The 144179-nt window shown below is 41.0% G+C and overlaps 1 protein-coding gene and 1 non-coding gene across 2 annotated transcripts; one reads left to right on the top strand and one right to left on the bottom strand.

Moving 5' to 3' along the window:
• Nucleotides 1–26348: 26348 nt before the first annotated feature.
• On the bottom strand, nt 26349–104444 carry GLRB (glycine receptor beta). The gene is made up of 10 exons (XM_029077007.1): nt 104370–104444; nt 99036–99193; nt 66444–66550; nt 64049–64116; nt 49222–49451; nt 49026–49108; nt 40003–40143; nt 36702–36854; nt 30319–30611; nt 26349–28460 (listed from the first exon to the last, which is right to left on the bottom strand). Exons 1-10 carry the CDS (start codon nt 104436–104438, stop codon nt 28164–28166), a joined length of 1599 nt encoding a protein of 532 aa, XP_028932840.1. The 5' UTR covers nt 104439–104444; the 3' UTR covers nt 26349–28163.
• Nucleotides 82355–82492, top strand: LOC114815834. The gene has a single exon (XR_003763635.1). It is a non-coding gene; the product is annotated as a small nucleolar RNA SNORA7 (small nucleolar RNA).
• Nucleotides 104445–144179: the final 39735 nt, after the last annotated feature.

Below are 144179 nucleotides of genomic sequence, written 5' to 3' on the forward strand. Positions count from 1 at the left end.
CCTTCTCCTCCTCCTCCTCCTCCTCTTCCCTTTCTTCCCTCCTCCTCCTCTTCCTCCTCTTCCCGGTCCCCCCCGGCAGCCCTAGAGCGAGGTTAACGCTCCCCTCTCGCTATAGCGCGCTTCCTCCTCCTCCTGCTCCTCCTGCTCCTCCTGCTCCTCCTCCTTCTCCCGTCCCTCCCTTCTCCTCCTCCTCCTTTCTCCTCCTCCTCCTCCTCCTCCTCCTCTTCCCTTTCCTCCCTCCTCCTCCTCCTCTTCCCCGTCCCCCCCGGGCAGCCCTAGAGCGAGGTTAACGCTCCCGTCTCGCTATAGCGCGCTTCCTCCTCCTCCTGCTCCTCCTCCTTCTCCCTTTCCTGCCTTCTCCTCCTCCTCCTCCTCCTCCTCCTCCTCCTCCTCTCCCTCCTCCTCCTCGTCCCGGTCCCCCCCGCCCCCCCGGCGTGGAGCCCTAGAGCGAGGTTAACGGTGCCCTCCGGCTCTAGCGCTGCGCTGGCTGCGCCAAGTGGGGCGTTGCGCTAAAGGCGGAGGCGCGGGCGGTTCAGCACCGCGGACAGCGCCGCGCCTGCGCACACGGCGGCCGACCCCTTCCCCTCCTCTTCCCCGCCTCCTCAGCCTTTAACCCGGGAGAATCAGAACGATCATCAGCATCATCACGTTTCTATCTCTTAAGCGCTCCCTGTAGGCAGAGCACTGTCCTAAGCGCTGGGGTTAGGTACATCGCCTCGATTCTATTTATTCGCTCTCGTTTTCCTGAGCTGTTCTTCCCCTTGCTTCTATTGATTTATCCCTCTATTTAGAGAAGCACCGTGGCTCGGTAGAAAGAGTCATGGGTTAATGTTAATGTTGGTATTTGTTAAGCGCTTACTATGTGCCCAGCACTGTTCTAAGCGCTGGGGTAGACACAGGGGAATCAGGTTGTCCCACGTGGGGCTCACAGTCTTCATCCCCATTTTACAGAAGAGGGAACTGAGGCACCGAGAAGTTTCTCAGCTCTGCCACCTGTCAGCTGTATGACTTTGGGCAAGACTTCTCGGTGCCTCAGTTCCCTCATCTGTAAGATGGGCATTAAAAGGGTGAGCCTCAAGTGGGACAACCTGATTCCCCTGTATCTACCCCAGGGCTTAGAACAGTGCTCGGCACATAGTAAGCGCTTAACAAATACCGACATTATCCTTATTTATTGCCACTGTTCTTGTCTGTCCGTCTCCCCCCTTTAGACTGTAAGCCCGTCGAAGGGCAGGGACTGTCTCTATCTGTTACCGGTTTGTACGTTCCAAGCGTTTAGTACATAGTAAGCGCTCAATAAATACTATTGAATGAATGAATGAATACAAGGTCATCAGGTTGTCCCACGTGAGGCTCCCAGTCTTCATCCCCATTTTCCAGATGAGGTCACTGAGGCCCCGAGAAGTGAAGTGACTTGTCCAGTCACACCGCTGACAAGTGGCACAGTCGGGATTCGAACCCAGGACCTCTGACTCCCAACCCCGGGCTCTTTCCGCTGAGCCACGATGCTTCCCGTTACAGAGCGCGGAATCGCGGCCTCCTTGGCTCCTAAACGACAATTCTCTCCCTGCGAAAGAAAACCCAACTTCCACACCCGTATAGGCTTCATTCATTCGGTTTAAGAGTCAGAGGTCCTGGGTTCTAATTCCGGCTCCTCCACCTGTCAGCTGTGTGACTTCGGGCAAGTCACTTCACTTCTCTGGGCCTCAGTGACCTCATCTGTAAAATGGTGATGAAGACTTTGAGCCTCACGTGGGACAACCTGATTACTCTGTATCTACCCCAGCGCTTAGCACGGTGCTCAGCACATAGTAAGCGTTTAAATACCAACATTATTATTATTGTTATTATTCAGTGCTTTACAAATACCGACATTATTATTAGTATTCATTCAGTCGTATTTATTGAGCGCTTACTGTGAAGAAGCACAGAGAATTAGTGGAAAGAGCCCGGGTTTGGGATTCGGAGGTCGTGGGTTCTAATCCCGGCTCCGCCACTTATCTGCTTTGTGACCTTGGGCAAGCCACTTCACTTTTCTGGGCCTTAGTTCCCTCAACGGTAAAATGGGGATGAAGACTGTGAGCCCCACTTGGGACAACCAGCTTATCTTAGAGAGGGAGCGTGGCTCAGTGGAAACAGCCCGGGCTTGGGAGTCAGAGGTCATGGGTTTAAATCCCGACCCTGCCGCTTGTCAGCTGTGTGACTCTGGGCAAGTCACTTCACCTCTCTGGGCCTCAGTGACCTCATCTGTAAAACGGGCATGAAGACTGTGAGTCTCCCGTGGGACAACCTGATCACCTTGTATCCTCCCCAGCGCCTTAGAACAGTGCTTTGCATATAGTAAGCGCTTAACAAATACTATCATCATCATTATTATTATTACTGTGTGCAGAGCACCGTACTAAGCGCTGGGAATGTACAATTCGGCAATTCATTCATTCGATCGTATTTATTGAGCGCTTAATAGGTGCAGAGCACTGTACTAAGCGCTTAGGAGGAAAAACTGACTTTTCCCATCCAAGACCCAACACGCTCGGGCAGGGGGCAGGCCGGCTCCGTCTCTAAATTCTCTGTCCCCTCACTTCATTTCTCTGTCCCTCAGTTCCCTCATCTGTAAAATGGGGATGAAGACTGGGAGCCTCACGTGGGACAACCTCATCACCTTGTATAATAATAATGTTGGTATTTGTTAAACGCTTACTCTGCGCAGACCACTGTTCTAAGCGCTGGGGTATAGAGGGTAATCAGGTTGTCGCACGTGAGGCGCACAGTCTTCATCCCCATTTTCCAGATGAGGTAACTGAGGCCCAGAGAAGGGAAGTGACTTGCCCGCAGTCACACAGCTGCCAAGTGGCAGAGCCGGGATTCGAAGCCATGTATCCCTCCCCAGTGCTTAGAACAGTGCTTTGCACATAGTAGGCGCTTAACAAATAGCACCATTATCATTATTACCCTTCCTCCGCCCTCTCTTTGCGGATCCTGTGGATGGTCCCCTGAAGGATGAGCCGCGTTCTTCCGAAACCTTACTGCTGCCCGGCAGAGACCGCATTTATTGCGGGGGGTGGGGGGCGAGGGGGTCTTTCCTTGCGTGAAATCGGGCAGATGGGGGACCAGGGACTGGTAAAGCAGGGTGGCTCAGTGGTTTGGGAGTCAGAGGTCATGTGTTCGAATCCCGCCTCTGCCACTTGTCGGCTCTGTGTCTGTGGACAAGTCACTGAACTTCTCTGTGCCTCAGTTCCCTCACCTGTCACATGGGGATGAAGACTGGGAGCCCCACGTGGGACAACCTGATGACCCTGTATCTCCCCCAGCGCTTAGAACAGTGCTCTGCCCATAGTAAGCGCTTAACAAATACCAACATTATTATTATGAGAGAAGCAGCATGGCTCAGTGGAAAGAGCACGGGCTTTGGAGTCAGAGGTCATGGGTTCGAATCCCGGCTCCACCACTTGTCAGCTGTGTGACTGTGGGCAAGTCACTTAACTTCTCTGGGCCTCAGTTACCTCATCTGCAAAATGGGGATTAAAACTGTGAGCCCCACGTGGGACAACCTGATTCCCTGGTGTCTACCCCAGCGCTTAGAACAGTGCTTTGCACATAGTAAGCGCTTAACAAATACCAACATTATCATTATTATTATTATTAAAGGAGGACAACTGCGGGACTCCCGTCCAGTATAGTGTCGTTCGAGGGGACTGGAGAACCGCCCACGGGAGTGGCTGGAGGGAAGGGATGGACTCTTACTTGTTTTGTTCTGTTTGACTTTGCTGTCTGTCACCCCCTTCTAGAATGTGAGACCGTTGTTGGGCAGGGATTGTCTCTATCTGTTGCTCAATTGCACATCCCAAGCGCTTAGTACAGTGCTCTGCACACAGTAAGCGCTCAATAAATACCACTGAATGAATGAATGACTAAATAATCGGGGACCACCCCCCCTCGAGATTCAGAAGGGATGTCGAGGGTGAAACTGTGAGCCCGTTATTGGGCAGGGATTGTCTCTATCTGTTGCCGAACTGTACACTTCAAGCGCTTAGAACAGTGCTCTGCACGTAGTAAGCGCTCACTAAATAGTACTGAATGAAACCTCTCCCAGCTCTTTGGGAAGCTGGAGAAATTGACGTTTAGAACTCGTCTCTTTTCTTGCTTGGGAATCGCGCGTTCGCTATTCATTTCCGGAGATCAGTATCCTTGCTAGGTTTAAGAAAGACCCACTTTTTTCAATTGAAGGTTAATAAAAGAAATCCGAGGGGGATTTGAATTTGGGGTAAGCGGCCTGAGGCTGAGAGCTTCGGTGACGGAGTTAAAATGTGATTGGAAGTTTTGGTGAGTGAGATTACGAAAGTCAAAAGAGGGCCGTTGGTTCACCATCTAGAAAATGATCTGTCAAATATTCATATTAGAATTGAGCCGGTCTGGACATATTTGACTTTGCGCTCTCTCCTTTCAGGCCTCATTTTCCAAATAAATGAGGATTAAACAATGGAAGCCTGTGTATATGGCTATGATTCTATTTATCTTGATGGTATTGATGCCTACTTGTTTTGTTTTCTGTCTCCCCCTTTAAGAGTGGGAGCCCCTTGTCTCTATCTATTGCCGATTTGCAGTCTCCAAGCGCTTAGTACAGTGCTCTGCACACGGTAAGCGCTCAATAGATACGATTGAATGAATGAGTGAAAGACCGGAGGGTAAATATGATAGAAATGTAAAAAAGATGGGAAGATTAGAACACAATTTAATACGAAGAGGGGTGGATATTCAAATAAAAAAAAGATTAACTCATTCTAATATTCCATATAAGATTGGGGTATATTAGACTGCCCCACTGTTGCAAACACAAAGACACTGCCTGAGTTGGGTATGAATTCTCTTCTCCCAAGATAAATGGGGGAAAAATAAGAATCGAGGTCAAACGTGACTAGGACTGAAACATCACGGTCTTTAAATAGACCCGTTCGATTATGTTAAAAATAAATAAAAACTCGGGACAAAATCACTAATGCTAAGTGAAATATTGGCGTGCTAATGAAAGATTGACATCACTCCCAATTTTAAAGTTCTTAAATGTTTAATATTGTTGAAATTACAGTGTAACTTTCCAGTACTATTAAGCATATGGTATATTCATACTTGGCAACGTTCCACTATTATTTTATCATCATCCTGTTATAGAGATAAAAGTCATTTCAAAATAAAGATTTTGCATAGAAGATTCTACATACGGTGTAGTATCGGATAATGCCAAGCCAAGTGTAAAATGATTATTTTTTTGCGAGAATACACAAACCCAGGAAAAGCAAGGACTTGAAAAAGCAAGCAAAAAACCCAATCTACCAGTGATATTATTTTAAAAAAAAAAATTGCCAACTCAGACCTAAGAAATATAACCATCAGATTGAATAGGTTCCAAATTGAAGACACAATGATTCATTTTTAAAAAATCTTATTGAATAAAAATAAGAAATCAAAAGCTTCCTCCAGATAGGGAAAAAAATATGTATTTCTAGATCAGACAACGTCCAAACAAAGCCTTTCAAAGATCCCGAGTATTTTAGTTTGCTCCCTCTGCTGGTTCAGCTGTCACAGTTATAGATTAAGCCCGCACTGAAATATTTTCGGAGCAAAGATGGTGTGAAAGGAGGAAGTACTGAACTCCAGCTTTAAAATCTTCATTGAGCCCAAAGAGAACAGAATTATGTTTACCATGAAAGTTGGAAAAACGGCTCTCAATTAATTGCTAATTTTAAAAAAACCGTATTGAATGAAAAGCGTGATTGCACACGGTATGCTTGTGGAAGAAATGAACGTTTTAAATAAGAAACAATATCCTGCTTGCTCTGCGTGGGGCTAGAATTCTCAATTATATGTTCCTTTACTCCTAAATCTTTCGTGTTCATCATTATCAGTAATATTTATTGAGTGCCCACTGTGTGCAAAACACTGTATTAAGCACTACCCTCTAGAGGTTTGCACACTAATTATTTACTAATCGTGTGAGCAGGAGGAAGAAAATCGTATAAGGGATAGGAGTTCAACTGCTGAAGAGCGAGATAACTGAATCGATAATTGAATATATACATAATTCAACTGAATACACATACATCCCAATCCCTGCTGTGCCATTCAGTCGTATTTCAATCGTATTTGTTGAGCGCTTACTGTGTGCAGAGCACTGTACTAAGGGCTTGACACCTTTGCACTGGGATTTGCACCCTTTACTCGTCAATCCTTCATCTCACGCCACTTGTGTACATGTCTGTAATTCATTTATATTAACATACATGTGCCTCTCTAGAATGTAAGTTCACTATTGGCAGGGAACGTGAGCCCATGTGGGACAGGAATTGTGTTTGATCTGATTAACTTGCATCTATCTGAGCACTTAAAACAGTACTCAGCACATAGTAAGCACTGAACAAATACCATTAAAAAAAATCCAACCTTTTCAAATATGCCTTTGAATTTTTACAGCTACTAGAAAATGAACAGCTAGGTTACTGAGAAGCAAAGTAAAACTATTAATGTTTGGTGATAAATGAATCTTGTTGGTTCTGTCTTTAAGGGAGTTAGAATAGAAGCATAGGCTAGATTTCACAGTTTACATCCTGAAATTTAGGATTTAAGTCACCTTGAGTTGAGACTGGTAATCCTCCAAACTAAAGCATCAAATCATAGTTGATTAAAATACTGAATATACATGCAAAACTTCTCTTCTTACCACCCAAACCTTCTCCTCTTTCCCATCACTTTAGATAGAACCACTTCCTCCCTAGATCACAAGTTCATCATAATAATAATAATGACATTTGTTAAGTGTTTACTATGTGCTAAGCACTGTTCTATGCACTGGGAGGGCACAAGGTAATCAGGTTGTCCCACATGGGGCTTACAGTCTTAATCCCCATTTTCCAGATGAGGCAACTGAGACCCAGAGAAATGAAGTAACTTGCCCAGTCACCCAGCTGACAAGTGGCAGAGCCGGGATTAGAACCCACGACCTCTGACTCCCAGGCCCGGGCTCTTTCCACTGAGTCATGCTGATGTTATTCTTAGACTGTAAGCTTGTTATGGGCAGATAACATGTCTGCAAATTCTGTTGTGTTGTACTCTTCCAGGAGCTTAGTATAGTGTTCTGCACATAGTAAGTACTCAATAAATACCACAGATCGATTCATTCACATTTGAGGAGTTGGGAGGAAGCTCATGGAGGCTTGGTCCAATTGAACAACGGTCTGTGAGTATTAATAAATAAATAATTGTGGTATTTGTTAAGTGCTTACTATGTGCCAAGCGCTGGGGTAGATACAAGCAAATCGGATTGGACACAGTCCCTTTCCCATGTGGGGCTCACAGTCTAAATCCCCATTTTAATAATAATAATGTTGGTATTTGTTAAGCGCTTACTATGTGCCGAGCACTGTTCTAAGCGCTGGGGTAGACACAGGGGAATCAGGTTGTCCCACGTGGGGCTCACAGTCTTAATCCCCATTTTACAGATGAGGGAACTGAGGCACCGAGAAGTGAAGTGACTTGCCCAAAGTCACACAGCTGGCAAGTGGCAGAGCTGGGGTTCGAACCCATGACCTCTGACTCCACAGCCCGTGCTCTTTCCAGTGAGCCACGCTGCTTCTCTATTTTAGAGATGAGGTAACTGAGGCCCAGAGAAGTTAAATGACTTGCCCAAGGTCGCAAAGCAGACAAGTGCCAGAATTAGAACCCATGCCCGTGGTCTATCTAGTGTGAGTCTTCTGATTCAGCTTCACTCGCCCTCTTCTTCCCTTCGCCCGGTATCTGTCAGTATCCTGAGCTTTTAGGGCTTACAATAAGAGAATAGATAGATCTCTTCTCTGTACATACCTTTAAATTACACAGGATAAACTATTTATTTATATTAATGTCTGTCTCCTCTTCTAGGCTGTGAGCTCATTATGGACAGAGATTATATCTGCTAATTCTGTTGTACTGTATTCTCCCAAATGCTTGGTGCAGTGCTCTGCACATAGTAACTGATGAGTAAATACCATTGATTGGTTGATTGACATTCAACTTTGATGCTATGACAGTGGCCAACGGGAGGAGGATTATATTGAGCTCCTTGGAGAGCCTTAATTTGGAGTGGGACAAAAACCACCTTGAAATCACTGAAATCTTGAAATCTTGAAATAGCTTGAAATCACTGCTATGAAGCATTTTACAAGGAAAGAGTGCTTCTCCTCCAAGAAGGGTGTTTCGGCCTGCATTCATCTTAAGTGAATGACAGTGATTAGACTGTGAGCCCATCACTGGGCAGGGATTGTCTCTATCTGTTGCCGAATTGTACATTCCAAGCGCTTAGTACAGTGCTCTGCACACAGTAAGCGCTCAATAAATACTATTGAATGAATGAATTTGGCCTGATAGATGTTATTTCAGTTTCATGTTGGTAGACATCATCCCTGCCCACAAGGATCTAGAAGGGGAGACAGATATTAGCATAAATTACACAAAGGGGAAATGGCAGAGGGTAAGAGTATATCCATAAGTGCTGTGTTGCTGAGGTGAATATCAAGTCCTTAAGGGGTATAGATCCAAGTGCATGAGCAACACAGATGGGAGGACAAGGTGGGGAAATGAGGGCTTAGTCAGGGAAGGCCTCTTGGAGGAGTTGAGACTTTTACCATTCAGGCGTCCAATAAGGAAGGAAGCATGTCAACTGTCGTTTCCCTCAGTGTCTGACGTTAAACAATTTAAGCTATCAAAGATGCTCCTGTGACTAATGTGCCCGCAGAAAACCAGCAGTGAGAATTCAAGCAGCACTTCTAAATTAGGAACAAGTGCTTAATCAAGGATGGACAGTTACTTCTGGATCTAATTTTAGATCTGTTGGACAAATTCTACTGTCATTAAAACATGTAACACAAGTAAATATGTTTACTGTTGGTAACTAAGGAGAGTGCCACAGAAATCTGCAGGTGGAACCTGCTGATTAAGCAGGACTGGCTACTGAGAAGGGGCGGTCACAGCTATTTTCTCCAAATTCCAGCGGTCAGCCTGTGGACTGTAGGGCCGTTAACTGAAACTTAAGTATTTCTGGTACTTTGCGTACCAAATATGAGACCCTTTGCTTATGTTCATTCATTCAATAGTATTTATTGAGCGCTTATTATGTGCAGAGCACTGTACTAAGCGCTTGGAATGAACAAGTCGGCAATAGAGACAGTCCCTGCCGTTTGACGGGCTTACAGTCTAATCGGGGGAGACAGACAGACAAGAACAATGGCAATAAATAGAGTCAAGGGGAAAAACATCTCATAAAAACAATGGCAACTAAATAGAATCAAGAATAGAATAGAATGGAATTACAGAATAGATTAGAATTATGTGCACCCTCCGGTCTAGAACTCCCTCCCTCTTCATATTCAACAAAGCACCTCTCTTCCCCATCATCAAAGCCCTACTAAAACTAATCGTCCCCCCTTTTCCCTTTGATACTCACCCATCACCAGACCTGCAGCACTCACGTATATTTCCTTATACTCTGCTGGCTTCCCTATTCCACTGTACTCTCCCAAGTGTTTGTGTAGTACTCTGCACACAGTATGTATTAAATGACTGATTGATCAATTCATTGAGCCTTAAGTTGGTGATGGCAAGCTACTGGGCTGCAGTAGCATGAAACAGTAAGAGAATCCTTACCTTGTCTTTAAATAACTGTAAGCTCTAGGGCCTTGATGTTGAAACTGGCTGTTAGATCCCCCAAACTTAGAAGAACAATCGCTGGCTTGGGACATGAAGAAGCTACTGAAGTAATATAGTTCCTTCTCTCAACAGTTTCACATATCCACTTACCATCCCGCTGCTTTATTCTCTGGCTCGTGTGAGGGTGGGAAAGGGGGGAAGAGATAGGAACTGACTAGGAATTGGTAGAACTCCCCAGGACGGTTATCCACTTCTAATGCCAGAAGTCCAGGAGAACCAAGAAGCTGTTAGGAGCTGAACTAGACAAGTGAAATGCAGGACTAGAGCAACAGTTGATGGCATAAAGCAATCAATGGTAGAACAGATCCACTGGGGGAAGATTTGGATGACCGTTAGGTGTTCTAATGAGCTTGAAGAGCTTTAACCTGATGAGAGTTAAGAGAAATGAAGGAAAAAATGGTGGCTGAAAGAAGAGGAGGACTTCTCTGGAGCTACAAAACTGCGCTTGCAGCATGGTCTAATGGATAGAACATAGGCCTGGGAACTAGAAGGAGCTGGGTTCTAATTTTGGGTCTGCTGCTTGTCTGCTGTGTGACTTTGGGCAGGTCACTGAACTTCTCTGTGCCCCAGTTACCTCATCTGTAAAATGGGGATTAAGATTGTGAGTCCTATGTGGGCCAGGGACTGTGCTCAATCTGATTAACCTGTATCTATCCCAGTTCTTAGGAGAGTGCCTGGCACATCCTACAGCACTTAACGAATTTTAAAAAACAAACAAAAACCCTCACTTTCGTTTTTGGAAACAACAATGAGAGTCTGTTTCCAAGCTATGCTTTTGGACCTTCCCTATTTAGCCAACTCCAGCACTTACGCTAATGACACTTCTTAACACCCATGTAACAGTCAGTTAATACAATTTATACAGTGCTTACTGTGTGCAGAGCACTGTACAGAGCACTGTACAGAGGAGGAAGGGAGGTCAGCCTTCTCTCTGACCTCCCTTCCTCCTCTCTCACCCCGCTCCAGTCTATTCTTCACTCCGCTGCCCGGCTCATCTTCCTGCAGAAACGATCTGGGCATGTCACTCCCCTTCTTAAACAACTCCAGTGGTTGCCTATCAACCTCTGCTCCAAACAAAAACTCCTCACTCTAGGCTTCAAGGCTCTACATCACCTTGCCCCTTCCTACCTCTCCTCTCTTCTCTCTTTCTACCACCCACCCCGCACGCTCTGCTCCTCCACCGCCCACCTCCTCACCATCCCTTGGTCTCGCCTATCCGGCTGTCGACCCCCAGGCCACGTCCTCCCGCAGTCCTGGAACACCCTCCCTCCTCACCTCCGCCAAACTGATTCTCTTCCCCTCTTCAAAACCCTACTTAAAACTCACCTCCTCCAAGAGGCCTTCCCAGACTGAGCTCCTCTTCTCCCTCTACTCCCTCTGCCACCCCCCTTTACCTCTCCGCAGCTAAACCCCCTTTTTCCCCTTTTCCCTCTGCTCCTCCACCTCTCCCTTCCCATCCCCACAGCACTGTACTCGTCTGCTCAACTGTATATATTTCCATTACCCTATTTATTTTGTTAATGAATTGTACATCGCCTTGATTCTATTTAGTTGCCATTGTTTTTAGACTGTAAGCCCGTCAAACGGCAGGGACTGTCTCTATCTGTTGCCGACTTGTTCATCCCAAGCGCTTAGTACAGTGATCTGCACATAGTAAGCGCTCAATAAATACTATTGAATGAATGAATGAATACTAAACACTGGAAAGTAGCAGACAAATGTGTATATATCTGCTTTATTTTTATCCATCCAATTTAAATATTTGTATTGATCTCATTAGAGTGTAGGCTCTTCGTGGGCAAGTAACGTTTCACTTCATTTTTCAGAACTTCCCTAGTGTCTATTACAGTGAACCGCACCAAGTGGGTGCTCCGTAAATGCTTTTACTACCACCACTATTTTTCCATTCGGTGGCAAAATTGTCGATTTGTGAATTTTACAGCGTGAATTTGGAGTCAAAAGCCTGCTGAGCTTCACCTTCCTTACAATCCACACATGCTTAGTATACAAATTATTGTTTTCTCTCTCCTTTGCAGCCCACACGTGTGTAAATTTTCTGGGAAGAGACACTAGTGTGCTCAAGAATATCAGCTTAAAGTCATAGCTCGTGGGGATGAAAGAATGTGACTCTCAGTGTCAATTTAATATAATTCAATAAGGATCTGACCAATTCCAGGAACTTGAAAAAATCACTTAGCATAGGGAATGTTTTCGGCAGTTACATATATAACCTGGAAGGAATTCAAAACCAAGAAATCAGTTTGAGGCTGAATGGAGCACTGATGCACATTAAACACTTCTTCTCCATTACTTGATTCTGTGGGTTTATGGGTATATAAATATTTTAGCAGCTAATAGAGCTAATGAGTTCCATAGTGGGATTTTTAAGCACATAAGCATCATTGTTCAGGATTTTCGCCTGGCAATCAGACCCTTGCAATTCATGAGACTCGGCTAAAACACGTATGCAATGGTCCTGCCTTTGGGAAGCTACATAAATGGGATTTTTTAGGAATATATATATAACTGCTCTTGAATGATCAATTATAGATTTTTATGACTACATTTTACATTCAGATTGCACTAGTAACATCCCTAATTTCATGCCGGGAAAGACTGATTCCTTTAGACTGCATCTGGTTTCATTGTAAAAAACTGATTAAAATCTTTAATTAAAAATTGTTCTTTAAGAATTTAAAGGTTCAATGTAAGGTCACACTAATCCTGTAGTGTTTAACAGACTCATAGGGTTGTGGTCAAGTTGAGACAGTGGGGAAGAAAAGGGCCCGTGGCAAACGCAAGCCCACACTGGGCCGGGGGGTCACCGCAGTGTAGAGCCTCTCTCGGGGCCAGAAGACCATAGCCACTGGCTACACTCTGCCACCGGCCCACAGACTGGCCCTGTAATTTATTTATTTATATTAATGTCTGTCTCCCCTCTGTACTGTTTGTTCATTTTGGGCAGGGAATCTGCCTGTTTATTTTATATTGTACTTTCCCAAGTGCTTCGTACAGTGAGTCTGCACAAAGTGCTCCAAAAATACAAGTTGACTGACTGACTGCAGACCACTCTCGCGTGGACAGAGATCCCTGTTGGGTGACCACACTGCCCTTAGATTGGAATTGGGTAGCAGTGAGAGAAACCTTAACCAAGGCTGGAGTGTTCTAGTGTTCTGAAGGGGTAAGGAGTGTGCAAGATCTCCTTTAGCCCTTAGGCAATGCTGCTTCTAGTTCTGCACTTCTACCTCTGGATCCCTAGACACCGCCCCTTGCCCTAGCTAGAATTTATTTTAATATCTATCTTTCCAACTCAGCTCCTTAAAGGACAGGGCTCATGTACAACAAAAAGTCAATCAATCAATGGTATTTCTTGAGTGTCTATTGTCTGGGGTTCCAACTGGGAGATAACACATCATGGAAAGCAGGGGGGTTAGCAGAAAAATCACAAAGCTCAAACCACACTGATAAGACTGCAGGGGCAGCAGCAGCCAAGAGCCTCCCCATGACTCAGGAAAACCCTCTTATCACACGCAACAGTCTCAATTCTTCAATCAATTGCATTTATTTAGTGATTACTGTTTGCAAAGCACCTTACTAAACACTTGGGACAGTACAATACAACCAAGTTGGTAGAAACATTCCCTGTGAAAAAGTAATTTATAATCTAGAGAGGGAGACAGACATTTATAAAAATAAATTACAGATATTTGCATAAGTTCTGTGGGGCTGAGAATGGGGTGACTTAAGGGTACAGATCCTTGTGCATAGGTGATGGAAAAAAGAGGAGTAGGGGAAGGAGGGTTTGATCGGGGAAGGCTTCTTGGAAGAGATGTGATTTTTAAAAGTCTTTGAAGGTGGAGAGAGTGGTTGTTTTTCATATATATAAGGGAAGGAAGTTCCAGGTCAGATAGACGATCGGGAAAAGGGGATGATGGTGAGATATATGAGATTAAGACAGCGATTAGACTGTAAGCCCATCAACAGGCAGGGATTGTCTCTATCTGTTGCCAGTTTGTACATTCCAAGCGCTTAGTACAGTGCTCTGCACATAGTAAGCCCTCATTCATTCATTCAATAGTATTTATTGAGCGCTTACTATGTGCAGAGCACAGTACTAAGCGCTTGGAATGAACAAGTCGGCAACAGATAGAGACGGTCCCTGCCGTTTGATGGGCTTACAGTCTAATCGGGGGAGACGGACAGACGAGAACAATGGCGATAAATAGAGTCAAGGGGAAGAACATCTCGTAAAAACAATGGCAACTAAATAGCATCAAGGCGATGTACATTTCATTAACAAAATAAATAGGGTAATGAAAATATATACAGTTGAGCGGACGAGTACAGTGCTGAGGGGATGGGAAGGGAGAGGGGGAGGAGCAGAGGGAAAAGGGGGGAAAAGCGGGTTTAGCTGCGGAGAGGTGAGGGGGGGATGGCAGAGGGAGTAGAGGAGATGAGGAGCTCAGTCTGGGAAGGCCTCTTGGAGGAAGTGAGTTTTAAGTAGGGTTTTGAAGAGGGGAAGAGAATCAGTTTGGCGGAGGTGAGGAGGGAGGGCGTTCCAGGACCGCGGGAGGACGTGGCCCAGGGGTCGACGGCGGGATAGGCGAGACCGAGGGATGGTGAGGAGGTGGGCGGTGGAGGGTGCAGGGTGGGCAGTAGAAAGAGAGAAGGGAGGAGAGGTAAGAAGGGGCAAGGTGATGTAGAGCCTTGAAGCCTAGAGTGAGGAGTTTTTGTTTGGAGTGGAGGTTGATAGGGAACCACTGGAGTTGTTTATAAATACTATTGAATAAATGAATGAGTAGGCTGGCACTAGAAGGGCAAAGTGTTTGGCCCGGGCTATAGGAGATCTGTAAGGTAAGAGGGGGCAAACTGATTGAGTGCTTTAAAGTCACTGATAAGAATGATGCAAAGGTGGAAGGGCAACTCCTGGAGGTTCTTGAGGAGATGCCCAACTCTGTTGTCTTCTCCTTTCCCGAGGGTTTAGTACAGTGCCCTGCAAACAGTAAGCGTTCAGTAAATACCACTGATTGAATGATCATGACTGTTGCAGGTGACAAGAGGGTTTTCCTGAGGCACGGAGAGGCTCTTAGCTGCTGCTGCCCCTGCAGGCTTATCAGTGTGGGTTGAGTTTCAGGGTCTTATTGCTAATCTCCCTGCTTTATGTAATGTTATCACACATTTGGAACCCCAGACCCAAGCTGCTGTGGTCTTTCGCGGCAGCAGAAGCAGCACCGCAAGCCAGTTTCTTACCTCATCTGGAAAATGGGGATTAAAACCGTGAGCCCCATGTGGGACAACCTGATTACCTTGTATCTCTCCAGTGCTTAGAACAGTGCTTGGCACATAGTAAGCACTTAACATACCAAATTATTATTATTTACCCAGCAGACCCCTTCAAAAGTCACATATCCTCTAGGAAGCCATCCCTGACGGATCACTTATCTTGGTGCACCCTATTTTCCCTTCTCACTGCATCACCTATGAACTTGAACCCCATCCGCGTAAGCACTTAGGTACTCATCTCAAACTCTCCTCACCACAGCACTTACGTATAGAGAAGCAACGTGGCTCAGTGGAAAGAGGCCGGGCTTTGGAGTCAGAGGTCCTGGGTTCTAATCCCACCTCCACTGCTTGCCAGCTGTGTGACTTTGGGGAAGTCACTTCACTTCTCTGGGCCTCAGTTACCTCAATTGTAAAATGGGGATGAAGCCAGTGAGCCCCATGAGGGACAACCTGATCACCTTGTATCCCTCCAGCACTTAGAACAGTGTTCTGCACATAGTAAGTGCTTAACAAATACCAACATTATTAGTATTATATATAGCTAAAGCCAGTAGCTACCGCTACCTGTAATTGCTTTGCATTTCTGTCTCCTCCGCTAGACTGTAAACTCCTTCAGTGCAGGGATTGTGGATTCAGTTAGATTGTGTTTACCAACTCTATTATATTCTCTCAAGTGCTTAGTACATGCTCTGCACAGAGTAGCCACTCAGTAAACATGGTTGATAGATTCAACTTTCTGGAGCTCCTGTACCACTGTCCAAGGCCCTGCACCAGAACTCAGACCCACGCAATCCAGTCTCTGAAAATTGTCCTGAAAAACCTGGCACTAGATTATAAATTCCTTGAGGGAAGGGATTGGGTCGACCAACTCTATTAAACTGTATACTCTCAGTATAGAAATCTGCATACAGTTAGCCTTCAAAAAATACCACTGATTGGTTAACAGGACCCTGGAGTGTATTTGGCATATTATAGGTAAAACAAGTACCGTTGTGATCCATATGAGAGTTAGGTTTGGATTTAGCAACTTCATGCAGAAGGTTAGCTGCTCAAACACAAATTAGAAATGGATTCTCCTTGTCAAATGCTTTATCACAAATCCATATCCTTCTGCCATTTCCAACTTTTTATCATCATCAAAAGGAAGCATTTCTAAAATAACAGCTGCCTGGGTTGATTGAGTCCAACACAGAATTCACCAGCCCAGTGGAGCTGAATTGTTATCCCAAAAAACCAATTATCATGTCTTTCCTTCACCATATTAAAAATGAGGCTGGTAACCTTAGGGCCAGTGAGAAACAAGTGAAATTTGTGAACTTATTTTTTATTATTTTTCAATTTGCCACCAGTGTAGCCTCAGTATTGTCTTACAAGGATTACAGTATTCTGAGCAACTTGAAAGCCAGGCACATCAGAGCACTTTAATAATAATAATAATAATGTTGGTATTTGTTAAGCGCTTACTATGTGCCGAGCACTGTTCTAAGCGCTGGGGTAGACACAGGGGAATCAGGTTGTCCCACGTGGGGCTCACAGTCTTAATCCCCATTTTACAGATGAGGGAACTGAGGCACAGAGAAGTTAAGTGACTTGCCCACAGTCACACAGCCGACAAGTGGCAGAGCTGGGATTCGAACTCATGAGCCCTGACTCCAAAGCCCGTGCTCTTTCCACTGAGCCACGCCGCTTCTCTAACACTACAGTTCACTTGTCAGATTATAAATGGTAATTAAGCTGGATTTGACTTTAGATTAAATTATGCCATATGTTAGTGTGGATCTAATGATGATGACTATTCTCATACTACTACTACTATTAATAATCATTTTGGTATTTGGACTGTACTTACTACTCACTGGAATAGACACGAGTTAATGAAGTTGGAAGCAGTTCCTATCCCACATTGGACTCTGGGTCTAAGTAGGAGGGAGAATCCCCAAAAGAACTGAGAAATTCAGTGACTTGTTCAGTCATACAGCACGCAAGTGACAGAGCCAGGAATAGAACCCAGATCATGTGACTTTCCAATAGGCTACACTCCTCCAATCTGAAAGTCCTATCTACTTTTTTCCCCCAAATTAGTTTAGTCTAGTAACTAATGTTTAGTTAATCTCTCAGCAAAACTCTCATGTAAACTGAACACATTTTAACTTGTTGTTTGTCTATTTGGTCACAAACAGTTTCTCCACACTAAATTTATAAAGATTTCCCTCACCAAATTTGACAAAATTATTGAGTCCTGTAAATTAGAGATCACTCTTTCACTTGTGTAGCAGACAGAGTACAACTCGATGTTCTTTTCTGTCATTAATCCAAGTGAAAGACTACCATTTTGAGGAAGGCCACATTAATCCTGTCACAGAAAATGGGCTTTTGGAGGGAAAAAATAGCCTAAGTAACTTTCAAAACTCAGGCCTCCACCAAATCACTCAGGTTTTGGTTTTCTAAACTATCATACCATTCAGTAGTAACTCTCCATCAGTTCACTTACTCTGAGTGCTTCCAAGAGTTAAAGCATCACTTGTAATCACAATTACTGAATTACCCTCTTGGCTGAGGCCTGGGAAGGAGCAAGAGTTTTGCTGCTGTCTTCAATATTGAATATTTATTGAACACCCACTGGCCACTTAGCCCATTTTCCTCGCTTCTCTCCTCACTCCAGGTTCACCCTTTCAGCATCCCCATGCCCACTGTGCTTGATTTGGAAAGGACAGGGAGAAAGAGGGTTGCATTACAACAGGGTAATATATACATCTGCATCCTGTGTATTCTATAATTGTTAGTGAAGGACTCGATCCCACAAGATAATTCTTAAAATCAGGTCTTTGGCCTCTGGTGAGTCAGAGTTGTTTTTTTCCAGAGGCAGGCTATCATTTTTCCAGTCACAGGTTGGCAAATTAACACCTTTAGAACACTTACTGGAATCTTGGTTTCTTGTAAGAGTTAATCATCTGCCCCTTTCCTCATCCTTTTCCCTTCCCTGCCACACCAACAAATAGTGTCCCCAAGTCACAGTTTACTTCTCCAGAACAGTTTATTTATATAGATTTACTTCAGGCCTCATGTGGAAATTTTGTCTTGCAAGGGGTAGCACCTGGCCAATTTACAATCTGAAAACCATTTACCCAAACTGGAAAAATAAAAATGCTTACAGATGGAATAGTCTGGATGAAAAGATGTTGACCTATTGACTAATCTAAAAAGTAGAAGTTAGTTACTAAGAAAAAATTTATTGCAATTTGTTCATGATTCATTAAATGCAAATGGAAGTATTTTATTGACCTTGGGGTTTAGCAACACATTTAGTGAGTTGTTCCAAATCAGTAATTCTCCAAAAAGTTTATGTGAACTCTCTTCTTCAGAACTTGTTTTCAATAATTATCTCAAATCCTTAGTTCAACTGGATGTTTTCTTCTCAGAAATGGGCAATCCATTCAAGGAAAATCACAATCATTATCTTTTCATTTAAAAATATATGTAGGTTTCTACTTTGGGTGATTCATCGGGTCAAAGTTGTAATACAGAAATATTTATCTGAGAAAAATGAATGCATCTAGTCTGTAGTCCTGGAATGCCTCATTTGGGTTACTGTATGTGAAAATTGTTCCAAATTCAATCCTCATCTAAAATTTTAATGACCTACACAAGCCTGAGAGGATTTTGGAATTTCATTTTTGTAATCTAGGGAAGTTAACTTATTTTCTACAATATAAAGAGGCCATGAGTGTAAAGCAATTGCTATTGAAACCTGGAGTCAGATTCTTCCAGTCTGAGCCGCTCTCTGGATATAATTAGCTACTATGGAAGGCACATTAATTCTTTCAGACCACGTGGTTACTGTTCTGTAAATTATTGTTCCAGGACACTAAAGTGAACCCATGAGGACCCTAAAAAGAAAATGCAGCCTCCAAATTTGCCTGATATTAATTCCAAGGGGCACTGGAAAATGAATACAATTTTTTGAAACAGATTCCCAATTCCTTTTGCAAAATACTATACAGCTTTTGGTATTAAATTAATCTGCCAAATGAACTCCTGAAATCCTCTGATTGGGAATCTGAGGCAGCTCAATGCCTACACCAGAGTATCCCTATTTCCCTCACAGCAGGCCATAAGCCAGATCTTACTTTTTGGAGGAGTGAAAGGTGAGGACTACGATAGTTTTTTGAGTGAAATGCCTAATTTTCAAAATTATCATTAAGAAGTACTCTGTAGTTCAGTGAAGAAAATATCCCTGCCACTACTGTTAGTCACTCTTGCTGGGTGTCATGGGGTACACATGTTTTGGTTTAAGGGGCAATGATTTGTCCTCAGGTTTTCATAAAATCATTCCTTGTTCTTTTCATATACTGGTGGTCTGAAGGTCACCCCTTTTGAGGAGAATGAAATATTATTGTGCAAGTTTGACTTTAGTATTAGGGAAAATCATATTCACCCCATCTTCAGCCTTACAGCATTTACGCACATAACCGTAATTTATCTTAATATCTGTCTCCGTCTAGACTGTAAGTTTTCCATGGGCAGGGCATGTGCCTACCAACTCTCTTAACTGTAGTCTCCCAAATGTTTAATACAGTGTTCTGCACACAGGAAGCACTCAATAAATACCATTGATTGACTGACTGGAAGAAATCATCAAGTTCTAACAATAATAATAATGTTGGCATTTGTTAAGCGCTTACTATAAGTGCTGGGGGTAGATAGAGGGTAATCAGGTTGTCCCACGTGAGGCTCACAGTTAATCCCCATTTTACAGATGAGGTAACTGAGGCCCAGAGAAGTTGTGACTTGCCCACAGTCACACAGCTGACAAGTGGCAGAGCTGAGATTCGAACCCATGACCCATGACTCCCAAGCCCGGGTTCTTTCCACTGAGCCATGCCACTTCCCTATGCAGACCCAGGGTTTGGGAGTCGAAGGGCCTTGGTCATAAAACTAATACTCGCTGGTGAAAGTCTTGACTTAGATACAGTTGTTATTTGTGCAGCATTGACCAGAGCAGGGGCTTTATGCCACTCAAAATTCTAACTGTGGTTCCCCATGTTTAGGATCAGTCCAGGTTCTATAATACACAGATAGAATCCATATCCTCACTTCTAGAGGGAGGCTGATAATTGTGGTAAAAAGTGCTTACAATGTGCCAGAAACTGTTCTAAGCACTGGAGTAGACACATAACACTGGAGAAGCGATGTGGCCTAGTAGAAAGAACATGGGCCTGGACATCAGAGAACCTGGTTTCTAATCTCGGCTCTGCCACTTGTCTGCTGTATGACCTTAGGCAAGTCACTTAGCTTCTCTGGGCCTCAGTTCCCTCATCTACAAAATGGGGATCTTCAAAACCTGTTCTCCCTCCTACTTAGACTGTGAGCCCATGTGGAAACTGATTATCTTTTATGTATCCCAGCACTTAGTATAGTGTTTTACACAGAGTAGTAAGTGCTTAACAGATACATCATTATTATTATTATACAATCTGATCACAGTCCCTGTTCCACACAGGGCTCACAGTCTGAGGGTGAGAACAGCTTTTTAATCCCCATTTTACAGATAAGGAACTACTGAGGCCCAAAAGGTTAAATGAATTGATTAAGGTCACAACACGCAAATGCCCAAAGGCAAAATTAGAAACCAGGTCTCCTGTCGTGTAATCCTATTTCCACAAGGCCATGCCGATTCTGTGGGAGCATCAGCATTTTACTTGTCCTCTTCATTGACAGCATTGTTTGCTGAATTTACTGGTGTTGCAGTTTTTTCATGAATCTCCCCAAAAAAACCCAGTGTACTTTTGATGTCTTAGAAAAAGAATAAATACATATGGAGCAGTCTATTTTGAGAACATCGCAAACTAACTTTTATTAGAAATTTGACATATACCAATTAGTAGCCAATTATTTTTATCCAGTCTTCAAAAGGATTTCTCCTAATCAGGTAATCTAACCTGAACAAAGAGACTGGGCAACCCACTACTAGGAAAGGCACCTTCAGGGGCTTCAAAATGATCAAAATTATAGCAAGAGGCTTAGTAGCTGGCCTAGTTCCCATACTAATTATTTTCTTATATCTGTCCACAGAGGTTTCCTGAGATGCACTAAAATAGTCCCTTGGGAGTATGTCCATCCCAAGAGCTCATTTTAATAGCTCTTTATCTAAACTAAATTGATTCCGGTTCATCTTTTCTTTTCCAGACTTATTTTGGATATTGCAGATTAGAAAGAAGATAACAGAGGAAAGAGATTTCTCCTTCTTATGCCCATTATGTCCATAAAAGGGGCTCATTTCACAAATGAAACTCATTGACTGACTGCTGTTTTATTTTACCATTAAAGTGATAACTTATTTATATTGCTTTACAACTTCTCCGTTATCAGTTTGCTGCCTTTGGTTTCTGACATTATTGAATCGCTTTTCTCAGAATTTGCCTAAAGTTTGTTTTAATTCATACTTAGTTCTATTTAAATTTATTTGATAACAATCAGATTATTGGCCTCATACCTTTTCAGCCACATTTCAAAGTTTGTAATTCATTAGTGTCTTTGTCAAAGTTTGAAGTACTATACCCAACCAGGATGACTAAACCCATTTCTTCTACCAATCAATCAATTCCATTTACTGAGAGCTTACCATGTATCGAGCACTGTCCTAAGCTCTTGGGAAAATACAGCATTACAGTGTTGGTAGACATGTTCCCTGCCCACAACAAGCTTATAGTCTAGAGGTGCTGGTCTTTATAACCAGACCTCTTCAGTTGTAAATTCCTATCAAGCTTTTAAATTTTGATGAAACTGTAAGTATTCTAAATCTGGGTGGACATCTTCTGTTTGGGGTTGCTTTTGCTGGATTTTGATGGGGAATTGGTTGCTTCTGTTTGTTTCTTCTTTTGGGATTCAAAGATGTCTCTCTGGATGCTAAGGTGGTTGAGGAATTACTGTAATTAAGAAAGTGAGTAGTTCTCCTTTTTCAAAGATGACACTAGTGAGAGTGGGATCTTACAGGATTCATAGTCATACCAGCTAAGAGAGAGCTGGTATCACTCCTGTTTTACAAAGCAGGAAACTGAGGCTCAGAGAAGCCAAGTGGCTTGCCTGAAGTCACACAGCTGGTCAGTTGCAGAGCTGAGGTTAAAATGCAGGCTGATAAACTGATGAGATGGCAAGATTCTCATCCTAAAGGAAGGATTGGAGCAGATACAGAAATAATAATTAAAGAAAAAAACAGTCTTTTTTTGCTATTTTTGCTCTCAAAGAATCTAACAATTGGGGAAAATTGGTAGTTTATGAATGTGGGAATAGATTAAAAAAAGTCATGCACACAATATACCTCCTGCATTGATCTTTTCAGGGACACACCCATCACAGGTGAATTTCACCAACAGTGATCTCTTTTTTGAATACAACGGACAGCTGACTGTGAATTTAAAAGTAAACACAAGGGCTAAGTAAGAAAATGAATGATTAGATACATATACAAGGATTCTGAGGTGGCTGAGGGTTTGGAACAATCAAGAAGGAGAGAGTAATAATTTTTATAGAAAGGTTTTATAACAGTGGTGTTGGAATTTTGGTAAGATATTGAAAAACTTTTAGACTTATGAAGGTAGAAAGGAATTCTCCGAATCTCAAATAGAGTTCAATTCTTCCGGCACTTACTGTATTTCAAGACAAACATTCTGCTCTCCTCTCCTTCACCTGAAATGGCTTCTAGGGAGAGTAGGGAGTTTCCCCTATGTACAGATATGCCATTTATCTTAACAGCTAAGACTTACAATGTTTCTGAAAGATTAGAGCAAAGATTTCTAGCTTTGAATTGTTATGGGCAGGGAACACAACTGCTAATTCTGTTGCACTGTACTCTCCCAGTTGCTTGGTACAGGGCTCTGCACATAGTAAATGCTCCAGAAATACCACTGATTGATGGATTGAATGAAGTCTATTTCAATCATTAAGTAGTTGTTCCTTTGAAAAAATAGAACCACATTTTCATGTTGAGAAATAGCATGTTTGAAAAAAAATGCATTTTGGATGTATGTAAACATTGTCCCCATGTGATGCTGAAGATATTTTATATTTTTACTTGGATATTTGAAAATTTAATAGGTTTTAATAGGGCAAACAGAATCAGTGAAAAATTGAACAGTCAGTGATGTTTTTAAATTAAACAGAAGGATGGGCCATAAAAACTATGGCCTACTTAGAAAATAGATCCTGAAAAGTGACATAGCAGGATTCCATAATTATTCCCTCTTGATCATTTCCAAATAAAATAATTTCTCTGTTCATTAGCCTAAGGATCATCTGAGAAACTTACAGTCCTATCCAAAAATCTGCTTGGGACTTACAACAAAACTGGTCTTTGTTAATAAGCTGATGTGATGCACAAAGTCCATGCCAGATTTTCATCCCAAGGGAAAAATTCCAAAGGGTGACATAGGACCAACTTGGCCTTCAAAGCAGCAGATGAGGTTTCTTTTTCAAAGTGCCATTTTTTTCTTTATGGCTTTTCTGACTCTCAACGAGCATTTAAAGGAACGCCCTCATGGGAGAAAAGCAATCTTAGACATATCAAATGAGCTTAGCTTTTCAAAGCTTTAAACAATTTACCTTTTGATCTTGCTTACCATACCACAAAAAGGGTTTCTGTTTTGTTATGATCAATGGCATAGGGTAAAGCAATGGTAATTGACTAATACTTGCTCTTCAATGAGATCATTTGACGAAGACTGGAGTTGGATCTCAGGAATTGGGTCTCGCGGTCATTAGGCATGCCTCTCTGTCAGCAAAATTAATGGGAGTCACGATTGTCTGGGGTGACAAACTGGGGTGTATAACAAGTTTTCAGACTGGCAGGGTTAGGCCCAGTGAGACAATTTAATTGAAAAATAAATGTAACTAGTGTAATGTGGAAAATCAGCAGCTAAAGAGACTTTAACTGTTGTCGATATGAAGCTCAAAGAAAGAATTAGATTCTAGTTCTAAACTTTTCACTGGTAATGTCACACTTTAGTCTAGGAGCATGAAAATCTGTGGAAAATATCCGTGTTACTTAATCAATTTACTCTCAAGAGAGTTTGACCTGAAAACCTGGGCCTCCATTTTATATATGTAAACCCATAATGACTATAATGATATTGTTTCCTATATTTTGTAGCTTTCATTTGTGGAATAATCACATTTCAAACTTCACAAATCTAAACATATCAAATTATCCTGAGATATTTCCTCAGAATTTGGGTTGGCTAATTTCTACACCGTGATTTGACTCCACAGAGATTCTATTAAAATGCTCCAACATTTGGATACAAAATACTTAATGATGGGCATCTAAAGCGCTTCATTTTTTCCTTACCATCTTCTTTATTTGGTTTGTTCTTTATTTCATGTACTTTCAGTCATATGAAAGTTTTTTTCATATCTTCTGCACACCTGGTTGGGTCTCCAGCTGTCCTTCAAATATAAAGGACAAATATATAGATCTCCATATATTCTCTATTTTGATCACTTTCAACTAGATTAGCAAGCATTCACTTACAGTTGTGCTGTAAATCTTTATGTATGGTGCTCTACATAACTGATAGTTTCAGTTGGATAAATGATCGCACGTATAGTCCTAAATGTAGCCTACCTTAAATACAAGGGACTTATTTAAAATAGATCTTCTAAGCTCTGCCAAACGCATCTTCAGGAAAACTTGGTCAAATATTCACTCAATCAATCATATGTATTGAGAAATTAACTATGTGCAGAGCACCATTCTGTCTCCTTTCTTCTGAATCCAGGATCAGTTCTGCTCTATGTTTTAAAATTTAAGAATATTAGTGCAACTTTGATATCACCAGTTTTCCTCCATTAGGATCAGAGGATAACTATTCACCAAAATGTTACCATTTTAAATTTTTTTTCAAAATGAAGCTTCCTTATAACTAAAGGTTGCAGTTATTTTCTTAGTCTATCATCAATGGAAAAAATGGAATTTAGAATCCATTATGGGGTTTTAGTTGACACTTCTAAAAATGAACATTATATGAGAACGATATAAACAAGTAACTACACCACACTGAGAATATGTAAATGGTCAGCATATCAAAAAAAACTTGACACACACACAACAATGCAATGAGAATATATTAAATGCTCAGCATATAAAATTTATCTGCCATACATGCAGATACACATCTGTATAAATGAATGTAGAGCCATATAGTTGTCCTTCACTTTCGCAGGTGATAGAACTGGTAATGATCACGGAGATATACACATGGATGTAGTTGAGGGCAAGACGATTAATGAGCAGTGGGCAGAACCTGGCACCACATGCTCACAAAGACCACCATACCCTGCTGTGCTGTAATGTTTACTGTTTGAAATTCTGTGTTGTTTTACCTTTGGCCTCATCCTCCTCCTGCAGATTCTGTTTCAAAGAGAACTTTCCTTTCTTAATTGTAGCAGGCCAGGCTAATAATCTGTTGTCCAGATTATCTGATAATCAGATAATCTTTGTCCAAATTGTCCCTCAATATTCAGCTGTCATGACTAGCTCGTTGTGGGCAGGGAACGTGTCTGTTTATTCTTATATTGTACTCTCCCAAGTGCTTGGAACAATGCTCTGCATACAGTGGCACTGAATAAATACGACTGGGTGTTTGAGAAACTTTTCATGGCATCCTTAAAGTCTCTCCTCTGTCTACTTTCAGTCATCCACTTCAGCCAACTGTACTGCAACTGTCTGATGATCCTACTCTCATTCATTCTAAATAAATGTCCTCAGGATCTTGACAGATATATCTGGAAGGTCAAACTGACTTAGGAGTTGCCAGAGATTAGATCTATTGATGGTGGCAAATGCTTTTGTAAAATTTTAGTGTTGCCCCCTGCCATTTTTGTCTAGTATTTGATATGTCTGTTGAGCTCCGAATGCTATAAAGCTATATTGAAATTTTGGGATATTCTTTGGTCCTTAGTCAAGGATGACCAGGCTAGGGTCCTGTCAGAAAGAGAGAGCAGTCAGGTATCCCCAAACTTGCACACACTCACTTGCACAATGCAGAGATAAACATGTTAGTATTTATCAGTTTTGAAATGTGCAAAATATTTCTCAACATAATGTCATCCATTGAAAATTCATGTGAATAATTTATGGTAGGTCAAAATGTCTGCCCAATGCTAGGGTCACCTGAGATTGCTCTACAGCTACATTTTATGTCCTAATTTTCCACTCCTTATTCTGGCAACATATCTTGCAGTATGTGGTGAAATGTACCCACCCGAAGTATGCAAGCTGACTTAAATAGGGTAAGCAGTCATTAAAAAGGATACACATTTTCGCAGTGCTTGAGTGAGTCTTAGCAGAAATAACCCAATTTTTATTGCTCTGGTTACAGCCTCAGTAGGTATTCATGCATTTGATATCCAATTTTGTTCATGTGTTTGATAGAATCCCTCCTATGATGTTCATTTCTTCTCCTATCATTCACATCGCAATATTTTGCCTAGTCCAGTATGTATGCAGGGAACTTTTCATTGAGTATGTAGTAAAAAGGTTTTCTTCCAAAGAAACATTTTACAACTAGAGGGTGCTGAAGTACTATTAAAGGATTTGTTTCAAACAGTTTTGTAAACTTTTATGACCTTGAGTGCAAAACACAAAACCAAAGGGTCTCCAAAAGTATCCATATCATTGTTTGAGTCACGCATGGCAAGTTGTCGAATGAAAAATATGCCAGAGTATTGTAACGTTAGATACACGCTTACCTAGCAACTTCAAGAAAACCACTTAAGTGTGGTTTAGGAAAATATTTTACATTTATGTGGTGTGAATTATTTATGGTTCTTTAATTTTGCACTGGTATTTTGTGATCTCATGGATGAAAAATGTCCTTGGTCATATTACTGGACCTTAGTCCAGTAACTGGGAGAGGAATGAGTCTCACAGGGCCTGAGACCATGGATCTTTTGTGTTGTTGTTTTGGTGGTTTGGGGTCACTGTTTGGGGAATTGCAACTGGATGTATATTAGGAAAAGGGAGACCACTTCCTTTTACAAAGTCTCACAGCTTTGCATATTACAAACTTCTTCCTTTATCACTCTCAAAAGTGACTTATGCAGGCTTACTATTGCTTAAATATTTTACAACTAATCCCCAAATTCTCAAAACAGAGAAGCAGAAAGAGAAATTAAACTCATTGGTAAATCTCTAACTGCCATTTTTATGATAACCACATCTTCACAGAAGCTAAAATTATTTGATATTTGCAGATTTTCATTTATAAATCTACTAAAACTTTCCAGCTAGTGAATGGTGGTTGCTTACCTTCCAGAAACTAAAAGGGAGTATAGCATACGCTGGAGAAGGTACCACTCATAGGTTTAACCTGTAAAGTACAGACCAAAAACTTAGCTTTATTCCTTGAAAGGCATTCTGGTTTGGTAAACAACATATCAATATTTCAACCCTCCAATTTAAAAGTATGAGATCTTTGAAACCAGATCAAATAGGTTTTATTAAAACCTAGGATTATTTCTTAACTGCCCATTTTTTGAGTTAATTCATTGGAACCCATATAAGTATTTCAACCCACATAAGTTTTTTCCTTTCTCATATGGTGTGATGCAGCTTTTAAATGAGCTGATTTTACAAAATTAGTAATTTTCTGATATTTATTTTTTCATTGATATTTATCTTCTCCACTTACAAAGTTGAACTGATATGAATTACAATTAAAGCTTGTTCTTCAACAGTACCATCTAAAATCAAACAAGAAAAAAGATGGCTTTATCTGAAAGTTACAAGGAAGGAGCTTTGAATTACTACATATGCTAGAGCATTAACTGTAAAGAGATTTGGCGTGCATTTCAGTTTTGTTATCAGAAGAGAATTATCTGGGTTTTAATAAGTTTCTTAGTATGCAGGATCCCCTCATAGAGTCCTAGAGCAGGATGTATACGCTGTACATTTATAGACACTAGTTGTTTAGAGCACAAACATTACAGTGTCATGCGTTCATTCACAATTAAGATGCCATAGTTTCATTATAATCGCACGGCACCTAATATGCAATATATTGCTCTGAGAATGCAAATCATTTTGCTGATTGTTCTTCGTGATGGGAGCCCAGATGGGATGCAATTCTTCACAAGTGGAAAGAGATTTATCATAAATACACAGACCAGTATATGACATTAAAGAACAAGAAGCAAAAAGGAAACAATGCTCTGGCATAGAGATCAATTCGTTTTGCTGCTGATGGAATGACTGGTTTGGGAGGAGGAGGCTTCTTGTTGTTCTTTGCTTGAGATTTCCCAAGCCCATTATTAACTTCAATGGGTTTTCCATAACAGTCATAGTTTGATAATTCAAAATCTCTTGGCAAGCTTCCAACAATGCTGAAATCATTGGATCTCAGATCAGACTTAGAAGTGCAGACTTTTTTGCATCTTGTCTCACCAACCTAAGGAATTAAAAGAGACAGCATAAAATGCTTAGAACTTTTGATAGACCTAAGGTATCCCTGAGGAAAGAGACAGAATCAAAAAATTATAGGTCGTATTTTACTACATTATTTTACTAATGCTCATTTGCACTCCTAAGAACTAGAAAAGATGATAGACAAACTATCAAGTTCATTTATTGCCCTATAGTGTGTTTCTGAATAGATATTAAATGATTCTATTTCAAGGTTTCAGAGTGACAGAAAATATTTGTCCTAGACATGGCAGTGCTTGAAAGAGGTTTGGAGTTGACAGCCTCTAAACCGAGATTCTGTATTAACAGAACAGGTACTCAAAGTGCCAGACTCGATTCTGCCACTGAGGCTAAACTCTGTCGCAGGGTCACTTCCACCAAAATTGATGGATTACAGTAATCTCCTTTTGCATTCAATTTTATTACCCTATGCACTGAACCTTTATAAAAAACTGTTTTTATGTTGGGGGATGTCTATCTGCCTGTCCTCTAGGATATGGAATTGAGTCTTCACACACACACACACACACACACACACATATTCACACAGAGTCCCTGGACAGGCAACAGAAGGTAATAAGTTTTCTATAATCAACCAAAGGTGTACGGTTGAAAGAAACCTATATCCCATTACCAAACTTTGCATTTACCAGCCAGCCAGAAACATAATTTTAATTATTAAATTACTTTGTTTTGATTTATTTTAGTGTATATACTATGCATATAGTGTAGTGTTTAGTGTAGTGTACTACATGTATATATATATATATGATATACAATATCTAAAAATCTGTTAGAACTTTTCATTACACTATTATGCAGTAAGCAAACATTTCATGACAAATTCCATTATTAAAATGGACAGGCTTGTAGAAATGGTGGCGAGATTACCTCCATTTTAAGTTATTCCCCAGTATAGAAAATGCTTCCTACTCTCAGGAGACCAATGCATTTTTTAAAGCCTGAGAGTAGGATTCTCCAAGTACCTAAGCTTCTGAATTAATTATACTTGGAAGATATACTGCAATTACTCTAGTAAAACTAAGGCTTCCATTTAGTTGCTGAAATAATAATAATTGTGGTATATGTTAAGCACTTACTATGCGTCAATCAATGGTATTTTCTGAGTGCTTGATGTGTGTAGGACACCGAACTAAATGCTTGGGAAAGTATAATATGCAGAGTTGGCAGACAGGATCTCTACCCACAAGGAGCTTACAGTCTAAAGGGCGAGACAGACATTGAAACGAATTACTGATAGATGAACAAAGTGTGGGGTAGGGTTGTAGTAGGAGACCATTTTGATATTCTACAAACTGTATTTTGCAATTTGCTTCCATAAAATGCCATTAAGTATGTGCAATTTCATAAGGATGATTGAAGCAACATGGCCCCTAGTGGATACAGCATGGGCCTGGGTGTCAGGAGAATCTAGGTTCTGATCCCGGCTCTGCTACTTGTCTACCGTGTGACCTTGGACAAGTCATTTCACTTCTCTATGCCTCAGTTACCTCACCTGTAAAATGGGGATTAAGACTGTGAACCTCATTTGGGACATGGATTGTGTCCAACCTGAATATCTTCTATCTACCCCAGCGTTTAGTAAAATCCCTGGTATATAGTAAGCACTCAACAAATACCATTAAACAAATATTGGCTTTCTGAAACACAATAACATAGCAGGTTATACAGTTCAAAATGCCTCTAAATTTGCTGCTGGTTATCTTTTTACCCTGAGAAACAAACAAGAAAACCCATGTAAACAAAACTGTCTCCAACACATTGCCACCAATTGTTTCTGACATACCAATGAGCAAGGCGAAGCTGGATTAGTTCATTCTTACCTGCAAAGTACTGATGTGCACAGGGGTCCCTGTACCATTTACAGTGTTCTTCTTAGCTGCATTTCCACCTTTCCCTTCTGCTTGTTCTGCCTTGGCAATTTTTGCTTTCTCAGCCTCAATTCTTTTTGGGTTATTCAACATCACCTGAACCACTGCATATTCTACCAGTGATGCAAACCCAAAAAGCAGACAAGCAATGAGCCAAACATCAAGAGCCTTCACATAAGATACTTTAGGCAGTTCAGCTGCCAGTGTGGTACATTCAGATGCCAAGCTGAGAACTGAGAAGATGCCTGTAGGGACAAATAGAAAATCCTGTGTAAATGGAAATTTTATTGTAACCCTTCAATAACTAATTTGAGAAACTTCCACTGAGCCTGAAAAGACTTAAGATGCCTCAGTAACGAACAAGCTTCAAGAAGCTAATTAATATTGTTTCCTATCACAAGAACTATCTTTTTTTGACTGGAAACATTGCATTTGTACAGTCTTATGCTGTCTTTTAAATGTTTAATTCATCCCCAAAATGCATTTAAAGTGTAGCTTGGTGGTAAAAATCTGGTCAGCTCTGGAATAAAGGCATAAAGATTTTAAAACATATTTTATTATTGCCTTCAAACCTTTGGGAAAAGCTAGGGATATTCAGTTATAGCTATCAAATGATTGTCCAGCTCATGCTATGCCAATTCTGGTTAAAGGCTATATTCTCTGCCTGAGTCAAAAGAGAAATTAACTAACCAGAACATCAGAAAACTATTTTCTGGATTAGTCTGTAGCAGACAGAATAATTTTAATTGTATTGGAAAAGAGAACATACCCTAATGTTACAGGGAAAAAAAAGGGCTGGCCAAGACCTTTCGGGAGAAAAAACACAATTCTACTGCAGTAAAAGCTAACTAGGCAAAGAAGACTGGCAAATTGAACATCTTTTGAAATAATCAAATCAGTAATTCTAAAATGCTAGCGGAAGTCTCTCTGCTTTGAGCCCTGCTTTGAATGGTATCCTACTGGCATACAGGATGACTAGATCATATCCTCCCAGGGAACTGGTGCCACTTTGATACCAAAGTCAGGAGACAGTATCATGAAGCTTTTGGTTCTCCCTTCTCTACTTCCAAGATAAAAAGTCCTGCATTCCCTGCAGGGTATCCTCTCCATTACCTGGGAGAAAAAAAAAGCCACTTCGCTATGCTGATTGTACAGTTGTCATAGCCAGTCTTGGATTCTCAGCTTTTATATAATAGAAATCTAGTCTATCAATTACTCAGTGGTATTTATTGAGTGTTTACTGTGTGCAGAGCACAGTACTACACACTTGGGAGAGTACAATACACTACTACAGTTGGTAGACACGATCCCTGCCCACATATAGCACAAACACCTATAAGTAAATATTTCTCTATCGACCTATTACTGGGTCTTCAATTCCATGTTATAAAGCTATTACTTTCCCCTTTACCATCTTTTGTCATCTTTGTAATATAATAATGTATTTGTTAAGCGCTTACTATGTGCAGAGCACTGTTCTAAGGGCTGGGGTAGATACAGGGTAATCAGATCATCCCACATGAGGCTCACAGTTAATCCCCATTTTACAGATGAGGTAACTGAGGCACAGAGAAGTTAAGTGCCTTGCCCACAGTCACACAGCTGACAAGTGGCAGAGCCAGGTTTCGAACCCATGACCTCTGACTCCCAAGCCCGACTCTTTCCACTGAGCCACGCTGCTTCCCCTAATATACATATACATATTACATTTATATGTAATATACATATACATTTTATTTATAAAATACATTTTATGATAATATACATTTTATCATCATAGTAGTATGCCTAAAACACACAATATATTTCTTTTGATGTTAAAAATTTAAGAAGGAACTTGCCTTTGGAAGGAAAAGATGAAAATAAAACGAACCCTTTTATGGCCAGAGTATGGCACATCTTCTCCAAAAGGCCCTTCCTGACTAAGCCCGGCTCGGCCACTTGTCTGCTGTGTGACTTTGGGCAAGTCACTTAACTTCTCTGTGCCTCAGTTCCCTCATCTGTAAAATGGGGATTAAGACTGTGAGCCCCACGTGGGACAACCTGATTCCCCTGTGTCTACCCCAGCGCTTAGAACAGTGCTCGGCACATAGTAAGCGCTTAACAAATACCAACATTATTAAGCCCTCATTTCTTCTTTTCCCATTCGCTTTGGCGTCACTCTGATTTGCTCCTTTTATTCCTCAGCCCCTCAGCACTTATGCATATATCTGTAATTAATTTATTTTTATTAATGTCTGTCTCTCCCTCTAGACTGTGAGCTCATTGGGAGTAGGGACTGTGACTACCAACTCTGTTAATTACACTCTCCCAAGCGCTTAGTACAGTGCACAGTAAGTGCTCAATAAATACAATTGGTTGATTGATTGATAAGTCCTGCTTCTCAGGGGCTCCAGTGATTTGAGGCTGGAGGTTATAGCAAGATCATCTTGGACACTACTCTTGCTGTATGGCAGGGGCTGTTTCAACTCTTTGGTAAAGTCAGAGCCAATGTGTTTCCACTTGATATAAGGAAGGTCTTGCTATATAGCCCAACTTTGTTATTTTGAGGTTTCATCCAAGAATGGTATTCCAAATAGGATGGAAAAGAGTCAACTATGAAATATGTGGAGGATGTAAATTAAGTTCTGAGAAATATGTAGACTGGCTATGCTGAGAAAATAACCTTGAAAAAGATAAAATGGCATAGAATGTTCATTCATTCATTCAGTAGTATTTATTGAGTGCTTACTATGTGCAGAGCACTGTACTAAGCGCTTGGAATGTACAATTAGGCAACAGATATCCTAGCATTTTTGTTCAGGCTTCCCAGCAGTAGCCGAAGGAACCCATACATTCATGTGAGGATGCAATCTCTGCGGTCCAAATGGTGGAGACCTTGCTGTGGTGTGAAAGAAAAGAAGCAGGCAACTGCTGCAGACAATAACTGTATTGGTCCCGAATGTGAAGTGAATTGGTGATGCCCATTTCACTGCTGGTAACTGATCAGTTAGCCTCGGCTACTGGCTACAGGTTGACATCCCACCCAAAGGAAAAGGTGAAGTGAGTTTAATTCTACTCATATCGACAAGTACCTTTCTGAAAATATAAATATGAGTGAAGTCACTTCTTCATTCCAGACTGCCAACGTCGACTTGATCCAAGATAACTAATCAACACTGGCCTTAATTTAGAGCTCCCTGTCCAGGTCAACCCAGTAACTGCAAATGGTTCTTGAGCAATTTTACACAAGCTTTATACAGGTCTCACTCTCTCTCATCTGGGGAAGAAAGCCACAGTTTGGGACTAAACTGAGAATGCTTTGGATTCTGGCTGAGTGAAAAGAATTAAAAAAAGCCTCAGCATAGGAGGCTAAAATGTTGGAACCAGAGACTACTGGAAAAATATAGACGTGTTAAGCTCTTTTGTTCTTTTATAGTGGTTTACATTTTTGGTAAAAAAAAAAGTAAACTAGAAATATTAAAGCATTAAAGTTATAAAGAAATGTAACCAATACCCTTAAGGACATTCAAATTTAATTGAGGCAGCAGGCTCAAGTTTCAGTTCCATTGTAAGCTATTTTATGTTGTTTGTCAAAGAATATCCTGTTGGTGTTTTTCCCAGCATCTTTCTCCTCCTTGTAAAATGGACTGAAGTTCATGGTTTGAATTTAAATAACCATTTATAATTGTTTCAAAAATTATGTGTTTGTTTGAACAAGGGTTTATTTGCCTTTGTGTTCTAGTATCAAGATGCATCATTAAAGTGTTAATAGAGATTTTTAAAAGGAAGTCAAATGAAGCAAAAAAATGCTCTAAAAAGGTAGGAAAATAATGCAAAAGCTTGGATGAGAGAAAAAGTCAATGTCTACATTTTACTAAAAGGCAATACACCTTCATTTTAACTATTGGTTTACTGGCCTTTGGCTCACTGGTTTTACTTCATTTGGTTCACTGACCTTTACAAAATTCTGAAATTTTGAATTCAGAGTTCCAGAGTTCCAGAGAAGAAGGGAAATATTTCAAGGTTCAATACAATTTACAGGATTATGAAAAGCTACCCACCCTGAGATTGAATAGAAGAAAATACAGCCATTCTGGTTAACAGCTAGTATCACATATAAATGAGAAAAAAATTAATTTGCTATTGTTTTAATAAGATGTTCATCCCCTTGATTCTATTTATTGTTATTGTTTCTGTCTGTCTCCCCCGATTAGACTGTAAGCCCATCAAAGGGCAGGGACTGTATCTGTTACCGATTTGTACATTCCAAATGCTTAATACAGTGCTCTGCACATAGTAAGCGCTCAATAAATACTATTGAATGAATGAATGAATAAGAAGCCATATTCACCCACTGTGGAGAAAGCCAGGCCCATTTAGAAATGGCAGAACTCTATGTGAAAGGGTATTAATTTGTAAATCCTTGCTTCTGTGATAAAATGTTAATGGTCTGAGCTAATTTAGCTTCCCAAAGTACCCTAACAATCCCAGAAAATGACTCAGGCACTGGGAAAAGCTGTTTTGAGAAGTATCAGGAGACAAAACAGGGGGAAAAAAAAGCCCACAAACTAAAGTTTGTTCCCTTCAGGGAGGGCATGGACCCTAGCTCTGTGGACCTTTTTCCCGTCACTTTTCACACTGGGACACAGCAGGCTAGGAGGAGCAGTGGGGAATTTAGGGAATGCTTGGCCTTGTAGTTCCAACTTTTTTATGATATTCATTAAGCGCTTACTGTGTTTTATGATGTTTGTTAAGCCCAGCCGAAATGCCAGGCACTGTACTAAATCCCGGACTAAACACTTTCAGATAGGCCCGGATGGAAGGTGAAGCGGTCCGGAATGGTACGCCACGGAAACTGCCACCTTCCTTCCTGTCATTGAGGGCTGCTGCTCCTGACAAAACCTTGCCGTCTCCCCAGCTCTCCTCCCTCACCATCAAAGAAACTCTATCCCTTGCCTTGCACCACACTTGCAGGAAAGGAAAAACCACCACATGCAGCACGAGACAGACACAAAACTTCAGGAAGACCGCTGGCTGCTGAGGCAGTTGCTAAGGCTAAAGTGTGCCTTGGTCTCTGAGCCATGAGGAGACTGAAATTTTTCTCATCTCGCCATAGCAACCTTGCGTTTTACACTGTTATAGGATTTTACTGTTGCGCCATCCCTGATGTGTCTGTCTCCAGTACCTTCCCTGGATATTTTTGGACTGTTAGCTCCCGAGGATCAAGGAACCATGTCTAATTCCAACCTGTGTATTCCTTCCCAGCTTTTAATACAGAATTCTGAACACTCTGCTAAATAGATATTATAACTACTGTTACAGTGTGGATGCTCTGGTCTGAATCAAAGTGGATGCTTTTTTATAATTTGCTTCAGAAAGAGGGCACTCGGCCCCATTGAGGTGCTGGCCCGGGCTGTGACATGCCAGATGGCCAGTTGGCTAGCAGAGGCACTGCCCGATTCCTTAGCAGGCCAACTGGTGGGATGGTGGGGCGGAGCTCGGGGCGAGTGAGCATTGCTGGTGGTTATGGACTGGAGTCTGGTGGGAGGTAAGGTTATTTAAGGGTATAATACATACACACCTACTCTCCATCACTTCCACTGCTAATCTGGCTCTCAGCCACTGCCACAGCCTCACCCACCCAGCCGCTCAGGTACCCAACCCATCGTCTCCCAACCATACCACCCCAAATCATGCTCTGACTGAGGTGGAGCCAACAACAGCCTTTCACACTCTCTTCTCTCCTCCTCCCTCCCACCTCCGCTGATAGGGTACTCTCCAATCCAGGGAGGGGGTGTTGTAGAGCTCTCTGAGGAGACGGGGAATAGATGAGTAGGAGGAAGAAGAGGGAGCAGCCCTGAGATCCAGGCTGGCACTCGGGCCCCGGTCAAGCCTTGGTCACCTGGAGGCTGACCAGGTTGAAAGAGGCTAAAAGTGCAGCCCCGCCTCCTCCACTGGAAGCTGGAGGAGAGGAGGTGGAGTGAGTCAAAGGGGGCATGCGTGTGCACCAGTGTTCACTGTTCGCACCAGTGAAAGGCTGTGATGCCCAGACTCTGCGTTCAATGCCCCCACCTTCATTTTATTTTATTTTTTCCCCAGTGTAAATCCATCAGAGCCATTGATGACACCACATTACTCTGTATGCTCTGCGTAATGTGTGACATCAGGTATATTCCATTAAGAACTTTTCTTTACTTCCACGCCTGAATATTCCTAGCAATCTAGTTCAACTTTCAATCCCAGATGAAGTGGGAAGAAATGACATCACTTACATTCAATCTGTGTGTTTTTGGTACACTGAAAGACATGTGCACCGGAATACGACTACAAAGCGGAAACATGCGATACATTACCTAGGGGCACTCTGGCTGCACTTGCATCTGGGTTGATCCAAAATGAAAGCCACGACAGTACAACAATGAGCAGAGTAGGAGCATACACACCCATCATGTAAAATCCAACCTGTCTTCTTAAAGTGAAGATTACTTCTACACATGTGTAATAGCCTTAGGGAAAGAAACATATATTGTCCTGAATTTCTTCCAAAACATACTTTGAGATGCTATTATCACCATGACTATAATTAAAACATTTAATGAGTGCTTAGAATATTACAAAAGTACTCTCCTGGAAGGAATGACCTACTAATTGTACATCATTACTTATTTGAACTATCCAAATGGGTCAGTGAATATTTTCCTTATAATATTTTAAGCTTTATGTAACACAGGTTGATGTAATTTAACTGGGAGACAGAGAAGTCGAGGACAGGCTGCCTCTTTCAACCTGACCTTCCAGGACTTCATTTTGACATTGAAAAGCAGACACCACATGCTGCTTCAATATATCAATGTCAAAAGTTACATGTCTTTCTTCAGAGAATCTGCAACAGACTGGATCTTTTCATTCCCAGTGGGTTCTCCTCAGGACAGATGACTAAAAATAGTGAAATAAAGAGTAATAAATCAAAAGAGAAATGGGACTAAAAAAAGAAAAAACTGTTGTGTTGTGTGCCATAGAAAAGTGCGTGGATAGAGTCACAAGAAGAAAAACCCAACCTCAGGAACCCAGTCTGCGCAATTGGGCAGGAGGAATATGAGTTTGCAAAGTATTGAACATAGCCCGGAAGTTAGTAAAAAATAGACTTTTTAAAAATCAATGGAGCAGTGTAAGAGGCAAAGAGAAAAAGTGAAGGGCCTTTATTTAAAGGTGTCTTCTGGAAGACCCATACCAAATTTGTCCTACTTTTGAGTGGATTGGTTTGTTTTTATTAATGAGACAAATATAAGCAAGTGCCTGAGATCATTTAGGTGAGAAAGGCACCAACAAGATTAGACTCCCTGGCAATTAAATAATTCTTCCTCCTGCATTGTGACTGTATAAAAAGCATTAGGATAGCTTCACAATGAGAAGAGTTATCAGAGACAATAAAAGTAGCAACCCGAGAAAATGTTAATTATGGCATTAATTATGGCATACTAGCCAAATTTTTATTACATTTCTCAGTTATATATTTCCTGGATTCTTCCTTTCTGATCAGATATCTAAGATCTTTAGCTACACAGTGACTGAGGCAGAATTGATAATATTAAGAAAACAGAAAGAACATCTTGTCACACCTCAACTTTGACTTATAAATACCTTGAGATCAGGGTTCCTGCAATTTTGTTTCTGCATATCTCCCTCACTAAAAATACCTGGAAATCTTTCAAAAGGAGAAAGCAGAAATTCTATCTCTTAACTGTTTTATTGTTCATGCATGACAGAAAATAAACACTAGTACTTGAAAGCAAAAAACAGAAAGAGCTCCAACTTTAAAAATTGAATTCTGTGTAGAATTCAATATAACCAGACTAACTACAGAGTAGTGAGGTATGCTACAGCTTCATGAATTTAAACCGTAAACATTTTGAGGGCAGGGACTTTGTTTCACTCTTATTTTCCTCCCCCAAAGGCTTAATATGGTGCTCTATATTCATAGCAGGCACTCAAAAGCTAATATTCATGATGTTGTGTTTCATTTAGTAAATGAGTGCTATAAATGAAAGTGTTATAATGAAGAAATTACATAAACTGACTTTCACAGAAAGAAAATCAGTGTACAAGATCAGTGTAACCCCAAGAAACACCCTTAGGCAAAATTTCTTGGCTTAAAGATACATAGGTGCCAGGGACAATACTTTTAACTTACTTTGTAGAGCAACCAAAATGACACTTTGTGCATAGAGTGCTTAATGAATCATTTTTGATGATGGTGATGATAATGATGATTGTGATGATGATAATGATGATGATGACCACGATGACATCTTTGACTGAAATGTTATTCCTGTACTAAATAAAATAATATAGATTCAATGTTAAAAATATGAGATCAGAAGAAATTATTTTTGACTTGAAGCTTTTTAGAGAATGAAACCTGGAGGACAAATAACCAACTGATATTGAATAGCTGTCACATATCTCTAGAACAATGTTCACGTTTAGAAACCTGCTTTCAAAATTGTCTCTGGGTATCAATATGATGTATTTTTTATTCATCTGGAAGGAGGACTAGAAGGAGTATGATCAGAAGCAGAAAGAGAAAATATTAGGGAAAATAGTGAAAATCATGTAGGGAAGGAGAAAAATAAGGATTTGAAATGCTAGGCTAAGAAGCAGTGATAGATAAAATACCGCAATAAATAATTTTGATCAATTGAAATGTAAGCTTCCAATATCTAATGTTATTCCAGGGTCTTAAAATTCTTTCAAGTGCTTGTAGTGATTCTTTTAACATTTCTAGTATATAATAATTAAAAAGCCAAGTTAATTATGAAAGAATAAAGCAATAACCAACAATTACGCATATCCCAAATTTATTTTAGAGAGACAAACAGTTCATTTATTTTAGGTCCATAAAATAACATAAGAAGGACCTCAAAGACTGGTAGCCATTAGCAGTTCAATAGCTGAAAGTAATCCTATTACAAGAGTATTGACACAGGAGTACTGTGCTTCCATTTATGCAAAAGTTTAATTTAACGTAATGAATGAGGTCAATTTGTTCCGTTGATCAGATTTAGGTACCCTAGGACATCGGCCTGGAGCCTTGAAAAAAGGAGTATTTACTGAAACCGATTATGGTTCTCTAATCCTTCTTTCCTCTCACCACTGTCCCGTACCTCCACAATGGTTCGGGCACCAGGGTGGATCAGCCCCTAAGCAGGAGCTGCTAAAGAATAAATAAATGCTTGTGCTGGACATTATCTCGTCACCACATCCACTTACAGTAACGTCTGCTACCAAGTGAGGTCCTCTGGGGTGAAATATTTTTCTACTGCAGGCATGAAAAAGTATGGACTATTAAAAAAAAATTAAAAACCTCGAATAAACTGTCGGTGGCATTGTCGTTGCATAAGAAAAATTCAAAAAATGAATATGACTGTTACAAATATATGTCACAAAAAAACCTTTCCAGATAGTTAAATACCTGAGAGCACTGCCCACTTTCAGAAGGACAGATTTGAGAAGAGAACTTCTGCCAACTTTAGTCTTAGTTTGGCTCCCTTTTTTGCACCCCACCCAATTATACTAATAATTCTAATATTTAACATTATTAAAGAATGTAGTTTGTAGGTTCATTTTTTAACACTACAATATTATGCTACTTACCAGTGCCTTTGTAGTACTTGGTACAGTTACCATATTCAATATCTTCCTTTTTAATATCAAACTGAGGCAAAGCAATTTTCTCTAACTGGACGGGATCTCCTGACTGCCAGATAAATCGTAAATCATCAGTTGTATAGCCAACTTTATGAACAAAACAAAAAGAATCAAAAAGTTAGTTTTAACCACAGAAAGAAGAGAGTTAGAAAAGTATGCATGCAACATATGCCATTCTCTTTTCTAATTCTTATATGCAAATTAATTTTCCAAGATAAAATTATTATTGATTAATCTAGTTTTATTGCAGTCAATACAGTCCAGCTCACACAGTAGGTGCTATTAATTGATAAAGTACTCTGCTCACAGTAGGGACTGTTAGTAGATTGATATACTATAGTTCTGCTTCTGTTTTTCAGGGTCAGTTTCCTCAAACATTTTCCTGACATTTAGGTGGGTCTTTAATTAAGCCCCTCTAACACTAATAATAATAATGTTGGTATTTGTTAAGCGCTTACTATGTGCAGAGCATTGTTCTAAGCGCTGGGGTAGATACTGGGTCATCAGTTTGTCCCACGTGAGGCTCACAATCTTAATCCCCATTTTACAGATGAGGTAACTGAGGCACAGAGAAGTTAAGTGACTTGCCCACAGTCACACAGCTGACAAGCGGCGGAGCCGGGATTTGAACCCATGACCTCTGACTCCCAAGCCCGGGCTCTTTCCACTGAGCCACGCTGCTTCTCTAGGCTAGTTCAGAACTACAATAACATTCTAACAGTGACAGCTGAAATGGAGGATGTGCAATCAATCAAAAATAAAGAAATTCAGTGTCATGTTACAGAAAATACAGGGATTTTTTTAAAAAAACCCTTATATGTATTGCTTGTAATGGAGAATTAAGAGATGATTTACTCAAAGTTACAACAGTTCTGAAACTTAAACCTTCCTATTTATGAGTTCTTATTCATTAATTTCCTAGTGGCAAGAGCACAGACTTTGGAATCAGAGGATGTGGGTTCTAATGCCAGAGCCACCATTTGTCTGCTGTGTGACCTTGGGCAAGTCACTTAACTTCTCTGTGCCCCAGTTACCTCATCTATAAATTGAGGATTAAGACTGTGGGCCCATGTGGAACAGGGACTGTGTCCAACCTGATTACCTTGTATCGACTGCAGCGCTTAGAACAGTGCTTGGCACATAGCAAATGATTAACAAATAACATAATTATTATTATTAAGAGATGAGAGAACTGCATGTTTTACTTGAGAAAAAAATATATTAACACTCAAATATACAAAATCCTTATATTTAAATCTACAAAGCATTCAAACCCCTAGGGAAAATCGAAATCTTTTCTAGATTTTCCCAATGAATCTTTATCAGAGACTAATTCAGAAATTCAATTACATTGCATTAATATTTGGTGGGATAGCTGTGTGATGACAACAATGGAATTACTATGACTAGAAAAATGTGGAGTGAGATTATCATATTACCAGTGGTGAGAATGATTGGTAATAATTCTGATGGTGAAGAGAGTGTTGGCATCTCGGTGTCATCCTTGACTCGTCTCTCTCGTTCACCCCACATCCTATCCGTTACCGAGACCTGCCGGTTTCACCTTTACAATATAGCCAAGATCCGCCCTTTCCTCTCCACCCAAACGGCTACCTTACTGCTACGGGCTCTCGTTATATCCCGGCTAGACTACTCTGTCAGCCTTCTCTCTGACCTCCCTTCCTCCTCTCTCGCCCCGCTCCGGTCTATTCTTCACTCCGCTGCCCGGCTCATCTTCCTGAAGAAACGCTCTGGGCATGTCACTCCCCTTCTTAAACACCTCTCGTGGTTGCTTATCGACCTCTGCTCCAAACAAAAACTCCTCACTCTAGGCTTCGAGGCTCTCCATCACCTTGCCCCTTCCTACCTCTCCTCCCTTCTCTCTTTCTACCGCCCACCCCGCACGCTCCGCTCCTCTGCCGCCCACCTCCTCACCGCCCCTCGGTCTCGCCTATCCCGCCGTCGACCCCTGGGCCACGTCCTCCCGCGGTCCTGGAACGCCCTCCCTCCTCACCTCCGCCAAACTGATTCTCTTCCCCTCTTCAAAACCCTACTTAAAAGTCACCTCCTCCAAGAGGCCTTCCCAGACTGAGCTCCTCTTCTCCCTCTACTCCCTCTACCGCCCCCCTTCACCTCTCTGCAGCTTAACCCTCTTTTCCCCCCATCTCCCTCTTCTCTTCCCCCTCTACCTTCCCATCCCCTCAGCACTGTACTCGTCTGCTCAACTGTATATATTTTCATCACCCTATTTATTTTGTTAATGAAATGTACATCGCCTTGATTCTATTTAGTTGCCATTGTTTTTACGAGATGTTCTTCCCCTCGACTCTATTCATTGCCATTGTTCTTGTCTGTCTCCCCCGATTAGACTGTAAGCCCGTCAAACAGCAGGGACTGTCTCTATCTGTTGCCGACTTGTTCATTCCAAGCGCTTAGTACAGTGCTCTGCACTTAGTAAGTGCTCAATAAATACTATTGAATGAATGAATGAACAAAAGGAAGGCAACACAGAGTTGAGAGTTTTCTGTTCTATTGCAGATAAGGGTAGTAAGTCATATATGTATGTATGTATGTATATCCATATATATAGAGAGATATATATAGATATATATATGACAGGTATTCCAGAGGAGTAAGATTGAGAAATATTTCTTTCAATGCTAAGAATGCCCAATAATCGGTTTAGGGGCTATGTCTTTTAAATATTTCTTTTGTGGCTCATCAATATATATGGATATATACATACAAAATAAATTCAGTGTCATGTTAGAGATGATTCAAGGGATTGTTTTTTAAAAAAAGTACATATATTGCTTGTAATGGAGAATTAAGAGATGATTTACTGAAAGTTACAACAGTTCTGAAACTTGAACCTCCCTATTTATGAGTTCTTATTCATTAATTACCTAGTGGCAAGAGCACGGACTCTTATATATAACCAGAATCCAACAGAACAACACTAACAAATGTTTTATGCATAAGGATAAGAGGGTAAAGGAGTCATTAATGAATGACTTTTTGTCACAGTTGGGTTTCTTGCAGAAGACGGACATTGGTTCTAGAGCAATAGAAAATTGTTGCCAGTGTGACAGAACACAAAATGATTGAAACAAATGAGTGAGGTGATAAATAAGGGAATGAAGCCATGATAACCTGGGTGCTTTCATGACTGGAAGCTACTTTGGAATAGGGCAGCAGATTCTTGTCAAAAATGATGAAAAAGGGCAAGTTGGAGAAATTAGGGCACAAAGCTTTATGAGATATCACTTTGGAAAACAAAGAATTGCCTATACTTGGCCGACCATGGGAACTCGTCCAAGTGGGTATGATAAGAGATGAAATGGCTAGTCCTGGGGTCCTTACCCAAACTACTGACACTGTTACTTTCATCATTCTCAAGCGGTTGCTCGCTTAAAAATGGAAGAAATACTGCACATGCATGGTGAAGGCCAAGATGACATAGTTAAGAACAGGTATCCCAGAGGAGTAAGATTGAGAAATATTATTTCCTTCAGTGCTAAGAGTGCCCAATAATCGGTTTAGGGGCTATGTCTTTTAAATATTTCTTTTGTGGCTCATCATCAGAGACAAATAATACATGTTCAAAAAAAACCCTAATTTGAAAAGTAAGATCCCCCACAAATCTATGACCCTGTTATAATGAGTGAATTGGTCTCAGTACAAATTTTGTATTTTAATTAACCTTTAGGGACATTAGATAAATACATAAGCACAATAAAAAGCCGATTTTGGTAGCAGTAGATTCTGATCTCTACTGAGTGCTAACAGGCATCTTCAAATTTCAATGCCTACCCATTCCATACAGCAAGCGCCTAACTCTAGTCCGTATACTCTTCTCCTGTCCTTTACCTTATTATCCAAAGTATTTACTGAAGTGTTCAGTCATCTGTAATTTATTATATCTGTAATTCATTTATTTGTGTGTATACACACACACACACACACACACACATATGTGTGTGTAATATATGTGTAATTTATTTATTTATATTAATGTCTGTCTCCCCCTCTAGACTGTAAGCTCGTTGTGGGCAAGAAATCTATTTATTGTTACATCGTACTCTCCCAAGCACTTATATAGTACTTTGCACACAGTAAGTGCTCAATAAATACTATTGGACACCATAATTGCTCAATAAACACCACTGATTGATTGATTGATTGATTACACAAAGCGTGACTAAGTGGAAAGAGCATGGGCTTAGGAGTCAGAGGTCGTGGGTTCTAATCCTGGCTCTACCACTTGTCGGCTGTCTGACTTTGGGCAAGTCACTTCACTTCTCTGTGCCTCAGTTACCTCATCTGTAAAATGGGGATTAAGACGATGAGCCCCAAGAGGGACAACCTGATTACCCTGTATCTACCTCCGTGCTTAGAACAGTGCTTGGCACATAGTAAGCGCTTAACAAATACCATTATTATAATTATTATTATTATAAACCATAAGATCCAGCCCAGGCACTCTAAGGTTGCCATTTCAGGTTGCTGTTTCCAGGCACGACCCTCGTTAACTTACTCAAACCAATAGAGAAGATTTACGGAATTTGATTAAACAAAGGTCTTTCTGTGATTTACATAATTAGATTAGTCATTGGTCTTTACTGTGCCCACTGTGTGAATAGTTCAGGATTATACTGGGCATTCTGCGAGATTTTGTGAAATGGGGATGAGTGGGGATTCATCATACCTAGATATTGTGGGAACAGAATAAGTGATTATGGCGAGGAGCTATTTTGGTACACCCAGTTCCCCTATAATGAAGAGACTATATTTTGGCAAAACCCAACGTTAAGGAATACTTGCATTATGGTATCCACCATGTCTAACACTGTGCCCATGCTCACAACAAACCATTTCTTTAGAGAACTATCCAAATAGACTCCCGTTCCCTAAACATTCCCTAAATGTCTAGCAACATTTTAACCAAAATGTGTAGTGAAAGGACACCCTATTGCAGAACTCAAAGTACGCGGGCAGTCTATAATCCTGCAAAATAGTTCAAGTGCTCATGTCTCATACGATATGAAATTAAAAAATGATCATGAAACTTTAGGAGACAGATTCTCTGACCAGCCCTCATTTTACCAAAATTCATGGATTAATGATAGCCATAATTATCTCTAAAGGTAATAGCGGTCTGAAAAAACCATACTGAACAGAAATGATGCATTGGCATCTCCCATCAGAATGATGGGCCGAATCATGGCCCTGAGACTTCAGGACCAAGACCCTGCACAGAGGAATTGATGATTGTGCTAGTAGCTGGCTCTGCCAGGGTCACTCATACTCTCTCATTTCTGCCACTTCTATCTCTTCTGTGGCACAACGCGCAAAAAGAGAGTAGGTAGGCGGGAATTCAGCACATTCTAAAGTGCAGGTCCTGGCTGTGCCCACATATGCCAACTATTCAGCAGAACCAAGACTAAAATCCCAGTTCCTGAAGTGGTATTCTTTGTGCCGGAACCAACAGCAAGGTTACTGCCCAGAACAGAATTGTTTTGTATATTTAGGAAGGTGTTGGTAGATGATCATAATTTGAGAAATGTAGCCCTCATACAATGCAAATAGACTTTTGCCACAAATAATGAAAAACAAATGGATGAAATTTTATAAGACCATCTAGCATTTGTAAAGAAAAAATTTTTCCCAGATGGATGAAATCCAGAAGATAAAATCAACTACCACGGTCAGTTTTCTTCATTGGGTAGGGTCTAGCCAGACCGTGAAGCGAAATTATAAACATTATAAAATTATGACCTTATGAATTAAAAAGAGATTCAAAAGGACATTTTAGAGCATCTCTGCACTAACTGCCTTTCCTCTGTTGCCAATAAATAGATGACCGCTATTTTCGTTCCAATTTTCCCTTTACACTGAGACAACCTCGATAGCAAGTCTATTAGAAGTAAATTGTTCACACTGGAGAAAGGCATTACATTTCTCAGACCAATAAAAACCACTTAATAAAGTATCCTTCCAGTCCGTTAAATAGCACCCTAGTGACCAGAAAGAGTTAATGTATCTTCTTGGAATGAGCAATCTGCTCCTCTTCCTGCACATAAAACTAAGGTCACCAAGTTCCTCCTTCCTATTTCCTATTTTCGATTCATCGTTATCTGTACTTCACATTAATCTTGTTCATTCCAGCAACGAGAAAATGCATTATCTGAAGCATTGCCACACAAGGCAGACCAAGGAAATAAGTTTTCCTGATTGATGATTCCAAGACGCTTCTTTTCACAACACTAAAATGTTTCCCTATCTCCCAGGGTAGTTTACTTATACATGATAAATATATTTCCCCTTTCTTTCTATAAGAGTAGAAAAACACTGTTCCCACTCTTGCCCCCTGCCCCCTTCTCCCACTACTTGTATGTGTCTAAGAGAAGCAGATTAAGGGCCTGGGTATCAAAGGTCGTGGGTTCTAATCCCAGCTCTGCCATGTATGTGCTGTATAACCTTGGACAAATCACTTAACTTCTCTGTGCCTTAGTTTCCTCGTCTGCAAAATGGGGATTCAACACCAGTTCTCTCTCCAATTTAGACCATGTGCCGTCCCATGTGGGATTTGGATATCTTGTATCTACCCCAGTGCTTAGCACAAAGTAAGTGCCTCACAAATGCCACAGTTATAAATTCTTATCAAAGGTAGAGAGCTTTGTAGGGTTAGAGCATGTGGGAATTGAGTGGTAGTTTTGCACCAGGGGCTGTGTTAGGGTTTTACTAGACAATAGCAAATACAGAGATAAAGTGTTTGTCAGTGTTTGACTCTTCAATCCCTAGATCTAAGGGAGAGCTGCATAGTAGGACCACTTAGGTACATATATCACCTTCCCAACGGCTTTAAAGCACTCAATCTCCTTCCACTGGATTTAAGGCACTCGATCAACTCGCCCCCTGCTAGCTTGTTTTGGTAATTTCCTACTATAACCCAGCTCAAACACTTCACACCTATAACGTCGACCCACACACTGTACCTTGAGCTCATCTATCTCGCCACCAACCCCTTGTCCATGCCCTCCCTCTGGCCTGGAACTCCCACCTCCTTCACATATGACAGATTAACAATCTCTCCACCTTAAAGGTCTAATGAGAAATCACATCTCCTCCAATAGTCTTCCTACACCAAGTCCTTATCTCCCCTACTCCCTCTCCCTTTGATCTGTACCCTTTAAGCATTTGATAGGCACTGTAGACAACACCACCATCCTTGCTGTCCTACGAGCCCAGAAACTTGGCGATATCCTCGACTCATCCCGCTCATTCAACCCACATATTCTATCACTAAATCCTATTGGTTCAATCTTCATAACCTTGCTAAAATCCACCCATTCTTCTCTACCCAAGTGATAGCAAGTTAATCCAAGCATCTATCTCTATTCTGCCTTGATTACCGTAACAGTCTCCTTGCTGTCCTCTCTGTCCTGTCTCACCCCACTCCAGTCTACACTTTCCTATCTGGATCATTTTTCTCCAGCCATGCTCAGTCCACGTTTCCCCACACCTCAAGAACTTCACTCCTCTAGTGTCTGCCTGCTCACTGCCTCAATCCAATCTACCTCGCCACCCCTCTTGCCCAAATCCTGTCTCTGGCCTAGAATGCCCTCCTTCTCTGTATCTTCTCACCTTCAAAGTCTTACTGAAGGCACATCTCTTCCAAGGGCCTTCTCTGAATGAGCCTTTATTTCCTCTTCTTCCCCTCCCTTCTGCATCCCCCTTGCACTTGGATTTGCACCTTTTGCACCCTGAGAAGCAGCGTGGCTGAGTGGAAAGAGCACGGGCTTGGGAGTCAGAGGTCGTGGGTTCTAATCCCGGCTCCGCCACTTGTCAGCCGTGTGACTTCGGGCAAGTCGCTTCACTTTTCTGTGCCTCAGTACCTCATCTGCAAAATGGGGATTAAGACTGAGCCCCACGTGGTACAACCTGATCAACAGTGCTTTGCACCTAGTAAGTGCTGAACAAATACCATCATTTTTATTTTATTCATCCACCCCTCAGCCCACAGCATTTATATGCATATCCGTAATTTACCTATTTATATTAATGTCTGTCTCCCCCTCATCTTGTGTGAAAATAGAAAGCAAGATTAATAATGAATGACTAGATTCATGTTGGTAAGTGAATAGAAAACCATGCCAAATAAGCAGGAGATATGCTACTGAAAGCTTCACCAGAATATGTGTCATGTGATATATCAGAGGTCACCGGTGGTTGGGTGGGAGGGAGAGGGGAGTTCTGAAATTAGTACCATCATCACTCCTCCTCACTTACTGAGAGTAGATGAGCTTTTGGCTCTGGCAAATAAGGAACCAACCATGTACCCTTTATATCTGTTTGGAACATTGGGAAAACATTTGAACTTTTCGAGAGCTAAGAAAGAATAGCACACCAGTAGAGTCTAGGGATGTAGAAATCCCATTTTGGCTCTGACAAATTGTCAGTGTACTCAATACTCTGTCTCTGACGGTGGCAATAATGACGTTTAGGGCAATGGGTAGATGATTGATTTCCATGAAATCCACCCCCTAACATTATTGATGTACCTAAGTAGCACCATAATTTTCCTTCTAATAACCTTATAATGAACTGTTATTAATTTTGTCCTGCTTTATGGATGAATATATGTGGTTTCTGGAAGTTGGATTTTTTTTCCCCATGAGTGTTGCCACTAAGCATTTTTTCAATTATGAGTAATTTTACGTTCTTTGAAAGGAAGACTTTCTATGGTTCTACTATGTCATGATGATGATGATGAAGTTCCAGTTACTAGATGTGCAATACAAACTAATTTAACTAATTAAATACTAATTAACTGTTACTAATTACTAATTAACTGTTAAGAACTAATCTAACGACTTCTGATTGGGAAAATTAGAGCATGTATCGTCCACTGATTTATAGGCATGCCTATAAAGTACCTATACGCATGCATATTCTGAGTTACATACAGCTCTCCAGTTGCATCTTACAACGTTGTGTGTCCATAGGAAATAAGGTCAAGTCCAGAGGGCATGAGAGAGTAATAGATAATCTGAAAGCATAAAGACAGTGCTTAGAAATGCTTCAAATTAGTGTTAATTAATTCATGATCATTAATTTTTAAAATGCCAACAATTTTTAAAATCTCAACAATGTCAACTGTACCTCATGCTTACTAAGACATCTCCATCCCGAAAAATAAAGAGAAGGATATTTTCCTGAGTGACATCATGGAAATTTGCATTTTTTTCATTTGCAAAGAAGAGATCAGGCTTCCATAGACATTTGAACATTGTGGGATCCACCGTCAAGGCATCTGAGCCTCTAAAATCATTAGGCAGTTTAAGTCTGGGATCATTCCACTTCTGTCTCAGGAAGATGTTAACTCTGTAGTCCTAAAAGTTAATAAAAAGACAGTAATTACACGTCTGGCATTAGAAAAATAAATCACAAAACAATACATACTAGGTTATTCGCATCAAAACAAATTCTCACTGGTGACACTTTCATTTCTTTTGATTTCATAAAAGTTGTATAACATCAAATGACAAATTATTTCATATTTATTCTCAAACTTTCAACACATAAAATACATTTATTCAAACTACAAAACAGTCATGTTATGCTTCTGACACAACCATTTAACATCTGTGGGTAAACAACTGGTGTGTAAACAACCAAGGTTACAAACTAGCATCCAACCTAACAAATACAACCATGTTGGCCATTTCAGCCACGTGCACATGCGCATACAACACATAGATTAATTTCACTAACAATGACGTCCTTATTGAATACGAGGGCAACTATATACAATAATCATACGATATCCATTATGATCTACATACAATATATTATACACCCTTATTACAGCATGCATAATCAATAAATTAATGATATTTATTGAGTGCTTACTGTTTGCAGAGCACTGTACTAAGCACATAGGAGAGTACATTATGACAGAATTAGCAGTCTAGAAGGGGAGAGTACAGTCTACATGGGGAGACAGACATTAACATGAATAAATCATTTATAAAATATAATTTAAATATATGTACATATGTGGAGTTGGGTGTGGGACAAATATCAAATATCCAAAGGTCACAGACCCAAATGCATATACGACACTGAAGGGAAAGCAAGCTGGGGACAAGAGGAAGGAAGGCCTCTTGGAGAAGATGTGACCTTAAATAATGCCTTGAAGGTGGAGGGAATGATGGTGTGACATACATGCAGGGGGAGAGAGTTCCAGGCTGAGGGGAGGATGTGGGAAAGGGGTCGTTGGTGAGATGGACAAGATTTATTCCTTCAACCGTATTTATCGAGCACTTACTGTGTGCAGAGCACTGAACTAAGCACTTGAGAAAGTACAAGACGACAATAAACAGTGACATTCCCTGCCCACAACGAGCTTACAGTCTAGGGGGTGGAGACAGACATTAATACAGATCAGGGCACAGTGAGTAAGCTGGCACTGGAGGAGCAGAGTGTGTGGGCTGGGCTGCAGTAGGAGATTAGTGAGGTGAGGTAGGATGGGGCAAGTAGATTCAGTGCTTTAAAGGAGTTTCTGATTGATGCAGAGGTGGACGAGCAGCCACTGGAAGTTCTTGGGAAGACACGGACTGAATGTTTTTGTTGATATATGATCCTTGCAGCAGAATGAAATATGGTTTGAAGTGGGGAGAGATAGGAGGCTGGGAGGTCAGTAAGGAGGCAGATGCAGTAATCAAGGCGGGGTAGGATAAGTGCTTGGATCAGCATGGCAGCACTTTGGATGGAAAGAAGGGGCTGATTTTAAAACCAATAGGATTTGGTGACAGAATGAATATGTGGATGGAATGAGAGAGGTCAGTCGAGGACAACACCAAGGTTAGAGGGCTTGTGAGATGGGGGGGTAAAGGTGTTGTCTACAGTGATGGAAAATACAGGGAGAGGACAGGGTTTGAGTGGGAGAATAAGGCATGGTCAGAGAGATAAGAAAAGGACCAAGAAGAACTGTGTCAGTTTCAAGGAGAAGGGGTTGGTCTACAGAGTCAAAAGCGGCAGAGAAGCCTAGTAGGATTAGGATGGAGTAAAGGCCATCAGATTTGGTGAGAAGAAGGTCAATGGTTACCTTAGAGAGGGCTATTTCTGTGGACGAAATGGGGCCTAAGCCAGATCTGAGTTGATCTGGGAGAGGAAATGAAGTGGATACAGTGGGTGTAAACAACTCTCTCATGAAGGTTGGAAAGAAATGGTAGGAGGGAGATGAAGTGATAACTACAGGGATCCATGGGGTCTCGGGAGGGCTTTTTTTTTAGGATGGGGGTACATAAGCATGTTCGAAAGCAGTGGGGAAGAAGCCGTTGGAGAGTGAACAGTTGAAGATGGCAGTCAAGGAGGGAAAAAGGGAGAGGACAAGTGTTTTAAAGAGGCATGGAGGGATAGGGTCAGAAGCATGGGTGGAGGGGGTAGGTTTAGAAAGGAGGTGAGAGATCTCATCTTGAGTTACTGCAGGGTATATAGGAAGAATAAAAAGAGTGTGGGGGCGGGGACTGGAGCAGAGGAGGGAGAGATTGGGGAGGAAAAGGGGAAATTTTCCTTGATGGTTTCAATTTTGCTGATGAAGTACATGGCCAGGTCATTAGCAGAAAGATATGGTGGGGGTGGAGAAGTAGAAGGTTTGAGAAGGGATTTAAAGTCTGTAACAGCCGGCAGAAGCAGTGGATAGAGAAGCAGCATGGCTCAGTGGAAAGAACACGGGCTTTGGAGTCAGAGATCATGGGTTCGAATCCCGGATCTGCCACTTGGCAGCTGTGTGACTGTGGGCAAGTCACTTCACTTCTCTGTGCCTCAGTTACCTCATCTGTAAAATGGGGATTAAGACTGTGAGCCCCACGTGGGACAACCTGATTCCCCTGCGTCTACCCCAGTGCTTAGAACAGTGCTCTGCACATAGTAAGCGCTTAATAAATACCAACATTATTAGTATTTTTATATAGGAGTGAATAAGGAAGGAGAGGTACTGTTGTCGGGCAGTGGAGAGGACCAAATTGAAGCAGATAAGAGTGAATTTTAGATGGGCAAGGTCTGACAGATGTCTAGATTTCCTCCAAAGCGCGCCGCAGCTTGGGCAAAGGAGTGGAGAAAGCGTACTGTGGAGGTGGATTCAGGGTTGTGGGTTAAGAATAATAATGATAATGACGGTATTTGTTAAGCGCTTCCTATGTGCCAAGCACTATATTAAGCACTGGAGTAGATACAAGCAAATAAGGTTGGACAGAGTCCCTGTCCCATGTGGGGCTCACCCTCTCAATCCCCATTTGACAGATGAGGTAACTGAGGCCCAGAGAAGTGAAGTGACTTGCCCAAGGTCACACCCAACAGACCAGTGGCAGAGGCAGGATTAGAATCCATAATAAAAATGGTGGTATTTGTTAAGCACTTACGAGATGCAAAGGACTCTTCTAAGCACTGGGGGGATACAAGGTGATCAGGTTGTTCAGCGTGGGGCTCATAGTTTTAATCCCCATTTTACAGATGAGGTAACTGAGACCCAGAGAAGTTAAGTGACTTGCCCAAAGTCACACAGCCGACAAGCAGAGGAGCTGGGATTAGAACTCATGACCTCTGTCTCCCCAGCCCGGGCCCTCTCCACTGAGCCATGCTGCTTCTCTGACCCATTACCTTCTGACTCCCAGGTCCCTGTTCTAGCCAGCAGTACGAGACCGGCAGAGGGGCTGGGGAGCAAGAGAGTTCGGTTCAGTGGAGAGGGTGGTGTTGAATGTGTCTATTTAATAATCTTGGTATTTGTTAAGCGCTTACTATGTGCAGAGCACTGTTCTAAGCGCTGGGGTAGATACAGGGTAATCATTTGTGAGTCAGGACAATTAGTGAGTGTTTGTGAGTCAGTTCAAGGTAGTTAGTTTAAGGAGACCACATCAGGTAGGATGGCTGGAGAATACTGGAGGTCAAAAGAACAGCAGTCTTTGTGGGGAAAAAGGACAGATTTGCAGGGTGGGTGTATGGGAAGGAGAGGAGGTGAGGAGGCTGTACATCAGATAAAGGAATTTCAGAATTGGTGAGTAGAGACTGAACAGTTACTAGAGATTATTAAACCAAGTGCCTGCCCAGGTTGGGGATGTGTGAGGTAGGGTGGAGCAGGAGGTCATTAAAGTAGAGGAGTTAGAGGTTCAGTTACCTCATCTGTCAAATGGGGATTGAGAGGGTGAGCCCCACATGGGACAGGGACTCTGTCCAACCTGATTTGCTTGTATCTACTCCAGTGCTTAATATAGTTCTTGGCACATAGTAAGCGCCTAACAAATACCATCATTATTATTATTATTATTCTTAACCCACAACCCTGAATCACCTCCACAGTACGCTTTCTCCACTCCTTTGCCCACGCTGCGGTGCGCTTTGGAGGAAATCTAGACATCTCTCACTCCTTGCCCATCTTAAATTCATTCTTATCTGCTTCAATTTGGTCCTCTCCACTGGAGAGGGACATGGATTGTGTCCAACCTGATTATCTTTTATCTATCCCAGCACTTAGAACAGTTCTTGGCACATAGTAAGCACTTAACCAATAACACAAAACAAACCAAAAATTAGTACTACATTACTGACTGAAATCTTACAGCATCCCCAAACTGCTGGTTCCTAAATGTCTTTAGCCTAAGGTAAAGATAAAGATAAGTCTGCCTGCTGGAATACATATGCCATGGGTCAAGGAAATATAGGATTAGGGACACTGTCAAACTAAAGGTTTCTACGTGAGGCAGCATGGCCTAGTGGAAAGAACATAGGCTTGGGAGTCAGAGGACATGGGTTCTAATCCTGGCTTTGCCACTTGTCAGCTGTGACCTTGGGAAAGTCACTTAACTTCTCTGTGCCTCAGTTACCTTACCTTTACCAGTACAGTGGGAATTAAAAGTGTGAGCCCCACGTGGGACAATCTGATTACCCTGTATCTACTCCAGCGCTTAGGACAGTGCTTGGCACATAGTAAGCGCTTCACAAATATCATAATTATCATCACTATGATGATGCAGAGCCACATTTACAAACTTACACAAACACCCGTAGCAGGCTCGAAGAGCACAGACATCTCTGCTCTATGTGTAGATGGGAAGGGAATTTTGCAGAGATATTTGCTTTTCTGTAATTGTTTGCATCATATATTTCCCACTGCAAGAAAGCTTTTCAAGTTACAACAAATGATGGACCAGGCTCCCATTTTAAAAATTGAAATCATAGTCATGAAAAATGGTAAGATTTACAGACCAGATGGCATGCTTACTAAAAATTTTGAAAGAAAAACTGATTTACTTAGATATCTGCATTGGTTTTTCCTCAACATATGGAAGATCAAAAAGGTCCTTGGATTTTCAAAGATCTTCCAGACCATTTATAAGGCGAAACATAAGAACGTTGATGGCCGCTTACTATAATTTCTCAGGTGCTGACAGAATTCCAGAAGATATTTTGGATTTTGAATAGCTACTGCCTTAGGAGTGACTGCCTCTAGACTGTAAGAACTTTTTTTTAATGGTATTTTTAAGCACTCACTCTGTGCCAGGCACTATACCAAGTGCTGGGATAGATACAAGCTAATCTAGTATCGACACAGTCCATGTCCCATATCGGTATCACAGTCATAATCTCCATTTTACAGATGAGGTAACTGAGGTGCAGAGAAGTTAGTGACTTGCCCAGGGTCAAAGAGCAGACAAATGGAGGAGCAAGTATTAGAACCCAGGTCCTTCTGACTCTAGGCCTGTGCTTTATCCACTAAGCATCACTGTTTCTGAGTTTCTATTTGATGCTTTTATTGCCAAAGCATCTAACATTACTTATTTTAATTTTAATTATTTTAATTTAATTATTAATTTTTTATTTTACTTATTTTAATTTACTTATTTTAATTTTCTCCAATGTTACTTATTTCAATTTTCATCTTTCTTTTTCAGGGGATAAAGCACCCCTGAAAGGTAGGGTTCAAGTACTATTATCCCCATTGTACAGATTGGGAAACTGAGGCATGAGGAGGTTGGTTAAGTGACGTGCCCAAAGCCACATGGTAGGCAGAGCTGGGACTAGAAGCCAGGACCTCCAACTTCCACAGCCATGTTTCTCCCATTGAGTCACACTGCCTCATTTGTGGGCTGGGTACGTGTCCACCAACTCTGTTGTACTGGAGTCTCTCAGCCCTTAGTACAGTGCTCTGAACATAATAAGGACTCAATAAATACCACTGGTTGACTGATTGATCTGATTAGGGATTCTGGACCAAAATAGATATGATTTTTGGAACAGTTAGAATATGAGGATATCCTTTGTATAAAAAATGTTCACCCAGCCCGGCATTCTCTCTCTGACAATGATAGTAGGATGCTTCAAGGAAAGGTTTGATGTTAATATCTTTAATAACCAGCCTAAAAGTTAGGGGATGCACCATATCATCCCTAATTCTCTCTCTAGTAATCCACTATGCATCTTTCATCCATGAATATAGCCAAGAATCCCTTTCAAATGTACTAATATTTCTATAATTGTGGGCAGGGAATATGACTGTTTATTGTATTGTACTCTCCCAAGCGCTTAGAACAGTGCTCTCAACACAGTAAGCGCTCAATAAACATGAATGAATGAATATAATTGCCTATCAGCAGGCCTAGACTCTGGCTTCTTTCATACATATGCTGTCCTCTCCAAGTTCTCCATATTTACCCCAAAATGGGGAGCCAATGTCTGAACCCGATGCTTTCAGAAGTCTTAAATCCAACGCTGTGAATTGTTAACTTGATGTTCATTTCACATTTTTTCATAGCCTAAATTTTCCACTTGAAAATGAAACTGTGAGCTTGGCCCAATTTATGAGGCTATCCCTTGAATCCCTAAAAATTCTTTCTCTTTGCTTCAATGGGGTGGAAACCTAATATATCAAAAAGGAAATACTAGTTTCCAGTCCCCTTCACTAAAGTGTTCAGCATAAAACTGGCCAAATGAAATAAGGCAGCTTAATTTGTTCCCCTTCAAATTCTGCAGACGTACCTACGGAGGGGTGTATTGTGATCAGGGCACCTATTTCACTTTATGTTTTTTTCCATATGATGTGCATTTCTCTAAGTTCCAGCCAAAGATCCATAAAATCTTCTCATCTGTATTATTTTTTCCCCCTCATACAAGGAGTCCTCTTATATCATTTGTCAACAGATCAAAAGCAGAACATTTTAATAAGGGGAAAAACCAGTAATGTGGAGAAAATGGCATTACTGGCTTTGAGCCAAGTTATGCAAATTCAACCATTTAGGCAGGAAAATATTAAATACAGGAATGATCTGTGCATTTTGCTATATAATGTGCCTTAAATCTGGTCTCAGTGAAAAGCATTATAAAAGAGGCTTCTTTTTGGTTCTGGATTTCTGTGAAAATACTTGGGGCACATCTAGAGATTTCCACCCTCTCCAAAGTTCCAGTCTTCCCACACTTTAAACTCAGTGGTCTCTTTTACTTCAAGGCCTACCTCTAGCACTAAAGTAAATTTGGCACTTAGAGAAGTGAATTAATACTTTTAGACTAGGGAGTTAAAATCCATTCACTTAGCATATTGTGTGGGGATGTACTGCAATATTGTGTTAAATCGCTACAAATAAATTATCTCTGCAATGCGATTAGTGAGATCAATGCACCTTCCTAGTACCAGATCTTCAAGGGAGGTTATTAAGAGGTTGGTTGAGAAGGAGTGTGATCTAATGGAAAGAGGATGGGACTGGGAATCAGAGAACCTGGCTTCTAATCCCAGCTGTTCCTCATTCCTACCAGGCAATTCACTTACCTTCTCTGTGCCTCGATTTCCTCAACTGTAAAATGGGGATTTAATACCTGTTCTTTTTCCTACTTGGATAATGACCCCTGGGTGGGACAGGGACTGTGTCCAATCTGATTATTTTGCATCTACCCCAGCACTTAGTACACTATCAAGCATGCAATAAACACATAACAAATGTGATTGTTTTTACTTGAACATGAATAATAATCATGGTATTTGGTAAGCGCTTACTCAGTTTCCTCAACTGTAAAATGGGGATTTAATACCTGTTCTTTTTCCTACTTAATCAGTCCGATATGGGTGGGACAGGGACTGTGTCCAATCTGATTATTTTGCATCTACCCCAGCACTTAGTACAGTATCAACCATGCAATAAACACATAACAAATGCGATTGTTTTTACTTAAACATGAGTAATAATCATGGTATTTGGTAAGCGCTTAATATGTGCCAGGCACTGTACTAAGTGCTGGGGCTGACACAAGCAAATTGGGCTGGACACAGTCCCTGTCCCACATGGGGCTCCCAGTGTCAATCCCCATTTTACAGATGGGGTAACCAAGGCCCAGAGAAGTAAAGTGACTTGTCCAAGGTCACAAAGCAGACAAGTGGTGGAGTTGGGATTAGAACCCATGACCTTCTGACTCCCAGGCCCGGGCTCTATCCATTAGGAAACACTACGGAATACTGAATCCTGCAGTGGTCCTTGTACTTCGTTTGGATCTAATTGTATGAACCAAGATATGAAGCTAAGAAGAGTGAAACATCTTTGAATGCATTCTAATTTTGAAATTAAAAAAAATCTACGTGTGAGATTATTCATTCAGGTATGCCTCTCAATAATAACAAAGGATTTTAATATTTATGATATGATTTGAAAAATAAATAAGCACTTACAAATTCTGGAAAATAGCTTTTATGAGTACTTCAAAGGGACTTCTGATAGCTTACCTCCAGTAACAGATCATTTTTTCCATTTTTCTTAGTGTTAACTTCAATTAGAACTACAATTATAATTTTATTTATTTACTGCAGGGTAGACATTCCCATCCTATCTAGACTTCTCTCAGTGGAAATTACTTAATGGCTTTTAAATTACTTGGTGACAAATACTATTAGTTGTTCATTCTCTTTAATGTATATTATTCATTAATGGAAAGTGGATCTTTTCCATAAGTCTGTTACTTAATTATCACCCATACAAACTATTTCACAGGGTCAGTAAAACTCTGCACAAGTCAACTTCAGAATTAATTCATGTTCATCAAGCATTACGAATAGTGAATCTGAAAACCTGTTCTATAAAATTTGAGCAATAGTATTCACATTATTATCATGTTTCTCTGTCACATCAAATTCACACATATGTAGACGTTAGTTTATGTATTTGCTTTGCAAAACCTAAAAACAGCATTCAAAAAAGGGAGAGAGATTATTTCTCATGGCATCTGGCAGCATTACAATTAAAGGCCTGTCAGTAGTTCAGCTGTAAATCTTTTTGGAGGAGGAATTTGTAAATTAGCCCATTGCTAAACTTAGCAGTTTAATGTAGGGGCTGAAATTTAACAAAATGTCAGTAGTTCTTAAGTCATGCTTTAATTTGGTTTTGAAATCATTTATGTGCACTTTATTTTATTTTGAAAACAGTTTTTAAATGTCACATCACCTAGTTTCAAATGTCTTTTAAAGGCATTTCTCCTTATGAAGCAAACTTTGAGTTTTTAGGGGTTTTAGTTGATTGTGACATAGATTGAATTAGCCTCTTAGCTAGCATCATTTCTCTAGTACATTGCTTGGAAGTATAAAATAATAATAATAATAATGTTGGTATTTGTTAAGCGCTTACTATGTGCAGAGCACTGTTCTAAGCGCTGGGGTAGATACAGGGTAATCAGGTGGTCCCATGTGAGGCTCACAATCTTAATCCCCATTTGACAGATGAGGTCACTGAGGCACAGAGAAGTTAAGTGACTTGTCCACAGTCACACAGCTGCCAAGTGGCAGAGCCGGGATTCAAACCAATGACCTCTGACTCCCAACCCCAGCTCTTTCCACTGAGCTACGTTGCTTCTCTAAATAAAAATACAAATTAGCAAATTAGAGGTCCTCCTGCATAGTTACCTTCTATATTAGTTATACTTTTTCTAACTGCCCTACTTTCCCCTTTTGTCTTAGGTTTCCTGGATTCTGCATTATAATTTTTCAATAAAAATTGGGGCCAACAGAGTTAAGTAATGAAATTCCTGTTAATCCCTTGAGAAGCAGCGTGGCTCAGTGGAAAGAGCACAGGCTTGGGAGTCAGAGGTCATGGGTTCGTATCCCGGCTCTGCCACTTGGCAGCTGTGTGACTGTGGGCAAGTCACTTAACTTCTCTGTGCCTCAGTTACCTCATCTGTAAAATGGGGATTAAGATTGTGAGCCTCACGTGGGACAAACTGATGACCCTGTATCTACCCCAGCGCTTAGAACAGTGCTCTGCACATAGTGCTTAACAAATACCAACATTATTATTATTAGTAGTAGAAGGGCTTAATTAAAGACCCACTTAAATGTCAGGAAAATGTTTGAGGAAATTGACCCTGAAAAACAGAAGCAGAACTATAGTATATCAATCTACTAACAGTCCCTACTGTGAGCAGAGTACTTTATCAATTAATAGCACCTACTGTGTGAGCTGGACTGTATTAACTGCTTGATAGCATATGAGTTTAGGTCATACATAGAGGAATTAGAGAGATCTCACCTGCTTCTGAAGATGATGATACTGAATGTATTAAGTAAACTGCTAATTTTGAACAGAGATTCAATGTTTAGATTTACTTTTGCAAACTAATTGATACCTTTAGAATTGACTATTTGATAGAAGTTATCCAAATAAAAGGAAACTGAGTAGGGAAAGGGACATAAAAAGAATGTTGCAATAACCAAACTTGGCAAAGAAAGAATAAAGGAAATTTGCCCAATGGAGACAAGGAGCTGGAGAAACTAAACGTCTGAAGGAGGAAAGCAGTGGCGTCTAACGGATAAAGCACGGGCCTGGGAGCCAGAGGGCCTGGGTTCTAATCCCGGTTCCACCACTTGCCTGCTTTGTGACTTTAGGCAAGTCACTTAACTTCTCTTTGCCTCAGTTTCCTCATTTGCAAAATTGGGAGTAAATACCTGTTCTCCCTTCTACTTAGACTGTGAGCCCCATGTGGGACAGGGAGTGTATCCAGCCAGATTAACTTGTATCTATCTACCTCAGTGCTTAAAACAGTTCATGACATATAGTGAGCACTTAAATACCATAAACAATTTTTTTTTAAAAGAAAGAGCTAGTTTAAGGCAGTTATAATTAATTTTCTGATAACGGGGAAATACAGAGGTAGAAAGGATTCTTTTCAATCATGAGATGGAATAGCTGTAAGAAAGAGACTGAGGTGACGATCACGTGCCAAGACACCATGGATGAAGGGAAAAATCTTTTAAGAGCTGGAAGGAAAGCAATTATTACAGGAAAAGTCATATCAAATATTGAATGAGGAGAAAAAAATAATGTTTAAAAAGACATTTCCTTCATCTAATAATAAAAAGGAATGCCAGCTTAATAGTGAGAGAAAGTTCTACCCCAAGGGCTTCAGGTTGAAACTCCTGGCCAACCTCGGGCCTTGTGCCAGCTTTCTCTCTCCCTGTCTCTCCCAGCCCCCCGCAGGCTCACCGCCCCCAGGGGGGGAGGGTCTCACACTCCACTCTTCCACCTTCGCTGCTCACACCTGCCAAGCCACAGCATGCCTCCCACCCGATGTACATTACCCTGATTCTATTTATTTGCCATTGTTTTTACGAGATGTTCTTCCCCTTGACTCTATTTATTGCCATTGTTCTTGTCTGCCTGTCTCTCCCGATTAGACTGCAAGCCCATCAAAGGGCAGGGACTGTCTCTATCTGTTGCCGACTTATACATTCCAAGTGCTTAGTACAGTGCTCTGCACATAGTAAGCGCTCAATAAATACTATTGAATGAATGAATGAAAGTCAGGCAATTCTCAAATTTGAGACAAATATTGAAGAGCTGAGAATTAGAAAACAACTGTTCATTCCAACTCTTTTGCTTACATGAGTGGGATTCCCAGTGTCTTTATACAAGCTTAGTCACATACAGAAGACAATTACAATTACAAAATATTAGGAGAACTGTATGGCCTAGTGGAAAAAGTACAGAACAGGGAATTAGAGGACTTGGGTTCTAATCCCAGTTTCATCACCTTGGTGCGTGACTTTGGGCAGATCACTTAACTTCTCTGGGCCTCATTGACCTCATCTGGAAAATGTGAAGATTGGGAGCCCCATGTGGGACATGGACTGTCTCCAATCTTACAGAAGCAACGTGACTCAGTGGAAAGAGCCCGGGGATGGGAGTCAGAGGTCATGGGTTCAAATCCAGGCTCTACCGCTTGTCAGCTGTGTGACTTTGGGCAAGTCATTTTAACTTCTCTGTGCCTCAGTTACCCCATCTGTAAAATGGGATTAAGACTGTGAGCCTCACGTGGGATAACCTGATCACCTCGTATCCTCCCCAGTGCTTAGAACAGTGCTGTGCACATAGTAAGCGCTTAACAAATGCCATTATCATTATTATGTATGCCAGTGCTTTATATAGTGCCTGGCACCTAATAAGTCCTTAAATACCATTTTTTAAAAAAAGATATGCAATACAAACCTATGGGATAAACTGCATGATTTTGGCTTCCAAAATAAATATCTATGCATATATCAAAACTATTAAAGAAGTCAAACATAGGAAGGAAAAGGATGAACATGGTTTCCAGGGAAGGGATGTACTTTCCTTACCTTGAACAGATAACCTAAATTCAGTTATGATAATAAACTTCAAAACCTGCTGTTTCTATGTCAAGTTCATGTTTTCATTTACGACACACACTGATTTATGTCAAAGTCAGACAATGAAAAGGCAAAACCAACAAATCTTGAAAGTGTAATCAGAAATGCCACCTGGTTTCTGGCAGGTGGCCTTTACACAGATAATAGGTCTTCTGAATTCACTCCCACGACCATCAAAAACAAGAATCTAAAACTGACAAAAATCGAGAATAATGACTCTAACAGCTTAAAAAGAAAACATGTTAAAATACTTCTGACAATGGCATTAGAAACCATGAGAAAATAATTAATCACAAGAACAGGTCTAGGGATGAAAGAGACAAATTGGCAAATCAGGTGAGAAAAACGGAGATTAGGTAATCAACTAAATAAATTTTAAGGTACCCCTATAAAACGGGTAAAATGTGTGACTGGGGTGAAGAGGTTGAAGGAAGTAAAATATGGCTATATTTTACATGTCTTCCAGGGCACTTTCAGATATTTGGCCATTTTGAAGTGGGGGAACAATTTGCTGACAGTTCTTTATGACATCATTGCATTGTAGTGCGTGTACAGATAACGATTGCGATATCTGTTACATGTTTACTATGTGCCAGGTACTATTTTAAGTGCTAAGATAGATACAAGATCATAAGTTGCCACCTGAAACTCACAGTCTAAGTAGGAGGGAGAAAGGGTATTGAATCTCCATTTTGCAGATGAGGGAACTGAGGCAAATAGAAGTTAAATGACTTGTCCATGGTCACAATGCAGGTAAGTGGTGGAACTCAAATTAGAACCCAGGTCCCCTGACTCTTAGGCATGCTTTTTCCATTAGGGCATGCAGCTTCTCAATGACATCATATAATGACATCATATAATAGATCCAGTGACATTATACACTCCTTTTAGCTGAAGTCTGTTTCAGTCCACCAGAATTTAGAGGGTTTCACCTCAGGAATGGTCAACTCCCCCCACACCACGCTGAAGAGCTGGGTCCTGTTAACACAGGCACTTCTAATTAGTAGAAGATAATGAGGTCTTTTCCACCTGCTTATTTGCCTGGGCCACCATCCTGAAACGACTGACATTCTAATGCCTACCCTGACTTTTAACATTTTCTCGGTTTGGAAGAAATGTGAACTTAATTTTACAGTTTCTAAGTGACTAGAATTGGCATCAAAAGAAATATGCCAGAATTGTTTGTCCAGGCAGAAATTTCAGAACATTCCACAAACCTAGTTTTAGCATTAATATTATGGTCACATCGTCTTCCATAATTTGCTGAACCAAAACATCCTGTTGTAATCATCCCAGTTAAACGCCGAATAGTACCAGATCCACAGGATATGGAATATCACTGTGCTATACTGACACAATAATCACAAGGGAAACAAAACAGAAAGATTTCCATCGGAAACCTAGAGACCAAAAGAATATCCAGTTCTACCGAAAGCCCACAGAGCTCTCTGGTTAGGACCAGTTTAGTCTGGGGCTTACATGAAGGAACTAACTTATTGGTTTGGGGGCCACACCTGTTCTCTGAGGGGAACGGAGTTGATTTGAGGCTTCTCCTATCAGTATTCTCTGAGCCTGAGATTCCCAGAGCACATTAGTTTCTAGAGCCCCAAAGGAATGGCCTCAACTTCTTGGAAAGTCCCAGGAGACTTTCAGGTTTCTTGAGAAGATTATTGTGGAGGTGTTCTAGCAGACTCCTCACCCATACGCTTTTCTCAAATCCTTCCCGCAAAGGAGAACTCTGGCTCCTCCTTACGCAGCGATATAGAAAAAAAATACTTATGACTAGACAATCTCTCCTTTTCCAGGCTCTACAAATATTTATTTCCAAACTGATGTTTGAGTGTCTGAAGTGAAAGCGAACCTTAAACTGGTTTTCAAAGACTCCTACAAAAGAAATCTCTAGGAAGGTTCATACCTAGACAATGAAAATTAATACTCCTTCACTCACCTGACAGGCAAAACTAATGAAGCCAGAAAGAGATGCCAAACACTTGGGTCACTGAATTAATAGTTTTAACAATTATAAAAATGGAAAGCCAGAACAAGCCACCTTAAAGTCAATTCTTTTGAGCACCAAATTACTCTTAAATAATAGATACTTACGGAGATCATTAATTTTTTAGAGCCAAAATGTGTCTTGTAGTGTATTCCTGCTGTGGGATTTTTTTCAGTTTAAGATGGCTTGGGGTCTCCTTTCATTTCAACATCATGCATAAAAATAGCCACGTAAGACAATCTCAGAAGAGAAGTGGGTCAAGTGTGGAATCAAATCCAATATTAAAATTTCAGTCTTACCATTGTTGTCTCTTGAATGGATCCAAAGCTGTTGATAAAAATATTGACTACTACATCAACCGGAATACCTATAAATACAAAGTGAAGAGACAGAGTCATGGAACAGGGTCAGAGACTTCTTACAGTATTTTGTAAATTCATGCTTGTTACATTATTTTAATGCAGTAAATAAAAAATGAGTTAAATCTCAGCATTCCTTCTAGAAAACTAGTAGTTAGCCCTGACTGCACTCTTCTACACCTAAGTAATGGAGCAGCGTGGCTCAGTGGAAAGAGCACGGGCTTTGGAGTCAGGGCTCATGAGTTTGAATCCCAGCTCTGCCACTTGTCAGCTGTGTGACTGTGGGCAAGTCACTTAACTTCTCTGTGCCTCAGTTCCCTCATCTGTAAAATGGGATGAAGAGGGATGAAGACTGTGAGCCCCACGTGGGACAACCTGATTCCCCTGTGTCTACCCCAGCGCTTAGAACAGTGCTCTGCACATAGTAAGCGCTTAACAAATACCAACATTATTATTATTATGATGTTTTATTTTTATAAAGTTCCTAATACGATATTAATCATTTAAATTATTGTTTTGGTGTAAGCAGACAGAAAAAAATTAATGTTGCATTCATCATTTTTTGATGTCTGCTGGTGGATAAAGATACTACTTCAATCATGGTTAGACTATGTATGTGATTCATCACACTATTGACACTGTGGCTTGACCATTTGCATATTTCTATGAATATTTCATGCATTGGCACAATAAAACATTTTTGACCACATGAGAAAACTTTGGAACTTACTTTAATTGGAAAAGAAGCAATGCCCAATACATAATTTAGCATTACTCATGAATCGTATGCCTTTTGACCATTTGCTATGTAACCCTAAACAAAGTATTTCAGACTTCTCTGAGATCCTTCTAAAGCTATCAACCTTTCTTGTCAGAAAATAATACTCAGAAAGTTCAGAGAGTGATGATTTGGTTGTAGTTTTGCAAATTTTTTTTTTGTTCTTTGCTCACTGTGGGCTGTTGGTTGGGAAAAAGCAGGGAAAAGTGGAGTTGCCCTTCTGGCCACATAACCACCTCCTGATGGAAAACAGGTGGTGAGCCAGATTATAGTGAACACGTGACAGCCCAGGCCGTGGCTGCTGTTGAAAGTAACTGAATAGGCTTCAGTAATGAACAAAAAAAGTTATTTTTACAACAGAGTTGTGTAACTTTAGTTGACTAGAAGCAGCTGCAGACTATTTTTCCTCTGTAAAGGAGAAAAAAATCCTTATGATGTTAATCTGATATATGTTCATACCTGTCTTCAACTGCACAACTGGGATTATAGGCTACCAGAGGAGGCTTTATATATATATATCATTTTTAAGTCATCAAGAATAAGAAGGTCTGTACAATCTACCCATGACTTCCATTTTATTTATTGCAAATACGTTTTTTGTTCTTACCAGGTAGCCATAGGTTTTATATTTTTAGAACAGGAACACTGATCATATATATCTATATATACGGATATATATACCTATATAGATATAAAATGTTCCAATTCATTCACAAAGTTAATACTTTTTGACCTTCTGGCAGACTTTATTTACACAAAGGGGAAAAAAACACCTCTTACTGCCCTTGGTGATTTACTTGTGATTGGATTTTTTTTATAAGGCAAAAAAAGATTCCATGCCAAATCACTGTTCTATTTCAGTGGACAATAAAATATTTTGACTTCTGAACAATAAAATAGCTGTTTCTCAGTTATTCTGAACACATAAGAAATCATGCCTGCAGATGCTGAAACAGTGACAAAACATCTTCTTTGATGAGCTCAATGTTTTTGAAAAATGCTGGACTGCAAATAGATCGACTATGTCCAATAAAAAATATGATTATCAATTTTTTTGATGATCATAAAGTTCATAGTTAGAAATACTGGTCAATCTTAATAATAGAATTACTTTCATTAATATGCTCGTGCACACAGGAATTCAGCAACATTTCTTTAGTTTTTCAGATAGAAATATTTTGGGGTACTTGAAAAAAGGAAATGAAAACACCCCATTCACAAGGTAAACCAGTTAGGTAAGAGATGGCAATGTCATATGTTTCATCAAGTGCTTAGTACATGGCTCTATATACAGTAAGTGCTCAATGAATATGACTGATCAATGAATATATAGGTACCTATATGTATACATTATATATCTATGTATACATATCAATATGCACACATATTTTATATATCAAGAATCAATAATATATATGCATACTCACAACTGTGAGACATTCTGAAAAGCACCTTTCCCCTGTTGCTATGAAATCTCTTACACATATAGTTAACATTCACTCTATGACTATAACATCTTCACAGGAGAAGGATAGAAATAACTTTGGAATGACAAACCTTTGAAGTTTGGTCGTATCCTAGGATCATAACTAACTAATAGCCTGTTTAAGATATTGCTGGTGGAATTAGCAGGAACCCTTGCAAGGTCTTCTGCTGACTGCTGTCTGCAAACAGAAGAGTATGGTGATTAGCATTAGTGGCAAGATTAGGAGTATTAAGAAGTTCAATTCCTCCATTATACCAAAGTAAATAAAAGTTAGGAGCAAATTTGTTACTCAGGTTGCTTTGGACAAATTTGTTGAAAAGGATAAATTTATGTGTGATGTGCCTCAAATAATCTTGCAGGGCTGCTTATTCCTGCCTCTAAAAATAGGGGAAATCCATACCACAAAATATGTGGAAGAGCGAAGAGCATTAAATATCATTATCAATATCAAACACTACTAAACGGGAATTAAGGACATTAATATAAAAAGACCTTAGTCTTCTATGCTATAGTTCAACACTTTTTCCATGACTAATCAATCAATCAATGGTATTTATTGAGGATGTATTATGTGCATAGCACTGTACTAAGCACTTGGGAGAGTACAATACAAAAGAAATAGCAGATGCGTTCACTGCCCATACTGAACTTACAATTTAGAGAGGGAGACATTGATATGAATAAACAATTAATTCAAAATATACAATTTAAATTACTAACAACTCAGGAGGCTTTAGTGATGACAAATGGTATGTTTTCTTAGGTATCTCACTTTGTATAGCCCTCCTGATAGCAATGCCATGAAATGATGTAGTGTTCACTTGGAAGAAAAGTGGTAGGAATTGATCTCTAGGCTTACATTATCCAGTATCATCAGGGATTTGCACAGAAAGGGGATTTTGACAATTACACCCCAGTGTTCATTAAAAATATTTCAATCCATCTTGGTTTTTATGCCAACCAAGCCAACAAGCAAGCTAATACAACTGAAACTGTTTTCCTAAGAACCTAAGAAGTAGTAATGCATTTTCAGTGTCTTTCTTCTAATGCACACAGACTGCATTTCACTGTTTGCTTCATTAAAGTTAAATGTGGATGCAAACCATTAAGTAAAACAATTTTGTATAGCAATTAGGTGAGTAAACAAACGGAATATTAAGCTAGCTAACAAAACATAGCACCGATTTTCTTCACTCTGCTTAACAGTTTGTAACTTTCCTTTAACAGAAAACAACTTCTCTGTTATTTTGAATGATTGTCAACGACAAACCTTGACTCAATAGGAAAATTACTTAACATTGCCGAAGAATTTAAAAAGTCTGGAAGTCTACTGCAGGCTCTTCCTTGACAAGTTACTAGAGCATTACGTAAGTGCCGCCAAAATATTGCTAAACTTTTCTACCCAGCAGAAAATTGGCCTGTCTGTATTTTTAAACACTCAGACAGCAATTCAATGAGGGTGTTTCTCAAAACAAGAGGTTCTTTAACTTGACATCGCCACATCTACCAATGAGCGGGAGAGAACCCTAGGGCTCTTGTTTTGGCATCATGGGACCCTAGAGGATCTGTGCAGTGGCATCTTTTTCTATTTCAACAACAACACCCAGTTAGAAAGGGAGCATCCAAATGGCAGGAAAAGAGGAAGAGGAAAGCACGATAATCCAGACCAAAAAAAAATTACGAAAGACTTCTATAGGTGTTTGAGTTAGTTTTTATTGTAGGTAAATCCCTTTACAGGCACCCAAACTTAAATTAGAAGTTACTTGTGTGGTTGTTGAAAATGGCAGTGTCCAGTACATTCCTCTCCTTGGTTTCACACAGAATAACTATAGCTGCCAAATTAATCCAGTTTTGGGTTCTTGTAAGTTTCCTGAGACACTGAAATGGCTAGAGGGAGTCTTAATATCTGGCTCAGGTATCTAAACTACTGTATCATTAGTTGTATTCTTCCCATAAATTTGTCCTCCCAGAGAAGTAGTAAGAGTCAGGTTGAACACAGCTATTATCATTCACAGGCTTTTACTGAGTGCCCTGAAAGAACTAGTGAAGTTTATTTAATGAAAATATTGCTGCAGAGAAGAATTCAACCTTTTTCAGATGGAGAAAAGAAACTATTAAAGTCTAGATTACAGGGAACTCACTCTCTCCTGTTTTAAAGGGAAAATTTATTTATTATGCATTCACCTTTACACTCAATACAGTTCACAGGTCTTTTCCTCATGTTGCTTTGACAATAAATATGAGGTTTGGAACGACATGCCATCTCTGTAGCTGTTTCCTTTGTCTGGTCTATTCTTTCCACCCCAAAACCAAATAACTACTTCAAACACCAACATCCCTCCCTTGCCTCTCCACTAACAAGTGGTCCTCATCCACCGAATGGAAGAGTCTCATGGAGAATTAATACAAATTTTGCTGATAGTTACAGGAATGAAGACGATGGCAGGAGTATTCATTTGAACTCTTCACACAACCCGCCCAAAAGAGCTATGTTGCTGCAATAATAATAATGTTGGTATTTGTTAAGCGCTTACTATGTGCCGAGCACTGTTCTAAGCTCTGGGGTAGATAGAGGGTAATCAGGTTGTCCCATGTGGGGCTCATAGTCCTAATCCTCATTTTACAGATGAGCTAACTGAGGCACCGAGAAGTGAAGTGACTTACCCAAAATCACACAGATGACAGGTGGCGGAGCCGGGATTAGAACCCATGACCTCTGACTCCTAAAAGCAGGCTCTTTCCACTGAGCCATGCTGCTTCTCTAAGCTTCTGTAAGCACTGCCAATGTCATTCACTCTAATGAATTTATGAATTTACCGGTGCAGCATGGACTAATAATGATGATTGTGGTATTTGTTAAGTGCTTCTTATTGCCAACCACTGTACAAAGCACTGGGATAGATATGGGGCAAGCAGTCAGAGACAGTGGAAATAACTCTGGAGTAGGGGATTGGGAGACCCAAATTCTAATCTTAGGTCTGGTACTGGTCTGTTTTATAACCTCGGAAAAGTCATTTAACCTCTTTGGGACTCAATTTCTCCACTGGTAAAATGGGGTAAACCATCTATTCTCTGTCCCCCTTAGAATGAAATGTCTATATGGTACACGGTCTCTGTCCGATATGATTACATTGATTCATTCATTCAATAGTATTTATTGAGTGCTTACTTTGAGCAGAGCACCGTACTAAGCGCGTGGAATGTATAATACAGCAACAGTTAGAGACAATCCCTGCCCATTGACGGGACTTAGCAGAGTGCTTTAGCATATAGTAAGTGCTCAGTAAAATGATAATTATATGCTTAGGAGCTACCTCGGGCCAGAACTGTCCTCTTTTTTCCTGTTTTCTATCTCTTTATCCAACACCGTAGGACAGCATAGTTCTTGGCTGCTTTTAGGTCGGTATTGCCAATTAAAACCTTTGATTTTGTGTAGTGTCTTCCATTAATATTTTCTTCACCTTTTATGTTTAGATTGATAAATAGATTTCTATTTGGAAGATGATACTGATGATGTGAAAAGACCTGCATTATGACAATCTTTTCCCCTTGTTCTCAGGAAGATACTGTCCTTTACTTTCTGTCATATTTATTTTTTGCAATGCCTTGTGCTGTTTTAGAGGAGTCTTCTTAGCATTACAATCTTTCCAAAAGCTTGCTGAGCAGGCAACTTCACATGGGATATGGGATATGCAAGATGAGAAAACAGTACGCAGTCAAAGATGATTTCATCGTTCTCGTAATAGAGAAAGAAGTTTGGGAAATGCAATTTCTAGGTTTTCCCCTCTGAAGGGTGGGTGTAGTAGTGAATGTACATAGCAGCAGTAGTAGAACCCCAACATCTATACATCTCCAAGACCCAAATCTACACATTTCCAGGTCTTTACATCTCCAAGACCTACCATAAGCAACTCAGCTTCTCAGTTTCAGCAGCCTCCCAAGCCAAATTCACATGGCAGCATCCCAGACAGCAAGGTCCTGAAATCTGCTCTGTTTTCCAGCATCAGGGCAATACTTACTTCTACACAGCTCTGTCAGGTGTCACGTGTGAAGAAAGAGAATAACAGCAGAATAGACAAGCAGCTAATTTGTGATGAGTTGAAATGGGGTGACCACCAGCCAAAGAGGGCAGAAGGAGTGTTTTAAGATCCAATGAGGAACAAACTCAAATAATTTGACCTGGATTAGTGGCAGTGGGAGAAGGCAATAGTGTGAAGTGGGTGGTAGGTATGAAGGACTATATCTGCAGACTTTCTGGGCCTTCTGAGAAACAGCTTGGCCCAGTGGAAAGAGCAGAGGCCTGGAAGTCAGAAGACTTTTAAAAAAAATAGTATTTACTAAGTGCTTACTAAGTGTCAAGCACTCTTCTAAGCGCTGGGGTCGATACAAGGTAATCAGGTTGTCCGACGCGGGGCTCACAGTCTTAATCCCCATTTTACAGATGAGGTAACTGAGGCCAAGAGAAGTTGAGTGGCTTGCCCAAGATCAAACAGCAGACAAGTGGTGGAGTTGGGATTAGAACGCAGAACCTCTGACTACCAAGTCCGGGCTCCTCGTGGCTCTGCGACTTGTCTATTATGTGATCTTGGGAAAGTCACTTATCTTCTCTTTACCTCGGTTTCCTTATCTGTAAAATGGGGATGAAATACCTGTTCTTCCTCTCTCATGGGGTACTGAGTGCCCCATGTGGGACAGGGACTGTGCCCGACCAGTTTGATTTGTATCTAACCCAGGGGTTGGAACAGTGAATGGCACATAATAAGTACTTAACAAGAACCATTCTTATTCTTATTCTTATAATAATGCCATCCCAGGAGTGATTAGTTGTGCACTCAGCCCCACTGTTTACCTCAGCCATGGATCCAAAGAATGCAGAGGAAGTGAACTGTGTATATTAACAATGTTGGTATTTAAGCGCTTACTATGTGCTGAGCACTGTTCTAAGCGCTGGGGTAGACACAGGGGAATCAGGTTGTCCCACGTGGGGCTCACAGTCTTAATCCCCATTTTACAGATGAGGTAACTGAGGCACCGAGAAGTTAAGTGACTTGCCCAAAGTCACACAGCTGCCAAGTGGCAGAGCCGGGATTCGAACCCATGACCTCTGACTCCAAAGCCCATGCTCTTCCCACTGAGCCACGCTTATACATGACTATATGTAGAAAATTACTTAATAAAGTGCTGTGCATATAGGAAACGCTCAATAAATGCCACTAATGACATGTAGGTCATATAAGTACATATGAGTATGAGAACTTCCTTGCTATCTTTACCACACAATGATTTACCACAGAGTGCAAAGATTAGGCATAATTCCCTTTGCATGAAGTAATAATAGTAATGATAATAATGTTGGTATTTGTTAAGCGCTGACTATGTGCCGAGCACTGTTTTAAGCGCTGGGGTAGATATAGGGTGATCAGGTTGTCCCACATGGGGCTCACAGTTTTTTAATCCCCATTTTACAGATGAGGTAACTGAGGCACAGAGAAGTTAAGTGACTTGCCCACAGTCACACAGCTGACAAGTGGCAGAGCCGGGATTCAAACCCAAAACCTCTGACTCCCAAGCCCGGGCTCTTTCCACTGAGCCACGCTGTTTGTAAAAAACCAAGTAGCAAGACCCTCAAAAGACACTGACTTTGTTCACTAAAGTATCTCAGAATTTCTAGACTCAACCTGGGCCTGGGTTCAAAGGATTTTTTGGCATGTTAATATATATTCAATATTCAATACAAATTTCCTAGTTTATCTGTCATTCCTAATAGACTATAATCAATATGTTGAAATGTACCATTTGAGAGACCAGCTAGAATGAAAGGATCCTAACAATAATTATTTTTGAGTTAGAAAAATAGCTATTATGAGTTTAATAGTGATTTCTACATTTCCACTGTAAGTCATTTAGAATCAATTAGTGATATAATTGTGATTATATTATGAACCTTCCTGTCTTATTCATAGGGAACTGGAAGTAAAAGGAAAACAATTATAGTGATGAGCCTTATGTGACTGGAGGGGATTTAACCGGTTTCTTTTTAGATGAAAAGGAGCATTAAAATATTATTATTTGGGGAGAGGAATATCATACCATGCTGTCCTGGCCCAAGAATCAGGGTACAAAACAGAACATTCCATATCATTAGCTTTATTTACCCACTATTTTGGCTTTAGTAATTTAATGGAGCCTCCTGAGAGCCCTTTTTTTTTCAATTTTGAATACTCCCTTGTGTGACATTATTTTACCCAAGGTTCAAGGGGAAACACCTTCAAGAACCAGAAGCATCTACGGAAATGGATATCGTTACAGACCCAGACATGTCCCACGAGGGCAAAAGCCGCTAGTCGATCATTTTTATCTTTATACCACACATGAAAACATTCATTCCACAAATACCATTATAATAGCCTGTATAATAGCCTGGTATTTATATCTTTCCACAAGAAGTTAAAATACTTGCACTCATTAATCCTCACTTATTTTCTTCTGAATTGTGACATGCCATTCAAAAATTAAACTCGACCAAAACAACTTTCAAACATCTCCCAAATTCTGTAGTGAGGCCTGCTGGCTAGAGTGCTGAACTGGGAATAGGATATGACTCTCAGCTCTGGCTCTGACTTGCAGTTTTGCCGCTAACAACACTAAGTCCTTACGTGTAATATAAATTGCCATCTTATGTACCGCAGTTGCGCATATCGCTTATAAGTACACATCAAATTATGTACTCTCCTATTTAAGCACTTGTTTGTTCAACTAACCATCTTTCTATTTTCCCTTTCCCTCGAACTGCAATTAATTTTGTGTCTTTCTCCCCCTTTAGACTGTTAGCTTGCCTGAAGTCAGTGACCGTACTTTATCATCTCCCAAGTGCTCAGTACGGTGCTGTGCATACGGAAGATGTTCGGTAAACTACTGATTTTTGAATCCTCCACAGTCATTTCTCTTATAACCTGGTGGTTGTGCTACTGCTCTGAGCCCTCTGCGTGCATGCAAAGAACCTTTTCTGCCAACGCCACATCACCTTGAAACCAGATCAATACGGCTGGTTGGAAAAATGTTCTTTAATTGCTCAACAGAGCTCTAGTCAAAGCACGTAATGGAAACACACATTATGGCAGAACTGACTGTACCGGTGAGATCATGGATAAGTTAGTTACTCTTTCTGTGAGTTGGTTTCTCCACCAATAAAAATGGGGATTATATTACCTGTCAATCCCTACCTCTCAATAACATTAGGTGGACTAAAATGCAATTGAAAGGGTTTTGAAGCCTACTGAAGGTATTAATATCATTATTATTGGTAACTGCTATTATTACTCTACTCCATTTCATCCATCCTTCAGGCAAATAGATTCTATTTCCCATTACAGCTTCAAGGAATTATAAACTAATCCCAATTCATATCATAGTTTATACTAAATAAACCCTCTAACATCCTCCCAAGATCTCTGAGACAGAAAGAGAGAGAGAGAGAGAGCGAGAGAGCAGGGAACAGATAATTGTTCTAATTTTTTGCTTGAATCTTGAAGTAATGTATACTTTAAAAAAATGTAGCTTTAAATGTAAATGAGTAAATCTTAGACAAAATTGTGATAACCCAATATGGTGTAGACTGAAACAGCAATAAACAAGATAAAACTGAAATACTGAACATCACTGCTACTTGTGAACATTTAAAATGCTATTCCATTGTCCGTATATACAAAGTTGCTTCGCTTATTTAACTGCTCCTTGTTCAGAATTCAGTCTCTAGCCCATATGCTCGTCTCCAGATTATAAGTTTGTTTTGGGCAGGGTCAACTAACTCTGTTATACTTTACTCTCCCAAGTGGCTAGTACAGTGTTATGCACACAGTGAGTGTTCAATATATGATGGATTGATTGACATTTACGAAAGGAAGTTTGCATGGCCAAACTCCTACTAGCTCTCCGATACTCTCCTGTAGCCAAAAACAGCACATTGCTGAGAAGGCTGGTGGTGCTTAAAGTAGTTTTTTTATACAGAATAGTTCACATTTCTAGGCCTTATTGTTTGGAAGTTTACTTGGCTTATGGGATAAGAATTAGCAAAAAAAAAAAAAAAGAAATCGTATGGTACAGTTTTATCTTCTTGTTCATGTCTATCATAGCCAAGCTTGCCGGATATAGCCCGGAGAGAAAGCACTCATCATGTAATGCTTAACTTATGTCATCCACTGTGAGTAGCCTGACAGCTGCACACATTTGAACATGATTTCTGCATGTGAAGCTAACTCATAATAATTGTAATAACAATTGTGATATTTATTAAGCACTTACTAGGTGCCAGGCACTGCTCTAAGCACTGGGGTAGATATGAGATAATTAGGTTGGACACAGTTCCGTCCCATATAGGACTCAAGTCTTAATCCCCATTTTTAGATGAGATAACTGAGGCAAGAGAAGTTAAGTGACTTGCCCAAGGTCACACAGCAGACAAGTGACAGAGCCAGGACCAGAACCCAGGTCCCTCTGACTCCCAGGTCCACCCTCGATCCACTAGACCATGCTGCTTCCTTGAAGGTATGAACTCAAACCTTCATAGCCAGAAAAACAGCAATTTAAAGTTCTCAACTCTTCCATGCCTATCATTTTATTGAAACTAGAACCCAAACTGGGAGGCACAAAATATGCCCCTATCTCCTCTATCCAAAAAAACCCCCTCCATTGACCCCATGGCTCCCTCCCGTTATCGCCCCTTCTTCTCCTACCATTCCTCTCCAAAACTCTTGAGAGAGTTGTCTACACCCACTATCTCCAATTTCTCTCCAATTCTCTCCTTGACCTCTTCCAATCTGGCTTTTGTCCTCTTTACTCCAGAGAAACCGCCCTTTCAAAGGTCACCAATGCCAAATCCAATGACTTCTACTCCATCCTAATCCTCCTCGACCTCTCAGCTGCCTTCAATATTGTGGACCACCCCCTTCTTCATTCATTCAATAGTATTTATTGAGCGCTTACTATGTGCCGAGCACTGTACTAAGTGCTTGGAATGGACAATTAGGAACGGATAGAGACGATCCCTGCCCAATAACGGGCTCACAGTCTAATTTGATCGGAGTTCTCCTTCTCCTGGAAACAGTATTGAACCTTGGCTTCACTGACTCTCCTCCCCTGGTTCTCCTCATCTCTCCGATCTTTCATTCTCAGTCTCCTTTATGGGCTCCTCCTCTGCCTCCCACCCCCTAACTGTGGGGTTCCCTCAAGGTTCAGTCCTGGATCCCCTTCTATTCTCCATCTACATTCACTCCTTTGGAGAACTTATTCTCTCTCATGGCTTCAACTACCACCTCTACACAGATGATACCCAAATCTATATCTCCAGCACTGATCTCTCTCCCTCTCTCCAGTCTTGCATTTCCTGCAGCCTTCAAGAAATCTCTGCTTGGAGTCCTCCCGTCACCTCCTAACATGTCCAAAGCAAAGCTCCTTATCTTCCCACCCAAACCCTGTCTTCCCCACGACTTTACCAACACTATAAATGGCACCACCATCCTTCAAAAGCCCGTAACCTTGGAGCTATCCTTGACTCCTCCCTGTCATTCAACCCACATATTCAATCCATCACTAAATCCTTGCAGTCCCACCTATAGCTAAAACTGCCCTTTCCTCTCCATCGTTACCATACTAATACAATCACTCATCCTATCCCCCCGGAACACTGCATCAGACTCCTTGCTGACCTCCCAGTTTCCCGTGCCATCCCAATCCATTCCACACTTCACTCTGCTTCCCGGATCATTTTTCTAGAAAAATATTCAGGACAAGTCACCCTCCTTCTCAAAAAACTCCAGTGGTTGCCCATCCACCTCCTCATCGAACAAAAACTCCTCACCATTGACTTTAAATCATTCCACCACCTTGCCCCCTTACCTCACCTCACTTCTGTCTTTCTACAACCCAGCCTGCACACTTTGCTCCACTAGTGCTAACCTTCTCACTGTGCCTTGATCTTGCCAGTCTCGCCACTGACCCCTGACCCCCGTCCTGCCTCTGTCCTGGAACACCCTCCCTCTTCAAATCCAACAGGTGATTACTCTCCTGCCCTTCAAAGCCTTATTGAAAGCAAATCTCCTCGAAGAGGCCTTCCCAGGCTTAGCCCCTCCTTCTTCATCTCCCACTCCCTTCTGCTTTGCCCTGACTTGCTCCTTTTGCTACTCCTCCCTCCCAGCCCCACGGCACTTATGTACCTATCTGTAATTTTATTTAATTTTATTAATGTCTTTCTTCCTCCATTCTAGCGTATAAGCTCGTAGTGGGCAAGGAATGTGTCTGCTTATTGTTGTATTGTACTTATTGTTGTATTGTACTATCCCAAGTGTTTAGTACAGTGCTCTGCACACAGTAAGCACTCAATAAATATGATTAAATGAATGTTTGAATGAGTTAAAGTACCAGGGTAGAAGACAAAATGAGAAGGCTTGTTTGCCCCATGTTCTTTGGTGAGAGGATATCCCAATCAGTCTAATGTATTTATTGAGCCGTTATTGTGTGTAGAACCCTTTACTAGGCACTTGGGAGAGTACAACACAACAATATAACAGACACATTCCCGGCTCCCAGTGAGCTTACAATCTAGAAGATAACACTGTAAACTCTAGGGACCTCAAAGTGGCAACAAGGAGTTCAAAGAGTGGGGATGTTCAATGGAGGAGAAACTCACAGGGACACTCGTGCTGGAAGAACCTGAGTCTGTTGCCAGCACAGGTAGTTCTGTTGCCAGGAGTTCAAATGCGACAGGTGATACACTCTGTGATGGCCCTGATGGGAACTGGAATCTTGGAACATTCATCTCAGTTAGCTTCCATGCACATCAAGTGGCTTCAATTATTCCCTGCCCATGTCAGCCCATGTTCTGGCCATGCAAATCACCCTAAATCTATAATAGAGGTGGGAAGGCTACTCAGAGAAAAGTTAACAGTCAAAAAATCACAGGATGTTTCCTCAACCAACTGTACTCATGGACTCAAGGGGAAAAAAAAAAAGGTCTCAGCCTGACTTTCCACTAACATAACTAATTGACTAGACTAACTAAACCCATAATCCATAATTAACTAAAACTATACCTAAAATTTAAAAAGTGCTAATTTGCAAAGCAGATGTTTAGAGTCCATAATCTTATACTAACTTTATAATGTTTGGTTGAATTGGATCAAACTAGTAAAACATTAATATTTTCCTGTGGTTTTCACCCCAAATTAATGATTTAAAAAATGAAAAAAAACTTAGAAATATGCAAATATATGAAAAAGCTAACTAATAAGAAAGTGAAAGGCAGTTACAGAACTACTCCTAATGAGCTTTATCACTTCTAGCAAACTGCATACTAGTGGCTATTGCCCATTTCAATTACTTTGACTATTAAAAGGACAAGTTAGACATGTATGTTATATTTAATTACACATTCATTTCTACTCTAGTTGTCACCCCCAATTTTTGTGTGGGGGGAATATATTGCTTTTTTATTCTGTACTTCCTAAGCACCAAGTGCACTGAATGGTCACAATAAATATTGAATTACTACTACTAGCTAGAATCAGTCAATCAATGGTATTTATTGATCACTTACTATGTGCAGAGGACTGTTCTAAATAGTTGGGAGAGTACAATACAAGAGAAATTTGCAGACACGTTCCGTAGCCATAGAAAATCCATAGCCATGGAGCAACCATTATCCGGCTTTTCTAAGCACCCATTAATGTCATAACTACATGCCAAGCACTACTAAGGGCTGGGGTAGATATACGATAATGAAGTCGGACACAATCCCTGTCCCTCAGCGGACTCCCAGTCTAAGCAGAAGGGAGAAGAGTCAGGGAATTACATTTACAGGTGAGGAGACTGAGGAACAGAGATGTAAAGTGACTTGCTCAAGATCACACAGCAGTAAAGTCGCAGCACCAGGATTAGAACAGTGGTCTTTCCATTCGGCAATACTGCTTCCCTTCCCTTCTTTAATTCCAAGCACATGAAATTTTCATGTGCAGCAACCTCCTTTCTTTCCTTTACAGAGCCTTCTCTGTAAGAATATCACCTTCTACATCATGTTTTGTGGTATTACATATGCAACGCCAATTTACAATATCTTTACATATGTCACTGTACTTTATTAAACCAATTTTTCCATGTTGATTATATGATTCCTCTCACGATCCTTCAAAGAGTTGCTAGCCGAAGGCAATTTTTAAATCTCATAATAGCCAGACCCGCCAAAGACTAAGTTAGAGTTAAGTGTAAGTTAAACAAATGGCTCTTCCTGATCATCTGTAAATTTGGTCTCCCACAACCTGTGGAAATATAAAAATGAAATGCGATTACTACTTTTCAAGGGGGTAGAGGATACACCACAGAAAATATTTATAAACTTATATTTGCTTGCAAAATTCAAGATTTTACAATATCTACCTAAGCAGATACTCAAGGGTTAGGGGCATACAATATTAAACAAGGGTCTTCATAAAACATCCAGACTATTTTGGACTTTGAATTTTGAATAACAACTTTCAATTGGAATTATTCTTTAGCTATCACACGTAGTCACCGATGTCAATTTACCTTCTCCAAATCATTCTCTGTTTGATATCTTCCATTCAGTCAATCACGTAGGACATCAAGCATATGGAAACATATGTTTCCTCAAGAATCTGTAAACAGAAAGGTAAAATGCATTTGTAACCATATGAGAGGGATTCACACTGTGTTTACGGGTATGACCCTTAGGGAATCTCTAAATGAGTTCCTTTAAGTTGCACCCACAACATCAATGTGTCCATGCTTTCTAAAGAAGGGGCAAATTTTCTTGAAAGCCAACATCACTCATAGGATGGAATAGGCTTAGTACAGTGCTCTGCACATAGTAAGCGCTCCATAAATAATATTGAATGAACAGGCTGACCCTGCACCCTAGAGAGGTGCAGAATGGTCTGTCCTAAGTTTGTGGCATTGCATACCTACATGGATATAGGACGGTGTCTCCTTCCTCCAGTGTCTAGCTACACAACAGCTCTGGGCTTACAAGCCACAGTGAAGCTTGTCAGAGGTGTGCGTTATTTGGGGACCGAGGCAGGGCAATACCAAATTTTGTCGGAAATGCAGCTGTTGCTATTCTGTCACACCTCTGGCTGTAAGCTCGTTGTGGACAGGGAATGTATGTTGTAACATACTAACCAAGCGCTTAGTTCAGTTCTCTGCACAGAGTAAGCACTCAGTAAATAGAATTGATGGATTGATTGAGTGGCCTATGAAGCTTCCGGAACTTGCACCTAGAGAAGCACACAGGGGAGTTTTAGCTGAGGCAACTGCCAACACAACCAGTGATTTTCCACAGAAACTGGGTACAAAACTAATTCCACAGATACTAGAGGGAAGGGGCCCTGGATGTGTGCTTTTGTCCACATTACAAGAGGATAGAAGGTAATACTTCCCTCTCACACAAACACACACACTAATCCCGATACTATAATCTTGACACTCTTAGGGGACAATAGGACATAAACACTATAATGACAATGATTTTGAATTATAAACCAGTCACTCACCTTTATCATATCTGAAATTATTGGCGATCCTCAGCCATCAGGATTTGGGATGCCAGAGTCAAATGAGGTTTGGGTCAACATCCTCACTGATCTTCTGCTCTGCTAGTTTCCCCACTTGCTTTAGAAGTTGTCAGTCGTTGGAGAACGGAGGAGTAAAATTATAAATTGTTTCCTGGTAAATGTGACTGGAATCGATCTGGATTTACATAACAGTTGCAAAATGCAATCGAACATGCTCATTGACGAATGCTCAGAAACAATTATCTATCTGAGGGTCTCATGATTTCTTCTATAAAGAAACTAGTTACATATGCCCGAGCTGAACATTTCAATTAGGCAGAAGAAAAACTCCTGGGTATACTATGAAATGGCTGAAAGGAAACTAGGACACTGCTTGGACATAACAGAAATAATAAAAAAAAGACTGGGAAATAAGTAGGGAGATGATTATGATTACTAGGGCATTTATTAAGCCCTTACTATATGTCAAGCACTGTTCTAAGCACTGGAGTAGATATACGTTAATGAGGTAAGAACACAGTCTCTGTCCCCCATAAGTTGTACAGTCTAAGTTGGAGGGAGAACAGATATTAAATCCTTATTTTACCATTGAGAAAACTGAGGCACATAGAAGTCATGTGAGCTGTCCAAAGTCACACAGCAGGCTCGTACCAGTTCCACTAATAATAATAATTATGGTATTTGTTAAGCGCTTACTATGTGCCAAGCACTGTTCTAAGCACTGGGGTAAATACCAGGTAATCAGGTTGTCCCACGTGGGGCTCACTGTCTCAATCCCCATTTTACAGATGAGGTATCTGAGGCCCAGAGAAGTTAAGTCACTTGCCCAAGGTCACATAGCCGACAAGTGGCAGAACCGGGATTAGAACCCTAGACCTCCGACTCCCAAGCCCAAGCTCTTTCCACTAAGCCACGCTGAAGCCATGCTGCTTCTTAGGGATGGGGGGGGATTGGGGTCATTCAGAGAATACCACTGATTAATAAAGATCTCCAGATCTGAGGAGCCTCAGGCAGCAAGGTTTGTAGCTAGAAGAGTAGTTCGGTGGTTAATTGCCCAGCGCTAAGAAGGGTGCTTGGCACATAGTAAGTGCTTAACAAATATCATAATTATTATTAATTCATTGGATTAGGAGGCTGTGATCCACTGACCACCCCAACTTCAAATATACCTGCCTGCCTCCACTCCAGGAAATCTTGAATTGGAAATAACGTTGGTTTGGAAGTATCTTGAGCTCTTTAAAAGGAAGGCCCAATTCATATGCAAAATAGTATGATTTCTTCTTAATATGGAATAGCTACAATATTATTCAAAATTAGGCCGACCCTGTATTTAGGATGTCTCTGGAAAATTGTAATGCTTCATCTATTCATGCAATTTTCTCTATACTTCTGCATCTGACTTCTGTCTCTCTAAATAGTTTACCCGGTTTTACATTTCTCCATTTTTTTTCAAATAAATCCATCCAAGCACTTAGTACAGTGCTGTACACATGTAGGAAATTGTTCAATGACTACCACGGTATGATCAATAGTATTTAATTTAACCACAGTCAATCTATCCCCAAATCCTGTCGGTTCAACTTTCACAATATCGCTAAAATCCGTTCTTTCCTCTTGATCCAAACTGCTAATATGTTAATACAATTATACAATCAGCCTTGATTACTGTCTCAGCCTCCTTGCTGACCTCCTTGCCTCCCTTCTCTCCCCACTCTAGTCCATACTACACTCTGTTGCCTGGATTCATATTTTTACAAAACATTCTGTCCATGTTTCCCCACTCCTCAAGAACCTCATGTGGTTGCCCATCCACCTTCATATGAAACAATCTCCATACCACTGGCTTTAAAGCACTCAGTCATCTTGCTCCCTCCTACCTCACCTCGCTACTCTCCTTCTGTAACCCAGCCCACACACTTCATTTCTCTAATGCCAACCTACTCAATGTACTTTCATCTCGCCTATGTCACTGCCGATCGCTACCCCAGATCCCACCTCTGGCCTGGAACGCCCTCTTCATATCCAACAATTACTCTCCCCACCTTCAGGCCTTATTGAAGACACATCTCCTCCAAGAGACCTTCCCTGATTAAGCCCTCTTTTGCTCTTCTCCCATTCCCTTCTGCGCTGCCCCGACTCGCTCCCTTTATTCACCATCCTCTCCCAGCCCGACAGCACTCACGTACATAGCTGTAATTTATTTATATTGTCTGTTTCCCCCTCCAGAGTGTAAACTCACTGTGGATAGGGAATGTGTCTTTTTTATCTTTGTGTTGTACTTTTCCAAGCACTTAATACTGTACTCTGCACACAATAAGTGCTCAGTAAATATGATTGATTGACTGATTGAACCCAACTATGTGCAGAGTGCTGCTCTAGGTATTTGGAGAGGGGACAGTGGAATTCTCTCGGGGCTGCACCTGGAGGGTTTCCGGTACTCTACCAGTCTCAACTACGGGAGGGAGAGTCAAGTAGAGACATATCAATTCCATTCCTAGCTTCGGCAGTGGCTAGCGAGTGGAAGGCCATCTGCTACAAGTCACCTGTGCCAGGCAGCAGCGGTACGGGAGAGAGTCGAGGGGGTAAACTCAAGCTTACTGCCCGGAAGGAGGCAATGGTAAACCACTTGTGTATTTTTACTAAGAAAACTCTATGGATACACTGCCAGAACAACTGCAGATGGAGGTGGGGTATTCTGGGAGAGATGCGTCCATGACACCGCTATGGGTCGGATACGACTTGACGGCATAAGACAAGACAGTGGAATTAGGAGGTATTGTTACCTAGCCATAACGAGTTTACGGGGCTACCAGTTAATTGATGTTGACATTATTCAGTTAAAAAGTGAGGTGGGGGCTAAGGGAGACTTAGGGAAGGAATTATTCATCAGAACAAAAGCTGGCAGACAGAAACTGAGAGGTGAAGTGTCAGTAGGAACAAGATCTCTCTAGTGAAAGCAAAAGGAGAACACAAGTCTTGTTTTTGCAGGATGTTTTGTGCTAAGTGCTATCCTCTCATCTAACTTTGGAATAAGAGGGAAGGATGGAAAGAGGAATGTTAGAAAAAGAAGATTCAAGGAAATTCGGCTGCCAGTGAATTCCAATGTAATTTCTTAGAATGCTGTTTTAAGATGCACTTTTGTTTTTATTCTAAATATGGCCTTCCAAAAACGCGTTGTGGTTTTGGAGTGATAGGATACTTTGTTCTGGTACGCAACCAAGATCACCCATATGAAAATCTCTCCTGTGGTAGGGGCCGATTGCTGAAGAGAGGCAAGTAAGCACTTGCAAAGAAGAAGAAGAGCAACAGACAGGTGCTTAGGGAGAAGAGAAAAGTCCTTTCAGAGAACACAGGAAGAGAAATGAAGAACAGGTGTTCATGTGAAGGAGTAACAAAATACATTTTGAAAGACAAGATACTTTGGAAGACAAGAAGGGATTTAGAATAGAAAAAAAAATGGATGTGGGACCTACAGAATATTTAAATGCTGCTAAGATATGGTTATGTAAACCTGCATCCCCATGATGGTGGCAAAATAAATATTTTGAGAAGGGATTAGCCAGTGGATGCGTCAGCATGTGGTTGATAGTTTCTTAACAAGGGAAGTGATTTTGCTCTAAGAAATGTTTCATAAAAATATTATCATGAACTGATGTATTTAGCCTTTTTATTTTCCATACAGATTCCTCCTGATTGGCTGTCAATAAGGCAAGTCTAGTGAAATTCCTGCCTGCTTTATTTTATAATACTCTAGTTGCCAGAGGACTAATCACGTAGTAGGGAGGTGAAGGGGTGTCAAACAATCCAGTGTTTACGCAAATATTGCCCTACACTGTATTAGTCCAGGACACTGACTAATAGTTTCTATTGTTCAGTAGTTTGAACTCGACAGAAAAACCACCTACTGCTATGCATAAAATCTTGTACTTTAAAAAAGGTTTGTCATTTGTGGTTTTTAGGATAATTAGTCCTGTAACCTTAAATCTGCACTAAAGCAAACATTCTTTACATTGACTCAGTGGCAGTCAACATAAAAGCAACGGCAGATTTCTACGGATTTCTACAAGCTGCTCTTTTACAGCATAATTCTCAGAGTACATAGTAATCAAATAGCATCCAGAAAAATCTCAAATCTCAACAATCTGAATAGCACAGAAAATACTATTAGGCATATTAGGCAGACTTGGCAAAAACTTAAAGGCAATGAAACAGAACACAGCGCGAGCTAGACTAACTCACTTCATATGTATGTGGTGTATGTTAATCTTCATCATCGTTATTTACTGAATACTTGCTGTAAGCAGCACTGTACTTCAGCACCCTAAATGCCCTATTTTGAGGTTAGTCATTTGCCCATTGATATAGAAGCCTAAGGTGGTTGACCACTTTCCCTCTGGCAGGGTGAATATGAGCTATTATGTCTTTCTTATTTGTGATGATTGGAAGAATGAGAAAGATCAGCAGGTTTCTATTTGTCTCATAAGTAATACATAATTTTTTTGTGCCTGAGCACGCTGGCAAAGAAGAGCATACTCACTAAAGGCAGGGGATTGGTAGACCAGAACAGCCTCATACCCGAACCTACTGTGCTCTACTCTGTCCTCATCCTCCTTGACCTTTCCACCGTTTTCAACTCTGTGGCCCGTCTCCTTCAAATTCCATTGGATATTGATTTTGCCAATTTGGTAATCCCTTCCTACTTCTTTTGCTGACTCCTTTTCCACTTCTTATCTTCTAACAATGGGTATCCATGAGGCACTATCCTGGATCCCGTGTTTCTCTCCTTTGACATTAATCCCCTAGGGATACTCATCCACTCAAATGGCTTCAAACTGTGATCTCTACAAGGATAACCCTCAAATCTACCTTCCTTACCCTGACTTCTCGTCCATTATGCAATTCCACATCTCCTCTTGCCATTTTCACCATATGGATAGTCCACAGGCCCCCTCAAACTCAGCATGTCCCAAGCTCTACTCTATGGGACAGAAGTACAGTTCTTTACACTTTCAGTTTGGTCTGAAGCTTATGCTGTCATTACACTGTCTGACAATCTCCATGAGATTGTTTTGGCCTTCTTGATTCATATTTTCATTTCTTCATTTTTTCATTGGATCACCAGACAATTGTGCTACTTAAGTAACGGAATTTTATGGGATTATCAGCGAAAGCTCATCCTCTAGACCGTAAACTCACTGTGGGCAGGGAATGTGTCCAGTTATTGCATTATACTCTCCCAAGTGCTTAGTACAGTGTTCTGCACAGAGTAAGAGCTCAATAAATACAACTGAATAGAATTCTTTCACTCTTTATGGATTTTCCCAGTGCAAGTTGACATATATGACAGTATTCTCTATTGCCAATAAAGGTCTTTTGCAGTGTGGTTTCCCTGGTACATAGGTTTTCCCACAGAACTTATGTATATATTCGTCATTCATATTGATGTTGGATCCTGGTTTTGTCAATTCGGGAATCTCCGGGTTGCTCCTCTCCCTTTCTCTTATTCCCTTCCTACTTATTTTGCTGGCTACTCTTCCTCTTCTTATCCTCTAACAATGGGTGTCTACAAGACTTGAAAGCTTACCGTGAGGAAAGAATGTGTCTACCAACTCTTTATATCGGACTCTCTCATATGTTTAGTACGGAGCTCTGCACACAGTAAGCACTCAAACACAACTGATTAAATGATTGTGTTTGCTTTTACACTTATCTTCTGTCTTTGACCTTGGCTGATTCAGCTGGTGTCTCTTCTGGCACGGTCTCTAAGTCACCTGTATGTATTATTTCTTGAACAACTGACTGTCTCTACGGGTTTGTACTTTGCCTATAGCCGATTGAGATGGAAGATCTTCCCAGATAATCAGAAGGATATACAAATGCTTAGATTCACATCTCTGGTTGCAACTTCCCACAGAGCTGCAGAGAATAATTTGAACAAGACTCAGTCTATTACACAGCTTACTTAAACCCTTTAGCAAAGGGTAATGGATGAGATGAGACACTCCCAGTTCCGAGGACCAACACTGTGAAGCAGGCAATTTTATGAACTTTGCAGGGCAACAAAATTTACTAAGCAATTTCCAGAGAACAGCTCTATGATGTCGTCAAATTATTTTGTAAGGTCTATAAAAAGTGTGAAGTGTTCTTGGGGCTTCTCTCTCTATACTCAGTTCACCTATAATGTGGAGGTTACAGTCTTAAAGAATTCAGCATTAATGAAAACTTGCAGACATCATTTCGTCTGGCGTCTAATTCTATACGGATAGAGGCATGTCAGAAGAAAGCTCCTTAATCTCCTAAGAGCACTGAATCTCAAAAATGTAGGGAGAACATGTATTATGGAAGAACTTAGCGTACTAATCCTGTCTTTTAAGTATGTACGGTGTGTCACTAAGAGGTCTGAAGTCACGTGGTGATTCAGGGAGTGACTGATGGATTAAATAATACTCTTCAATGCCCTATTAAGGATTGTACATTGCTTAACCTCCATTTTACAGATGAGGTAACTGAGCCCCAGAGAAGTTAAGTGACTTGCCCAAGGTCACACAACAGACAAGGGGTGGAGCCGGCATTAGAATCCAGGTCCTTCTGACTCCCAGGCTGGTGCCCAAGCCACTACGCCGCCCTGCTTCTCATGATTCTGGAGTAACTCTGAGTGATCTGCAATAACTCGATAGTTACTGCGGTCTGATTCTTCAGCTTTCTCCTTGAAGGTTGTGATGTCATTTAAGATACTCTGGCAACTTCTCAGCATGGTACATGTTGAGAAAAGTTTAGTAAACAGAGATGTGGTGAACCTTCCGCATTTTTGTAGATCTCAGTGGGAATGGGATGGTATGTGTGAAGGGGTTGCTAATTTTAATGTCTCTTCCTGCCAGTGACTTCGTCAATAATTGTGACAGACGCCATTTCACTGCAAGCTGCTAGGTTTCCTAGTTTTCGCACAGCTTCTTCTTGGATAGAATAAGGTATTTTTAGGAGAGTACAGAAGTGGTATTGCTCATCTCTTCAGGATTTCCTCTTTGTCCACAAAGAGGTTGAAGCCATTTCTGCGTTAGTCCACCAGGGTGATACATCGTCTTTAACAGTGCGGAGACCGTCTTGGTTTCGTGATTTGCAAAGCTCTGGACTTCTTTCTCTTTGGCATCCCACCACAGGTTGAGCATGTTGTTTACCTCGATTTGCACACCAAGACTTTAGACTGCTAAAGGTCTCTTTTTTCATCTGAAGTACGAGATGGTGCAATGTACTGTTAGTACAGTACTTATTCTGCTGCAAGACGTCTTCTTTTATCTCAGTCATTTTCACTGAACAAATCTTGGTGATTTCACCTGACCATGCCCGGTGCCTTGAAGGCCAGACTGTAGACAGCAGCATGTAGAGAAACCTCTGTTCACTGTTTATCTTGGATTATTGCATTATATAAATTACTGTTGGCTCTTGCATGCAAATGACAGAACTATAACTCTTGAAAAAACACACTCTTCTACTCATCAATGAATATTGGTAATCCTTGGCTAGAACGGAAATACATCCTTATCCCTCACTAAATAGCCACATATACAATGGCAGATATTTTGAGAAACTGGAACAAAAATCCTTGATAATTTTTCAATTAAAAACACTAAGATGTGATGCAAAATAAAATAGTGATTAAATACTAAAAATCATTAGCTCTTACAAATACTCAGATTTAATTGGACTAATCCAAATATTTAATTCTCTAACATTCCCAAATTTATGCAGTTTAAAAATTTTGAAACGGGCCATAGCGATTTCTTAAGTTAAGAGTAAAGAAGCGTCAATCCTCCAGAAGAAGAATCAAAATAATTTGGAGCAGTCATATCCCTGACATAACAAAGAGCCATTTTGTACCTCTCCAACCATTATAAGAAAATAGGAATCTGGAAAGGAAATCAATTATTTAACAGTTTCAGTAGAAGGTAAGCTCCTTGGGGGTGGATAGGTGCTAGCAACTCAGTTGTAGGCTACCCTCCCAAGCGCTTAGTTCTCTACACAAAAGTTCAATAAATATCAATGACTGCTGGATTGATTATCAGGTACAGAGCTACATGTTTAGGAGAGAAAAGCGGAAGACATGGTCTCAACACTCACAATCTAATCAGGAAGACAGACAAAGCTCTTCGAGATTTTCTAAGAGTGGGAGCAAAATGAAGAATGAAAATTCCACTTGAAGTAGCAAGAGTATGGAAAGATGAATAGATGAATTATAGGTGAATAAGAATAAACAAGTCAGTATGTACATTCAGTTCTTCCATAATACAGGGATTAGGTTCCTGACATTTAGAAAACTGACACTTAATATAACAACGCTGTCATATGTAATTATAGTCTTTATTAAGCATTTACTATGTGCCAAACACTTTCATACAGCAGATACAAAATAATCAGATTGGAAACACCCCAGTTTTTTTAAAAGGTATTTGTTAAGGGCTTACTATGTGCTATCATCATCAATGGTACTTATTGACTGCTTACTGTGTGCAGAGTACTGAACTAAGCCCTTGGGAGAGGACAGTACAACAGAATTGGCAGACAGGTTCCCTGACCGCAACGAGGTTATGGTCTAGGCACTAACTCTGCGGTAGATACAAGCTAATTAAGTTGGACACCCTTGATGCATTTGATATTCACCCACCCTCAACCCCACAGCATTTGTATATATATTTAAATTATATTTCATACATTTTTCATATAAATGTTTGTCTCCCCCTCTATTCATTCAATAGTATTTATTGAGCACTTACTATGTGCAGAACACTGTACTAAGCACTTGGAATGTACAAATCGGCAACAGATAGAGACAGTCCCTGCCCTCTGACGGGCTTACGGTCTAATCGGGGGAGACGGACAGACAAAAACAATAGCAATAAATAGCATCAAGACTCTAGACTATCAGCTCGCTATTGGCAGGGAGAGTGTCTGCTAATTCTGTTGTATTGCACTCTCCCAAATGTTTAGTACAGTGCTCTGCACACAGCAAGCCCTCAATAGATACCATTGATTGACTGACACAGGCCACATCCCCTATGGGACTCACAGTCTTAATCCCCATTTTAATAATAATAATTGTGGTATTTGTTAAGCACTTACTAAGAGCAAAGCACTGTTCTAAGTTTTGGGGGATACAAGGTGATCAGGTTGCCCCACATGGGGCTCACAGTTTTCATCCCCATTTTACAGATGAGGTAACTGAGGCACAGAGAAGTTAAGTGACTTGCCCAAAGTCACACAGCTGGCAACTGGTAGAACCCACGACCTCTGACTTCCAAGCCTGGGCTCTTTCCATTGAGCCAAGCTACTTCTGATACATCATTTTACAGATGAGGTAACTGAGGCACCGAAAAGTTTAATGGCTTCATGACAAAGTGTATGTCCTCTTCTAAGAACACAACTCAACAGCACCGCTCTTCATGACAAGGCTTCCAAGATCTTATTGTTCCAGGAAATGAACAAATCTAATCAGATAGATAACTTCAAAACAGTCATTTTATTTCAACCCATGTATCGGAACACACCAACCTCCACATATGCAAGAAGATACTGAAGTGTTAATTCAAATAAAGGGTTTTTTTGTTCTTAAAAGACTGTCTCAAAGGCAGTGGATGACTGTCTGTGAACCTCCTGAGGGCCAGGGACTGTGTCTAATTCCCACCAGCACACTCTTTACCAGAGTTTAATACAATGTTCTGCAAACCATAAACACTTAATAAATATTCGAACTATTACTACTCTGCAGAAAGAACACTTTGTTCTTATAGCATCTCTACAAATTATCAGAATAATTATCAGGCAGCCACTGACCAAACAAATAACTTCTGAAAATGTAAATACCACTTACATCTTTAAAATCATTTCAACACCACTTCTAAAGAATGGACTACTGCCCTAAATGCAAGACTATACTTCTAAGAAAGGGAATTCTTCACATGAAAGCTACTTTGAATGATGCTCCTGAGTCATATTTTGCATACCCATATCTAATGTATGATGTGTTTGGGGTCAGGTCCCACAAAAAATACAGTATCAGCTGGGTTGCTAACTGAATTTGATAAAACAACCCAGAAGCAAGCATTGTAAGGAATATTAAAATGTGGAAAAACAATGCAAAAGGCAACAAAATACACCTTTTTATGGTATTTGTTAAGCACTTTCTGTGTCAGGATCTCTTACTAAGACTGGGGTGCATACAAGCTAATCGGGTTGGACACTGTCCATGACCCACATGGGGCTCACAGTCTGAATCCCCTTCACTGTGGACACCACCACTAATCACCCTTATCTCATAAACCCATAACCTTGGTGTTGTCCTCATTTCACTCACATATTCCATCTGTCACCCGTCGGTTCTACCTTCACGACATTGCTAAAATCCACCCTTTCCTCTCCATCCAAACTGTTACCATGTTGATCCAAGCACGTATCCTTCTCCATCTGACACTTTGCTGTGCTCCCAGCCTGCAGTCTCCTCCCACTCCAGACTCTACTTCACTCTGCTGCACGGATCATTTAGCAACAACAACGTTCAGTCTATGTCTCCCTACTCCTCAAGAGTCTCCCATGGCTGCCCATCCATATCCCCATCAAACAGAAACACCTTACCATTAGCTTTAAAACAATCAGCTCACCCCATCCTATCCCACCTATCTCCTGCTATGGCCCAGCCTGCTCCTCCAGCTCCAGCTTAATCACCGTGCCCTGATTTTGTCTATCTCGTTGCCGACCCCTTTCCCACGTCCTCCTCCTAGCCTGGAACTCCCTCCCACTCCAATTATGCCAGACTGCCACTCTCTCCACCTTCAAAGCATTAAGGTCCCATCTCCAAGAGGCCTTCCTCATTTAAGCCCCTCTTCCCCAGCTCGCACTCTCTTCTGTCTAGACACTTGGATCTGGGATGTTTGGACATTTGATATTCGTCCCAACTCCACATTTATTTGAATTATAGATTATAAATTACTTATTTATTCATATTAATGTCTGTCTTCCCCTCTAGGCTGTAGCATTACGGGCAGGGATTGTTTCTGTTAATTCTGTTGTACTGTACTCTCCCAAGCACTTAATACAGACGGTGCTCTGCATTTAGGTAGCGTTAAATAAATACCATTGATCAATTGATTTTTTACAGATGAGGTAATTAAGGCACAGAGAAAATAAGTGACTTGTCCAAGGTCCACAGCAGACGGCAGAGCCGGGATTAGAACCCAGATTTTCCCGACTTCCAGGCCCATGATCTATCCACTGGAGGCCATGTTGCTTCTGTCAAAGATTTTATGGTAATCTTGATTCAATTCAAGTCAAAATTCAAGTCAAAAAGAGGAAGTAGGTTATGGTCATAAGCAAACTTCAAATATAAGTTTAAGGTCTTGTAAAGCTTTTGCCTTCTGGCTTTAAGAAGTTCTGGATATGTCCCCAAACAATCCTGAGAGAGAGAGAGAGAGGGATTTTGACTGGCCTAAGAGAAGAGGAACCCTGAGATATCAAGTGAGAGAGTTTGTAAGAACAGAGCAGGAAGTGCTCAGGAATGCATTTGTATTTTACATTTTGAGGATTCAATTTTGGGAAAGGAAAGTATGGAATTTGGAAACTTGGGAAACAGGCCGTAATTCAACGCAACATTCCTTACTGCCGTCGCACCAATTGGAGATCTATTCATTAACATCTTTAAATTCACTTTTTAATACAAACATAAACCCTCAGTCATGAGACAACTGGGACATTTCTTGAACGAGCCTCTAAACAAGTAGCATCTCTTAATATCAGATTGCCAGCCTTCAATGTTTAGAGTAATAAACATTACACAGTAATACCTCTAACAGTGGTAGTGTTTGGAATTAAGCATGATGTAAATAAAAAGCCATTCTGAATACATGACATATAAAAAGTTGATTTTTTTATTGTCTGCCCAAGAAAACTGCACAAGGAATGCTGAGTATGCTTCAAAATAGAAAAAGTTTTGTCTTTTTTCTTGAAAATCAAAGCACTTGTTAGGCAATATTTCTCAATTTAATTTTATAATACCCCCCAACCATGTCAAAGGAAACACCTAGGAATTTCCTAAAGGAAAATTATTTTAGCATTATACTAACTGAAAGCATTTGGAACCCAACAGTTACAAGACAGAGCTCACCCCAACAGGCAACTAAACTGAAAGAAGGTCGAGTGCCAATAATTTTTTCAAAGATACTACAAAGTTAATGACACTGAAAGAGTATTTCAAGTAACTAGAATTCTGGTGTTGATGCCATATTGTGTGAGGTCTTTCAGGTCTTCAACCTTAAAGAACTTAAGGGTCCAATCCTAAGGCTAAAAAATAAATGTATGGAGAGACATGAAATATGTGTGGGGATCCAATCTTCCTGGATTTGGTGGTTGCTAATATTTGTCAGAGTTGAAGTTATTTTTCTTGACTTGTCCCATTGTTCTTAAAATTTAGGACATCTTTTTGATCTTATTCAAGGAATAAGGTTACCTTTCAAAAGAGCACAAAAGAACAAGTGAGGTGGCTATCATACGCAAAAGAAAATTTCACCAGAAAAAAGTACAGAAATGGAATTCCTGATGAAAGAAGAGAAAGGTCATTATGCTCATGGGCCATCTGAAACTTACCTTGGAGAAAGCTAAAGAACACAAGACATTTGATTTCAAAGGCTGACTATATCCTTTTCTCATCCATCAGAAGCAAAGAATACCTAAAATTGAACACTGAGCTTGTCACTCCTCCACTGGTTGCAGATTACAAACAAAAATGGAAGAACAATGGACTGTGTTTTCTTCTTTAATAGCCAAACATAATAGTGGATGGTAAAATGTCAGGATCTAATGTATATTTCACCCAACATACAAATATAAATGAGGCTTTCACAGGGGTCATCATCATTTAATAGCTTAGAATTTCAGGTAACCTTAGCCATTTTGGAATTCTTCCCTTTGAATCTCTTTTCAACACGTAAGGTGATAATCACGGCAATACTTTACAAAGCCATTCATCACTTTTGTCTATGCTTGTATGACAGCTTAATTGCAGTAGCCTCCCCAGGAAACACTACAGACAACTGTAATTACCGTTCCACTAATCAGACCTCCAAAAGGATTTCATTAGCTCTACCAAATCCACAGGTTATTAAAGTTTTCTATCTTTTCTCATCTTAGTCAAGAGAGTCAACATTTATTCACTGCAACAAATCCACGTATGAAAAAATGAGCAAAGCAGTTTTTTTGGAAACGTCTACAATCAAATCATTTGCAAAAGTATTTTTTTTTCCATTCTTTAATAGAAGATCGAATATAAAAGCAAGGATCCTTCCTCCGGATTCCTTAAGAACACATTACATATGAGAGAATGAATCATTCCCAAGACTAAACGATACACCATTCAGAGGGGCAATATCATCAGAACATGCGAAGTAAAAATAATGGTATATGTGAATCGCTCATGCCTTACGATTATGGTCCAAGAATATACTGATTTTTTACAGGAAGGAGTAAACTGGGTTGGAGCTTCGTAACTTCACTGATGTAGCCACATGATTGAAAATTCCTATTTGAGCCACTGAGTAAATTGAATGCTTGCAAAGGTATTCAAATGGTATCAGTACAGCCAGTGACAGGAAAAGTATGCCAAGGGCTCTTCCCTAAAGTTTTGCAGCATGAGATTCCAGCCTGATTTCATTGTACCAAGCTCCAGGTTGAGGATTTCCAATCATTTCCCCAAAGGCGGCCATTATATTCTATCCTATTCTTGCTACATTTGATCAGATATTCTGAACCATCAGATCTGAGCGGTAAAAATAGTACTTACTCCACTCCTTTGAGTTGATCAACCTTAGTCAGCAAAAGATGGTCACTTTGGATATTCTTTAAAGTTGAATCAGTGTATTTTGAAATAATCAATCACTCAATCATATTTATTGAGTGCCTACTGAGTGCAGAGCATGGGAGCACTTGGGAAAGTACAATATAACAGAATTAGCAGACACGTTCCCTGCCCACAGAATAATAGTATGTCATGTCTCCTTTCTGGCCTCTCTCCCTTCTGTCTCTCCTACTCCCGTTCATCCTTCACTCTGCTGTTCAGATTATTTTCATAAAAAAAGTTCAGCCCACATCTCCGCACTCCGCACTGGAGAACCTCCAGTGGGCGCCCATCGTCATCCGCATCAAATAGCAATGCCTTGTGACTGGCTTTAGACCACTCAATCAGCTTTCCCCCCTCCTACCTTACCTCGATGATTTCTTACTGCAAGCCAGCCTACACACTTTGCTCCTCCAATGCCAACTCTCTCACTCCAAATTATCTATCTCTCAGTTGACCTCTTGTCCCAATCCTCCCTCTGGCATGAAATTCCCTCAACTTCCATATGAGAGATAACCACTCTGCCCATCTTCAAAGCCTTATTAAAATCACATACGCTCCTGTCTTTCTCAATTTTCCCCTCCTCTCTCTCTCCCCCTTCGGTACCCCCTATGCACTTGGATCTATCCCTTTTAAGCACAGATATTCATCCCACCCTCAGTCCCTCAGCACTTATGAATGTATCTATGATTATTTTATATATATCAGTGTCCATCTCTCCCTCGAGACTGTAAGCTCGCTGTGGGCAGGGATCGTTTCTGCCAACTCTGTTGTACTGAACTCTCCCAAGTGGTTTGGTTCAGTGCTCTGTATACAGTAAGCACAAAAAAAATACAATTGATTGATATTCACCACATCCTCAGCATTTATGAACATGAACACTTGTGAACATTTGTTTCAGGCAGTTAACTCCCTCCTCAATCCCCCATCCTATCTGCCCCATGTCTTGTCCATGACCTGGCCATGTGCTTTATTGAGAAAACAAACAACCAGGTATGATTACCTTAAAATATTCCCTGCTCCTCTTCAGACCCTCCCTCCACTTGCCCTTTCTTCAACTCTCCCATCTTTTCCAACAGTATTTCAAGAAGAGATCTCCTGCCTTCTCTCAAAATCCACCCTTTCCCCCTGCGCATCTGACCCCATTCCGTCACACCTTATGAAAGCATTCACCCCCTCCTTTCTCAACTACCATCTCTTTGCAGATGATTCCCAAACCTACACTTCCAGCCCTGATCCTGTTGCTTCTCTGCACTCTCGCATTTTCTCCTGCCTTCAGGATATCTTTCCTTGGGATGTTCCGCCTCAAATTTAACATATCCAAAACAGAACTCCTTATCTTCCTATTCAAACCTTCTCTTCCCCATGGCTTTCTTGTCACTGTAGACAGCACTCATATCTACTGTCTCGCAAGCCTGAAGCATTTGCGTTACCCTTGATGCATCGCTCTCATTTCAACACACGTATTCAATCCATCACCAAATCCTGCTGATTTCACCTTCACAACTTTACTAAAATTCACCCTTTCCTCTCCATCCAAACTGCTTATACTTTAATCCAAGCATTTACCCTATCCCACCTTGATTACCGTATCGGCTTCTTGCACTCAATCCCTGGACCCCTCCTACCTTACCTCCGATTTCCTATTACAACCCAGCTGATCCTACATACGCACCTCTAATGCCAACCCACTCACTGGATAAGTGTGAATAATAATTACGGTATTTGTTAAGCACTTACTTTGTGCCAGGCACTAAATTTATGCAATGGGGTGGATACACACAAATCAGGTTGGATAAAGTCCCTATCCCACAAATCCTAACAAATACCATACCATGCTGCTTCTTTTTGGGGCATGTTAAGTTTGAGGCGACGGTGGGACATTCAAGTAGAGATGTTCTGAAGGCCGAAGGAAATTGAGAACTGCAGAGAATGAGATCAGGGCTGGATATGTAGATTTGGGAACATCCGCGTACAGATGGCAGTTAGGAACCGAACGGGCAAGCACTTTGATAAGGTGCTAAGAGGTGGGATGGGTAAAATACAGGTGGAGGGTTTGGATTTTGAGACGAAGCAAATCTCTTCCTGAGTTTCTGCTGGGAAAGAGTGAATACCTTGATCTATCTCCCCGCTGACCTCTGTCCACTTTCTGCCTCTGGCCTGAAATGTCCTTCCTCTTCATATCTGACAGATCTACTCTCTCCCTACTTTCAAAGCCTTATTAAAACCACATCTCTTCCAAGAGGCCTTCCCTGACTACACCCTCATTTTCTCACTTCCCAGTCCCTTCGGCGTTACCCTTGCACCCTTTATTCACCCCTTCTTCAGCCCCACAGCACTTATGTAGATATCTGCTATTTATTCATGTATATTAACATCTGTCTCCCCCTCTAGACTGTAAACTAATCATAAGCAGGGAATGTGTCTACCACCTCTACTGCACTGTACTCTCCCAAGTGCTTAGTACAGTGCTCTGCACGACTGATTGAACATATCTGAAATTTATTTTAATGTCTGCCTCCCCCTCTAGACTGTAAGCTCTTTGTAGGAAGGGATTATGCCTTCCATCTCTGTCATACTGTATTCTGCAAAGTGCTAAGTACAGTGCTCTGCACATATTAAGCTCTCAATAAATACCATTGATTGATTTTGAAATGTAGAAATCATAGGTGATGACCTCCATGTATTTGGTTAACTAATATTATGCAAAACTCTGTGTACTTTTCCACTACATTCTTAAAGTGTGTAAGGTTTGATGCAAAATAGCACCATAGCTTAGTGGGTAGACGTGGGCTTTAGAGTCTGCAGGACCTGGGTTCTAATTGCGGGTCCGCCCTGTGTCTGCTGTATGACTTTGGGCAAGGCACTTAACTTCACTGTGTCTCAGTTACTCATCTGCCAAATGGGGATTAAGACCGTGAGTCCCACGTGGGATATGGACTCTGTTCAACCTGCTTAGCGTCTATATATCCCAGTGCTTAGTACAGTGCCTGACACTTAATAAGCACTTAACAAATACTATAAAAAATAGGTCTTTCCCCTTTATAAAGCAGAACTTGAATGTTAACAATGAAATGGACTCTGCACACTATCCCGCTAACTGTAGGATAGTTATAACTTAATGACTTAGTATCATTTAACGACAACTGCTTTTCCCAAAAGGGGAGAAGATTAGCAAAGGCACATAGTCACGCACACATACTCACCACCTGTGATCAGTGTCCCCACCCCACAGCTCAGGAGCATCTTAATGCCAGTGTTATAATAATCACTTGAAGCTCATACTGTGTCACCTTTTTGCCCCAAGTAGATACTGAGAGAAGCATCAAAGCCTAATGGAAGACAACAGGCCTGGGAGTCAGAGGACCTGGGTTCTAACCCTGCCTCTGCCAATTGTTTACTGTGTGACCTTGGGTAACTCACATAACTTCCCTGTGTCTCCGTTTACTCAACTGTAAAATGGGGATTAAATTCTCTTCCCTCCTATTTAGACTGAGCCCATGTGGGTCACGAACCATATTCCATCTGATAAAACTTGTATCTACACCAGCATGTAGAACAGTGCTTGACACAGAGTAAGCACTTGAGAAATACTGTCAAAAAAATACCAAAGAGGGTTGAGAAAATCTAAAAGCACAGCTTGAATCCTGCTGCATCCCACCCCCAAAACGCAGCATTTTCAGCTCCATAGTTAACATACCTAACCATGGATCAGTGGGGCCACAAACTGTTCAGAGGGAGAGGAGTGAAAAATCCTTGCCACACGTTCCTGTTTCAACTACGGTACCTTGAAAAGAGATGGTAACACAACAGTGTGATTTGTGGTAGCTGGAAACCCTTGCTCAAACTCCCTTGACAACTAATCTGTTATTAAGTAGAGGGAGAGATAGCCTTCAACTGCTGACAGTTCACCACACACTATTCTGGTACCTCCAATCTCACTAACCCCAAAATCCTTTTGAGTAATTTATCCCAGATCTGGGTGTAGGTGATTTGTGATTTTTTTTTTTAAAAGTTCCAGCACACTCTCACTCAATAACTGATTTACAACTCATTTCTACCACTTGTGGCCTCCAAAAAAGTACAGCTCAAACATATATGACATACCCAAAGACAGTACTTTAAGGACATAGAGCAAAATCTCCTAGAGAAGATCTTCGAAGCAGCAGCAACCTAAAGAAGTAATGAAACCGGCAACTGAAACGTGTCTTTTTTTTAACAGTATGGTCTTTGCAATAAGACTTTTAATAGCCAACTTGATCTTACTTCAAGTTTTACAACATATTTTACATTTCCTAAAGACATCTTATTCGATACTAAGAGATCTTTATTTCATTTATATACAAGTAAATTTCTACAATAAGTCACTTTCAAGAGGCTATTATGCAAGGAGCTTTACCATTAACAGGAACCACTGACCATTAATAGGGTAACAGTTGCTAGATAGAAATAAAAACTAGTTATCCACCCAGCGATAATACAGCATCAACATTTGGCAATCTAAAGATGTTCTTCCTTGGTATTTAGCACAGACGTAGACTTAAAAATATACTGTTGGAGAAATAGTGCATCTCTTCATGAGTAATTAGTTCTCGATCCATTAATCTTAATAATTGCTCAACTAAATTGGGAAGGCTTAAAATGATAAATTGCAAATATCTATATTGTCATTTCATCTAATCAAGTGATATCTGCCTTGTAATGGGCTGAATACTTTGTCTGGGCAAGTGCCCAATTTCTTTTGTCCAGTTCAATAAAAGTGGGTGGGGTTCACTCATTCAATCGTATTTATTGAGCGCTTACAGAGCACTGTACTGAGCGCTTGGAAAGTACAATTCGGCAACAAACAGAGACAATCCCTGCCCACCATGGGCCCACAGTCACCCATGTCAAACATTCAAATCATATTAAAGGGAGGTGTGGAAACTTTTCTTTAAAACAAATAAAAAGGAATAAAATTATACCAAGCCGGTGACTGCAATAAACTTCAATAGCTAGAACTTTAGCCTTTGAGACTAATCACACCCAGCTCCTCTCAAGCCTTTAGTCCTTTACACACCCACTTTGTGTCCCCAACTCTGGGACATGGAGCTGATTTTTCCTATTGGAAGCTTTAACTTGTGTGCCAAGTGCATGCAACCTAGGCAGATAAAAATGGACAAATCACAGATCATTTCTTCACATAAAAGTAGAAGACATAAAGAACATACGATGGGCACAGATACTGCTTCTTTTTCCCCTTCCCTTTCTTGGATGATTTCTCTTTGGAAAAGGCTTCTTCCACCCATAAGGAGAATGAAATAAAAAAGAGAACTGCCAACAAGAACTTCATCTTGGAGAGTATATTTTCAGGAGAACAACTTTTATCCTACAAGAAATAAAATAAAAATGTTTACATTTAAAGACCTAGGGTTAGATACCCGAGCATCTGGGTTTGCACACTGAGTTTCTATATTCTCTTTATTGGAACTCAGATCTCTTGAGTTAATAATTGAGTTCAACAGCCATATGTTTTATTATGTTCCCAAGCCCAAATATTATTTTTGATTGTAAAATGGTGAGAAAAGATATAGTGATCAGTAAACAGACTCGCATTCCCTATTACGGCTGAATTTATATCGATGTCTCACTGAAAACTATACCCCAAAGGCCTATAAACTTTGTCAATACACACTTCTAAAATATTCACCAATAAAGTAACACTAAAGCAAATAGAACAATTACAGATTAGACCAATTCCATTCAGTGTCACCATCAATGGTGCAAAGTATATTAAAGATCAGATAGCGAGAGAAAGAGCTGGATATTTTCCAAGCAGTGATAATGAGCCTTGCATAGTTTCAGAGGTGCATCAAATCCACAGAGCTATAAATGTACTCTTCCAAGCACTTAGTACAGTGTTCTGCACATCGTGAGTGGTCAAAAATACCATCGACTGATATTAATATAAGGATTATTCTGAAAGCCATAGGGTTCTATTAACTAGACCAATGAACTAATAAAGGTGGTCCCATTTCCCACTTCCCATTCTTCCCTGCCAAGTCATTTTCGGGAACACTTTTCCTAGTTGCAGACTCTGCCAACCTACTAATGCAAAACTGCTCACTGTACCCGGATCTCATCTATTCATTCATTCATTCAACAGTATTTACTGAGCGCTCACTATGTGCAAAGCACTGGATTAAGCGCTTGGAATGTACAATTTGGCAACAGATAGAGACCATCCCTGCCTGACGGGCTCACAGTTTAAACGGGGGAGACAGACAGCAAAGCAAAACAGAACGAAACAAAAACAAGACATCGGCATCAAGATAAATAGAATCAAGGGGATGTGCACCTCATTAACAAAATAGGGTAAAAAATAATATATAATAAAGATGGTATTTGTTAAGCACTTACTATGTGCCAAGCACGGTTCCATGCGCTGGGCGGGGGGGGATACAAGGTAATCAGGTTGTCCCCCATGGGGCTCACAGTCTTAATCCCCATTTTACAGATGAGGTAAACTGAGGCACAGAGAAGTTAAGTAACTTGCCCAAAGTCATACAGGTGACAAGTGTCAGAGCTGGAATTAGAACCCATGACCTTGCCACCGATTCCTTGCCCACATCCTGCGTCCGGCCTGGAACGCCCATCCCCCTTTGTACATGACAGACCACCACTCAGCCCACCTTCAAAACCTTATTAACATCACATCTACCCTGACAGGCCTTCAATTCATCATTCATTCAGTCTGTCGTATTTTTTGAGCACTTACTGTGTGCAGAGCACTGTACTATGCACTTGGGCAAGTACAATACAACAATAAACGGACACATTCCCTGACCATAACGGGCTTACAGTCTCCCGACCAACCTCTCATTTCCTCTAATCCTTTGGTGTTGATCTGTAGCCTTTAAACTCTTGCTATCCATCCCTCCCTTAGCCCCACAGCACCTATGTACATATCTTGATATCCACCCATTTCTCCTATCGTTTTATTTTAATGTCCATCTCCCCGTCTATAAAACTCCTTGTGCGTAACCATCGTGTCTACCAACTCTGCTGTATTCTCCCAACTGTAAACGCCCAATAAAAACCACTGACTGCAGACAAGAATCACCCTCCACTCAAAAAATAATGAAATCTGCTTCCTGTGCCCGCCCCAAACCTTTTAAAATGAACTCTCCTTTGGAATATTTGATGTGCTTCCCCTGACTTTTCCACCCACAACCGCTCCATCACGAATCTTCAAGTGAGTTTTTCATCTGGAAAAATCTGCTGGAAGCAACGTGGCTTAGTGGAAAGAGGCCGGGTTTGAGAGTCAAAGATAATGGGTTCCAATCCCAGCTCTGCCATTGGTCAGCTATGTGACTTTGGGCACGTCACTTAACTTCTCTGTGCCTCAGTTACCTCATCTGTAAAATTGGGATTTTGACTGTGAGCCCCACGTGGGACAATCTGATTACCTTCTATTTACCCCAATGCTTAAAACAGTGTTTGGCACACAGTAAGGGCTTAACAAATACTGTTATTACTATCATTATTACTATTGTACATTCCAAGCACTTAGTACAGTGGTCTGCATATAGTAAGCGCTCAATAAATACAATTGAATGAATGTAAGTTATGCGATATGTAAACTATCCATGCAAACTTTAGGGAAACTAAAATTAACTTAATTCAAACCAACCTATTTACAAATACATGCTTTTAAATATGATTATAGTTAGTTTTAGACACTTTAATACATATTTCACACTAATCCTATGGCTAGGTGGATCCAAATTTCAATTTATGGTCTGTTAATATAACACTGACTCCCGTGAACAGTGAGAGGTTTCACTGATGTGAATATATCTATAATTCTATATATCTATCTATGGAGAAGCAGCGTGGCTCAGTGGAAAGAAACGGGCTTGGGAGTCAGAGGTCATGGATTCGAATTCCAGCTCTGTGACTTGTCAGCTGTGTGACTGTGGGCAAGTCACTTAACTGCTCTGTGGCTCAGTTACCTCATCTGTAAAATGGGCATTAAGACTGTGAGACTCACGTGGGACAACCTGATTACCCTGTATCTACTCCAGCGCTTAGAACAGTGCTCTGCACATAGTAAATGCTTAACAGATTCTGTCTTGTTGCCTGTCTCCCCCTTGTTGACTGTGAACCCGTTGTTGGGTAGGGATCGTCTCTGTTACCAAATCACCCTATTTATTTTGTTAATAAGGTGTCCATCCCCTTGATACTATTATTTTTGATAATGTCTTTTTGTTTTGTTCTGTTTTGCTCTGCTGTCTCCCCCGTTTAGACTGTGAGCCCATCATGGGGCAGGGATGGTCTCTATCTGTTGCGGAATTGTACATTCCAAGTGCTCAGTCCAGTGCTCTGCACATAGTAAGCGCTCAACAAATACTATTGAATGAATGTACTTTCCAAATGCTTAGTTTTGAGTAAGCGCTCAATAAATACGATTGAATGAATGTACTTTCCAAGTGCTTAGTCCAGTGCTCCGCACACAGTAAGCACTCAAACACATTGAATGAATGTACTTTCCAAGTGCTTAGTCCAGTGCTCCGCACACAGTAAGCGCTCAATAAATACTATTGAATGAATGTACTTTCCAAGTGCTTAGTCCAGTGCTCCTCACATAGTAAATGCTCAATAAATACTATTGAATGAATGTACTTTCCAAGTGCTTAGTCCAGTGCTCCGCACACAGTAAGCACTCAAATACATTGAATGAATGTACTTTCCAAGTGCTTAGTCCAGTGCTCCGCATATAGTAAACGCTCAATAAATACTATTGAATGAATGTACTTTCCAAGTGCTTAGTCCAGTGCTCCGCATATAGTAAACACTCAATAAATACTATTGAATGAATGTACTTTCCAAGTGCTTAGTCCAGTGCTCCGCACAGTAAGCACTCAAATACATTGAATGAATGTACTTTCCAAGTGCTTAATCCAGTGCCCTGCACATAGTAAACGCTCAATAAATACTATTGAATGAATGTACTTTCCAAGTGCTTAGTCTAGTGCTCCCCATGTAGTAAGGGCTCAATAAATACTATTGAATGAATGTACTTTCCAAGTGCTTAGTATTGAGTAAGCGCTCAATAAATACGATTGAATGAATGATCTCTCCCATAAGAGAAACACATTTTCCAAGACCCCCGAAAGAGTGTTTTTTTTGCGGGGGGGAGGGAGGGCTTTTGAATAGCTGCCCTCAGCTAAGCCCCCTTTCTCTCTGTTCCTCCCCCTCTCCCTTCCCCTCAGCACTGTGCTCATTTGTCCATATTTTTATGACCCTCTTTATTCTGTAATTAAGGTGTCCATTCCCTTGATTCTATTTATCGTGATGATGTTGTCTTGTTTTTGTCCGTCTCCCCCGATGAGACTGTCAACGGAAAGGGATGGTCTCTATCTGTCCATTCCAAGCGCTTAGTCCAGCGCTCTGCACCTAGTAAGCGCTCAATAAATGCTACTGAATGAAGAGCGGTGGCTTCTCATCTATCCTCCAGGACCCAGGCCAGAGGCTTTCTCCTGAAAAGTCGGGCAGGAACGTGTCTCCTGCCGACACCCTCCAACAGCAGCGAAATCTTCCAGACGGGAACAATCAAAGAGGTGCCTCCCCGCAGTCCAGCAGGAGCAGATTCCCTAGCACCTTCCCGGCCGTCTGCCAGGGAGGGGGAAGATCGGGCCTAGCAGGAGCAGCAGGAGCAGCAGCAGGTTGGCAAGGGGGATGCCTCCTGTTTGGGTCCCTTCGTCCCCCCTTGCACCGGGGGGGGGGGGGGGGGGGGGGGGGGTCGAGGGCTGGGGATTGCTGGGGGGCTGCAGGACCTATTTGTTAATGAGACGTCCATCCCCTTGATTCTATTTATTGCTACTGTTTAATGAGATGTCCATCCCCTTGCTTCTATTTATTGTTATTGTTTCAATAAGATGTCCATCCCCTTGCTTCTATTTATTGCTATTGTTTCAATAAGATGACCATCCCCTTGCTTCTATTTATTGCTATTGTTTTAATAAGATGTCCATCCCCTTGATTCTATTTATTGCTATTATTTTAATAAGATGTTCATCCCCTTTGATTCTGTTTATCGCTATTGTATTAACGAGATGTCCACCCCCTTTGATTCTGTTTATTGCTACTGTTTTAATGAGATGTCCATCCCCTTGATTCTATTTATTGCTACTGTTTTAATGAGATGTCCATCCCCTTGATTCTGTTGTCCGTCTGTCTCCTCCGATTAGACTGCGAGCCCGTCAATGGGCAAGGACTGTCTCTATCTGTTGCCGATCTGTCCATTCCAAGCGCTTAGTCCAGTGCTCTGCACGTAGTAAGCGCTCAATAAATACTACTGGATGAATGAACCCCCCCCCCCCCACCACACCACACAGACAGACAGACAGACACCCGCCGGCCTCGCCGCCGATGCGGCCCCGGGTCTCGGCATCCGTCAGCCCCGGAGGGGATGGAGCGGCTGCGGCTCCCTCGTCCCTCCCCGCCGTCCTCCATCGCCTCCCGCCGCGGCCCACCCGGCCCGGCCGGGCTCCGACACTTACCCCGGGGCGGTCCGAGCGGCGGATGGAGGAGGATGGAGGAGGATGGAGGAGGATGGCGGCGGATGGCATCGACCGGGCGCAGCGGGCCGGGCCGGGCCGGGCTCTGGCGGCGGCGGCGGCGGCGGGCCGAGCTGACGCGCCTGCGCCGTAGCGAGCGGCCCAAGTGCGGGCCCTGCGCCGCCCTCCCTCCACCCCATTTAGCGCTTACTATGTGCGGAGCACTGAACTAAACGCTCGGAACGGACAAGGTGGCAACAGATAGAGACCATCCCTGCCCAGTGATGGGTTCGCAGTCTCATCGGGGGAGAGAGACGGACAATAACAAGACAACATCATCACGATCAATAGAATTCATTCGATAGTATTTATTGAGCGCTTACTATGTGCGGAGCACTGAACTAAACGCTCGGAACGGACAATTTGGCAACAGATAGAGACCATCCCTGCCCAATGATGGGTTCGCAGTCTAAGCAGCGTGGCTCAGTAGAAAGGGCACGGGCTTTGGAGTCAGAGGTCATGGGTTTGAATCCCGGCTCAGCCACTTGTCAGCTGTGTGACTGTGGGCAAGTCACTTAACTTCTCGCTGCCTCAGTTACCTCATCTGTAAAATGGGGATTAAGACTGTGAGCCCCACGTGGGACAACCTGATTCCCCTGTGTCTACCCCAGCGCTTAGAACAGTGCTCGGCCCATAGTAAGCGCTTAACAAATACCAACATTATTATTAATTGGGGGAGAGACGGACGAAAACAAGACATCATCACGACCAATAGAATTCATTCAGCGTGGCTTAGTGGAAAGAGCCCGGGCTTGGGAGTCAGAGGTCATGGGTTCTAATCCCGGCTCTGCCACTTGTCAGCTGTGTGACTGTGGGCAAGTCACTTCACTTCTCTGGGCCTCAGTGACCTCATCTGTAAAATGGGGATTAACTGTGAGCCTCACATGGGACAACCCGATGACCCTGTATCTACCCCAGCGCTTAGAACAGTGCTCTGCACACAGTAAGCACTTAACAAATACCAACATTATTAGTATTATTTATTGAGCGCTTACTATGTGCAGAGCACTGGACTAAGCGCTCAGAATGGACAATTTAGCAGCAGATAGAGACCATCCCTGCCCATTGACGGGCTCGCAGTCTCACAGGGGGAGACCGACGGACAAAAACAAGACAACATCATTACCATCAGTAGAATTCATTCGATAGTATTTATTGAGCGCTTACTACGTGCGGAGCACTGGACTAAACGCTTGGAATGGACAATTTGGCAACTGATAGAGACCATCCCTGCCCAATGATGGGTTCGCAGTCTCATCGGGGGAGAGAGACGGACAAAAACAAGACATCATCACGACCAATAGAACTCATTCAATAGTATTTATTGAGCGCTTACTATGTGCGGAGCACTGGACTAAGCACTCAGAATGGACAATTCGGCAACAGAGACCATCCCTGCCCATTGACGGGCTCGCAGTCTCATAGGGGGAGACGGACAGACAAAAACAAGACGACATCATCATCATCAGTAGAATTCATTCAATAGTATTTAATTGAGCGCTTACTATATGTGGAGCACTGGACTAAATGCTCGGGACGGACAATTTGGCAACAGATGGAGACCATCCCTGCCTAATGATGGGTTTGCAGTCTAATAGGGGGAGAGAGACAGACAAAAACAAGACAACATCATCACGATCAATAGAATTCATTCAATAGTATTTATTGAGCGCTTGCTATGTGCAGAGCACTGGACTGAGCGCTTGGAATGGACGATTTGGCGACAGAGAGAAACCATCCCCGCCCAATGACGGGCTCACAGTCTCACCGGGGGAGATGGACAAAAACAGGACAACAAAATGACGACCGATAGAATGAAGGGGATGGACACCTCATTGACAAAATGAATAGGGTCATAAAAATATAGACAAATGATCACAGTGTTGAGGGGAGGGGAAGGGAGAGAGGGAGGAGCAGAGGGAAAGGGAGGGAAAAGGGGGCTTAGCTGAGGGGAGGTGAAGGGGGAGCAGAGAGGCAGCAGAGGGAGCAGAAGGAAAAGGGGGAGCTCTCAGTCTAGGAAAGCCTCTTGGAGGAGGTGCGCTCTCAGTAGGGCTTTGAAGAGGGGAAGAGAGTTCGTTTGGTGGAGGTGAGGAGGGAGGGCATTCCATTCATTCAATAGTATTTATTGGGCGCTTACTATGTGCAGAGCACTGGACTAAGCGTTTGGAATGGACAATTTGGCAACAGATAGAGACCATCCCTGCCCAGTGACGGATTTACAGTCTAATGATGGACACCTCATTGACAAAATAAATAAGGTCATAAAAATATAGACAAATGAGCACAGTGCTGAGGGGAGGGGGAGGAGCAGAGGGAAAGGGGGCTTAGCTGAGAGGAGCGGAAGGGGGGAAAGGGGAGGGAGCAGAAGGAAAAGGGGACCAGTGTGGAAAGGCCTCTTGGAGGAGGTGAGCTCTCAGTAGGGCTTTGAAGAGGGGAAGAGAGGGGAAGGAACTTGCACACTAGTGTAAAGAGACAGACATTACAATAAATTACAGGGGAATCAACGGAGGAGGTTAGGGGCATAAGTGTGTGAGGGTAGGTAAGGGGCGACTATCAGAGTGCTAGCGGGGACAGACCCAAGTATCGAGGCGAGACCTTCCGTCTGTCTACCATGGCCCCTTTCAACAAAACCCAGTAATATGATTTTTGTTTTTAACAGTGCCCCGGGCTCCAGCATCTGTTTAACGTCCATTCGATGTTAATGGGACTTCAAGCCCCCTTTCCCTTTTTCTAGAACAAACAACCCTAACAATCTTAGCTAAGGCCTTGCTGCAAGATACTAGCATTATTAATATTTACTGTAGCGGCAGCACGGTTACCGATTAGCACGTTCACAGTCCTGCCCTGGGCACTGTGTTCGAATAGCAGATTCCCAGCTCTGGCACACTGTTAATTTTTGTTTATTTTCTGGAATTTGTAAGTTTTTGAATTTGAGTTTATTTCGATGTAGCTATTTAAAAACGACGATGTCAACGACAGTGAAGTCTCCCAATGAAATCGACGGCTGGGCCCCAGTCCTATGCGATGACTTTGGGACTGAGCAAATGACAACACAACAATGTCACAGATCAAGGTACCGGCAAAGACAATATTCAGTAGCATTCTTTAGCACCTACCACTGTCTTTCTTGATGTCCTGCCAAATCATTTTAACTGAGCCTTTTAAGTTATAGCTAATCAATCAGGCCATTTCATCTCTTTGGAAAGTAAATTTGAATTCAAGATTTTCCCACAATACACAATAGACTAATAGGAGCATACCCTGATTAGATAACTGTACCACCCCGAATGTTTAGCATCTGTGAGGTGGCACTTGCAGATAGGAATATAAAACCATCATTCTTGTTCTGACTTGTTCTTCTGCTCCGCAAACCTATAGTCATTGAAAGCAATGTGGGAAAATCTTGATGTGGATTTCCAGAACCAATTCTGACCTCATGCTTTCTTGCACAGTGTCTCTTCCCTGAATGCTTTTTACTGTTTGACATTTGCCTCATTATTTTGTGTCCCCAGAATAATAGTCATCTTTTTTTTAGCATGTTCTCCAATGACCTTCATTTACTTCAGTTTCGGTTTGTTAGCCAAAGTTCAAAGCATCCTTTTTTTGGCTCCTATTAGATAATTAGAACTTTTTCAGGTCTGTGATAAGTAAGGATTTGCATCTCCTCAATTAGCGATACATTTGCAAAGATGTAGCCAAGGTGGAATTTCCAATTTTATTTTGGCATCTCCTGCAGCCCAGGTGCACATTCCAGCCTGACCCTGGCTTCTCCAGAGGTAGAAGTAGGCAGGACCACCTCTACCATCTCGGCAGATGAGGCCTCTGACTAACGTGCTAATCTGTTAGGACCTCCTTTTCTCTTTCCAACTTCTGTTTCTCACATTATGATTCAATGGCTTTCTTCTCCCCATGATGGTGGGAACAGGGTCCCAATGGGACACTGCCTCTCAGTCTCATCCCTTTCCTTGGAGCCATTATAAGTCTGGGGGAGGGGAGGAAGCAGCTTTGGATCCGGCACCCCCAAACTCTGGGAAAATCCTCTGTGGGTCCTAGTGCCAGTGGTGGTCCAGATGGCAAAAATCAATATGTGTCCTTGATTCAGATTTCTAACATTCCATCTACCCATTCACTACGGGACAGTGTACTTTTTATGTGGAATCAATTACAATAGTGACGAAAAGGCATCACAACAAGAGAGACAAATAAAAGGAAGCTGGTAAGTACGATTCCACTATTTGTGACCTGGAACGCTAAGGACTCTGTAATGGAGCCTTTCATTTATCGCTCTGATATATTTTATTTACAGTGCCTTTGCCTTGTATGGAAGATGATGGATGGGGGATTCTTGTTGTTCATGTATAACACTGAGTACTTAACAGATATCCTGCAAGTGCTGAAACAAGATGATGTAGAATCATAGAAGTCACAAGGAAAACTGTTTTGCCTTGAAACGGAGGCTTGAGTGGACCAGTTCAGGTGGTTAATAACATATTATAGCCTCCCGTAATAGTTTAATGAGACATTTCCAGAGAAATAGATTTACTTTGATAGGCATGTTCAAAATATTTCTCCCTAATAATAATATAAGGCTATATTAGCTGTATTAAAGTTTTATGATAAGATTTGAATCTAATTATATTATTTGTTTTGTTTTCCATTGTAAGCTTGTTATTTACTTAAACATTACTGTTGGCAACAGCTAATTCTTGAGCAGTGGAGGCTGTAGATTGCTTCTCATTTGCACGGTAAACATAGAATACTGTAGTTCAGTGGTCCAAATAACTACTTTCCCCTACTAAATGAATTAATTTTTTGTTTGTTTTTAATGGTATTTCTTAAGCACTTACTATGTGCCAGGTATTGTACTAAGCACTGGGATAGATAAAAGATAATCAAGATGGATACAGTCCATGCCCCACATGGGATCCACACTATCAATCCTCAGTTTACGGATGAGGTAACTGAGGCACAGAGAAGTTAAGTGACTTGCCCGAAGGCACACAGCAGACAAGTGGTGGAGTGAGATTAGAACCCAGATCCTCTGGCTCCCAGACCTGTGCTCTAGGCCATACCGCTTCTCTACCGATGTGAAAGAGTTTTATGCAGACTTCTCAAAGTCTTCGACTTATCACTAGAGAAAACAGGGATAAAATACCTGCTCTCTCCCTGCTTTTTTGGTCATGAACTTTGTGCAGACCAGGGACTGTATGTGATCTCACTGTAACTACATCAGGACACGTCCTCCAAGAGGCCTTCCCCCGTGAAGCCCTTCATTTTCCATATCTGCTTTCCCTTTCTCATCAACTATACTGTAGGATGAATTCCTCTTAGGCACCTTGATACTCACACTCCAGCCCCACGGTATTTATGCAAATATTCTTATACTCTTATATTTCACCAATCTATAATCTATTTTAATGCCTGTCTCCTGCTGTGGACAGGGATTGTGTCTCCCATCTCTTGTATTTGACATTCCCAAACACCTGAAGCAGTGCTCTGCACACAGTAAGCGCTCAATAATACTATTGATAGATTGATTGATTGAGGCTTAGCCCATAGAAGGGGCTTAATAAATGTAATAGCTAACTCAGAACACCTTGGTAGATTATTAAAAAACTGGAAAACGTTTTTTCATTTATTCCTAGATGTTTAATGTCACAGTTACACCTTACCTCTGTGTGACCAACCCCTCTTTTTGAGATTTTTCTCCTCAAATTTCTCCCTCTTAAAGGAAATCTCCTCCCATCACCTGCTGACTATTGAGGCTGCAGTCACCTGAAGAAGCTCAGAAGACTGCAGAAGGTAAGTCTGAAACACCAGCCTCTTTTTTAAATCCAGTTTGGCTCTGATAGAGATTATGGTTTTGTTTTTTTTTTATCATGGCTACTGTTATTATTATTGTTATTAATTTCAGTTTCATATAATTATTTGTTCTCCTTCTCCCTTCTTTCCCCCCAACACACAAACATTCCCCCTTCCCCCAACACACACACTAGAATCCTATTATGAGATTATTCAGGCACTTTTTGAAGACGGAATCAAAGTCGACCTTAAGAGGAAGCTGCTTCTTGTACCACGTGCTGCCTAGAACTTATATTTCCCACATGTACAATGTCAGAGAGAGCTGGTAATTTGCATTTACGTGTGGCCATCTTTATAAGGTCTGGTTCAAGCCCCATCTTGTTTGTGACTCAAGGAAAGGCATCCCCATACTTATGGACATACTTTTGGACGAATTCTTATGCTTGGTTGCGTCCCTTACTTGTAATATATTTCACTGCCTGTTATCCCCCTCTAGGCTGTAAATCCTGAGAGCAGGAATTGTGTCATTCATTCAATCATATTTATTGAACGTTTACTGTGTGCAGAGCTCTTAAGTGCTTGGGGCAGTACAGTAAAACAATAAGGTCATGTTCCCTCTCACTTATCATCATCAATGGCATTTACTGAGTGCTTACTCTGTGCATAGCACTGTACTGAACACTTGGGAGAGTACAGTACAATGCAGTTGGCAGACACATCTCTGCCCACGACGAGTCTACAGTCTAGAGGGATGAGCTTACAGTCTCATTACGCTATTGTACTGTGATGGTGCTGTGCTCAGAACAGAGTAAGCACTCAACAGTTGCCACTGATCGATTGATTGTTAGAGTGCCTTTCTGAAACAACCTCTTAGTTTACTTACTGTCTGAAGCCAGCCCCGCCTGTACATGAAACTAAGCCTCTAATAATAATAATAATGATTGTATTTGTTAAGCGCTTACTATGAGCCAGGCACTGTTCCAAGTGCTGGGGTAGATACAAGGTAAACAGGTTGTCCCACGTGGGGCTCACATCTCCATTTTACAGATGAGGGAACTGAGGCACAGAGAAGTTAAGTGACTATCCCAGGGTCAAACAGCAGACAAGTGGCAGAGCCGGGATTAGAACCCAAGACCTCCGATTCCCAAGCCCTTGCTCTTTCCACTAAGCCACGCTGTTTCTCTAATGATAGGACCTAGTGTCCTCCATCATTCACAAAGGGGGATTCCATCTTCTCTGGGTATAGTAATATCCTGAATAGTCTGTCTGTCTCTCCTACATGTCTACTCCTCTGCCACATTTTTGAGACAGCTGCAATCTCTCTGTCCTTCCTTCACAGAAAGACCTCATTTTAGTTTACTATACAGCAGCTGCTTGGTATCCGACTGTTATCCTGCTTATCATAAGCAATCAGGCAATGGTATTTATTAAGTGTTTACTGTGCCAGACTACTGTAATAAGCACCTGGGAGAATACACTACAACAGAGTTGGCCGAACACATTCCCTTCCCATAACAAGCTTAGGTAAGTCTTGCCCCCAGTGAAGCACATCAGTCAATCAATCATATTTACTGAGTGCTTACGAGGTGCAGAGCACTGTACTAAGCACTTAGGAAAATACAATACAACATATTTGGTAGATGTATTCTCAGTGTTTTTGAGCTGGCCCTGTTCCAGTACCTTATTGGTGTTAAGGTGGTTCTCAGGTGATGCGGATGAAACCGCCCGAGAAAGCCGGGTGTCCCTTCTGTGGTGGGGCTAGGTGCCGTAGCCATAGAGAGGGTGAAGCACAAACAATGCTTTTGAGAATTTTTTTTGGAAAGAAACCCATTGTCCTGTTATTGCCAAAGTCTGTCAATCTTCCAAACACATATCGGTCTTCTGATTTGGTTTTCTAACTTTACCTACTTGGTAAATTGGTAGAATTCTAGATGGAAATCTTAGGTTGCCTGTAATCAATCAGTACTATTTATTGACCGTTTACTTGTGCAGATCATTAAACTATAAGCCCTTGGGAGACTACAAAAGAGTACTTACCTGGTATGTGATCTCGGCCGAGTCACTTAACTGTGAGCCCTGTCTGGGAAAAGGATGGTGCCCAATCTGATTATCATGTTATCGTCCCCGTAGCATTTAATAGAGTGTTTTACATATAGTAGGGGCATTACAAATAATACATTATTGGTAGTAAAAGTGCTATTAGACATGATCCTTGTCCCAAGAGGCTTATAATCTAATGGGAAAGACAGGTACTAAAAGAAACCACAGATAGGTGGAAGAAAAAGACAAGACCAGAATGATTTTTATCGATGATAAAATACACTGCAAAGAGGCAAGGAGTTAAAAGAGAAATTCACTGTTCCATTATTCCAAAAGTCTGGAAGCCAGTTTAGAATCTGCTTGTTGGGTGGCAGAATTGGCTCCGGGAAGGGTCTCCTCCCCAAATGTCTGCTGAGCAGTGGAATGGGAATAGGATTGGCTCTCACCAGGCAGACTAACCCTTTTCTTCCCCATTTGATATTTGTGGGAGCCTACATATAGTTAAGACCTGTAGTTTCCCTTGCATTCACATGGTACTTGCAATTCTACTTCACTTGTTTAAGTTGGCTTTGGAAGTTTCCCAGTCACTGGTCTCTTGACAAAAAAAGAATTTGTTCTTTTTCATGGGTATTTTGAGCCCACCTGGATTTAGAAAAAGGTGTCCAATGGACTTGTTTACATTCCTTAATCCCCTCCAAAGGCATAAACCCTAAAATGTGGGTGGTAGTTATGCTGGGCCCCTTTTCAGTTTCACTATTTTTTTTTACAGAGGCATTTTAAATGATCCTTATCTCCTTTAAGAGCTAGTTGGGCATTCAGCGATTTATAGTTTTTAATTATTATGCTCTGGTTGTCCGTTCATCCCTCCTCTAAAAATTCCCAAACGGTGCCAGTTCTCTCGCCAAAAACTGGCCAACAGCAAGAATGGAAGTGACTGGTCAAGGCTGGGTTCAAATGTGAGGACCCAGACTTGAGGATTAAGTCATCCTTTGGTTTTGCTCGTCTTAAAAATTAAAATGGAGTCCTAGCATTGTGATGATGGGAATTAAGACTGGAAACCTTAATTAATTAAGAAGGGGAAGCAGCGTGGCTCAGTGGAAAGAGCCTGGGTTTCGGGGTCAGAGGTCATGGGTTCGACTCCCGGCTCTGCCACTTGTCAGCTGTGTGACTGTGGGCAAGTCACTTAACTTCTCTGTGCCTCAGTTACCTCATCTGTAAAATGGGGATTAACTGTGAGCCTCACGTGGGACTACCTGATTACTCTGTATCTAAGCGCTTAACACATACCAACATTAATTCATTAATTAATTAACCCCATGTGAGATGTGGACTGTGTCCAACCTGATTAGCTTGTATCTACTCCAGGGCTTAGTCCAGTGCCTGGTACATGATAAACATTTAGCAAATGCCATATTTAAAAAACGAACAAACAAAAAACCCTTTCCTTGCTCTGGATAACAGGGAACCATGGAGGAAGAAGGGGATTGAGGATTCCCGCAAATTTGCTTCTAAATGTAATGTTAATATTTGGGAATTTTTCTATGGGATGACTACCCTGAGGGTAGACTCTTTAGGAAGAAATTGACCAGTGGGAAAAATATTTGCGAATTATATATTTATACAATAAGAAGCAACATGGCCTAATGGGAAGAACATGGGCCTGGGAAGTCAGAGGACCGGGTTCTAATCCCAGCTCTGCCGTTTGTCTGCTGTTTGACTCTGGGCAAGTTATTTAACTTCTCTGTGCCTCGATTTCCTTATCTGAAAAATGGGGATTCCACTTGGAATCTGATTATCTTCTATCTACCCCAGCACTTAATACAGTGTTTGGCACATAGCGACTGCTTAACAAAGTGCTCTAACAACTGCATTCTCCTCTGGGAAAGTCTAAACCGATGGGTAGCAGGCTCTGCTGCTATGATAAAACATTCTTCTAGTAATCATTTTTTAATTAGATCACTGCATTTAAAAATCAATCCTCTCGCCACCTCAAATTAAACCATCTCACTCCAACCATAAACTATTAATACTTTAAATTATATTACTGGAACAATAGCAAGTGGTTGGTAGTTGGTTTTTACTGTACCTGTCAAAACCAGTTTGCCGCTTTAACTTTCTGTGATTGAAAGGTAAAATTAAGAATTTTAATTAGCCTATTAGGGAAGTGTAATTTCGTATTAACGATCAAGTAAGAAAAGGGAACTAAGAAACCCAAATTCTATTCTTAAAAGAGTCAATTTACTTACAATAATATGAATACTGTTGCATGTCCTATAGCCTAGTGGTAGGAAATTCCTTTCTCTTGCCCTCTCATACTCTAAGTCCCGAGTTAGAACCCCAGAATTGGTTGTGAGTTGTTGTAGTTCAACAGAGCCCGAGGAGAGCATCTTTGCATCTGAGCAATTCCACTTTTGACTGCAGTGCTCACTCTGATTGTGGAAGGAGCTAATCCAGGAGGCTTGCTGCTATAGTCTTGTGGATTCAATCTGAAAAAGACTGTTTCTGTACTACACTGAAACAATTGATTGGACTCTCAGATGTAATAGTGATCATCTCTGAATACAGAGGACAGATGTATCATCTATCTACTGAACATACATATACACACACACACATAAACCCTTAAGCTCCTTGTGTGCAGGGAACGTGTCTACCAACTCTGTTATTTAGTATTCTCCCAAGCACTTAATTCAGTAATAATAATAATTATGGTATTTGTTAAGCGCTTACTGTGTGTGAAGTACTGTTCTAAGCACTGAGGTAGATACAAGGTAAGCAGGTTGTCCCACGTGGGGCTCACAGTCTTTATCGCCATTTTGGAGATGAGGTAACTGAGTCCCAGAGAAGTTAAGTGACTTGCCCAAGGTCACAGAGAAAGATAAGCGGTGGTGTTGGGATTAGAACCCATGACCTCTGACTCCCAAGCCCGGGCTCTTGCCACTAAGCCAAGCTGCTTCTTAGTGCTCTGAACACAGTAAGTGCTCTCAATATATATGATTAATTTATATGTTTATATATGCACATACACACACACGACTGGATTATTTGTTAAAAAGTGCTTACTATGTGCCAAATACTGTCCTAAGCACAGGGAAGAAACAGTACAGTCAGATCAGACACCCTCCCCGTCCCTGTCCCACATGGGACTCACAGGGACTCGGATTGTTTCAGTTTGATTGCACAGAAGAACTTTACAGTGAAACTAACTTTCACCAAGGAAAATGAAAACTGGAAGATTTAGATCCTCCCTTGGTGAAGAGAGTGGCAAAGCCTCATAACTGCAGATTATTTTCAGGAGTAAAACTGAGTCAAATATAAGGACTTCCCCTCAATCCTTCATACTCACTGCCATGGCTACCATGACCATCACTTTCCTATTTGGTTATCAGGTTAAAATGGGAAACGAGGCAAGGTTAGCAGCAGAAGAGGGGATCAATCAGTGGTATTTATTCAGTGCTTACTGTGGGCAATGGATGTAAACTCCTCCACTGGATTGTAAATCCCTTAAGCAGCGTGGCTCAGTGGAAAGAACCCGGGTTTGGGAGTCAGAGGTCATGGGTTCGAATTCCGGCTCTGCCACTTGCCAGCTGTGTGACTGTGGGCAAGTCACTTCACCTCTCTGGGCCTCAGTGACCTCATCTGTAAAATAGGGATTAACTGTGAGCCTCACGTGGGACAACCTGATTACCCTGTATTTACCCCCAGCGCTTAGAACAGTGCTCTGCACATAGTAAGTGCTTAACAAATACCAACGTTATTATTATTAACAAGAGCAAGGATTTTGTCTACCAACCAATTCTACTACATTGTACTCTTCCACACCTTTAAGATAGTGCTCTTCATACAGTAAGCACTCAGTAAGTCCAGTTGATTGATTGATTGATTTATACACAGGGACAATCAATTGATTGGAGCACCAGGAAATTTCAATAGGATTAGAATGGGGATGCTTGGTTCCACTCCGACACCTGAGCATGGTGGAGACAGGTGTATGTTTAGGGAAGAAAGAGCACGTGAGATCACTGAGTCCTGCTGTTCAGTCAGAAAAATCCATCTTTGAAGCAGACCAACATTTGTTTTAACTGAAAAGAAAAGGAATGAAAGGGTGGAAAATAATAGTAATGTTGGTATTTGTTAAGTGCTTACTATGTGCAGAGCACTGTTCTAAGCGCTGGGGTAGATACAGGGTAATCAGGTTGTTCCACGTGGGGCTCACAGTCTTAATCCCCATTTTACAGATGAGGTCACTGAGGCCCAGAGAAGTGAAGTGACTTGCCCAAAGTCACACAGCTGACGAGTGGCAGAGCTGATATTCGAACCCATGACCTCTGACTCCCAAGCCCAGGCTCTTTCCACTGAGCCATGCTGCTTCTCCGCAATTTTACTCTCATCTCTATTGCTGAGGGCGCCTCCATGCCTGAACCAGTGACTCTACTGCTCTCCCACACCACGGGGACAGAAGTCCCGGCACCTGAACAAGTGATGGGGATCGATGGGAAGAGAAGTTTCCCACATGATTTGGAGCCTCTGCCATTGAAAGCTCTGGGGCCAACCCATGCCAATGCTTGAAGCAGCATGGCCTAGTGGAAAGAGCATGGGCTTGGGAGTCAGAAGTCATGGGTTCTCATCCCGGCTCTGCCACGTGTCTGCTGTGTGACCTTGGGCAAGTCACTTCACGTCTCTGTGCCTCAGTTACCTCAACTGTAAAATGGGGATCAAGATCGTTAGTCCCATGAGGGACAGGGACTGTGTCCAACCTGATTACCTTGTATCTACCCCAGCAATTAACAAACACCACAATTATTATTATCAGCCATCCTACTGTAGACCATCACAACGGAAGCCCCCGCTACCCTGCTACCCTGCCTTTAGATCTTGCAATTCTGGGGTGACTATGGGTGCAACCCCAGATTCTTAACTGGAAGACTTAAGGATGGTTTCCTCCTTCCAAGAATTGTTTACTTATTGGAACAGTTGCTGGTTTGCTCGTTGTGACATCGTGATTTTGCTTTTAATTGGTAACTTTTGTTCTTAAATTCAAATTAAATTTTCTCTCTTTCCCACTAAGATTATGAGCTCTAGGTGAGACAGAGTTTATTTGATATAAGTCTGATGTGTGTATAGATACACACTAATATGCATTTATGTATACACATACAATTACCTTGTATTTCCCTAGGGCGTAGCACAGTACTTGGCACAGAGTAAGCATTTAATAAATACCATTAATACTACAAGTAATGGTGCATTTCAAAGCCTGGATGGGAACCTCAGGCAGAAACTTTCCATGTGCCACACACTGTACTAAGCACTGGGGTGGATGCAAGCAAATTGGGTCTGACTCAGTCCCTGTCCCACACAGGGCTCACAGTCTCAATCCCCATTTTACAGATGAGGTAGCTGAGGCCCAAAGAAGCGAAGTAACTTGTGCAAGGCCACCCAGCAGACAAGTGGCTGAGCTGGGATTAGAACCCATGACCTTCTGACTCCCAGACCCGTGGTCTATCCACTATGCCAGGCCGCTTTCCCTGTAAAGTCACTGTGGGCAAAGGATGTGCTACCAACTCTGTTTTATTGTACCCTCCCAAGCATTTAGTACAGTGCTCTGATACTTAATAAATATCAATTGAGAAAGAGATTGGTTCAATGTGATTTATCCTAATGGTAAAATCTCTATCCTGTATCAAATTATTTTTCCTTCTTTATGCGGTTGTGTAAAAATTTCTAGCAAAACGACATCAGGTTTCATAAGTCTAATAAAGTATCCAGGAAACGGGGTTTGGAATGAGGATCTCAACCAGATCCCAATTGTGCACATTGTGCTAGCAGAGTAACTTAAATATAAAAAAATGCTGTTTGGCTTGATGGAAAACCAGACTTTTCTTAACAAAATACTATTCTGTGTGGTTTTGCTAATTTCATTATAAGCAGGAAGCAGATCTCAGATTTTTACAAATGTGTGGCCACAGTTGGGAATTGGCCAGGGAGCAAAAGCTGGAATTAGCCAGAATAGAAGAGAAACCCCTTTGAAAGCGCTTCAAAATTCGGCTACACTGGGTTGTCAGTAAAATCGAGTGACTTCCTTGATTATTTCCGTTCTGCTGTCAAGTTTATGAAAATCATGTTTTCGCCGCCTCTACAATGACATGAGATGAATTTGAAGGAAGACTTCCTCAAGGGACATGGTGCCTACATCCCTCCTTCGTCTTACCCCCTCTTGCCGCTTTGACGAAAATTTTCACAAGAATAAAATTCACGTGACGCTTGAATACATTTTCTCTAGCAGTGTCCAGCTTTGGGCTGGAACAGTTCCCAAGATTATCTCGAGCTCTCCTCTTCCAACAGGCAGGCCTCTACTTTAGTAATAGTAATGGTATTTATTAAGAAACTACTATGTGCAAAGCACCGCACTAACTGCTGGGAATAAGTAGACAAAAATTAGACAAGGTCCCTGGCCCTCAAGGGACTCACACTCTAAAAGCAAAGGTGGTGGGGAGGAGCAAGTTGATGAAATACACACACGAGGAAAGGTGAAACCCCCCGCAAAACAACATTAAAGACACAGACAAGAATAAATAGCACAGAAGCTATGGGTTCATACTCCCTCCCACATAGGCAGGGCTGTTCGGTGAGCTCGCTGTGGGCAGGAATTGTCTCTTTTTCTTGCTGTATTGTACTTTCCAAGCGTTTACTACAGTGCTCTGCACACAGTAAGTGTTCAATAAATGCGACTGAATGAATGAACAGTCACAATAGCCACTGGCCCAAGGGCCCCAGTCCCGACTTTCTGAAACGTCAGAAGGCTTCCGGCTACCGCTGGCCCTCACCCCACTGTGATTGAGCTGGTGAACCCCAACATCGAGGGTGGCACCAGGGTGTCTTTGGGGCAGTGGCTCTCGCACTTAGGTAGGGAGGGTGGCGCAAGGAGATGGATGACCGAGTGGAAAATGTCCAGGAGATCAAGAGATCTGGGTTCGGATCGTAGCTCTACCACTTACCTGGTATGTGACCTTGGACAAGTCACTTAATAACAATAATAATAATAATGATGATGATGGTATTTGTTAAGCACTTACTATGCTCAAAATACTATTCTAAGCGCTGGGGGGGATACAAGGTGATCAGGTTGTCTCACATGGGGCTCACAGTCTTAATCACCATTTTCAGATGAGGTAACTGAGGCCCAGAGAAGTGAAGTGACTTGCCCAAAGTCACACAGCTGACAAGTGGTGGAGTCGGGATTAGAACCCATGACCTCTAACCCCCAAGCCTGGGCTCCTTCCACTGAGCCACGCTGCTTCTCACTTAACCTGACTCTGCATCAGTTTCTTCAACTGTAGAATGGAGATGGAATGCTTGTCCTCTCTCCCCCAGAGACCGTGATCCCTGAAGAGGATAGGGACAGTATTTGATCAGATTGCATTTTATTTTATCCCCACTGCTTAACTTGGTCCACAGTAAGTACTTAACAAACACCATAATTTTTACTGGGAACAAGAAGGACCTGGGCTTCCTCTTGTCCTCACTCCGCTCCATATATGACAGGCCACTATTCTCCCCACATTCAAGGCCTTATTAAAATCACATCTCCACCTAAAGGCCTTCTGCTATTAATCCCTCTTTTCCCATACTCCCTCTACTTCCTGCATCATCTATGCACTTAGATCTGTAACCTTTAAGCACTTGATATTCACCCATCCTCAGCCTCACAGTATGTATGTGTGTATCTGTAATTTATGTATTTACATTGATGTCTGTCTCCTCCTCTGGACTGAAATCTCCTTATGGGCAGGGAATGCGTCTACCAACTCTGTTATATTATACAGATATATATATATATCTATATAATCTGCATATATATATAGATATCTATATAGGTATATATAGATAGATAGATATATATATCCTGTTGGAGGGATGGGGGGACTCCCGACAAGTAAATGTTCAGTAAATACCATTGATCAACTGATTGGCTCACACCATTAGTTCCACCAGTCTAGTATTCTGCTTCCATGAGGGGCAACGAGAAGTAGTTGCCATCCTCGATGTCCATTTTAATGTTTTGGCATGGGCCAACTAGCCAGTGTAGCTCTTTCTCTAGTAACTCAGTATAGACCGCTCTCCCATGAGTTTATTCGATTCACTTTTGAACCTGCTGATATTTTCCACCTACACAAATTCCTGGGATAACCATTTCCATGTGTTTCTCACCTGCTGTGTTAAGAAGTCTGACCTCACTGCAATCTCCCTCAGATGCTAGTTACAGCACTTAACATCTCTTATTGCCAAGAAGTTTCATTTTCATATTAAGCCTGTCTCTCTTCTGGGTAATCTAAGCCCATTTGTCCTTACTCTCTTTCTAATGAAGATGGAAAACAGCAAGCCACCATATTCCTTATCATAATTTGCCACACAGCTGAAGGGTCTCTACAAATAGCAATTCCTCTTTTATGTAATGAGCTGATTATTGTAGTTGCCTCCAAAGAGGAATGTTGTCTGAAAGTAACCATTGCTTTAATGGGTTGCCTCTTTTAAGGTGGCTACAATTTTAGAAACTGCTTCTCCTTAATAGTAGTAATCTGGTAGGGGTTTTCCACACTGAAGACCTCAGGATTTGTCTCTGCAAAATAATGTCCCTGTTTTGCACAGTAATTCCATAATAAAGAGCTATCCTCCTCACTTTATGTGTTTTGGTTAGAATAAAGCAATTCTGCTGGGAACAAACAGATGCCTTATTAGATTAGTATCAGTATGAAACCCAGGTACATAAATGATGCCATATAATCTTGCTCTTCACATACAGTTAAATCACCTATAATATTGGGATTATGTTCCTGATATCGTTGCCAGTTGCCAGTCATGATATTCATTATATTCACCCTGCGCTCATGCACACAATAGCTTTTTCCAACATCGCATCATGTCCTTGTCAGACAGATATGCATTGTAGGAAGAGTCTTCCTTAATTCCCCAGAGCAGTTTATCTAAAAAATAAAAACACATACTCATTTACCCTACTTACTTACTCTCTCCTGGAGACTAATGTATACCTGTCTGCTTTATTTCTTTTTGATCTCTTTAGTTGTAAATATTTTTATGTTTGTCTCTCCTGCTAGAGCATCCCAGTGGGGACTGAACGTGTTACTTCATTATTCTGTAATTTCCAAGTGTCTAGTACAGTGTACCCCACCAAGTGGCACTAAATAAATACTACTACTATCACTGCTTATCAGTACTGAATGCCCTTTTGATTTTGAGTGCACTTTTGATTGATATTTGTGTAGTGTTCTCATCAGTTTCTGGCATCACTTCTAATTAAGTTCATTTAGCCATCTCCGAGTTTCCATTAGCTGATTAGCCTCATGCCTGGGACAGCCTTTCTCTGGGGCTAGTCCTTGAATCCTACCAGATTTAGCCTTGTTTAGTCCTTTTCCTCTGGTCTTTCCCAAAGGTCTGCCTTAGAATGAAGTCATTAGATCTGTCATCACTGCAAGGAAAGCCAGGAGATACTGCAGGGTATTACTTACTGCCGGGACAGTCTGTCTGACTCAGCAGGTTGTCATAATTTCTCCTCTTAATTTCAGAGACACTAAACTTAATCTCCTTTAAATCCATCCCAGGTATGGATTTTACATTCCAGGAATCTTATTTAATTAAATGGGGACTTTCTACATCTGATTTATTAATATTAGGAGTTTTCACTCAATCCTTGCAAAGACTTGAGCATCTCCGTATGTCTATAAAAACAGCATTTGGACTTTCACTCTGAATTAATTTGTCATCATGCTTAATTTGATAAAGTTTGAAAAATACCCAAAAGCTCTGCCGTGCTAGTTCAACAATAAAAAGTAGTTTGAGCATTAAAGCAATGGTCAAAAAACCGAAGATAAAAACTGAAGTTTTTAAATAATGTCCAACCTGTCACCCCACTGGTGGTTTGGATCCCTCAGCTGCGACTCTCAATCAATCCAATAGCATTCACTGAGTGCTTAGTCTATGCAGAACATTGTGCTAAGCACTGAAGAGACTTAGTAGCGATGAACTCTGCTCCCAGAGAGTTTACAATCTAATGCACCTTTCAAGGAAAAGTTGTGAACCTGACACAAAGAGCTCTTAGATGTAGAATCGCCTCCAAGACTCTTTCAGACTAGTTCACAATTCCTTGGGGTAGTAGGTGAAGTAATAAATAAAAGTTGTAATAATAGCATTTATTATTATTTATTAAGCCTACTGTGTGCTTGGCACATAACGCTTAACAAGTATCATAATTGTTATTACTACTACTAATGATAATAATAACTGATAATGGTATTAAGAATTTTCTGTGTGCCAAAAACTGTGCTAAGTTCTGGGGTAGATACCAAGAAAATCAAACTGGGACACAGTCCTTGTCCTACAGCGGTCTTGATTTCTGTGAGGAGAAGAGGTTGGTTGGTTTTAGGGTTGAAACAATCTCTAATAAAGGAGCTGGGTAGAGCGTCAGGACTGGCTTTCCAGAAGATGGAGTCGAGGCTGGAAGTGACAATAGCAAGGAGCCACTAAGGAAAGTAGCCAGCCAGCTATTCCGGGAACCAACTCCAAAATTGGAGTTCCGCAATGGAGATCCTAGAGAGAGCCTTCATGAGGGGTTAGGACGATTCATAAAGGTTTCTGGGGAGTGACCAATGTGAACTAGATGAAATATTACTTCCAGTTCACTATTTTCCAATAGGTATATCACGGATAATTAAAAATAAAAATACACTGCTGGATATTTCAGGACTTTTTTTTTTAAAATCCATCAGCTTGAAGTAATTGGGAAAACTCAGTGTTTTTTTTAAATGGCATTTCATGCATTCATTCATTCAATCATATTTATTGAGAGTTTACTATGTGCAGAACACTGTACTAAGTGCTTGGAATGTACAATTCGACAACAGATAGAGACAATCCCTGCCCAACAATGGGCTCACAGTCTAAAAGACAACAGGCTCACAGTTATGTTCCAGGCACTATACTATGCACTCGGGTAGATACAAGCTAATGAGTTTGAACAAGTCTCTGTCCCATAGAGACTTCACAGTTTTATCCCCCATTTTACAGCTGAGGTAACTGAGGCAGAGAGAATTTAAGTGACTTGTCCAAGGTCGCAAAACAGACAAGTGGTAGAGGCGGGATTAGCACCCAGATCCTTCTGACTTCCAGGCCCATGCTCTATCCACAGATTCTCTAGATAATTTGCATGTGCAAACTTTGCCCCGACACCTGTCATGGAAAAGTAAAGGCAGCATACATGGCCCAGTGGAATGAACATGGGCCTGGGAGTCAGAAGATGTGGGGTTCTAATCCATGCTCTTCCACTTGCCTGCTGTGTGTCTTTGGAAAAGTGACTTAATTTCTCTGTACCTCCATTTCTTCATCTGTAAAATGGGGGTTAAATATGTGTTCTCCCTCCTATTGAGGCTACATGCCCCACATGGAAGGGGTGCTGTATCTGACCTGACTATTTTGTATGTGATCCAGCACTTAATATATCACTTGGCTTATAGCTTATACCATGTGAATAATAATAATAATAATTATTCTTTATTATTGATTGCTTTAGGAATAATACCAATCAGTTCAAAGAGGATTTTGATAAATTCATGAATTTATTTTTGCATATAATAAATGAACCTCTTTTCCCCAATTGACTTTAAAATGTTTTCTTCAATAATAATCACTATTAAATTAAAGTCTGTCTCCCCTACTAGACTATAAGCTCGTTGTGGGCAGGGAATGTGTCTATTTTTTTACTCTCCCAAGCACTTAGTACAGTACCCTGCACTATTGCATATTGCAAGTGCTCAATAAATATGATTGAATGAATTATATGGATATTAAACTAGTAATGAACTACTATTGTAGAGGTACAGAAAAATATAGAGGTTTGTCTTTCTAACATTCCATATGCAGGGTTTTTTCTCTACAAAAAACACACCTTGCTGCATTCTTCCTTTTCCAAGCAGAACCCAAACATCACCAATCTGGCCTCATGGCCTCAGACTTTCCTCTTCCTAGCCAACACACACAGAATATACAAGTGTGACTGTGCAGCCTTTCTGCTATCTCCTACCTGGGCCAAAACACCAACAATAGGGCCGTGTGAGACAGCAACTGTGTTCAACCCTGATTATCTTGTGCTTAGTACAGTGCTTGACACATAGTAAGCACCTAACACATACCACAGTTATTAGTTCATGGTGGTCTACCATTCTCAGAAGTATTAGTTCTCTCAATACCTCTTCCTCCCACCCCGGTTCGCACCTGAGAAGGAAGAAACGAAATCTCTAGAGGCCTTTGGAAGCATTGCTTATATGTAATATGTATTTTTAATATTGCTATAATTAAGAAAGACCTTATGCGTTGGGCTAATAGTGACCTACTGTTGATGTTGGCCCATAATTACCTTTCATCATCTTACACCTATGAATAAAATTTGGGACAAAGTGACCATTGTTTTGAGTAGGATTTTGGAAAGCAGCAATCCAGGTAGGCATTATTCTACATCTGGAGGGTCAGATGCAAGGAATTAAACACACCTTGGGGAATTAGACATTTTGAGAAACCTTAAGGAGCAACCTGCACTAGAGTACCAGTTAATGCCGTAGAAGATGTACTTTGTCAAAAGGAATGTAGTAATCTAAAAAACTTTATCTCCCTTGAAATTAGGCTTAATTGTATTTATCATTGACTGGCAAAGGAATAATTGCCTTCTGGAGTTATGATTTCCATATTTTAAATCCTTTTTCTACTGTCCCTAATATTTTTTTTTTCCTGAGCCAACATTTAGCTAGATAGAAAAAAATTAGATTTTTCAAATTGTCATTTTATTATAAATTGTGCAAGTTTCTTTGGTTTCACATTTTCCAGTCTTAATGAAGTAGCACATCATACCATAGCCAATGGCCAACACTAAAGACAGGAATGGATATTACATTTTCTCTTCCTAAAATTCAATTATTTCAAGTTAGTTTAGGTCATTTCAAATTAGGAAGTCCCTCAGTGTATAATAAACTTTAGTAGTCGATTGCATAATAGACTGTTATTTCTATGTGGGTAGAAAGACTACACCCTACCTCAATTTTGATATCAAAGTAGGCTCGGTGTTCTGGGACTCTCTTGAAAGTCCTTCATATTTTTGTACTGTCCTTGCCAAGTGTTTTTGCTAAAATGATCTAAGCTCTTATTTGAATTGCTGAAGTTGTGGTATGAACATGCAGAGTGCTGCCAGAGTCAAAGGAGTATTTTAAATTCATGCTAAGAGAATAGTAATTTCTCCAATGATTTTTTAGGACAAATAGAAAAACAAAGCAGCTTCTCCAAAACTGAACACTGAGCTCTTTGGAACCTCTCTCAGCTCTGTCACTTTTCTTGACGTATTCTTTGGTTGATTAACTCTGATTGAGGCCTTCTCAAAATAAATGCTTGTGAGGTGTCAGAGACCATTTAAACAATCGAATGTCTCCCTCTGGACAAAAAGATCTTGGCTGGAGAGACTGAGCATGATAAAGGGCAAACAGGATAAAGAGAGAGGGAAAAGAGAGAGAGAGAGGGAGATTGAAATTTGGGAAGAGAAGGAAGAGTGGACTTTATCTGGCTTTATGCTGGAGTCTGGTTTTCAGCTTGTCTGTACCCTGTCTAGTTCTGTGCACGTATGAAATGAATGGAGGGTTGGGAAAGGGGTGTTTGGTGCTGCTAGTGGCCACACTAGTCTCATGTGAATTACTCTGAAGCCAATAATTCCGAATTTTTGCGTGCTGAATTTGAGATCCAGGGCTTCCTGGGAGGATTCAGGCAGGCATAGAAATGTGCAGGCCTGTGACAGTGGGGATCCATAAAGTGGGGAGAGCTGGCAGGAGTGGGGGGAGAAAGATGGAGTCAAAATCAAGGAAAGAATCAAAGCAAAGAAATGCTGACCTTGGTAGCAAGGGAGCAATCAATCAATTAATTGTACTTATTAAGTGCTTACCATTGGAGGTTCTTGAGGAGTGGGCAAACATGGACTGAATATCCAGGCAGCAGAGAGACGTGTGGACTGCAGTGGGGAGAGACAGGAAGCGGGGATCGAGGTGGGATAGAATAAATGCTTGGATTAACATGGTAACAGTTTGGATGAAGAGGAAAGGGCATATTTTACTGATGTTGTGAAGGTTGAACTGACAGGATTTACTGATAGATTGAATGTGTGAGTCGAATGAGAGAGAGGATTCAAGGATAACACCAAGATTACTGGCTAGTGAGATGGGAAAGATGGTGGTGCTGTGATGGGAAAGTCAGGGAGAGGACAGGCTTTGGGTGGGCAGTTGAGGAGTTCTGCTTTGGACACGTTAAGTTTGAGGTAACAGCAGGACATCCAAATAGAGTTGTCTTGAAGGAAAGAGGAATGCAAGACTGCAGAGAGGGAGAGAGATCAGGGATGGAGATGTAAAATTTGGGAATCATCCGCATAGAGGTAATAGTTGAAGCCATGAGAATGAATGAGGTTTCCAAGGGAGTGGGTATAAATGGGGAATAAAAGGGGACCCAGAACTGAACTTTGAGGGACACCCACATTTAGGACAAGGAGGAGCCCATGAAAGAGACCGAGAATGAGGGGTCAGAGAGATAAGAGGAGAACCAGGAGAGGACAGTGTCAGTGAATCTGAGGTTGGATAATGTTTCCAAGAGAAGGGGGTGGTGGATAGTGTCAGAGGCAGCTGAGAGGTCGAGGAGGATTAGTATGGAGTAGAAACTGTTGGATTTGGCAAGAAGATCATCTGTGGCCTCTGAGAGGATGGCTTCCGTTAAGTTGGCTTCCGTTAAGTGAAGGAGATGGAAGCCAGATTGGAAAGCGTCAAAGAGAGAATTGGAGGGTGGCTATGGAATTAAGAGGTGTAGAAGGGAATCAGCATGAGGAACAAAGGAGAGTGTGTAAAAAAACCCATGACTGTTTCTTACATCTTAGCCAATGAATTTTATTTCACTCAGAGAGACAAATATAGAAATATTATGGTCATGAATTAAGTGGCAAAAAATATTCATCAGATAAATATTCGCTTTTTACTCATTTATCTTCAATCCTGTCTTCGTTTTTTCATATTAAAATGCTCCATGTCTAGAAGGCTCCTAACCTGCACATTAATTTACTCAGTGATCGCCATTCATGATATTTTAAACAGCTATCTGGTGTGTTGCAGCGATATTGCACCATCTACAAACAAAACAGCAACTCAAGTTGGCAAAAGTTGAAATAAAGAAAGTGAACCTAAAACCATCCCTTTTCTATTCCAGACATGTTGAGCCTTCTATAAATCTAGCAGTGATGCCACATTTTACACAAACTGCCTACCCTGGTTCAGTTAGCAATGAAATATTTCATTTAATATGGTAAGTCATAATATCATCACTAAAGGACCTTCGCTTCCAAGTAACCCACAGTGTTTTGTGCCAAGAAAATCTAAGGAAGATCATGTATTTCAATTCTGTCTCTCACCAGGCAACTTATCAAATAAGAGGGTCTTTATGTTTCTTTTTTTCTTCTATTCATTTGATCCGCGAATCAAAAAATGGAATCAGTTGTAGACTCCAAAACTCTGAATCTTTTGAGCCTCCTCATTCAGAAACTATTCGGCATGTTTCAAAAAGAGCAGAACTAGGTCCTTTGTTCTTTTGGGTCTTTTCTTAAGCCGACAAAATGGAGCCAAGTGTGAATAAACTACAGAGGCTTCAGTCATCACCTAGGTGCTTAGGCACCAAACTGCTAGACTTATCCAAACAATTTTAGTAATACTGACTAATTACTCTGTAAATATACCCAGAGGCTTCTGAAATGGGCACAACTAATGGATGAATATGTTGTATAAACAGGCCTAGAGCTCCATAACGTCACCTACTTAAAGGGAAGGGCACGTGGAGGTGTTCTTTCTCCTATTTTCCTTTTTTTACAATCCCAAATTTCAGGTTCACATAAGGAAACAGTCTAGAAATTTTGTGTTAGTCATCCTTGGAAAAATCTCTTCAGGTGGTCCCTCAGTAAGATATGGGTGGAACAGTGAGCAGATGGAGAAGGCAGAAGAGAAAATTCAACACCTCTGGGCCACAATTGTAGGCTGTGGGAATTTAATGGACTTGTAACTGAAAGTAAGACTCAAATCTGAGTAAATGCATAGTAAAGGCATAGACATAAGGGCACTTAAGTTAGTTATATTTCAAATGCCTCAGTACCCTTCCTAGGCATTGCTCAGAATCTTGAGGTAATTTTTAAAAAAAATCAAATTTAAGCACAAATATATGGTTTCTAATATAGTTCTATACAAATTATTACCTGGTTAGTTGAGTCCCAAGAGAGATAAAAATTTAAGACAATAAAACATTATTTTAGAAATGCCTGCCAGCGAGCATGATACATCGGAAATGGAACAGTTGCAAGATGTTATACTAGAGAGTTAAATGAAGATATAGGGATGCAAAACCTCATGCAATCTAACATCCTCTGAATTTCTAGGAAATGGTACTGGGAAGACCACTGCATGTACCAATCAGGATATGGGCTAGTTTTCCCTGAGCAAAAACCTTGAATAAGTCTATAGATCAGAATAGAAACCAGTCCTAAGTTTTTCAAACAGCAGCTGGATAAATATGAAGTATGGAAATGACTAGTGGAGCTTACCCATATCCTCCCTTCCCCCAAAACCATTATCTCCCTCCACAGAAAATGTCTGATATTTAGACATTTTCCACAATCACACTCCTCCTTGAGATGCAAATCCAAGCTCTTGACCCCAAATTTCAGTTTGCTATTTTGACTCCATCACTTCATTTCTTACAGAGTAAAGGTCAGAAAGACCATACAGCTTTTTATGGGCAAAAATACGAAGGCAAAGAGTCTTTCCTTGAGAAGATGATAGAGTCCCAGCTAGGAGCTTAGGGGTGCTCAGGTACTAACTAGTTCTTTAATGTTTGGCTACAAAACCCCTTCCAACACTAATCTTTTCACTGAGTCCAAATACCCTCACCCCTTTACATTTCGTTAGTTGGGAAACTTGATCAAGCAAGTGAAAAGGAGTCAGTTCTTGTCAAAATTTATCGTAGAGTTCTGCACTCTTAGAGTTAACATTCTAACACAGACATTAAATTGGGGCACACAGATACTACAACAACATAGGGCAAAATTAATGTATAATTTGCCAGCATCTTAATTAATGACATTAATGATATCTCACTAATGATAGAGTTGATAGTGTATTTTCTTGCTATTTATTTTTTATAAACCAAAACAATATTTGTTCAGGTTGAGGAAATTGGTATTTGTTCATGAGATTGTATTCAAGTGGTATTGTTCTGGGAGAAAGATGAATCATATTAAGAAAATATTCATGTCTTTCATAAACTCTACCACCTAATAAGCATGAGTATTCATCAAGCTTTCCTTGTAAATTTTTGGTACTAGCATGCCATTTTGCCACTTTCTTTCCATCACTTGATTTCTTCAACAGTAAAGGTCGGAAAGACCACACAAGTTCTTGTGTGCAAAAAAAGAGAACCATGTTGAAAAAAGGGGAACGTAATGTAAAGTGTCATATTTTTGGCACTACCTCTAATAGTTTGGGAGTTAAATCACCCTCTCTGGGAGATTTTATCTGGGGGATTGGTCTAAGAATCAAATACAGGTACTCAAATTACTATGAGATTTACCTTCAGAATCTGTTTCTCCTTGGAGCTTTCACCGTTAAGTTTATAAGTCAATCGCCAACAGCTTTTCTTGATGACAGCAGTGTTATTTTACCTCCTGGTCTCAATAGTTAAGGAGAGCTTTTTCCCCCGATAAATTCTCTAAACACGTTCCTGCTAACAGCACCAATTCTGTGAGGCAACAAGAGCGGCCATCAAAGATAAAACCAAACTTGTCTCTTCTAATTGAGTTATCAGTCTCTCCTTAATCTTAGCACAAAGCATAACTGTTTCCCCAGTGTCATGAAGCATAGCTAGATCAAAGAAGAAATTTCCCAAGTTTTCTCAAATAAGGGTGACGGGGCGCGCTTTCCTTGTTCTGAAGATTCATCTTCCTGATCTGAGTAGTGGCGTTGCCTAGTGGAAAGAGGACAGGATCGTATGCCAGCAAACAGTGCTCTAATCCCGGCTCCATCACTTGTACAAATCACTTAACTTTTCTGCGCCACAATTTCCTTATTTGTAAAATGAGGAAAAAATACCCGTTCACCTTCACTCTCAGACTCCAGGGATTATGTCTGATCTGATTATCCCTGAAACAGTGTAGTCTAATGGTTACAGCACAGGCCTGGGAGTCTGAAGGATCTGGCTCCACCACTTTTCTGCTTGTGACCTTGGGCAAGTCACTTAATTTCTCTGTGCTTCAGCACTTCATCTGTAAAATGGGGATTAATACTGTGAGCCCCATGCGGGATATGTACTGTGTCTAACCTTATTGATTTGAATCTATCCCAGTGCTTAATACAGTGCCTGGCATGTAGTAAGGCCTTAACAAATACTATAAACAAAGATCTACTCCAGTGTTTAGCCGATTGCTTGGCATATTGTCTTATGCCGTCGAGTTGTCTCCGGCGCATAGTGTCACCGTGGACACATCTCTCCCGGAATGCCCCACATCCATCTGCAATCGTTCTGGTAGTATATCCTTAGAGTTTTCTTGGAAAAAAATATGGAAGTTGTTTACCATTAACTTCGTCTGCACAGTAAACTCGAGTCTCCACCCTCGACTCTCTCCCATGTCACTGCAGCCCAGCACAGGTGAGTTTTGACTTGGAGCAGATTGCCTTCCACTCTCTAGCCCCTCCCTACCCAAGCTAGGAATGGGTAGGCCTGTGCTTCATTCTCCCTCCCATAGTCAAGACTGTTTGAGCACTGACTGAAAACTCTCCAGTTGTGATGCTGAGAGGGAGTTTGGCCTATAGTATCAATTGTGGTATTTATTAAGTACTTACTATGTGCCAAACACTGTTCTAAGTGCTGGGGTAGATACAAGGTAATCAGGTCGGACATAGTCACTGTGCCACATGGGGCTCAGTCTTAATCCCCATTTTACAGATTAAGTAACTGAGACACCAAGATGTTAAGTGACTTGCCCAATGTCACACAGCAGACATGTGGCAGAGTCAGGATTAGAACCTACATCCTCTGACTTCCAGGCCCCGTGCTCTTTCCATTAGGCCTTGCTGCTTCTCACTTAAACACCACAGTTATTATTATCACGACACCCTCATTGTACAGTATCAGCAGCAGTCGATACTGTTTGAACTGCATTTTTTAAATCTAATCAATCAATTATATTTATCGGGCACTTACTGTATGCAGAGCATTGTACTAGGCATTTGGGAGATTGAGTTGGTAGTCACATCCCCTGCCTGCAAAGACTTTATAGTCTATAGGAGGAGGCAGACATTTATATAAATGAATAAATTATGGATATGTACATAAGTGGTGTGGGGCTGAGGGAGAGGGGAATAAAAGATGAAAATCAAGTGTAAGGGTGACACAGAAGGGAGAGGGAGAAGAGGTAATGAGGTCTTAGTCGCAGAAGACCTCTTAATAATAATAATGTTGGCATTTAAGCACTTACTATGTGCAGAGAACTGTTCTAAGCGCTGGGGTAGATTTACAGGGTAATCAGGTTGTCCAATGTGAGGCTCACAATCTTAATCCCCATTTTACAGATGAGGTAACTGAGGCCCAGAGAAGTGAAGTGACTTGCCCACAGTCATACAGCTGACAAGTGGCAGAGCAGGGGTATGACCCCATGACCTCTGACTCCCAAGCCCGGACTCTTTCCACTGAGCCACGCTGCTTCTCTATGTCTTTAATAGGGCTTTGAAGGTGAGAGTGATCATCTGTCAGAATATGAAGAGGGAGGGCATTCCAGGCCTGAGAAGTCTAAATCCCCACTTTGTTAGTTTTGCATTTGTTTTTCATTTTGCTGCTGGTATTTGTTCTATCCCCTGTTCGATACAAACTGTAGCCTAAAACCATGTTTGTATGACTCACATGTATCTTCGGAGGGTCTTTAGTAGAAAATACTAATTTACAGACCAATCTGTTGTTTTAGAATTTACCTGAAATCTGAAAAAAACAAAAAGAACAAAAACTATCTAGCCAGTGCTTGTTGATTACTGACTAATTAGCTATTAGACATGAACCCCAAATAGATCAATTTGGGCTTCAAATTCAGTTTAAATTGAGTCTGAAATGATAATTCTATGTTTAAAAACATGTTTCCTTTTTATTTAAAAAACTAAAGGCTTATAATCTTTACTGAGAACTTCCAAGGTATTTGTTTTTTCTCAAAAATGGACTTAAAAAAATCATCTCCTAGTCTTATAGGTGTATTGTAGGCTTTGTGAGAAATGTCATTTAAAATGATAATCACTAAATAATCAGTGTATTGGTTTTTCAAAAAAACGCTGCATATGGCAAAATTAGTAGTGCTACTAATTTTGAAATTGCTTCTTTTTAATCATTTTCTTTCAAATGCTTTGCTTGCCCACATTTTGGTGGATTCAGTCAGCTCAGAAAAAAGTGCTGACTGAGCTATAGATAGTAAGGGCCTGAGTTTTAAACCCCCTTCAAGAGTTTTATTTTCCTTTTGACCTAGAATTCTCTTCCTGACTTTTCAGCTTTGATGAACTATTCCATACTTCCTGCCTATCTGCCACAGATGCCTGTTTTGTAGCTTTTCCAGTTGCCTGAGGAATCATGAATTACTTCCTGAAAATCTATTGAGGTGGTGGTTAGAATAAGGAAGGAAATAAGTTCAGTCTAGAAGTGTTTGCAGCTAAGTATATCAAGGATATTTCTCTCATGCTATTTCTTTCTGACTATAACCTCCTCTGGACTGTAGGCTCCCCATAGACTTTAAAAGCTCCTTGTAGGCAAAGGACATGTTTAACAACTTTGGTGACTTGTACTCTCCCAAGTGCTTAGTACAGTGCTCTGCACAGAGTAAGCACTTAATACATACCATTGATTGCATGAATATGCCTAACTGAATCCAAGTTATTTGAAATTTTATTACTCACATTTTCTGTGTCTGTACCACTTTTGGCAGGAAAGACTCACATTCTAACGGCACCGTCTTCATCATATACAACATAAGTCGGAGGGACGAGGATTTACTCCCCATCTTACAGATGAGATAACTGAGGCACTACGAAGTTAAGTCATTTGCCCAAGGTCCAACAATAGACAAGTGGCAGAGCCATGATTAGGACCAAGTCTCTGACTCCCAGGTCCTTGCTCTCTCCAGTAGGCCACGCTGCTTCTTCAGCATGGAAAACTTGCCAAACATTCAATCAGTCAGTTAAATTTTGAGCAATTACAGAGTGCAGAACACTGTACTAAGCACTGAGGAAAGTACAATACAGCAGAGTTGGTGGACGTATCCCTGTCCACAAGGAGCTTACCAGTCATAAACCTAAATATTGTTATATTGTACTCTCCCAAGTGCGTAGTACAGTGCCCTGCCTGCACTAAGTGCTCAATAAATACGATTGACTGAATGACCCTCAGTTCTGACAACAAAATCTCCTCAGTCCCTGTGTTACTACCAATAAATCTTACTGAATGCTTTCTGTGTGCAGAGTACTGTACTAAGTGCTTGGGAGGGTACAAGGTAACAGGGTTGGGTTGGTAAGCCCATTCCCTACCCACAAAACTAACTTACAATCTAGAAGATGGGCTTACAGCATGCCCATCCTGAACCAAATATACATATATATATATATATATATATATATATATATATTCAATAGACATGTCAGCAAAAACAATTAGAAGTCAAGAACTAAGAACATAAAAGTTTTGTGCTCAGTGGACCATTCTTCTTGGTATTATGACTCCAACAGAAGCAACAGGATGCTTGAAAGAATCACGTGATGGATTGCCTCCGCGCACTGATTTTACCATTTAGGGATGTGCCATCTGGCAACCATAACTTTTCCCCTCACATTCCTAACTTTCTCTCTAAGAACCCATTATTGACCATTCGACCATGAATTTATCTGAACAGCACTCGAATTGACTGATATTTTCTGCCTGCCTAACTTCCTGGGTTAACAAATTCCATATGCTTATTACCACCCACTATGGACAGAAGTGTTTCCTTTTGTTTGCATTGAAACTATAACTGTTCACTCTTTCTGGTGTTCTGGGATTCCACGATCACCATGTCCACATCCTTTATGATTTTGTAGACTTCACTCATGTCAACCTGTGTCTTTTATCATAAGGAGACTTCTCTATTCTGCTGCACTTTTTAGTTACAATTCTCCATATTTCCTCCAGCTCCATTATGCCTTTCTTAGGGTGAGAGTATAATTACACACATATCTGTAAGCACAGCTTATATAGATAAGCTTTCTATAATAGCAAAAGTGTGCCATCTTTGCTTTTCATATCAATTCCCGATAGTTTCCAGTATTTGATTGTTCTTTTAGACTACTGCCACGTTTTAAACTGGAGATTTAAAAGAAGAGTCATCAGTGACTGCAAGATCTATTTCTTGAGATGTGACTAACAACTAATAGCTTAAAACCAAGTCATCATCATGTAGTGGTAATGGGATTATTTTTCTCTAGATACCCTTACTCACAATTGACATGCATCTAGTAATTTTTGGCCTACTTAACTCTATGAGTATTCCCAGAGTTAATCTCTATCTTAATAATAATAATTATGGTAATTGTTAAGTGCTTACTATGTGCCAGACACTGTACTAAGTGCTGGGGTGCATACAAGCAAATCGGGTTGGACACAGTCCCTGTCGCACAGGGAGCTCACAGTCTCAATCCCCATTTTACAGATGAGGTAATGGAGGCATAGAGGAGTAAAGTGACTTGCCCAAAGTCACACAGAGGACAAGTAGCAGAGTCAGAATTAGAACCCATGACCTACTGACTCCCCTGCCCATGCTCTACCCACAGCACCATGCTGCTTAATAACATTTCACCACCTAAAAAGACTTAGGGTCAGCCCGACTCCACTACTTGTCTGCTGAGTGGCCTTGGGCAAGTCACTTCACTTCTCTGTGCCTCAGTTAACTCATCGGTAAAATGGGGATTAAGACTGTGAACCTCACGCGGGACAGGGATTGTGTCCAATCCGATTTCCTTGTATCCAGCCCAGCGCTTAGTACAATGCCTGGCACACAGTAAGCGCTTAAAAAATGCCACAGTTATCATTATTATTATTATCAGTAAACTTTAACATTTGTGGTATACATTCCATCTTCCAGATCGTAGAGAAAGATGTGAAACAAAATCGGCCTTTAAAAAGATTCCTGAAGGAATCCCACTGTACTTTTCTGAAAAGTGGTTCCCCACCCTTCATTTTCTTCCCTTTCTATGTGATGATGGTGATAATGATATTTGATAAGCACTTAGTTGGTATTTGTTAAGCGCTTACTATGTGCAGAGCACTGTTCTAAGCGCTGGGGTAGACACAGGGGAATCAGGCTGTCCCACGTGGGGCTCACAGTCTTAATCCCCAATTTACAGATGAGGTAACTGAGGCACAGAGAAGTTAAGTGACTTGCTCACAGTCACACAGCTAAGTGACAGAGCTGGGATTCGAACTCATGACCTCTGACTCCAAAGCCCGTGCTCTTTCCACTGATCCACGCTGTGCCAAGCACTGGGTTAGATATAAGATAATCAGGATAGACCCAAGCCCTGGCCTCATGAGACTCACAGTCTGAGGAGGAGGAAGAAAAAGTAATTAATCCACATTTTACTGATGAGGAAAGTGAAGTATAGAGAAGATAATAATAATTATCGTATTTGTTAAGCACTTACTATCACATATCATTTGTCACAGCAGGCAAGTGGTGGAGTCCAGATTAGAACTCATGTTGTTATCCACTAGGTGATGCTGATTTTCCAAGTTCCATGGAGACCAAAGTGGTCTTTCCCATAACAGGGTGTATTTTTCTAAGTAGTCACTGAGTCTAAATTTCATCACCAGTTCTTCTAATGGTAAAGAAGTAATGTTACTGGTCTCCGACTCCAAAGATCGGCACTGTAACTATTTTTATAGACTACATTAGAAGTCCATCAATCTTCCAGTATAATGACCATTTGTAAAGACAGTCTATATTCTTGCCAGAAACTCCTCAAATTACCCTCTTTGATTCTTCGGAAATCTCAGATGGATGCCTCGCAGTCTTAGTTAGCAATTTGCTATGTGACCTTGGGCAAGTCATTTAACGTCTCTGTGCCAGTTTCCTCAGCTGTAAAATAGGGATTTAAGACTGTGAGCCCCATGGACTGTGTCCAACCTGATTAGCTTGTATCTACCCTGGTGCTTAGTACAGTGCCTGGCACAAAGTAAGTGCTTAACAAATACCATTAAAAATAACAAAAAAAACCCCTCTTCTTGGTTAATTTGGTCTGATACCTTGCTGTGCTCATCACAATTTGATCCAGCCCTTGTAAATTCTATGTTACCAAAACAGTTTAAAATAAAAAAGAAACTTGAAAGCTACAGATATTGTGGGACAAACTTAACTTTTATATAACTTTTATATAAAACAAACAATCAGCTAGAAACTATAACAAACTGCTTTTCCAGAAGTTGATTTGGAAATGATCCCGGTGAAAGCATAAACAAGGTGAGGGAAAGTTACAGTTCCAGTCTTTATAAATTTTGAATACAAAGGTCTGAAGTTGAATATCCATAGTCCTCTAACATCTAACAAGTAGGATCTTAAGTATTGTTCATTTTTGCTAGTATATTCTGGGGAGCCTTGAGGTAGAGTGTGGCCATATCTCCACTGTCAGAGAAGGCATAAAGTCAGGGTTCAATCAGTCAATTGTATTTATTGAGCACTGACTGTGTGCAGAGCACTGTACTAAGCACTTCGTCTTTCATGGACAATATAATGGATTTGGTAGACATGTTATCTGCCCACAAGCAGCTTACAGTCCAGAGAGAGTTCAGATCCGATTGTAGCATGCAATCAATCAATGGCATTTATTGAGTGCTTACTGCAAGCACACAGCCCTGTACTAAGTCCTTGGGAAAGTACAATACACCAGGGTTGGTAGAAACGTTCCCTGCTCCCCAGAAGTTTACACCACAAAAAAGAAAGGGTCTTTGAGGGTAACTGATTTCTCCTTCGTCACCTTCAATGCATCAGTAAATATCAGTCTCCTAAAATCTGATTAGGTACAAAATTTTGTCCAGTGAGAGCTGTCTCTGACACTTCCGAAGTGTCAGTGAGCCTGGCTAGATTGTGGTACGGATAACTGTGGTTACTGACTTTTTCTGAAAAACAAACTCTGATAAACAAGACAGTTCAGAGGCCAGGAGTTTTGGAAAGTCTTGGCTCACGCACACATACCACAGACGGTCTGGCCTCAGACTCCACAAATCTTACAATCTCCTGGCACGGCGGACTGAAAACACATCACAAATGGGTTTGGTCATGCCTTTAAAATTGCTTTTATGGATTTCCAGATCTTCACAGATAAAGCACAGGGAAGAAGTGAGGCATTTTTCTGAATCGTTCTGGTAAAATTTCACTTTGCCTGAACTACTCAGTTTTTTGTTCTTATTTGATTTTTTTTTTAAGCCAGAATTATCTAGTTCTTGCTTTAATCCCCTATCATGCACATTGGGATTTGCAATATTGCTAAAGGAGATGAATGAAGGAGCCAAAAGTCCTGGAAAGAAGTAGAGTAGAGCAATTGAGTGGTAGGTTGGTTATCATGGGAATTCTAATTGTTGCTCTGTTCCCAGAGTGTGTGACAGTGAGCAAATGATCAGTTTGATATCCTCACTTGTAAAATGAGCCTAGGATAAAGGATTGGCCCAGGGCTAAGGGTTTAAGTTGAAAGAAATTATATGAATTTAGAGATATCTAGATATTTAAAACTATTGGGTACTCTGGAAACAGCTCAAAATATCCACAAAGAAGTCTAATGAGAATTTCATTCTTTGGAGTGGGTTTAGTTTCACCCTGAGAAAAAATTTAGCTCTGTCCTCTGTCTGCTCTGCTCTGCTTCATCAGTCTGGGTAGACTAATTTTCTACTGAATTGCTGTCATTGGTTTGAATTAATCTGTGTTGAGTGTATATATCAACAAAATATAGCTAGCTTGCTGTCCTCTTTATTAGAGACTTAGAGACTCGGGACTCTGGACCCAAATAATAATTTATGAAGCATTTCAAGATAAAAGTTGAGACGTGAATATATACATTCTAGAAATATAGTACTAAGTAGCTATTAAGCAATAAAATCAGCACATTAGGACTACACCTTTCTTTTTATAGCCATATATATGTAATATTCATAATGAAGTGCAATGAGAAAAGGTAGGTATCTTTTTGGTCACTGTATTTCCTCGGACTACTGACACTTACTGGTACATAATGTGTCATCACCATAACACTGGTAGGTTTTGTGTCTACCTAAAAGAGACTATTGCCTTTCATTTGGATGAGATTTAAGAAGAAAAAACAGTTTAAAAAATGTCCAGCTTAAGAGAGTTTCCTTGCCTCCTATCTTCTTCCCATGCCTCTCCCAGCTTGGGGTTTACAGTATTTCCGTACTGCAGATATGTTGCCAGAATCTGCTCCACCCTATTGTCTAGTCTTCTGAAGAAATTCTGCCGGACTGATGTGCTTCCATTTATTAGATCACTATGGTGTTAAGGGCTAGAGGGATGGCCAAAGAAATATGGGCCTGTAGTTTCATCAGTTTAGCTGCAAGGCTGGATTCAGAAAACATGTCTAAAATCATACCTGTTGGACTTAAATTTGCCATTAATTCACTTTGACCAATTACTCTTTTTTTGGTACAAATGAAAAGGGATATTGTTATGTGGTTTAGATTTTAGAATTTATCCAAGACTGTATGCAGCCTCACATATGAATACAATTGTTTGCATGTTTTTTATTAAAACTTTTTTTGTGACTTTAAACATTTCCAGCAGGATAGGAAACCCAAATATTATATCATCATTTAACTTGTACATGAGAAACAGAAAGCTTTTGTGTTTACTTTTCACATTTCTCTCAGCATGAGCATAATAACTGATGAAACAGTTGTTTGGTCAAATATATTTATTTGGTGGTAACCCAGTATAGATCTTTAAAGTCCCAAAGAAACTCATTTGTCATTCTACCAATTAATATTTTCAAGTTATTCAATGATGTAATATTTATAGTTGTCTGGGCCTAAGACATACAGATGAAATGCTTTTCACTTAGGATTTTTACCTATTCTTAGTATTTTCTGTTTTATTCTTTGATACAGGTTAAGCCATTTCCTCTTGTAGACTGTAAACTCCTTGTGGGCAGGGATTACATGTACCAAACTCTGTTTTTTTATATTTTCCCAAGTCCTTAATAAGTGATAAATACCACTGGTTGATTCTATATAGCCTAGATAAACCAGTTCTGAGTGAAGTTATCTTGAGAAACCTGGTTGAATAATAATAATGTTGGCATTTGTTAAGCACCTATTATGTGCAAAGCACTGTTCTAAGCGCTGGGGTAGATACAGGGTAATCAGGTTGTCCCATGTGAGGCTCACAGTTAATCCCCATTTTCCAGATGAGGTAACTGAGGCCCAGAGAAGTGAAGTGACTTGCCCACAGTCACACAGCTGACAAGTGGCAGAGCCAGGTGATCAGGTTGTCCCACGTGGGACTCACAGTCTTAATCCCCATTTTACAGATGAGATAACTGAGGCACAGAGAAGTGAAGTAACTTGCCCAAAGTCACACAACTGACAAGTGGCTGAGTCGGGATTTGAACCGCTGATCTAGGACTCCCCAGCCTGTGCTCTTTCCACTGAGCCACGCTGCTTCTCTGAAGTTGAAGTTTCTCTGCTCTGGAAGAGATTTAAGTAGCTGAAACTTGCTGACAGATTTATTTAGATTGACTAACCATTTAACCTGGTTGCCGCATTTCTCCATATGATTGTCCATCAGAATAGAGGGTACTGTCATGATAGCCACTTGGCACTGGCACTCACTTGGCAGCTGAGAAGGATTGTGTAATCAGCAGTGAACTGGGGCAGAGAGAGGGAAACATAGCCTGGGGCAAGATAGGATAGAGGCCCTCGTAGCCTCCTCCCACCTCTTCCAGCCCTCAACACCATGACCTCACCCCCTGCAACACCTTTCACACTCTAAATCAACTCCCATCTCCCTCTCTCTAGTATTCACTCAGTGGCCACTATGAATAAGCCCCCTTTCCCTCTGCTCCTCCCCCTCTCCCTCCCCCTCCCTTCAACACTGTGCTCATTTGTATATATTTTTATTACCCTATTTATTTTGTTAATGAGGTGTACATCCCCTTCATTCTATTTATTGTGATTAAGTTGTCTTGTTTTTGTACGTCTGTCTTCCCCGATTAGACTGTAAGCCCATCAATGGGCAGGGATGGTCTCTATCTGTTGCCGAATTGTACATTCCAAGCGCTTAGTACAGTGCTCTGCACATAGTAAGCGCTCAATAAATACTATTGAATGAATGAATCTCATCATCTGGATTCTATCCCGTGCCTTCCTATCCAAGGCAGCAAAGTCAGGAGGCCAGGGTAGGATTGGGGGAGAGTGGTGGTGACAGTGATGGAGGAAAAAGGTAAAGTGTTTTGTATTTTTCTCTTCTCCCCTAGCCCCTCCTGCTCTGAGAGCCCCCTCCACTGCCATTGGCTTTCCACACCCCAAAACTGCCATCCCACCCCTCCTAACTCCTTACTTTCACCTCTGTTGTTCAGATATGGCAGACTCTGCCACCATGATGAGAGGTTTTGTGAGACGGGCTGGGCTAGGGAGACAGGTCAAATTCGACAGGAAAATCAAAAGAAGTGGTTTACACCCATATGGCATGGAACCATTTACAAATAACACTTCTCACATGAAAGATGAAATGTTTTTTCAACCCCAATTTCAAGCATGATTTAAGTTTGAATTCTTCAGGGAGCATTACTTCTTCCCAGGATTTTTGCTGAAGTGTCTCTCCGAAAACTTAAGCTTGTAAGCACCTCTAAAGTGTAAGCTTGATATGGGCAGGCAACGTGCCTGCTAATTCTGTTGCTCTCCCAAGCACTTAATACAGTGCCCTGCACATAGTACGTGCTCAGTAAGTACAATTGATTGACTGCCTGATTAACCCAAACCCTTTCTACATTTATAAAAATGAAAGTAGGAGTCATTGCTTGGACTTCAGACATTCATTCAATCATATTTATTGAGCGCTCTACTGTGTGCAGAGCACTGTACTAAGCGCTTGGGAAGTACAATTTGACATCTCCCTGTAACTTCCATAAAGGAAGTGTAAAAACATTATTTAAATATCTTCTGCTTTTTTTATTGTATATTGAAATGCCAATTATAGTCTGAATTCCTTTGATCCAGACTTAGGTAAAAGCACACTGTTAATGATACAATGATAATAATTATGATATTTATTTACCAAGCAGTGTTCTAAGCAATGAAGTAGATACAAGTTAATTAGGTTGGACACAGTACCTGTTCCACATGGAGCTCACAGTCTAAGTAGGAGGGGAGGAAGAGCATGCTGGAAATCAGCATAGACTATGGATAAAGCATGGGCCTGGAAGCCAGAAGATCTGAGTTCTAATCCCAGCCCCACCACTTGCCTGTTTTGTGACCTAGGGCAAATCATAGAATGTCTCTGTACCTCAGTTTCCCCCCCTGAAAAATGGAGATTCAATGCCAGTTCTCCCTCCTACTTAGATGTGCCCACCATGTGGGATACTGAGAAGCAACGTGGCTCAGTGGAAAGAGCACGGGCATGGAAGTCAGAGGTCTTGGGTTCTAATCCCGGCTCTGCCACTTCTCAGCTGTGTGACTTTGGGCAAGTCACTTCTCTGTGCCTCAGTTACCTCATCTGTAAAATGGGGATTAAGACTGGGAGCCCCACGTGGGACAACCTCATTACCTTGTATCTACCCAGTGCTTAGAACTGTGCTTGGCACATAGTTAGCATTTAACAAATACCAAAATTAAATTATTATTATGACAGGGACTCTGACTGACCCGATTAACTTGTATCTACCCCAGTGCATAGAACAGTGCCTGACACGTAGTAAGCGCTTAACAAATACTATAGAAAATTATTGAATCCTCATTTAACTGATGAAAAAACTGAGGCCCACAGAAGTTAAGTGACTTGCTCAAGGTCACACAGCAGGCAAGTGGCGGAGCCGGGATTAAAACCTTGGTCCTCTGACAATACATCTGAGTAAAGTCCAGTGCAATAGAAGTGACTATTTGCTTACATTTAGCTTTGCTTGGAAATCAGCAAAATTCCTTTGGGGAAACCAGCAAAAGGAATTTTAGAATACAATTCAGGAATCACTCTAAAATTAAAGTGGACTATGTTGAAAATACACATTTTATGCCTATATTCTTATACATTTTAAGCTTGGGTTCTTGATTCCTCTCCCGTTTTAATGTGAAACATTTGTTTTCTGCTTTTACTAAATATGCTAATTTTTAACAGATTTTCTCCTGGATAGAATACCAGAAACTGAATGAGACTTCTCTGGCTTTAGGCTACGGCATGAGGCAACATTTAGAATATATCTTCAAAATGGAGAGAGGAGGTACCCCGCCAATTATGAAGAATGGCAGATCTTTTCTAAAGGACTCAAATGCCAGTTTAGAGCATTAGAGGAGCCACAAAAAAAGCATGCCTTTTGTCCCTGTCCAAACATGCTGTAAATTAGGCCTTAGAGCATTTCTCCAGGGTGATCTCTGATTCTCTCACTCACTCCAGAGCTGGTGCTTTCCCGTCTCCGGGTTGTGTGAGCTGGGGAGTTGCATCTGAGTCACAGGACCCCATCTCAGGAGCTGCAAGTGAGAGAGACGGGGCAAGGGAAATGAAAATACTGGATATAAAAGCATCTGGTACTTTAGCTGTAGGAAACGGGCGACTGGCCAGCTTTATAAGAAGCAGCATGGCCTAGTGGTCTACACTGCTCTCCAAATCCTATAGTGTTTCTCTCACGTCTGTAACAACACATCTGTAAAATATCACTGTATCTTTCCTACCCAACCTTCACACAATTAATGAAATAATTAGGGCATTGGTTAAGCACTTACTATGTGCAAAGCACTGTTCTAAGCTCTGGGGAGGTGATCAGGTCATCCTACGTGGGACTCACAGTCTTCATCCCCATTTTACAGATGAGGTAACTGAGGCACAGAGAAGTGAAGTGACTTGCCCAAAGTCACACAGCTGGCAAGCGGCTTAACCTGGATTTGAACCTATGACCTCTGACTCCCAAGCCCGGGCTTTTTCCACTGAGCCACACTGCTTCGCTAATCAGAGCCCCCCTAAATAGACATAGTTAAGACATTCATCATTCCCTGAGGAGATTTGTCCCAGTTTATTTACACTATGGGTGTATAATAATTATGGTACTTGTTATGTTCTCACTATGTGCTAAGCAGTGTTCTAAGTGCTGGGGTAGAAAGGGGTAATCAGGTTGTCTCACTTGGGGCTCACACTTTTAATCCCCATTTTACAGATGAGGTAGCTGAGGCACAGAGAAGTTAAGTGACTTGCCCAAGGTCACACAGCAGACAAGTGGTGTATGAATATAGGCCTAGCATGGGTGACAGACTAGCTGTGGTTTCTGACGATGACTGAGTTGAAAGGAGCCGGATCTCCAGAGGTTTTTAGCTGAACATGTAGTAGATGGGAAATTCTGGTCACTATTTGTTTCAAATCAACAGGTTTTGTTTTCCTGGTAGCCTTCCAAAGCTGGATCCAAATTAAGGAATTTTCTGCTTAAATTCTGCATCTGACCGTGGAAAATGACTCAATTAAACAGTTTATTTTCATGGTGAAAATATCAAGGGACCTACTCTCCAGAGGCTAGTTGAATCTCTGCGGGAAGAAAA

The sequence above is a fragment of the Ornithorhynchus anatinus genome, chromosome 12, assembly GCF_004115215.2.
Source record: "Ornithorhynchus anatinus isolate Pmale09 chromosome 12, mOrnAna1.pri.v4, whole genome shotgun sequence".
NCBI lineage: Eukaryota > Metazoa > Chordata > Mammalia > Monotremata > Ornithorhynchidae > Ornithorhynchus > Ornithorhynchus anatinus.

What these genes read in the sequence shown, in the direction of transcription:
- GLRB (XM_029077007.1), bottom strand. Translation starts at nt 104,438, where the DNA reads ATGCCATCCGCCGCCATCCTCCTCCATCCTCCTCCATCCTCCTCCATC. An exon ending in AAGCAGTATCTGTGCCCATC is followed by an intron (nt 66,551 to 99,035) that starts GTATGTTCTTTA and finishes TTCTGTTTGCAG; the next exon opens with ACAGCAGTCAGCAGAAGACC. An exon ending in CAAGTACTACAAAGGCACTG is followed by an intron (nt 36,855 to 40,002) that starts GTAAGTAGCATA and finishes TCTTTCCCTAAG; the next exon opens with GCTATTACACATGTGTAGAA.